The sequence below is a fragment of the Mixophyes fleayi genome, chromosome 6, assembly GCF_038048845.1.
Source record: "Mixophyes fleayi isolate aMixFle1 chromosome 6, aMixFle1.hap1, whole genome shotgun sequence".
NCBI classification, from domain to species: Eukaryota; Metazoa; Chordata; class Amphibia; order Anura; family Limnodynastidae; genus Mixophyes; species Mixophyes fleayi.
In genome coordinates this window covers 221,242,908-221,387,086 of record NC_134407.1, presented here as the reverse complement: position 1 = coordinate 221,387,086, position 144,179 = coordinate 221,242,908, and the positions used below count along the sequence as shown (strand labels likewise).

Below are 144,179 nucleotides of genomic sequence, written 5' to 3'. Positions count from 1 at the left end.
GTATTCTGTGTATCTTATTTTCAAGCAGTGACAGGGGAAAGTCTGCGGTGTCTCAGAACTAGTGATAAGACCAACTGACTTGATTTATATGTTGTCCCTGATATCTTACAGGGTGCGGGACACTTGTAAATGCAGCTAAGTCCCCTTTACATGGAGCATTGCGGAGATTCAGCTGTATGTTAAATCAACAATGAGGTTTGGCTGAATGTCATTCAATTCTCATGAGTTACTGAATTAGGATCTATGAGTGCGTCATTGCTGGGTTAATTGCTGTACTTAATAGATTTATTGCAGATTCATATTAGTCTATGTTTAAATAATTTTATCACATTCCTTTGTTGCATAAAATTTGACAGCTCAGCTGGTCTGCAATGCAGCTGTCAGGTACGCTGGTCACAAATCTGCAGGGTCTCTAGTAAAATAGTAAGACACAGCTGCTTTAAATCATATGACAGGGAAAAATTTATTTACTTTTGTTTGAAGTAAGGAGATCACTGTTATATCTTTCTTATTATCTCTAAAATTCCTATATATCACACCAGGGTTTACCTCAGAGTAGGCACTGGTGATTCAGTCTGTAATTCAGTTATACCTGGGATCATGCTGCACATATGTACTGGGAGATTGGGTAATGTACCCCACTTGTTAAGCAAATGTAAATCTAGCTCAAAGCTGTTAAAATGTAGGATATACCGTGTAGAGTGAGAATACAGTGTTTGATTACAAAGACCTGTTTCCTGTTGTGTAGATAGTTGTCAGCTCCAATCTGACTAACTAGTGTCAATATTCAAGTTTTTGCAATTACTGTGTTCTGGCTGGCAACACACCTCAGCTCTCTGTAGCAGTCTGACTCTCATCAGCAACAATGGCCTCACTTTTACACAGAACAGTATCCAGAACATGTGTCTTCTCATAATGTTTTTTTAGCACTCACCCACTCTGAGGCTCCTCCTCTCAACAGTCTCTGTCTCAAAAACCCTTGAACTTTCCAGCAGCCTCACAGCCTGGGTTTTCATTGGGTCCTAGAGTCTCTCCTGCATGATTCTATGACACCGTATTGTTACACAGGATCCAAGTGCCCCGCAGTTTTTGGGTGTCACATGATTATGAACTAAAAACCATCCCCTTAATTTAGAAAGTTGAAGATTGCCAGTCAAGAATGTATTATCATTTGATGCTGTACTCCAGCATAATTATCATGCCGTTTACATGCAGGTAGAGGGTCTCATAGATGTAGTTTATTTAACTACTGACATCATTCATTGATAAAGTGTTCCGTGATGGAACCAACATAACTGTCAGAGCAGATAAAACACACATAGATATGAAAAACACATCATACAAGTAACTATTTTTATTTATACAGACACATTATATGTAATGCTTAATAAGGTTCATAATCAAGGCTAATGCAGATGTTCTACAGCTATAAAAAAATAATATAGAGTGGTTCTGACGTTATATTGACAAATATAGCCTCCCCCGCTGCTGACGGGGAACTAGGCTGATGGGTGTTCTAACCCTTCCCAGCAACTCTCCTCACCCCAGGCCGTGGCTTCGGCCTCACTCTCCGGCCTCCCCCTCCGCCCTGACCTGGGCCAACTTCCCGGCTGTCCACCTGACTCCCCGGAGACCTCTTACTACCTGCCCACTCAGTGGTGCTCTTACCTGATGCCGGTCCGTCTGCCACGCTGCCTTCTGGCTCTCCTGCTGCCGACTCCCGCTGCCCTTCTGACTCCATCTCCGCTGGACGCCTGCAGTCTTGACCACGTGGCCGCTTCCTGCCTCCACGACACTGTCCGTCCTATGCTGCTGCTCCTTCATCGGCTGCCTCCGGTCCTGGTCCTTCGGCTGTCTCCGGTCCCGGTCCTCCGGCTGTCTCCGGTCCTGTGGCCCTCTCTTCTACTCTCCTCCGGGACGACACTGCTGCTTTCTCCGGTCCTTATGATCTTCTCCTGGGTCGCCGCATGTTCTGGGTCTCCAGTCCTGCTGCTCCCACTGATGTTCCAATGCTGTCTCATCTGGCCCTCCTGATCGCTGGTCCTCCTGAACTCTGGGCTCTCCTGGTCCTTCATCACCTGGTCTCCTGCTCTCTGTGACTCTGGGTCTCCTGCTCTCTGTGACTCCCCGGACCTCTCATCCAGCCTGAACTCGGTTTCCCTTAGATCACTGTCTCTCCAGCTACTACCTGTGACCCGTGATCTGCCTGGACTTGCTCGTTCCCTGCGATCTCCTTCCTCATCGCCTGGTACCTGCTCTCTTTAGTCTTCCATTCTCCGGTTACATTGTATTTTTCATTCTATTTCTCATTGCATTTTTCATCTCATTTACAGTGTATTGCTCTTTTCATTGTACCTTCTTTCTCAATTCTACTTTACCATTTGGTCACCTTTACCTTCTCTTATTTAGTTCATTTTATTGTATTTTATTCACTGCATTTTATTTTTATTCCAATGTTATTTTATGCTTACTGTACTCCATTTTGACACTACCTTTCCATTCCACTCTGGTCTTTAGCCCTCTACAGTCCTTCTCCATTTTTTGTCCATCCCTACCTCGCCCTACTTTGTTCGCCTTCCATTCTGCCATTGTCTTCCATTCTGCCATTGTCTTCCATTTTGCCATTGTCTCTCATATCGCTATTGTCTCCTTGGTAGTATTCTTACCTGTTATTCTCTATCTCATTTATCTCACTGTTCTATTACTCCTTGCCTTCCCTGCCCAATTTTCTGTTTGTCCTCCTAGCCCTCCTTGCCTTATCTTTGGCTCCATCTTTCTAGGCCTCTTTACCTTCCTCATTCCCCCTTGCTCTTGGTCTCCCTTCCTCCTCTTTCCACCCTCTTTTCTGCCCTTCTCCATTCCATCACCCCCCCTCTCTCTCCCTACTATGCCTCCCAGCTCTCGGTCCATACCCATACTCTCCCCCCGCCCTACCTCCCCTGCCCCTCCCCGCCCTCGGCCCATCTTGCTAACCTTATCCCCATCTCTCCCCTCTCCTCTCCCCCTTTCTCTTGTGCCCTCTGGAATGCTAGATCAGTCCGCAACAAGCTGACTGCTATCCACAACCTCTTTTTATCCACCTCCCTTAACCTTCTCGCCCTTACTGAAACCTGGCTCACTGACTCTGACACCGCCTCCCCCGCTGCCCTCTCCTATGGTGGCCTCTCCTTCACCCACTCCGCCAGACCTGGTGCCCGCCCAGGTGAGGGAGTGGGCCTCCTATCCTTTTCGTGTCATTCCCCCTGAACCCTACCTCTCCTTCTCCTCCTTTGAAGCACACTCCATCCGCCTCTTCTTCCCCATCAATCTCCGTGTTACTGTCGTCTACCGCCCCCCTGGCCCCACCTCCCTCTTCCTTGATAACTTTGCTGCTTGGCTTCCTTCCCACCTCTCCTCCGACCTCCCCTCCATCATCCTCGATGACTTTAACTTTCCCCTGGACAATCCCTCTGACACTGCTTCCTGCAAACTGCTCACCCTTTCTTCCTCCCTTGGTCTTACCCAATGGACCTCCTCCTCTACCCACTGCCTTGGCCACTCCCTTGATCTTGTCTTCTCCTACCTATGTAATCTCTCTGACTTCTCCATCTCTCCCTTTCCTCTATCCGATTACCATCTCCTCTCCTCGTCTCCTGCTCCCCTCCCCCTGCCCAAACCTACTCTATCATACGCAACATCGACGCCCTTGACCCGGCCACTCTGTCCTCTCTTGATACTCTCCTTTCTCCCCTTTCCTCCCTGTCCTGCCCCAACCAGGCGGTCTCCCTCTACAATCTCACCCTCACCTCTGCTCTGGATGCGGTTGCCCCTGCACACTCCGTCCACCCTCGCTGCTCCAAACCCCAACCCTGGCACACCAAACTTACCCGCCTCCTGCAAAAATGCTCCCGTACCGCTGAACGCCACTGGAGAAAATCCCGCTCCCTGGCTGACTTCCTCCACTTCAAATTCATCCTCTCATCCTACAGCTCTGCCATCTCACTCGCTAACAATCTTTCTTTAAATCCCTCCTCTCTTCCCAATCCTCTAACCCCCGCCACCTCTTCGCCACTCTCCTGGCCCCACCCGCTCCTCCCTGACTGCCTCTGACTTCGCCTCCTTTTTCTCTAAAATCGAGTCCATCCGACTTGAAATCTCCTCCTCCACCCCCCCACTCTTCCGTCCTCCCCCCCTAGCCACCTTCCCCTCCTTCCCCCCTACCATGGGTGAGGAAGTCCACTCTCTCATTTCATCCTCGCCCCCTCTACCTGTCCCCTGGATCCCATCCCCTCCCACCTTCTTCGCTCCCTTTCCCCCACTACCTGCTCCCACCTCGCTCACCTCTTTAATCTCTCCCTCCTCCGGCATCTTCCCCTCCTCCTTCAAACATGCTCTCGTTTCCATTTTCAAGAAACCTAATCTTGACCCCCCCCTCTTCCTCTATCGGCCCATATCTCTTCTCCCCTTTGCCTCCAAAATTCTTGAGAGGCTCGTCTGTAGCCGTCTCTCCTACCTTTCTGAAAACTCCCTCATCGATCCTCTCCAGTCTGGTTTCCGCCCCCTCCACTCCACTGAAACTGCCCTGGCTAAAGTCACCAATGATCTCCTCTCGGCTAAAGCCAGGGGCCACTTCTCCCTTCTCATCCTCCTTGATCTCTCTGCAGCCTTCGACACTGTCGACCACCCCCTCCTCCTCCACACCCTTCAGTCCTTTGGCCTCTCCGGCCCAGTCCTGTCCTGGTTCACCTCTTACCTTGCTGACCGTTCCTTCTCCGTCACCACCTCTGGGTCTCTCTCCCCCCCGTCCACCCTTCCAGTTGGGGTCCCTCAGGGCTCTGTTTTTGGACCCTTACTCTTCTCTCTATACACCTCTTCCCTGGGTGAACTCATTAGCTCCTACAGCCTCAAATATCATATCTACGCTGACGACACTCAACTTTACCTCTCCTCTCCCGATCTCTCTCCTTCCCTCCTCTCTAGGGTGTCCGCCTGCCTCTCTGCCATCTACTCCTGGATGTCCTCTCGTTTCCTCAAACTTAACCTCGCCAAAACTGAACTTATAGTCTTTCCTCCCCCTCGCACCTTGCCCCCCTCTGACCTCTCTATCACCGTCGACAACACCTCTATCTCCCGTCCCCCAACTTCGCTGACTCGGGGTCATCCTCGACTCCTCTCTCTCCTTTGGCCCCACATTCTCTCTCTTGCTAAATCCTGCCGATTCCAGCTGCATAACATCGCTCGCATCCGGCCCTTCCTCTCCCAAGATGCCACCAAATGTCTTATTCACTCTCTGATCATCTCCCGCTTGGACTACTGCAACCTCCTCCTTACTGGCCTCCCCCACTCTCACCTCGCTCCCCTTCGATCTGTACTTAACGCAGCCGCTAGGCTCATCTTCCTTTCTCGCCGCTCCTCTTCTGTCTCCCCCCTCTACCAATCCCTTCACTGGCTCCCCTTTCCCTTCAGAATCCTGTTCAAACTCCTCACTCTTACATACAAGGCCCTCGCCAACTCCACAGCACCCTACATCTCCTCCCAACTCATGCTCCATCCCGCCCTCTCCGATCGGCCAATGACCGTCGCCTCTCTTCCCCCCTGATCACCTCCTCCCACACGCGTATCCAAGATTTCGCCAGCGCTGCCCCCTCCACTGGAACAAGCTCCCTCCCTCCATCAGAACTTCCCCTAATCTGTCCAGTTTCAAACGGCTGTCCAGTTTCAAACGGGCTTTAAAAACCCACCTTTTTCTTAAAGCTTTCCAGTCTCCCACTTTACTTCTTACCTTTTCTTCGGACTCTTCCCCTTCCCTTATCCTCCTTCTCTCCCCCGTGTCTCTGTCAGTCTACCCCACCCCTTAGATTGTACGCTCCTTTGAGCAGGGTCTTCACTCCTCCTGTCTCCACCACTTTTAACTCTGCTCACCAGCTACCTAGCCTTCCTCCTTGAGGACCCCCTTCCCCCGTCCCCTCTCGCTCCCTCCTCTTCTCCCTGGGGGTCTCCCTCTTTTCCGTGCCCTCCTTCCTAGGTGCCGCTGTTGGCGGACCTACCCCTTTCCCCTCCCCCACCTCTCTAGCTGTGCCATGAATGAGCTCACTGAGTTACTGTGATTATTGTTTACTTTTCTGTGCTGTCTCACCTCGTATTGTAATTTTGTTTGTCCCTGTAAGGCGCTACGGACACCTAGTGGCGCCCTATAAATAAAAATTAATAATAATAATAAAATAACTGAGTTCAGGAGGAAAGTTCTGCCATGTTGTCAGAATGAGGGCCCAAATAAAAATTTAATTGTTAAATATGAATGCGATTTCCCCTCATTGTTTAAAGACATTTGGTTAGTCAGCCCAGGGGGGAGGTAATTAGGTTAAGCTTTGATCTTCTATCAGGAAACTCGCTTAACATATACAGATCACAGCCATGTGTACCCTCTGATCATTCATCACCTTTCCTACTTACGAGTAGATTAATTAAGGCATTGTAAAAACAAATTAGCCCACTAGGTGTAAATTGAACCTTTTAGGAGAACGCAAAAGATAAAGGCTTCCTATGTATGAAGTAAATATTAACTTCAAAAAACATGCCTTCATATATCATATTTTGGGGAATCAGTGTGCCACTCTGTACTTAGGGGTAAAAAACGCACAATAGGTTGTGAAGTATAGATACCAACTGCAGAGGAAAACCACAGTTGTCACATATCTTTCAAAATTATATTTGATGTTGTTGCAATTCCATCATATTTCATATGTAAGTGTGTGGGAGGTTATGACTGATTTATTTATGGGGGATTTATATCTCTGGTATATGTCCAAGAAAAGTTATGGAAGGTCAAAACTTTTCGCCGATTTTTGGGCAAACTACAATTGACACCCAGTGGACATTTCCATCCCCACATTAGCATATACACTGCCCCTCTGAATGCCCTCCTAGTGATACCCGCTTAAATACCCTGTATGAGAGGGCAGATAGTCAGCTCTTGGGACTCAATCTAATTGAAGGATTGTCCATTTGATTCTTCTGTGTCCCAGGCATACAGTTTATGATACATAAGTTTTATTCTGTCATTTCATCCCATTTGTTTCTACAACTGCTTTGCAGTTATTGTTGTATGTCATTATATCTTCTCTTTTTATTATATCTATATGCCCTGTACCTTTCTATATTAAAACTAAAATTTAATAAGTTTTGTCCTTGATAATCTAACAAACCTATTAGCCTTTTATTAAGAGTATTGCTTATCCACGTTAACCCATTGAATGTGTGAATTGTTAATCCATTTGACCAACAAGCCTAGTGTGTGCCAGTGTGTACATTTTTGTTACAGTTTTGATGTATTAAACCTTTTGCTTACTGGTGTGTGTTTCCTAACCTGTGTGTAACAAGGTATGAAGCTGCAAGTATATTACTCAGGCTAGCCAAACTAAACAATATTCCTCCACAGGAGTCCAGCCAGTGCTGTAACTTCTTAATTAAAGCACATAGAAACCATGTTATATTTGGAAATATTTACATTTGGACCTAAAACATTTATTAAAAGCCACTTGTTTAAGAATAAAGATATGATTTAATAGAAGTAACATAGGACATTAAACTATATGTACCTATTAAGAAAATAATATTTTACTTGTGAGTTTTGACATGTGCTGATAGAGCTCCTTTACGCACAAAACATTTCCCACATTCAGAGCATAAATACGGTTTTTCTCCTGTGTGAATTCTCTGATGTGTTACCAGACCGGACCTTCTACTAAAACATTTCCCACATTCAGGGCAAGAATACGGTTTCTCTCCAGAGTGAACTCTCTGATGTCGAAGAAGATGTGTCTTAGTTTTAAAACATTTCCCACATTCAGGGCAAGAATACGGTTTCTCCCCTGTGTGACATCTCTGATGTCGAATAAGATTTGATTTACCACCAAAACATTTCCCACATTCAGAGCAAGGATATGGTTTCTCTCCTGTATGAGTTCTCCGATGTACAACCAGATAGTACCGAGTAATAAAACATTCACCACATTCAGAGCAACAATACGTTTTTTCTCCTGTGTGAATTCTCTGATGTATAATCAGATCAGGCCTCCTAGTAAAACATTTTTCACATTCAGAGCAAGAATACGGTTTCTCTCCAGAGTGAATTATCTCATGTCGAAGAAGACGTGACTTAATTTTAAAACATTTCCCACAATTGGAGCAAGAATATGGTTTGTCCCCTTTGTGAATTCTTTGTGGTACAAGAAGCTTTCTATTTTTATCAAAACATTTTCTACATTTAGAGCAAATATATGATTTATCTGTTTGACTTCCCTGATGTCTAACAAGATCTGGATTATGAGTAGATTGTGCATGTTCAGTGGGTGTATAAATATTAGTGTCTGTGAGATTTCCATGTTCACTTGAGCCGGATTCCTCCTTAATATGAGTACATGTATATTGTGTATGATCTGTGGGTGTATAAATGTCAGTGACTGTGAGGTTTCCTCCTTCACATGAGACTGATTCCTCCTTAATATCAGTAGATGTATATTGTGTATGATCTGTGGGTGTATAAATGTCACTGTCTGTGAGGTTTCCTCCATCACATGAGACTGATTCCTCCTTAATATGGGTAGATGAACATTCAGCTGCAGTATCGTTAGGTAGATCTGTTAGAAAAAAATTAAGGTAAGATATGGAAGTATCATTTTGCCCTCAAAGTGTATTGTCATTCACAATGTCCATATTTCTATGTTATATGTATACATATATAAGACAGCGCTTTATCATAACTTTTGAAAGGTTTATAATGTCAGGGAGGCACAAATTAAATATTAAAAAGAATAGCTCTGAATTGTCTTAGTTTTATCATAGTCACGGGTTTCCATATTGGAAGGATTTATTGTGAGCTAAACTTAATGTGGGCCAGTAAAGAAGTAGTTAAACTAATTTGAATAACCTTTTCCCTCAGCCAGGTGCTCTAGCCTGTACCTGTACCTGTGTCCTGCCTGTTGTACGGAAAGGTTACCAACACCTACGGGAGATAACTGTCTACAGCAGGCCTGTCCAACCTGCGGCCCTCCAGATGTTGTGGAACTACAAGTCCCAGCATGCCCTTCCAGCTATCAGCATGTTGTCTACTGGCAAAGCATGCTGGGGGCTTGTAGTTTCACAACATCTGGAGGGCAGCAGGTTGGACAGGCCTGGTCTACAGGATCTCATGAGACAAGCTTGTTAACAGGTCTGTGCTAACTCAATTCCCAAATTTCCCTTTTGCCTCAATTTATATAACTCTATTAATCATATCCATGGGATAGTTGTAGTTGAAGGTATTAGTGTAGTATAATGAGAGTTAGAGTTAGTTCGTTAGACTCTGCACCACCGGCCGGCCAGCGCTGATCTAGAGTAAGGCAAGTAGTCCATATTTATTTCCTATATTCTGCATGTTACACAAGTGTTACAGGCAGATCCTCGTCATGCCGCTGTGCATTTAGATTTCTCTCGATATAATAACATTGAGCGGAAGGCTTCCGCAAAAGTAGGGTGGATGTGTGTGCAAGCGCTGCAAGATGAGACAGAGCGTAGAGAAAGGGTAGAAAAAGAACTTTCACAAGTCACAGAGCAGCTAATTCTCCTTCGTATTTGTTTAAGAGACTTAGAGAAGCATAAGGATGAGGATCAGTTTTCTTCCATGTAATAAATGCTGTGAAAAGAAAATAGCAGAGGCGACGCCACCTAAAAGTGCGAGATGGTGATCGTGTAAGGGTGAGGAGTTTGATACAGACTGAGCAATAGACTTCCAGTCCCCAGTTCCAGACAGTGAATCTGATGAGAAGATTGAAACTTAAGTTGGGGGAGAATTATGTCCCATTATCACTACCAGACAGGAGAGAGGTGACACAAAGAACTGGTACAGATGCTGCTAGTGTGTCAGATACAGATCACAATTACTCACAGACAGGGATCAGGGCACAGCAGGGATTGGTGGAAGAAACATGTAGTTATTCTGCTGGAGGCTCAGTGAGATTGGGGTTAAATATAAACAACATCATAATGAGGGATTGCTGACATGGGTACTGAGACTGTGGGATTTAGGTGCAGATGGTGTAACACAAGGAGAGACTATCAGTTTGGGAGCAGTGTGTAATGATCCCAGGGTCAGATTACAAATTAAAAGGGAAAGGTTCACAAATTGTAATTTAACATTGTTGCATGTCATTCGAGATTTTATAGCACAAATATATGACACCTACAGAAGTGGTTGATATGAGTGCATGGGATGAGTTGGGACAAGGAATACAGAGATAATGTGAGCTGGGATGTATGAATGGAATTACTCGAAATCCATTACCAGAGCAGGGTGTGTATTCTGTGCAAACTGAATGGGATGGTCCTGATATAGCTTTATTTACTTCAGTAATGTGTAATAAGCTTTTAACCACTGCTCCTCCCCAACTGAAAGCTGCTCTTATCACTTTGCTGAGTACAATGCCCACTGATAGTCCTGTGTTTCATGCTGCATCACTGATGAGTCAGTTAGGAGAGTTAGAGAAATCTAATAAAAAACAGCAGCATATTGTAGAGAAAAAAGATTCTCAGAATACAGAGAGTCAGTTTTCAAACAGATTTAAAGTGACACGTGGACAAATGTTTTTGGACTTGCTAAATGCTGGAGTTCCTAAGAGAGAGATAGATGGAATTGCTACCACTGAGCTGTTCAAGAGATGGAAGGGACTGAGAGATAAGGGGAAGTTGACAGGGGGGTATCCAAGAAGGTGGCGACTAGTGATGTAGAAGATTACTCCCCTGTAATACCCTCAGCCCCACCTCAATTATCTAAACCTGGCCCTTACACTGCTGTCAGTAGGGAGGTGCAAGGTTTAGCAAAGACATATGATACTGGGAGGGGGCGGGAAGATCCCAGTCCATATTGACAGCATGGCGGATCCTAGCAGCAGCTACTGACATTCAATATTTGTTTAATGAAGCCATAGGATCGTCGCCCCTGTGTGTCAGTGGCAATTTATGGGCACCAGCTTTAGGTAAGCACTTAAATTAGAGGTGGTTTGTTTTTCATGCATTCACTTTAATTGGCTGTTAGAAATACCCTGTCCTTTTAGTACTTTTGTAGAGTAAAGAAAAGAGCTTTTGAAAGAAAACAAGGAGAACAAAGCACAAATCAGGAGTGGCCGGGGCGCTTAGATTGCAGAGAGAGACACTTTATACAGTTGTTGAAAAGCATTGCAGCGAGGCATAGAACTCTTTGAACACCATTGTTTTTCAGCAAAGTCAATGGCAGCAGCGGTGGCTAGGAGACCATTGGGCAGCAGACACTTAGTCAAATATATAGTCTACCCAATTCTCCATTGAAGAGTCCCTGCTTTTCTGGGACAACTGCTTGTCACAGGATAGAAGGTCAAATTACCTCTACTCTTCATCGTCTTTCATCACAGAGTGAGAAGCTATAGGCCAGGAAGACAATACACCAGGCAGAATATTTCTGATAAACCCAAACAGTCTTCTCGGGCATTTAGACTTAATTAAGGGAGAACAAATCAGAGGACTCCACAATGACTATTGCCAGGATCAGTCCCCACTGACACCTGTAGGGTGCACAATATGCAGAAATATTTAAGAAATGAATACAAGATAGCGTTTAATCAGCATCCAAGGAGTGGACATCTTTGTACAATCCAGGACTCAGTCAACCCTAACAGAGTGTTAGGAACCCCTCCAGCCGGCACAACACAACCCGGAGTCTACTCTGCCAATCAGGTGTTCACTGGAGTCCCTGATGGTGGGGACAGACTGGGCTGCAGACTGACAGAGGGTCGTGAAGTGTGTACCGGCTGGGGAGAACCCAGGCAAGCAGAGTGAGGTCCACGCAGAGGTCAAGGGCCGGCAGCAGGTTGCAATTCCAGTTAACAAGCCGGGGTCAAGGGTCTCAGGCAAACAGAAGAAACGGTAAACAGGCAAAAGGTCAGGGTCACAGGATACACAAGCAAAGTCCAAATCCAAGCCAAGGGTCATACACGAGAGATCAGCAGAATTTCAATACACAGGAGCAGGAACAAGCAGGTCAGCAGACTGGGAGACAGAGGCTATAACCGGCAATGAGGTAGCAGACCTCATTGCCTTAAATAGCAAGCACAGCCAATCAGAGCCTGGCTCTGATAGTACCCAGCCCCCTGTACCTAAATTCATTAGCCCGCAGGCTAGTAACATTGATGAGCGCATGCGCCCGGCTTCTCATTGCCGGGACGCAGCGCTGAAGCGTCCAACCGTTGCCCCGGCAATGGCCGGGTCATGGGCGGAAGTGATGTCCCGGTCGCCATAGCGACGGCCAGGACGCAGGTAAGAGAGTCGCGGCGGCTGGGCACCGCCGTGGCTCGTAACTCAGAGTTGGAAACCTTACATATCAGTCTGAAAACCTTAAGAAAGGCTCATGCAATTTATCTTCGTCCTGCAGGTCAAGACGGCACAGGCTTTATTAGGAAATCATCCTCTTGCACTGTTCTGGATTTAAAGGCACTTTCGATAATAGTCTGTGAATTCTATCCTCCCCGCCATCAGTGAAGGGGTATTCTCACATCTATAGATCATGAGGATTTATATTTTTGTTATCCCTGTTGCAGTTCATCACATGAGATTTCTCAGGTTCTGGGTCATAGGTCAGCACTGTCAGTTCACCTGCCGGCCCTCCGGCTGGTGACATCCACAAGAACTTTTACCAAGGTGGCAGAACTAAGAAGGTGAGGGGTCATGATGTAGTCCTATTTATGCAAAGCGCTTCTCGTAGAGAGTTCGGGCACAATGTCAACTGCAGTACACTCAATCGATAGCCTTTCTACAAGACCGTGAACAGGACAAAATGTCATCTTATCCCATCACAACAATCAATAAAAGTTTCTGGGGGTCCAGATAAACACCATACAGAACACAATAACTCTGTCAGTGTAAAGCTGCATCAAAATCCAGTCCCTGGCACATCAGCTACAGATTTATCACCAAAAATCGATAAGGAAGGGACTTTGATTGTTGTGAATGTTTTCCTCCACCATAGGAATGATCAGCGGGGCAAAGTGACACATGCAGAGCCTACACATGGAACTTCTCACCCAGTGGGATCACAACCAGATTATTCGGAATCATGCCGTCACAACCACCAGGACGTCTCTCAGCTGAGGGTAAAGCTCAAAATTGAAGACAAGAGGAATGTAACTTTTAGAGCCAGAGTGGATAATACCCAAAGCAGAATCCAGTGTCAGAGGCTGGGCAGCCCACCTTCGTGAACAGATAGCACAAGGGGAATTGTCACAAAGGAGTAAAAACTTCATATAAATGTCTAAGAAATGAAAGCAATGTGGAAGGCAGTTCCGCACTTTCACCTTCAAATAAAACCACCTGGGTTATGTCTTCAATCCATAATCACTTATTACCCGCATTCTAAAAAGGATCAGAAAAGAGAAGGCAGAAGTGACAGCAATCCTTCTGTTTGGGCGACACCATCTATGGTTTCCTATAGCCCAGGAGAAGGTCCAGGAGCAACCATGGCCCCTTCCTCTTTGCCCTACACCAAGGACCAATTCTTTATCCAAATCCAGAGCGGTTATCTTTAGTGGCATGAAGATTGAGCTAGAACTACTCAGGCATAAGGAAATCTCACAGCAAATGATCAACACACTTTTACAAGCAAGAAAAAAAAGAACTTTTCAAAAATCTATTACACAATTTGGAGGAAAAGTATCACATTGTGTGACCAAGTTCAACGCAACTACAGCAACTATTCCGCAGATCCGTGACCTACTTCAGAATGGATTCAGTAAAGGTCTGTCCTTATCTACACTAAAGGTACAAGTATTCACACTTCTCTAAAGATGGATGGATGATACCCTTTTTGTTGGACTCTATCCATCTGCTCCTCTGACCTCTTTTCTTTTTATCAAGTGTTTCCTACTGCCTAAAATCTCTACACAGATGTTCTTAAACTACTTAAAGCTTGAGCTCAATTTGGGATATGTCATCATCTGCCCTCCCACCAGTGTCACTATCCGCCATTGAATCTTTTTTGCCGTTGACAACAACAAGCTCTACTCAGTCTCTCTTGCCGCCGTCTTTTATGCAACTCGACCCCACCCTTGACTTCATTACAAACATCCAGTCCCTTGAATTGTAATGTCGCCTCCTCCATCAAAACATTGCCAGAATATGCCCTTTTCTCTCATTATCTCCGGCAACCTCCTTCCTATCTGGCCTTCCCCTCATCCATCTATCCCTACTCCAATCCTTCCTAGATGCTGATCTTCCTCTCTCATCACTCCACATGCCCTGCAATACTCTGCAAATTCCTACACACTGGTTCCCCATGTCCTCCAGAATGCAATCAAAGATACTTACCCTTACCTTCAAAGATCTCACCAACATCTCCCCTTCATACTCTTACCTCCTCATGAGGCACTCTCCCCCACAACCTTTTAGATCTACCACTGATCTGCACCTCGCTTCCTCTTTGATAACCACCATGCCTGCCTCCAAGACTTCTCCAGGAATCCTCCCCACTTATGGAACTACCTACCTCACCTGACCAAACTCTCCTTAAACCATCAATCACTCGCAAACCCACCTCCTCACTATAGCCTGTCTCAACCCCACCAGATATTATACTCCTTGCAGACTACCAGCTACCACCCAGTCCTGTCCCTTAAGATCCTCTTGTCTTAGCATTACCTTTTCTCTCTATATTGTAAGCTCTAACGAGCTGCCCTTCTACCCTCTATCTTATGTCTGCACATTCTCCATCAACATAATTTCTTCTGTGTCTATGTACGATTTACTTTTATATGGTTTGTTATATTGACTTCCTGGCACTGCAGAGTTTTGTTGCGTCTTACACATTAATGATGATGATACTGTACACACGTGTTCAATGCATCTACTATACAAAAACACAACCATGCTTAAACCTATTCTTACCCAGTGATGTGAGGGGCCGGCGATTCTCCGTCATCACGTCCTTGCACAGATCCTTGTGTGTTTCTAAATCCTCCCACTCCTGCATGAATGGAGAAATAGATAGTGACATCCTCACACACACAATGGCACAGTCATCATCCAGTCATACACCCTGTTGTCCCATTCCCAGCAGTCACCTCTCCAGTCAGCAGCTGAATGATCTTGTTGGTGAGTTCCAGGATCTTCTGATCATTGTCTCTCTTATGTATCAGTGACTGAGGTGGAGGCACCGTGATGGGGCTCTGGGTCCTGCTCCATCCCATTGACAAACTGGAACATATGTCAGGGGTCATGAGCTCACCAGATGACTTCTTCACTACTGTGTAATCCTGTATTTTGAGAGAGACATTAATAAATATGACAATACACATTCCCAGAATCTCCTCTCCAGTCTTTTCTGTCTTAAGAGATAAGAATGATAATACTCTGATGTTCCTAGAATCCTTCAACTCTCCAATCAGCTTCCTATTTTGTTAATAAGGTTAAGAGTGACGTCACTATGACATTCCCAGAATCCCTCACCTCTCCAGTCAGCAGGTAGATGATTTCCACAGTGAAATTTAATATTCTCTCAGTCACATGACTCCTGTTCTTGTCCAATCTCAGATGATCCATTGAGGAGTCTTAGATCGGCTTCTTGCCTATTTCACCTCAGTCAACCTGGAATTAGGGAAAAACTGAAAAGAATTGTAAAACCTAACAACAGGGAAGAGGATATTTATAGAATTTATAGATTATGTCAATTTAAAAACTAATAAGAAATAGGAGTCATAACTCTAAAATTAAAAAGCGCTCTACTGAAGAAATAGTAGATTATAGAGCTGTTGTGGAAGGTGTGGTCTGTGTTAGTTGCAAATCCTGCTCGTCTCCTGAACAGAGTGGGGAAGCATTTGTGGTATCATCTAGTGTTAGTTGACTCCCTCCAGGCAAATCAGAGAGATTAAAATTGAAATCTCCTTTTGTAGAGGAAATGCAAAGAGTATCGGAGAGTCTCTAAAACCAGGGGAGGGAAGTCTTAACTCCAACTCCTGGCCCATCATACAGCAGTACCAGTGCCGGACGTGAGGTAATCCTGGGCTACTCCAACAATGGGCCCATCGGAGAGTGGCACCAGGACCAGACATGAGGTAATCCAGGTAACACAAACAACTGGCCCATCATGGAGATAATCAGGAAAACCAACTGTGCAGAAACAATCTGAGTTGAGTTGTGGGGTCATCTCTCGGGGAGGGAAAACGCTGGTAGGTTATCCCAAAGGAACTTTTTATAGCCCAAATGGGACATGAAAATAACTATTCTGTATTCAGTAGAGAGGACCTTTAGCATGTAACTTTAATTCCTCCTCATGGTGTCCACCATTGCTCCTTAATATCAAGCTCCTCACATATAAAGACCAATATACTATCAGACATACTAAGAAATTCTTTTCTGCCTCTTCCTTCTTCTTATATGTTGACTAAAAAGGTTCAGAAACACACAAGTATTCTTCAGCAAACCACCAACTCAAGGATATCACTCACAAGTACTCTATATACCCTGTACTTAAAAATAGCATTTACGTTTGATGGCAAAACCCCCCAATTCCAGGCTGTTCACTTGTAAAAAGAAATCTCAGCTGACATCTCATAAAGCTATCTCAGTTTTCATATGGTTATATATGTGTTATCAGCTTTCCTGGTCAGTGTCCTCTACTGATGGACATAACTTATGTCTACACATGGTACATTCTAGAGATGACCACTGTTTGTCTATATTCAATTCCCAGGCTTATATTAGATCTGCAGAGAGTTTGGTCACCTGGTTTTCTTATATTTCCTTTCACACATTGTTCCTAGTGCATGATGGGATTGGAGGTCAGGAAATTAAAGGTTCCAGTTTTTATTGTATTAATACATTCAAGCCACGATTTAAGCCCCAACTCCGTCACTTTGCACTACATGTTAATGTGCCTCAAGGACTAAGTGAAGAGACCCTCAGTGTTCGACATATTCGGTCAAAAGTACCAGAAAAGACCTCCGATACACCTCATTAATAAATGATTAATTGATATGGGATGGCATTACATGTTGCCTCAATCATAGTGGTTGGATCTGCCCATTTTCTTCATTAACATACTATTAATCTGCTGTAGGACAATATTTCAGGTGATTTTAGTGGTGTGGCTAGGAGTCAGTCTGACAACCCAATTACTGTACATTGTGCTCATCGTGAGCACTAGGTACAGCTCAGTGGAGAAGTGAACGCTCCCATATTGATCGCAGGAAATCCTGTGACATTGAAGGAATGACATCATAAGAGATTTCTATGTGTAAGGAAGGTCATGGAGCTGCAAGGAAGATCTATCTCAGATATCCCCAGCACTGACAGGTACAGTGTAACCTGCATCCAACAGTGGCTGCATAACATCTGCTTTTAGAACCAGGCTACACTGATTTTTCCAATGTTAATGAGAGGGGAGACCAAAAACAGCTCCATTGGCCCCCTCTCATCAAATGGCGCTGGGTCAGATATTATACACAGGCCCTGATGCTGATGTCTGAAAACCGGTGTCATGGCACTGGGTCAGATAATATAAAAAGACCCTGACTCCACTGTCTGGGATCCTGGTGTTCTGGCATTGGGTCAGAGAATATATTTGGTGCTGGGGCAGGTATTATACACAGGACCTGGTGCTGGGGCAGGTATTATACACAGGACCTGGTGCTGGGGCAGGTATTACACACAGGACCTGGTGCTGGGGCAGGTATTACACACAGGACCTGGTGCTGGGGCAGGTATTACACACAGGACCTGCTGCTGGGTCAGGTATTACACACAGGACCTGCTGCTGGGTCAGGTATTACACACAGGACCTGCTGCTGGGTCAGGTATTACACACAGGAGCTGCTGCTGGGTCAGGTATTACACACAGGACCTGCTGCTGGGTCAGGTATTACACACAGGACCTGCTGCTGGGTCAGGTATTACACACAGGACCTGGTGCTGGGTCAGGTATTACACACAGGACCTGGTGCTGGGTCAGGTATTACACACAGGACCTGGTGCTGGGTCAGGTATTACACACAGGACCTGCTGCTGGGTCAGGTATTACACACAGGACCTGGCGCTGGATCAGGTATTACACACAGGACTTGATGCTGGGTCAGGTATTATACACAGGACCTGGTGCTGGGTCAGGTATTACACACAGGACCTGATGCTGGGTCAGGTATTACACACAGGACCTGGTGCTGGGTCAGGTATTATACACAGGACCTAGTGCTGGGTCAGGTATTATACACAGGACCTGGTGCTGGGTCAGGTATTATACACAGGACCTGGTGCTGGGTCAGGTATTACACACAGGACCTGGTGCTGGGTCAGGTATTATACACAGGACCTGGTGCTGGGTCAGGTATTACACACAGGACCTGGCGCTGGATCAGGTATTACACACAGGACTTGATGCTGGGTCAGGTATTACACACAGGACCTGGTGCTGGGTCAGGTATTATACACTGAGCACCAGATTACAGCCAGTAATAGGGAATAACCGCCCACCCCCCTATATATTACAGACAAAGTCACATGACAGCCTGCAGCCACGTCTATGAATATTTATTACAATTAATATTCATGAGCCCAACTCACCTGCAGCACTTTCTCCCTCTCACTCACACACAGACAGGAAGTCACTAGCTGCCATCTATCACTTCCGGGGTCACCTGTACACGGCTTCCTGGTTGTACGTTACAACGGATTGGCCGACAGAGTATTACATGTTACTTCCGGGCTCTGCGGCCCACCAGTACTTCCGGGTTCTGCGTTCCACCAATACTTCCGGGCTCTGCGTTCCACCAGTACTTCCGGGTTCTGTGGTCCATAGTAATTTGTTGGGTTGCCTCCATGCAGTTTCCATTCCATGGTCCACACAGTATCCTTTATACTATCCACAGATATTCCTCCATCACTAAGATATCCACAGACTGTAATTCCCCCTATACTATCTACAGACATTACTGCATCTATAGCCTATACTATTTACAAATATTACTCCATATATAGCCTATACTACTTACATATATTACTCCATATATAGCCTATACTATTTACATATATTACTCCATATATAGCCTATACTACTTACATATATTACTCCATATATAGCCTATACTATTTACATATATTACTCCATATATAGCCTATACTATTTACATATATTACTCCATACATAGCCTATACTACTTACATATATTACTCCATATATAGCCTATACTATTTACATATATTACTCCATATATAGCCTATACTATTTACATATATTACTCCATACATAGCCTATACTATTGTTAAATATGATTTTTTGTTAAGGCCTCATAAGGCCTTTGTTCAGCCATTTTATTGTAACTTGTATAGAAATATTATTTGCTAGAAGAGATTATTCATTTTTCTGTTAACTTGCAGTTTTGCAATATGTGAGCCTATGGCCTTGAAGTTGAACTAATAGGGAACACCTGAAGAATGTAACCAGTTATGAAAACAATAATGAGCTTCATATCCAGCTGGTAGTATGGGAGCTGTATCCATGGTGTTACACATAGCATATCTCCAACTCCCCTTGAGATAAGAAATAATAGGCTCATCTGTCCTTAGAAGGGGGAGAAAAGTAAACACCTCAAGAATACGTGAGAAAGTTAATCAGTAGCGCTTCTCATAAACTAGTGGTATAAACTATTGTATGCATATGACGTAGGATTCATTTATTCAGTAGCCTATAAAAACCTGTATCTTTGTATCAATAAACTAGAGAATATTCCTTGTATACAGAACTTGGTCTGTGTCAATTCTCTCCAGCTGATTGAAGCGCTTCCAGATATACTTGACACCACAGGCAGACTTGGGTCAGAATTTTAGATCTAACAACTTGGAGGTCGCCACAGAGATTCGCTGTCCAGCAGGCTACAAGACAGACAACGGAGGTTTCCCAGCACATTGAACCCCAACATCCGCGGTCAGTAGATTTCTACTCGTTGGTCTTCCTAGTCTGGGTCACCTCATGTCTGTCTGAGGCACCTGACACGCGAATTTGTGAGTCTCAAGTATCATCTGATTAATATAATACAGTATTAACCCAATTTGTTTACTGTAATTGTATTGTTGATTAGATTTTTGAAAGATGATTGAATTTTGAGTGCATGTGTTTGTACCTATGTATGATGTATAAAGCATAAAAGTCACATAAGACATTGATCAAAGAAGCATGTAATGGAATAGAGGGATTTAGAGAGTTATTGTTTTGAACATTGAGTGAACATTTTAGACACCATCCCCAGAGGTATATCAAAGAAGGGAGATTCTGTAATCTGCCCAAATTGTGTAAGAGAGATTTCCAAAAGACCTTCGTCCCAGATACTGTCAAAGAAGCTATTTAGCACGGACATCCAGTACAAGGAGTCCACAGAACGGGACGTCCAGTGCAAGGACAACCCACAGAAACTAGATAAGAGTCCCGATTTGGACTCAACAGAATACTGTCAATACGAGTAATATAGATAGTAAACAAATGACAGCAGCTCCCTCATAGATATGATGCACAAAGACTTAAGGAAATGGGGGAGTAGAAGGTCTGCAGGGAATTTGACAAGAAAGCGGGGATAGCCAAAGATATGTGTGGATGGAGAAACAAAGGTGTTGCAAGTGGTAATGTGACAAGAACAAAGGGGTATTGAGATCAAACCCCAAGAGATTGTTTGAGGTGGCACAGGAAAGTTAAGAGATCTGAAAAGTCGAAATATATGTGGATATGCTAAATGCATCGGAAGCTGAATAATGAATCAAGTAGGTTGTATATTATAAATGTATGTTTGATCCTGTGCAGCTGAATAAGTGAAATGTGCCCCTCCCTTATTCTGTGTAAATGATTTCAGTGTGTTGAGATAAGAAGCACACTGTTTTTTGTTTTTTGACAATGTATGTAAAATTGAAAAAATGTGTCCGGAGTGCTGATTGATGATAACATGTTGAAGCTAACTTGTATTTAGTGTAATGCTGGGACTTGTAGTTCCACAGCAGTAGGCTGGAAGATGTCAGTTAAGTTTTCTTTCTCTGTATGTGAGTTTTGTCTCCGTCTTACTGCGTGTGAGAGAGATCCGTGATAATTCACATTGTTTGTTCTCTGTCTTAGTGCTCTATAAGGGAGATGTTTGATTTACTTTAAATCACAATGTTTGTCTGTCTTGTCCGTTTTTTACAAGAGACATGTTTCAAGGTTGAAAAAGTTGTACATTCATTGCTTAATGATAAGCTTTTAAAAAGATACAAAAGAAGTTTTAAAATGTTTGGTCCGATTGCACGGACAAGATTGTAAATAATGTACATTATCACTATAAGTACTAGTGTCAGAACAAAGCTGGCTGGGATCCAACAAGCCGTTTCTGTATTTGAACAAAATAATTTTGTTTCTGAAGTTCAGAAATATAGCTTTCTCTTTAATGAAGTTGAGAATTGTGGGAGTGAGCTTACATGCTGTTTTTATCTGTGTTAAAATGGCGCTGATGAATGTTCTCAGAAATCAGGAGGGTTTGTTATGCCTTTAAAGAAATGTTACGAGATAAAATGTCGTCTGTGAGCGAGACTTAAGTGAATATATTTTTACTTTGAACACGAAAATCACAGAATCTAGAAATATGTGTGAATATTTGGTCACGGGAGAGAGATTTTGTTGAGAAAATGTTGAATGATTTACAGACACAATGTATTGTGTCTAACGAGAGTACTCTGATTTATGAGACAGTGCTGCTTTTAAAATGGTTGAATACTTGGAACCAAGATTCCAGATTGAATGTTTCTAAACCCGGAAATTTAATTAGTGTCATTTAAAAGGGCTGTACTAAGAGATGATAAGAAAGGAGTGGCTTTGAACACTCGCCCAGGTCTCGTCACTTTGACATTCTCTATTTGTGAAATTAGGAACTGCCCCTTTGAGGAAATCAAGGCATGGAACGCATAGCGTCACAGTTAAGCTTTTAGCAGCTGTTCACTGGTTACCTGATAACAGTATACACGCATGTTACAGTTACAGTAATTCCTAGTAAATAAATGTTAATCTCTATGCAAAAGTTTTTTTTATTCACAGGTCTCCAGCTGCAAAGACCCATTAGGCAATCCAGATTGCATTGATTTAACTTCCAATGCACCATCTTTGCACCACAACAAACATAAGTATAAACTAATGAAGGATTTAAATAACGTAAACTCTTCAGAGTAATGATTACCTTGTTTTGGAAAGAGATATTAGAGTTTATGTGCTATTCGCATAGCAAATGCATGAACTAGGTGGTTTTTCTGTATGTGCAGAAAGCAAAAGGTTTTTATTTGTATCCTCATTACAGTTTTGAGTAAATCAGTGTTTGTAAAGACATTTACTGCCCTTATTTACTGTGCTATAATTGTCATATACTGTAAATAATTCTTTTTATTGTGGGTATGGTAATGCATTGATGGGAATTCTATATTTTTACAGAAATGAAAAAGATTTAAGACTTTAAGAGCAATTGTATGTGCTCCTGCATTAGCACTTCTGGATCATAGCAAGCCATTTATACTCTCCTCTGAGCAGAACCAAATGTTTAACCAATTTTAAGCTGAAATAACTTCAGCGCCAGCACTGGCTTTGCCAGATTATGACAAGCCTTTCACATTATTTTGTTATGAAGTCAGTGCACATGTACAAGGAGTACTGACACAAATACATGGTCGCAAGCTAAGGTCACTTGCATACTACTCTGCTTTAGTGCTTGAAAAGAGTATAGATATTGTGCTAGGACACCCAGTTACCTTAACGGTATCGTACGTTGTGACAGAAACCAAGCACAAGCAAAACATTTGTTACCGGCCAGATTTACTAAGTATGAAGATATACAGCACAAAGGACATTCCCTCCTATTGTGAAATGAGTGACATATAACACTTGCCGAGCGCACTGTGTATTTTCTTCCTCCCTTTCCCTTTTTATTAGAAGACAAAAAAAAAAAAAAAGGAAGCACAAAAGGCCCCAGAGCCTCTCATGTTCACAGATATATGTTAAGACCTTCAGACAAGGGGAATCTGAGTAAACTGTATTTTAAGTTTTTTAAAGGTCCAAGGGAGACCAGAGAGGGGAGTTCATTGATATTAGCAGGAGGAATATAGATTGCACGTTATTTTCCTTTGCTGTGCGCTGTAGATGTGTACTAGACTAGAAAGGAAAGCCAAGTTTGGAAGAACCAGACTCAGGCCCATAGTAATGTATAGATCATTATACATAATTAGAAAATTCTAATATGAAAGTTTAACCCAACCAAATAAAGAAAAGAGCAACCCATGACTACAGGGGTTTACACCCAATGCAGGAATGTGTTTGTGAGTATTGTGGCCCAACACATTATTATATACACTAATAGAACTGATGATGTGGCTTATTAACAGGTTATTTAAGCTAAGTGTTTCTCTTCCAGAAGAATTAAAGTTACCACATCTGTCTTAACCGTTGTACTGTACACTCCATCTAATGAGTGTAAACTTTGTGGAACTCAGAAACCAAGAACCTTTTCCTTGGATTCCACATGCTCTTTACTGAAGCCTATCCTAATGAAGTAGCACTGCTTACTCCCAGTAACGTTACACTTAAACAGTGCACAATGTTGAATCCTGCTGCCTTATTGCAGCAAGTTTCAAAAGATGGGAGAAGTACCTGTATATATTGGGGTTACCCTAGGGATTTGGGGGAATTCCATTCCAGCTTGAACAGAAAGAAAGGAAAAAAAAAATGCAAACAAAATTTTTCTGAACATGATTGCATAGAACTAATGAAACAAGAATCTCTGGTTTTATCTCACATTAAAGATAAACCATTACCAGATGCAGACATCACTCTTTTTGTAGATGGTTCACACTATCACATAGATCCTGTCCCGTATACAGGGTGTGCTGTAACCACACACACAGAAATAGTGATTCAACAGACTCTACCGAGTCACATGTCAGCACAAGAAGCTGAACTAAAGGCCCTGACACTTGCATGCATATATGCAAAAGGACAAAGAGTAAATATTTACACTGATTCAAGTTATGCATTTGTAATTGCGCATGATTATGGCCCTGTATGGAAAAGTAGGGACCTTATGGGTTCAGCAAGCAAACCAGTCAATATGATGAACATACCAGGGCATTGTTCACTGCATTCCAGCTGTCCTCCAAACAGTGATGAAGGTGAAGACACACACAGAGATACTACCCCCGAAGCTAAGTGAAATAGACCAGGCCGCACGAGAAGCCGCCATAGCCCCAGTACCCCAAGGGGAGTCTATTTACATGGTGACCCCCTGACCCCTGTTTGACCAGAGCACACTCCAACTTATGGAAAGACAAGCAACAGAAAATAAGAAAAAGACTTGGGCAATACATGGAGCACTAGAAGTGCAAGGAGTGGTGTAAAGGTCAGCGTTTGTGTCTGCCAAAAGTAGTTTATCCCATTATGGCCAATATAGCACACGAGAAAGTGCATCTGGGAAAAGATGCTATGGTCGTACTCACTAGCAGCTTATGGATAGTACCAGAGTTCGCCCAAGCAGCACAGTCATTAGTGGCAGAATGCCTAGTCTGTGCACAAAGTAACCCGAGTAAGTCTGTCCTATGGAAAAGCACACCCCAGACATAATATCCCTATAAGAGGATACAGATAGACTTTATAACTTCCCAAATGCTCGGGCTTTGAGAATGTGCTTGTCTGTGTCAACTTCTTTAGTCACTGGCTGGAGACATGGCTGTATAGAAAAGCAAATGCTAAAGCATTAGCCAAGAAAATTGCGAATGAGGTAATCTGATGATATGGTGTACCAGAGGTCATTGTAAGTGACAGAGGGATACACTTTACGGGGCAAGGATTCCAGAAACTATCACACCCCCTACAGATCCCAAAGTTCAGGATGTATGGAGCGCCTTAATGGTACACTGAAATTGAAAATGCAGAAAATAATGGCTGAAACAGGTCTGCCATGGATCTCATGTTTACCTGCACTCAGTAAAAAAATACTGCTAGGAAAGACACAGGTTTAACACCATATGAGATATTGTTTGGCACAGCAAACCGAACAGGCTGTTATTTTCCATAGCAACTACACCATGTATATAGTGATTTGTTGAATTATGTTGCCTTATTATAGAAACAACTAACTGAAATACATGGTCAAATATTCTCCTCCATTGCAAACCCTAATTTTGATACAGGTACCCATAAACTGCACCCTGGGGGGCTGGGTGGTCGTGAGAAAGCACATCAGGAGAAGTCTTGAACCCAGATACAAGGGTCCTTATCAAGTCCTGTTGACGACTCCCATGGCAGTGAAAGTACAGGAAAAAGACACCTGGATTCACGCATAACACTGCAAAGTCTTCAAATCAGGGGAGTCTTGTTCTGATAAATAGAAATGACTGTCTCATTGTATTGATATGTCTTGCCAGAATAATTGTGACTGAAGTAGGGATTAAGGCCTCCCTAACCCAGTATGAAACAGACAGTTAAGTGACATATTGCCTATGCCACTGTGAGAAACATATGGGAAGGAGTGCTCAACAATTTGCACTCATAGTAGAGTAAACTCTGAAAATGTCTTTGTGCAGATGCATAACCTCATTGGTAAAGTTGTCAGTAATGATTCATGTTGGATATTGGAAATATTGGCATTAGTAGCAAATGGTTTTGCAATCCTGTTGATCGTATAGGTGATAATGAAACTAAATATATGGCTGATTAAGAAGTTACTGACACTTGATTGTTGTCTCTCCAAAAAGGGAACCACTGAAAATCCCGAACCTCTGATGATCACAGAAATTACTTCTGAAACCTGACCAGACTATGAGTGTCATGAATTATTTGGACTAGCAAAGCCAAAGAACTGCAGAGTTTGCAACAAGAAACTACTAAAGATTGAACAAAGGACATGCAAGGCCTGCAGAACTACTATAGACTCATTAACTACCTACTAAGAAACCATCTTTTAAGAAACCATCTTCTAAGAAACCATCTTTTCTAGACATGGACATTTGCCAAAATGCATCTCCTCATAAATCAAGTTAGGACAGGGAGGATCACAGGCTTATTAGTGGGGGATGAGTTGACAGATTCCTAAGGGGACCAACTCTATGCATGTGGCCTCCTACATGTGTATAAGTACCTGCTTATTAAGAATGTGGTTCTATAGATAGGATTAGGTAGGTAGGAGGAGAAAGGGTCGAAAATTGAATAAAAGATGGGAAATGTTAAATATGATTTTTTGTTAAGGCCTCATAAGGCCTTTGTTCAGCCATTTTATTGTAACTTGTATAGAAATATTATTTGCTAGAAGAGATTATTCATTTTTCTGTTAACTTGCAGTTTTGCAATATGTGAGCCTATGGCCTTGAAGTTGAACTAATAGGGAACACCTGAAGAATGTAACCAGTTATGAAAACAATAATGAGCTTCATATCCAGCTGGTAGTATGGGAGCTGTATCCATGGTGTTACACATAGCATATCTCCAACTCCCCTTGAGATAAGAAATAATAGGCTCATCTGTCCTTAGAAGGGGGAGAAAAGTAAACACCTCAAGAATACGTGAGAAAGTTAATCAGTAGCGCTTCTCATAAACTAGTGGTATAAACTATTGTATGCATATGACGTAGGATTCATTTATTCAGTAGCCTATAAAAACCTGTATCTTTGTATCAATAAACTAGAGAATATTCCTTGTATACAGAACTTGGTCTGTGTCAATTCTCTCCAGCTGATTGAAGCGCTTCCAGATATACTTGACACCACAGGCAGACTTGGGTCAGAATTTTAGATCTAACACTATCAAGGCACCCCTCCAAAATAATTACTGAGCAGTCCTGTTTTAGAAGTAGTTGGGTCAAAAAAATGTAATAAGTATTTAGGTCAGGACAGAAATACTTATTTAGTTGTATGCAAAAATGTCCCCTCTACATCCAGACACACTGCCCCCTCTGCATCCAGTCACTCTGCCCCCTCTCACGCTGCCCCCTCTGACGCTACCCCCTCTGCCATCTCTCACGCTGTCCCCTCTCACTGCCCTCTGTCAAGCTGTCCCCCTTCTCTGCCCTCTGTCACACTGCCCCCTCTGCATCGTCACTCTGCCCCCTCTCATGCTGCCCCCTCTGCCATCTCTCACGCTGTCCCCTCTCACTGCCTCTGTCACGCTGTCCCCCTCCTCTGTCACGATGTCCCCCTCCTCTGCCCTCTGTCACACTGCCCCCTCTGCATTCAGTCACTCTGCCCCCTCTGCCACCAGGCACACTGCGCCCATCTGCAGCCCTCTGTCACACTGCCCCCTCTGCATTCAGTCACTCTGCCCCCTCTGCCACCAGGCACACTGCGCCCCTCTGCAGCCCTCTGTCACGCTGGCCCCCTCTGCAGCCTTCTGTCACGCTGCCCCCCTCTGCAGCCCTCTGTCACGCTGCCCCCCTCTGCTGCCCTCTGTCACACTGCCCGCTGTCCCCTTCTGCTGCCCAGTGTCCCCCTCTGCTTCCCGGCTGTCCTCTTCTGCTTCCCCGCTGTCCTCCTCTGCTGCCCTATGTCCTCCTCTGCTGCCCTCTGTCCTCCTCTGCTGCCCTCTGTCCTCCTCTGCATCCCACTGTCCTCCTCTGCTGCTCTCTGTCCTCCTCTGCTGCCCTCTGTCCTCCTCTGCTTCCCTATGTCCTCCTCTGCTGCCCTCTTTCCTCCTCTGCTGCCCTCTGTTCTCCTCTGCTGCTCTCTGTCCTCCTCTGCTGCCCTATGTCCTCCTCTGCTGCCCTCTGTCATCCTCTGCTGCCCTATGTCCTCCTCTGCTGCTGTCTGTCCTCCTCTGCTGCCCTCTGTCCTCCTCTGCTGTCCTCTGTCCTCCTCTGCTGCCCTATGTCCTCCTCTGCTGCCCTCTGTCCTCCTCTGCTGCCCTCTGTCCTCCTCTGCTGCCCTCTGTCCTCCTCTGCTCCTCTCTGTCCTCCTCTGCTGCCCTCTGTCCTCCTCTGCTGCCCTCTGTCCTCCTCTGCTGCCCTCTGTCCTCCTCTGCTTCCCTATGTCCTCCTCTGCTGCCCTCTGTCCTCCTCTGCTGCCCTCTGTCCTCCTCTGCTGCCCTCTGTCCTCCTCTGCTTCCCTATGTCCTCCTCTGCTGCCCTCTGTCCTCCTCTGCTGCCCTCTGTTCTCCTTTGCTGCTCTCTGTCCTCCTCTGCTGCCCTATGTCCTCCTCTGCTGCCCTCTGTCATCCTCTGCTGCCCTATGTCCTCCTCTGCTGCTGTCTGTCCTCCTCTGCTGCCCTATGTCCTCCTCTGCTGCCCTCTGGGAACCGCCGGCCTATACTATTTACATATATTACTCCATATATAGCCTATACTATCCACAGATATTCCTCCATCACTAAGCTATCCACAGATTGTAATTCCCCCTATACAATCTACAGACATTACTCCCCCCTATAGTATCTACAGCCAATGCTCCATCTGTAAACCACCTACAATCTTAGTGCCCCTACACCACAGACATTGCTTCATCATTAGCCTTATACTATCTACAGACAGTGCTCCCCTTATACCATCTACAGACAGTGTTCCCCCTATACTATCTGCAGACAGTGCTCCCCTTATACTATCTACAGACAGTGCTCCCCCTATACCATCTACAGACAGTGTTCCCCCTATACTATCTACAGACAGTGCTACCCTTATACCATCTACAGACAGTGTTCCCCCTATACTATCTACAGACAGTGCTCCCCTTATACCATCTACAGACAGTGCTCCCCCTATACTATCTGCAGACTGTGCTTCTGCAGACTGTGCTCCCCTTATACTATCTGCAAACTGTGCTTCTGCAGACTGTGCTCCCCTTATACTATCTGCAGACAGTGCTCCCCTTGTTATCTACAGACAGTGCTCCCCATATACTATCTACAGACAGTGCTCCCCTTGTTATCTACAGACACTGCTCCCCTTATACTATCTACAGACAGTGCTCCCCCTATACTATCTACAGACAGTGCTCCCCATATACTATCTACAGACAGTACTCCCCCTATACTATCTACAGACAGTGCTCCCCTTATACTATCTACAGACAGTACTCCCCCTATACTATCTACAGACAGTGCTCCCCTTATACTATCTACAGACAGTGCTCCCCCTATACTATCTACAGACAGTGCTCCCCATATACTATCTACAGACAGTGCTCCCCTTATACTATCTACAGACAGTGCTCCCCCTATACTATCTACAGACAGTGCTCCCCATATACTATCTACAGACAGTACTCCCCCTATACTATCTACAGACAGTGCTCCCCTTATACTATCTACAGACAGTGCTCCCCCTATACTATCTACAGACAGTACTCACCCTATACTATCTACAGACAGTGCTTCCCATATTTTATCTACAGACAGTGCTCCCCCCTATACTATCTACAGACAGTACTCCCCTTATACTATCTACAGACAGTACTCACCCTATACTATCTACAGACAGTGCTCCCCCTATACTATCTACAGACAGTGCTCCCCATATACTATCTACAGACAGTGCTCCCCATATACTATCTACAAACAGTGCTCCCCTTATACTATCTACAGACATTACTCCCCCCTATAGTATCTACAGCCAATGTTTCATCTGTAAACCACCTACAATCTTACTGGCCCTACACTACAGACATTGCTTCATCATTGGCCTTATACTATCCACAGACAGTGCTCCCCCTATACTATCTACAGACATTACTTCATCAATAATCTATCTACAGACATTACTCCATTACAAACCTAACTAAGCTATCTACAGACAGTACTCCATCTATAGCCTATACTATTTACAGACATTACTCCATTGCTAAGTTATCTACAGACAGTGCTCCCCCTATACTATCTACAGACAGTGCTCCCCTTATAGTATCTACAGACAGTGCTCCCCCTATACTATCTACATACAGTACTCGCCCTATACTATCTACAGACAGTGCTTCCCGTATACTATCTACAGACAGTGCTCCCCATATACTATCTACAGACAGTGCTCCCCTTAAACTATCTACAGACAGTGCTCCTCTTATACTATCTACAGACAGTGCTCCCCCTATACTATCTACAGACAGTGCTCCCCATATACTATCTACAGACAGTGCTCCCCTTATACTATCTACAGACAGTGCTCCCCCTATACTATCTACAGACAGTGCTCCCCATATACTATCTACAAACAGTGCTCCCCTTATACTATCTACAGACATTACTCCCCCCTATAATATCTACAGCCAATGTTTCATCTGTAAACCACCTACAATCTTACTGGCCCTACACTACAGACATTGCTTCATCATTGGCCTTATACAATCCACAGACAGTGCTCCCCCTATACTATCTACAGACAGTACTCCCCCTATACTATCTACAGACATTACTTCATCAATAATCTATCTACAGACATTACTCCATTACAAACCTAACTAAGCTATCTACAGACAGTACTCCATCTATAGCCTATACTATTTACAGACATTACTCCATTGCTAAGTTATCTACAGACAGTGCTCCCTCTATACTATCTACAGACAGTGCTCCCCTTATAGTATCTACAGACAGTGCTCCCCCTATACTATCTACATGCAGTACTCGCCCTATAATATCTACAGACAGTGCTCCCCGTATAATATCTACAGACAGTACTCATCATCACCATTTATTTATATAGCGCCACTTATTCTTCAGCGCTGTATAGAGAACTCAATCACATCAGTCCCTGCCCCATTGGGGCTTATACACTAAATTCCCTAACATACACACAGACAGACAGAAAGAGAGAGAGACTGGGGTCAATTTGATAGCAGCCGATTAACCTACTAGTATGTTTTTGGAGTGTGGGAAGAAACCGGAGCACCCGGAGGAAACCCACGCAAACACGGGGAGAACATACAAACTCCACACAGATAAGGCCATGGCGGGGAATTGATCTCATGACCCCAGTGATGTGAGGCAGAAGTGCTAACCATTTAGCCACCATGCTGCCCCAGACAGTGTTCTCCCTATACTCTCCACAGACATAACTCCATTACTGAGTTATCTATTGGCAGTACTCACCCTATACTTTCTAGAGACATTACTGAGTTGAAAATGTAAGAAAAAGAAACAGGAGAGGCACTCCAGTCCCTAAAAAAATTATTAAATGTTTAAAACTTTGTTTTATTGGAAACTTAATTAAAATTGATTACATTTCAGACACACAGGTGAAATATTGGTTAAAAATAATGTATGTGCCAATGATAAAGGAACCCTTCAGTGGCGTGGCAGCTAATATTAGAGCAGGACCCTTTATGGATAATTTCCATATGTTGTAGTCACCCACTGCGTGTTTTAATTCAGTACTCACAGTATTCCAACAATTAGTTCATCGGCACTGGGTGTCCTTATAATCATTTAGAGCACTGGAACCCTCATTTGCTCATCAGGAGTATACAAACAATGTCCAAGGTTGGGCAATTCTATTAGCGCTGCGACCCGGCAAGCTGTTACCCGGGCGCATGCGCAATTTTGTTATTTAGCACTGTGTTCCATTATCTGTTTATGGAGCTTGCTCCTTATTGGCCACTATCAATATCTAAGGCAGGGAGGGCTTAGCCTCCCTGCCGGTTATAGCGTTCAGTTTCCTGGTTGCTGACCTGCTGTGTTCTGTGTTCCTGTACTCCTGGATAGAGCTTACTGTGTATGGTCGTGTATGGCGTGTTTATTGGATTGTGATTCTCTGCTATTGACCCTGACTTCTGCCTGTGACACAGATATCCTGACTTTCTGCCGGACCTGACCCTTTGCCTGGACCTCACTTCGTTGTCTGCTTGTGCCTTTTCGCCTCGGCCTGTCCCTGACTCCGTTTATCTCCTGCTGCCATTCCCTTGCGACACTATGGTTTCAATCACAAGCTTGTACTATGCAGAGCATAAGACCTGGGGGCATCTGAGTACCTGTGAGCATATCAAGCTCTACGGGAAAAGGCGGCTATTATAAGACCTGGAAGAACTCACATCCATGGATGAAACCGGAACGAATCCATCTCCAGCTCAGATGCTGGCTGGCCAGATTCAAACCTTATGCCAAATGGTCCAAAGTCTGTTGCACCGTTTATCTGTGCAAGAGGAAGCCGCCAGAACCTCACAGGTCACTCCAGCACCTATTGTGGAGCCCAAGTTGAATTTATCGGACCGATTTTCTGGGGATAGAAGCTTGTTCCGTAACTTTAACTTTATTTTTGTCTACAGCCTCGCTGCACGGGCTCTGAGCAGCAGAGAGTGGGTATAGTAATATCGCTCCTTCAGGGTGACCCTGAGTCCTGGGCTTTCAGCTTACCTTCTTACAGTCCCTCATTAAGATCAGTGGATTCATTCTTCAATGCCTTAGGTCTCCTGTATGATGACCCATATCGGGTAGCTTCTGCCGATTCTCACTTTAGATTATTAAAGCAAGGCCAACTATCCGCTGAAGAGTACTCTGCTGAATTCCGGTGGTGGTCCACTGACAGCGAATGGAACGATCCAGGATTAAGCAATGAGTTCCGTTTAGGGTTGTCAGAACAAATTAAGGACTACTTGGTTCAATATCCTTCACCTACCTCTCTTACTTATGCAACTTGCTATAAAGATCGATAGACTCTTCAAAGAAAGAAGAGCTGAGAAAGAAGCACCTACTTCAAGTACATTCCTCTCTGTGTCTCCTCTGTCGAAGTCAGATAATTGGATATAGTCATTTCAATTAATATCTAACAACTTGATTGTCTTTGTCTGAAATTATGCATATAGCACTCTACGGCGTGGAGGAGCGTAATCAACCGCAACACGTGGCAATCACTTTTACACGGACACATACATTTGTAAAAAGTTCATATTATAAGTAGTTGCAACACATAGATATTTGTGTATAAATGTAACGGAGTTTATGGTTGATATTATAAGGTTATATACATGTTAGTGAAATCTATTTTTCAGGTCACAGGAAACATATCATGTCTGGTATCATTCTAATCCCCAATTTATACGCAGACGTCCGGTTCGATCGCCAAACAGAACTCACATTGCGTATGGTAGCTATAGATTGTATGGAATAAACATTTAGAATGATATTGTCTGTGTAATGTAAATAGACTAGTTTAAACTGGATTCTTGGCGGGAAAATTGGAATGCATCTCCAGGAGAGCTGACCCCCACCCTTGGATATTTTCATTTGAACTGGCCAATGACCTGCATTACACTGGACCCTCCTGAAGCCTGGACCTATGAAAGCAAGCCACATCATCTGTATTGTTTCACTGTATTCACTGACTGTATATAAGCAGGAGCTCTGGACCCAGTAGTTATATCTACTTGACCACAGCCTTCAGACCTGAATGACTGCACACTGGATCCAGAGCGCCTGAGATAAGTAACGGTTGTACTTATTTTATTCTCAATTGTTACTCTGCTACTTTTGACTAATAGTTCAAATTGTGCTGTGGAACCACATCACTCGAAGTGGACAATTGTTATTGGATAGCAACTAGACGCTCATAACAATTTGGGGGCTCGCGGCGGAGGTTAAGCTACCGGACGATACGCAAGGACTACGGATTTCAGTTCCTCAACAAAGGGTGGAGACGCGTCATATACGGGTAAGAACGTAATGTGTTCAAAACCTGTTGTTCATTCTGTGTTGTGAAACCGAATGTCCGTTTTTGCATATATCTAAGGAGCGCTAACTTGAATCTAGGGACAAGAAAGTAAACTGTTTCTTTTTATTGTCGTTTTGCGTTTTAAATGTATTGCATTGCATAGCGTATGTGTACTTCCTGCATTGCGTATGTGTACTTCCGGTGTTGTTGCCACGTGTTTAAACAGTCATTTTGATAGTCTGTAATACATGTATATCTTAATCACTTGTTAAAGCCTCTGAAAAGATATTACTATTGTTTGGGAAATTGAAAACTAAGGTCTATGTGTTTGTGAATTCTATGAATTTGAAGTGAAAGTTGATTTACTGTTGAAATAGACAGGGATATCGGTTGCTGCCTGACGAGGCAGGCTGGACGGCCGAGGATAGGTATACACGGCAGGTATACTGGCAGCAAAGGCTCTGTTTGAAAAGAGAACAGTTAAAGAAGCCTTTGAGGTGCACTCCCCAATAGTAATCGCAAAGTTTAGCGATAGCTAGTATCTCTAAGCGGTGCGATCGGACCGCATGATTGATTGTGCAACCGTGATTGTGAATTGGGTAGAGTTGAGGGAGAAATTGCATTGGCAAGGTTGAGTAACCCCCAGTGCTACCAGTGTTAATATGCTCAGCAGATTTGTTTTCACTGTTTTCTTAAGCTTCGGCCTTCTTCTCGCTGATTTCTACCATCCCTTTCACTATCTGTCCCAGAAATAATCTAATTTGCTTTACCCTGTCAGCTGTGTTTGTATATATTTTTGTATCATGTTGTGTCTTGGTTCTCTGTTTTCTGTATATGTAATGTACGGCGCTGCGGACCCTTTGTGGCGCCTTATAAGTCAAAGATAATAATAATAAAATAATAATATTGAACCCCCCACAAAGGTTAATGTTACACTTTGCCGTTATAGAACAAAGTCCATCTCAGGTAAAGGAAATGTTACTGCAAATACCGGGTTCCCTATGGACCAAAGATGGACAGGACACTGGATTGATGGCAAATTTAGCTCCTGTGATGGTAAATCTAAAAAGTGGTAGGATAGCTCCAAAAATCCCACAGTATCCATTGAAACTGGAGGTGGAATTAGGGGTGTATCCTGTTATTGAGAGGCTGTTGTTAAAGGGATCTTAATTTGTGCATCCAGCACAGCCAATAGTCCCATTTTCCCTGTGAAGAAGAGTGGGGGGAGGGACTATAGATTAGTCCAGGACCTAAGGGGAATTAATAAAGTTGTTGAGAGACAATTCCCGGTAGTACCCAATCCAGCCATTATTCTCATGCAGATTCCACCGTCTGCTAGTAATTTTACTGTCATCGACCTCTGTTCTGCCTTTTTCTCAGTCCCTCTTCACCCTGACTGACAATACCTTTTTACATTTTCCGATAGGGGGGTGCAATATACATGGACCAGACTTTCCCAGGGGTTCATTGACAGCCCTAGTATTTTCTCCCAAGCCTTACATGACTGTTTACAATCCTTCCAACCAAGCAATGGGTCGGTTATGATTCAATATGTGGACGATTTGCTGTTGTGCTCTGATTCGTTTATGTCATGTTTACATGATACTAAATTGTTGTTGCTTCATCTCTCGCAAACAGGGCACGAGGTTGCAAAGGACAAGTTACAGCCATGTCAGACTAAGGTTAAATACTTGAGACACTGTCTCACCCAGGGGCTAAGATACTTGACAACAGACAGAATTGAGGCAATACAACACATGACTCTGCCGCAGAGCCAGAAGCAAATCCGTACCTTCTTGGGGATGTGTGGATACTGTAGATCCTGGATCCCGTTTTTTTCTATTCTGGCGTTATCATTACAGGAGTTAGTCTCTTCCTCAAAACCTGAACGTGTCGTACACAGAGAGGAGTCAGAGCAAGCATTCTTTAATCTTAAAGATAGTCTGACTAGAGCCCCTGCACTGCGAATACCTGATTATGAAAAGCCCTTTGAGTTATACTGTACGGAAGCTGATGATTGTGCAGCAGGTGTCCTCACTCAGAAACATGGTGACGCTAGCAGACCGGTAGCATACTACAGTGCACAATTGGACACTGTGGAAAGATCACTCCCAACATGTCTAAGAAGTGTAGCAGCAACTGCTCTTCTGGTGAGTAAGAGCGAGGACGTAGTATTAGGACATCATTCAACTATCTATACACCCCATGCTGTATCAGCTCTGTTAAATTCAGCCCAAACCAGACATGTTTCTTCAGCTAGATTCACAAAGTGGGAACTAGCCCTGATGGCACCCTCAAACATCACCATCAAACGATGTAGCACCTTAAATCCAGCTACATACCTTCCGTATGTGTCTCTAGAGACACAAAGGGTGGGAGGTGAGGAGACCCTGGTTGATGATGAGTTAGGCAAGAATACTGATACGCATGATTGTATGGAATATCTGAATATCTGTATGGCCTTTAGTGCAAGGCCCGACATACATGACACCACCTTAGAAAATGTAGATTTTACGTTTTACACGGACGGGAGTTGTTGTAGACAGACTGAGACGGGAGAACTATGCACTGGTTACGCTGTTGTAGATGCTGAACCCCTTGGCCCACCTCACTCGGCCCAAGTGGCCAAACTAGTATCAATAAGGAGAGCGTGTGAGTTGGCAGAGGGTAAGTCAGTTAATATATATACTGACTCTAGGTACGCCTTCGGGTAGTACACGATTTAGGGGCCCTTTGGCATCTTAGAAACTTTATGACAGCAGCAGGCACACCGGTAGCACACTCACGACACATAAAAGGACTCTTGACAGCAATACAGTTACCCAAGACATTAGCCTTCATAAATTGTAAAGCTCACACATCCGAAGAAGACCAGGTGTCATTGGGCAATAACAGGGTGGACGAAGCTGGTAAATGGGCAGCAGGGCAACCTGTAACTGTATCGACAGAGACAATAATGGTTTTTCAGACATGAGACACTCAGAAATTGATTGAAATGCAAGATTTGTGTTCCCTACAGGAAAGGGCGGTCTGGAAGGCGAAGGGATGTGGTCAAGAGTCCTCGGGACTCTGGAGAGATGGACAAGGAAGGCCGTGCCTCCCAGAGCATATTACCCAGGCCTGGCTGAGGCAGCACACAGTCTGACTCATCTGGGTAAGGAAGGTATGTGCAAACTGTTAGGAACCCCTCTAGCCGGTACAGCACAACCCGGAGTCTGCTCTGCCAGTCAGGTATTCACTGGAGCCCCTAGTGGTGGGGACAGACTTGGCCGCAGACTAGCAGAGGGTCGTGAAGTGCGTACCGACTAGGGAGAACCCAGGAAAGCGGAGTGAAGTCCAAGCAAAGGTCGAGGGCCGGCAGCAGACAGGGAATCCAATACACAAGCCGAGGTCAAGGGTCACGAGCAAACAGGAAGGTCGGTAAACACGCAAGAGATCGGGGTCACAAGAAACACAGACAGGGTCCAAATCCAGGCAAGGGGTCATATACGGGCAATCCAACACAATATCCAAAGGACAGGAGCAAGAAGCAGAGCAGGTCAGGTCAGAGCAGAGCAGAGCAGGTAACAGAAGCTATAACCGGCAGTAAGGCTGCAGACCTCACTGCCTAAAATACTAGTGCCCACCAATCAGAGCCTAGCTCTGAATCACTCACAGCCGCCTGCCTAATTAATTTGTAACAGCACATAAATTAGCCCACAGGCTAGTACAAGGCTTACCCAATCAAGCCAGAGGTTCCACCCCGCTGCGCGTGCGCGCCCGGCCTCCTCCGCTGCCGGGACGCAGCACAGGACAAGAAGCTTCCAGGGCAACGGTCGGCCAGGATCCGGAAGTGACGTCCCGGTCGTCAAGGTGACGGCCGAGACACCAGAAGGCACAGTAAGCGAGCCGCGGCAGCTGTAAGTACCGCCGCGGATCGTGACACAAACTAGTGAGAGCATACTGGTGTGCACCTGGCTTTTCCTCTCAGGTTTTTAAGAAGACAATGTCCTGTCTTATTTGTTTGAGGAAAAATGTCGGGAAGACAATACCAACTGAGCCATCCCATATCCCTCCTACAGACGGACCTTTTCAGGTAATACAAATTGACTATATCCAATTACCACCTTGCAGGAATTTCAAATATGTGTACTGATGTGTTTTCCAGTTGGGTAGAGGCATATCCAGCAGCCACTAATAGTGCTGTGTTCACTGCAAAGAAAATTGTTCAGGAATTTGTGTGTAGGTACGGTATCCATAGAATCATAGAAAGTGATAGGGGTACCCACTTTACTGGTGATATCTTCCAGGACATGTGTAACCTTATGGGCATCAGTAGCAGATTTCATACTCCTTACCGACCACAAGCCAGTGGTAAGGTGGAAAGGGTAAACAGTACCATAAAGAAAAAGCTGAGTAAGATAATGGCTGAAACTAGGTTGGCGTGGCCAGAAGCTTTGCCACTAGTCCTCCATAGCATCAGAACCACTCCCAGACCTCTTAATCTGTCCCCCTTTGACAGACAACCTCATTTGATCATAAGTCCACAGGACAATTTGAAATGCAATAATGAAGTGACTGTGGAATATCTCATAAAAATGAGCAGACAGCTAAAACAACAACAACAAACTGAAAATGCTGTCACCTGGTATGGCAGAAACGAACTGTCACAATGTTGAACCTGGGGAATATGTTATGATCCGCAATTTCTTACGCTCAGGTTGTTTAACAGACCGTTGGGAAGGCCCATAGCAAGTGTTGATGACCAGTACCACATCTCTGAAGGTTGCAGAAAGAGACACTTGGGTCTGAGAAATGTGATTTTGCTAAGCTGACGCCATCTTGTTGCCTTATAGCCATTTTGTTCTCTTATAGCTTAAAGACAGATTAGATACAACTAGTTTGTAGGAGTTATTCATTGTTTGCAAGAGACTGTGCTCATGACCTTGAATATGGCAGCACAGGAGATAAAACAACTCCCCCCTGGGGAGTATTCCTGTGTGAGAATGTAGCAAAATCTGTGTAAAGTGAGCACGAGTGGTTAAAACCTTTTGGGGAGTAGTTTTCTGTAATACATGATTTTTGCTATATAGATATGGACTTGTAACTAATAAAGCAGAGCTAATTGTACATGCAAACCATACAGTGTATTTAATTCTCTCCAGCTGATGAGCTCATAACTGATAAACTGACACTTACAGGTGAACAATCTGATTTAGATTCGACAGCATTGGAGGTTCCACCGAGACTGCTGACCTGAGCCAAGGACAGAAAAAAAACTGGAGGTCGCCCTGGACACAGGACTCTGACTATAACCTGGGTGAGTAGAGTTTTCTACTCGTCAGGCTCCTCTGTTTAGAGATTATTCATGTCCGTCTAAGGTATCAGGCACGCAGATCTGTAAGTCTCAGATTTATACAGTAATTACTAACTCAATTTGTTTACTGTAATTGTATTGGTAATTAGATTTCTGAAAGATGAGTGAATTTTGAGTGCATGTGTGATACACGAACACCATCCCCAGAACTTTGTCAAGAAGTTTAGAAAGAGTTTTCAGACCTTCATCCCAGATACTATCAGAAAGGCTATTCTGCATGGGCATCCAGTGTAAGGAGTCCAAAAGGGGCATCCAGTGCACAGAGCCCACAGAACCGGACATCCAGTGTAAGGAGTCCAAAAGGGGCATCCAGTGTATGGAGCCCACAGAACCGGACATCCAGTATGAGGAGTCCAAAAGGGACATCAAGTTTACGGAGCCCAAAGAACCGGACAGTCACTGTTAGAAGTCCACAGAACGGGACGTCCATTAATAGGACAACCAACAGAAACTAGATCAGAGTCTCTATTGGGACTTAACAGAATCATTTCAATATGGTGAATATAGACAGTAAGCAGATAAATGACAGCAACCCCCCCCATAGAAATGATGCGCAGATTTCTAGGATATGGGGGAGTAGAAGGTCTGCAAGTAATGTGTCAAGAAAGCGGAGATAGCCAAAGAAGGAATTGTTATGTGTGGATGGAGAAATGAGGGTGTTGCAAGCGGTAATGTGACAAGAAAAACAGAGTATTGAGACCAAACCCGAAGAGATTGTTTGAGGTGGCAAAGAAAAGTTAAGAGATCTGGAAAGTCGCAATATATGTGGATAGGCTAAATGTATCACAAGCTAAGTGATATAATGACTAAAATAATGAATCAAGTAGGTTGTGTACTAAAAATGTATGTTTGATGCTGCACAGCTGAAAGAGTGAAATGTGCCCCTTCCTTATTCTGTGTAAAAGATTTCAGTGTGTTGAGATAAGGACTCTGTATTTTGTTATCTGGCAATGTATGTGTCACTCACCGGACTGTGAGTGCTTCTTCCCATACATTTAGGAACCGTGGCCGTCCTCCATCCTGAGGGTCTGCGCATGCGCAGCCCTTTCAAACCCTTCAGTACCTGTCCCTTTAACTTAATTGGCAGATCAGGCAACACTCCCTATATTAAGCACCTGTGGTCAATACCACGTTGCCTGATCTTGGAGTCTCATTCCCCATGAGCCTCTGAAGGTGTTCCTGTGTTTCCTCGTGTATTCAGCGCTGCTGATTCCTGTGGTTTCCAAACCACTTCTACTCCTGTGGTTTCCAGACCACTTCTACTCCTGTGGTTTCCTAACCACTTCAACCCTCCTGTGTATCATCGTGACTGTTAGCTGATTCCTATCCGCTGCCTCCGTGCACTACAGTCTTCAAGCCACTTCAACTCTGCTATGTATCATCGTGACTGTTAGCTGATTCCTATCCGCTGCCTCCGTGCACTACAGTCTTCAATCTACTTCAACTCGCCTGTGTTTCATCGTGACTGTTTGGCTGATTCCTATCCGCTGCCTCCGTGCGCTTCAGTCTTCAGCTCATCTCATCTCTCCCGTGTTTCCTCGAGACTGCTACAACTGATTCCTATCCGCAGACCGCTGACTCTCATCACCTCCTCGTTTATGTTGGACATTCCTCCTCACTATAGCAGTGGTACAACTTTCTACCGCAGACCACTGACTACCCTCACGTGTCCTTTGTCCATACAGTTCCTCGTGTATTTCTACATCCATATTACCAGTGCTGCTAGTCATAGACTTTCCTGAGCATCTCCATCATCTGCTATTTCCTGTTCCGTGATCACCCTGCTACCAGAGTACCATATTACCATCTATACTGCTCTGGTAAGCCTATCACCTGGTGATCCCTGGGTAAAGACTCCTAGTGCCCGTGACAGTAAGATCAGGCCATGACAGACCCAGATACGGAACCTACAGCCAAAGAGATGCTGCAGCATCTGGTTACCCGTGTGGAGCAACAGGATGCTCGCCAACAGCTGTTACTTCAATGCTACCAGTCGTTAGCCTCCCAAGGACCATCTGGACAGTCTGTTACAGCTAATGTTGAAGCTCCTGTGCTTTCCTCCGTTTCCCCAGTGCCATCCCAGGTGTCTACAGCTCCCACGCTTCACCTGCCTACTCCGTCCAAGTACGATGGAGACCCCAAAACTTGTAGGGGTTTTCTCAACCAATGCTCAGTTCATTTTGAGCTCCAACCCCAAAATTTTTCTACCCACCGTTCCAGAGTGGCCTATCTTATCTCATTGTTTTCTGGACAAGCTCTGGCTTGGGCCTCCCCTCTGTGGGAAAGGAACGATCCTGTATTACAAGATAGTGCCAAATTCATTTCTATGTTCCGAAGTGTGTTCGATGAACCAGGTCGTGTGACCTCCGCTGCTTCCAGCTTACAGTAGGCCAGTACGTCATTCAATTTAGGATCTAAGCCTCTGAACTTCAGTGGAACACTGAAGCATTAATTGCCGCCTTCTGGCAGGGGCTCTCCGATAAAATTAAAGATGCACTGACTACCCAAGAGCTTCCTTCGTCACTAGAAGATTTGATCTCTCTTTGCCATCGTGTAGACATGAGGTTTCGTGAAAGAGAATCTGAGAAAACAACTCCAGTTAAAGCACCTCTTCGCTCAACCCCTCAGTTTCGTCCAGCTTCACCTTCCGTGATTCCCATGGAGATAGGACGTTCCAAATTATCTTTAGAAGAGAGGAAACGAAGAGTAAAGAATAGACTTTGTATCTATTGTGCTGATTCCACACATATGCTCAGTTCTTGCCCTAAGAAATCGGGAAATGCCAGGCCCATAACTAGTTCTGGAGAGGTGAAGTTAGGGTCCCTGGAGTCCTCTCCATCTTCTATGAAATTAAAAGTTTGCGCTTTTGATGTTACGATTTCCTTTGCTACCAAATCCTTTGAGTCACAGGCATTGATTGATTCTGGAGCAGCAGGAAATTTCATTTCTAAATCCCTAGTGAATCAATGGTCCCTACCAGTGATTACTTTGAAAACACCGATTACTGTGACTGCTATAGATGGATCACGTCTCATCAATGGTCTCATCACCCAGAGTACGTCTCCAGTAACACTTCAGATTGGTGTGCTACACCATGAAGAAATTTCGTTTTTAATTCTTCCAGTTACGACAAGTCCGATTGTCTTAGGCCTTCCATGGCTTCAATGTCACTCTCCCCAGATTGACTGGCGCACTCCTCAAGTTACGTCTTGGGGAGCTGAATGTCATCATCGTTGTCTTTCTCAAGTCATTCCTCTTAAAGTACAGCAATCTTCCATCTCATCTTCCTCACCGGGACTCCCTCCTCAGTATGCTTCATTTGCCGATGTTTTTGATAAAGCTCAGTCTGAACGTCTTCCTCCTCATCGTTCTTGGGATTGTCCGATCGATCTTCTACCTGGCAAGACTCCTCCCAGGGGTCGGGTCTATCCACTTTCGTTACCTGAAACTCAAGCCACATCTGAGTACATCCAGGAGAATCTCCAGCGAGGGTTTATTCGACTTTCCACCTCTCCTGCTGGAGCCGGGTTCTTCTTCGTAAAAAAGAAGGATGGATCACTACGCCCCTGCATAGATTTTCGTGGACTCAACGCCATTACTATTAAGAATCGGTATCCCATTCCGTTGATCACTGAGTTATTTGATCGCATCAAGGGAGCTCGGATCTTTACCAAGTTGGATCTTCGTGGTGCCTATAATTTAATTAGAATCCGTCCCGGTGACGAATGGAAGACAGCGTTCAACACCAGAGATGGGCATTATGAATATCTAGTAATGCCTTTCGGGTTGTGCAATGCCCCCGCTGTTTTCCAAGGCTTCGTTAATGAGATCTTTCGGGACTTATTATATGTATGTGTCGTTGTCTACCTGGACGACATATTGATCTTTTCACAGGACCTGCCTTCTCATCACCAACATGTGGCAGAGGTCCTCTCCAGACTCCGGAAAAATTCATTATTCTGCAAACTAGAAAAATGTTCATTCGAGTTGCCCCAGATTCCATTCTTGGGGTATATTGTTTCCGGAGTTGGCCTGAAGATGGATCCAGACAAGGTGAATGCTGTATTACATTGGCCCCAGCCAACTACTCTTCGTGCTATCCAGCGTTTTTTAGGTTTCGCCAATTACTATAGACGCTTCATTCAAGACTTCTCGTCCATTGCATCTCCTATTGTGGCCCTGACTCGTAAAGGGGCTAATACTAAGCAATGGTCATCCGAGGCTCTCCAAGCCTTTCAAATTCTTAAAGAGTCCTTCTCCTCTGCTCCCATTCTTCGACAGCCTGATGTGACACTTCCCTTCTTCCTAGAAGTTGATGCCTCTAATGTGGGCTTAGGAGACATTCTCTCCCAACGCTCGGAGCAACAAAAATTCCATCCTTGTGCCTTTTACTCTCGGGGTCTCCTGCCTGCAGAGAAAAATTATACGATCGGGGACAAGGAGTTGCTGGCTATCAAAGTTGCATTAGAGGAGTGGAGATACTTATTGGAAGGAGCTCGTCATCCGGTGACGATTTTCACGGATCATAAGAACCTGTCATATCTACAGTCTGCTCAATGCTTGAATCCTCGTCAAGCAAGATGGTCTCTTTTCTTTTCCCGTTTCGAATTAATTATAACCTTCAAACCAGCTGCCAAGAACAAGAAAGCTGACGCTCTATCTCGAGCTTTTGTGACGTCCTCTGACGTTGAAGAGTTTTCCAACCATTCTATACTAGACCCCAAATGTATCTCGCTGGCTGCTTCTTCCACCAAAATGCTACCATTTGGGAAGACCCTCGTGCCTCCTACTCTGAGAAGGAAAATCCTTTCGTGGTTCCATTCTTCTCGTTTTTCTGGACACGCCGGTGAACGCAAGACATTTGAGATTCTCTCTCGAAGTTACTGGTGGCCCTCGATGAGGAGAGACGTCAAAGAGTTTATTGCTTCCTGTGAGTTGTGTTCTCAGTTTAAATCTTCCCGCAGAACTCCAGCAGGGTTGCTGCAATTACTACCCATTCAGTCCAAGCCCTGGACCCATATTAGTATGGACTTTGTTACTGATCTGCCACCTAGTAAAAATTATAATACTATTTGGGTAGTGGTAGACAGATTTTCGAAGATGGCTCATTTTGTCCCTTTGTCTGGTTTGCCTTCCTCGTCTACTCTGGCTGAACATTTCGTTAAAGAAATCTTTCGTATCCATGGATGTCCGTCTGAGATTGTGTCAGATAGAGGAGTACAATTCGTTTCCAGATTCTGGCGGGCCCTTTGTAAAACCTTGGGCATACGATTAGCACTCTCATCTTCTTACCATCCGCAATCAAACGGACAAACTGAACGGGTCAATCAAGATCTCGAGACCTTTATAAGGATGTTCTCATCAGCCAATCAAGACAACTGGGTAGAATTGCTTCCTTGGGCTGAATTCGCCCATAACAACATGTACCATGAGTCATCATCCAAAACTCCATTCTTTGTGGTTTACGGTCACCATCCGTCTTTTCCGGAATTTCCTGCCCTCCCTCCCACCCAAGTTCCTGCTGTAGAGACTGTTTGTCAGACCTTCAAAAATATCTGGTCTCAGGTCAAAACCTGTTTAAAGAAGACATCTACCAAATATAAGTCTTTCGCAGATAAGAAGAGGCGGGCTATTCCACCACTAAAAATTGGAGATCGTGTCTGGTTATCTACCAAAAATATTCGTTTGAAGGTCCCATCTATGAAATTCGCTCCTCGTTTTATTGGTCCATATAGGATCATTCAAGTAATAAATCCAGTTTGTGTTAAACTTCTACTTCCTAAGAATCTTCGTATTTCCAATGCCTTCCATGTGTCCTTGCTCAAACCTCTCATCATCAACCGTTTCTCGACTCCTCCTTCAGCACCTCAGCCAGTTCAAGTTCATCAGGAGGAAGATTTCGAGATTACTCAGGTATTGGACGCAAAAATTTCGCGAGGAGTTCTCCGTTTCCTCGTTCATTGGAAGGGCTTTGGTCCTGAGGAGCGTTCATGGATCAAAGCTGAAGATCTCAACGCCCCAGCTCTTCTTAAGAAGTTTTATTCTCAAAATCCGGACAAGCCCGGTTCCAGGCGTTCTGTGCCCACCTTTAAAAGGGGGGGTACTGTCACTCACCGGACTGTGAGTGCTTCTTCCCGTACATTTAGGAACCGTGGCCGTCCTCCATCCTGAGGGTCTGCGCATGCGCAGCCCTTTCAAACCCTTCAGTACCTGTCCCTTTAACTTAATTGGCAGATCAGGCAACACTCCCTATATTAAGCACCTGTGGTCAATACCACGTTGCCTGATCTTGGAGTCTCATTCCCCATGAGCCTCTGAAGGTGTTCCTGTGTTTCCTCGTGTATTCAGCGCTGCTGATTCCTGTGGTTTCCAAACCACTTCTACTCCTGTGGTTTCCAGACCACTTCTACTCCTGTGGTTTCCTAACCACTTCAACCCTCCTGTGTATCATCGTGACTGTTAGCTGATTCCTATCCGCTGCCTCCGTGCACTACAGTCTTCAAGCCACTTCAACTCTGCTATGTATCATCGTGACTGTTAGCTGATTCCTATCCGCTGCCTCCGTGCACTACAGTCTTCAATCTACTTCAACTCACCTGTGTGCCATCATGACTGTTAGCTGATTCCTATCCGCTGCCTCCGTGCACTACAGTCTTCAATCTACTTCAACTCGCCTGTGTTTCATCGTGACTGTTTGGCTGATTCCTATCCGCTGCCTCCGTGCGCTTCAGTCTTCAGCTCATCTCATCTCTCCCGTGTTTCCTCGAGACTGCTACAACTGATTCCTATCCGCAGACTCTCATCACCTCCTCGTTTCTGTTGGACATTCCTCCTCACTAAAGCAGTGGTACAACTTGCTACCGCAGACCACTGACTACCCTCACGTGTCCTTTGTCCATACAGTTCCTCGTGTATTTCTACATCCATATTACCAGTGCTGCTAGTCATAGACTTTCCTGAGCATCTCCATCATCTGCTATTTCCTGTTCCGTGATCACCCTGCTACCAGAGTACCATATTACCATCTATACTGCTCTGGTAAGCCTATCACCTGGTGATCCCTGGGTAAAGACTCCTAGTGCCCGTGACAGTATGTAACATTGATAAAAAGTTTCTTCACGTATGCTTCAGTATTTCAAGAGTAAAAAAATATGTCCAGAGTGCTGAGCATATTGAAGCTGAATTGTATTTAATTTAATGCTGGGACTTGTAGTTCCACAGCAGTAGGCTGGAAGATAACAGTTAATTTTTTTTCTCTGTATGTGAGTTTTATCTCCGTCTTACTGTGTGTGAGGGAGATCCGTGTTTGTCTTGACCGTTTTACAAGAGACATGTTTCAAAGTTGAAAAAGTTGTACATTTGTAAATGTAATGCCTGCATTGCTTAATTGTAAGCTTTTTGAAGAGATGCAAAAGAAGTTTTAAAATCTTTGGTCCGTCACTGCACGATTCAGTGGACAAACAAGACTGTAAATAATGTAGATAGTGTCAGAAGAACACAGTGACTTTCAGCTGGCTGTTTCTGTATTTGTACAAAATAATTTTGTTTCTGAAGTTGAGAAAAATAGCTTTCTCTTTAATGAAGTTGAGAATTGTGGGAGTGAGCTTTTACATGCAGATATTACAAGCAGTTTTAATCTGTGTTAAAATGGCGCTGATGAATGTTCTCAGAAATCAGGAGGGTTTGTTATGCCCATGAAGAAATGGCTGAAAGAAAATGCTGTCTGTAAATGAATATATTTGTACTTTCAACATGGAAATCACAGAATCTGGAAATATGTGTGAATATTTGGTGACTGGAGATTTTGTTGAGAAAATGTTGAGTGATTTACAGACACAATGTGAGGTGTCTAACGAGAGTACTCTGATTTATGAGAGAAGCAGTGTTGCTTTCAAATGGCTGAAAGCCTGGAACCAAGATTACATATTGAATGTTTGTAAACCCGGAAAACATATTAGTGTCATTCAAAGGGGCTGTACTAGGTGATGATGAGAAAGGAGTGGCTTTGAACGCCCAGGTCTCGTCACTTTGACATACCCTGTTTGTGAGATTAGGGACTGCCCCTTTGAGGAAATCATATTTTCATGGCATGGAACGCACAGCGTAACAGTTAAGCTTTTAGCAGCTGTTCAGTGCACAAAAATGTTTACTGGTTACTTGATAACGGTGTACTGATACTGACAAGCATGATAGTTACTGTAATTCCTAGTGAATTAATCTCTATGCAAAAGTTTTTTTCTTCACAGAAGGTCTCCAACTACAAAGACCCTTTAGGCAATCCAGATTGCATTGATCCAACTTCCAATGAATATAAGTTTGCAATATGTTTTGGTCTACAGCCACAACAAACATAAGTATAAACTAATGAAGGCTTTAAATAACGTAGACTCTGCTGAGTAATGACTAATGTGCTTTTAAAGAGAAAAGGAGAAATGGACTAACATAGTTGAATATGAAATAGTGTTTGGGTTTGTTTTAACCAAATTTTATATCAGATGGTTTGAAACAAAGTAATGCAATGTAATTTCAAATTATGGTAGATAACAAAAGGTTTTTATTTTTTATCCTCATAATAGTTTTGAGTCAATCAGTGTTGTAAAGACATTCACTGCCCTTATTCACTGTGCTATAATCATCATATACTGTAAATACCTCTTTGTATCATGGGTATGGTAATGCATTGATGGGAATTCAATGTTTGTACATAAATGAAAAAAGCCTTAAGACTTTAAGAGCTATTATCTGTGCGCCTGCAATAGCACTTCTGGATGATAGCAAGTCATTTATACTCTCCTCTGAGCAGAGTCAAATGTTTAACCAATTTTAAGCTGAAGTAACTTCAGCGCCAGCATTGACTTTGCCAGATTATGACAAGCCTTTCACATTATTTTGTTATGAAGTCAGTGCACACACACAAGGAGTACTGACACAGATACATGGTCGCAGGCTAAGGTCACTTGCATACTACTCAGCACAATTAGACCCAGTCATACGAGCAATGACTGCAGTGGCCATAGTGTTTGGAAAAAGTACAGATATTGTGCTAGGGCACCCAATAACCCCAATGGTGCCACATGCAGTAACAGAAATTTTAAATCAAGCACAAACAAAAAACCTCTCAGCAGCCAGACTTACCAAATATGAAGTAGCACGCTAACTCCCTGTAACGTTACAATTGAGCGGTGCACAATGTTGAATCCTGCTGCCTTATTGCAGCAAGTTTCAAAAGATGGGAGAAGTACCTGTATATATCAGGGTTCCCCTAGGGATTTGGGGGAATCCCATCCCAGCTTGAACAGGAAGAAAAAATGCAAACACAACATTTTTCTGAATATGATTGTTTAGAACTAATTATTATTATTATTATCATTTATTTGTTAGGCGCCACAAGGTATCCGCAGCGCCGCACACAGTACTAACAGTAGACTATACAGGGTGAAACCATACAGAACAATGAACAAAAAATACCAATACTTCAGAAACTCCGGCCAGTCATATGCAGTAAAGACGGAGCGGAAGAACAGGTATGGAGACACGAGGGGAGGGTGCCCTGCTCATACGAGCTTACATCCTAATGAGACAAGGATCTTTGGTTTTATCTGACATTAAAGATACACCGCTACCAAATGCAGACATCTTACGCTACCACATAGATGGTGTTTCTTATACAGGTGTGCTGTAACCTCACACACAGAAATAGTGATTCAACTGACTCTACCGAGTCACGTCAGCACAAGAAGCTGAAGCGAAGGCCCTGACACTTGCATGCATATATGCAAAAGGACAAAGAGTAAACATTTACATTGATTCAAGTTATGCCTTTGGAATTGCGCATGATTATGGTCCTATATAAAAAAGTAGGGACTTATGGGTTTAGCAAGCAAACCAGTCGACATGCTGAACATGCCAGGGCACTATTCACTGAATTCCAGCTGCCCTCCAAACTAATTGAAGGTGAAGACACACACAGAGACACTACCCCCGAAGCTAAGGGAAATAGACTGGTAGACCAGGCCGCATGAGAAGCCGCCATAGCCCCAGTACCCCAAGGGGAGTCTATTTACATGGTGACCCCTGACCCCAAGTTTGACCATACCACACTCCAAATTATGCAGAAACAAGCAACAGAGAATGAGAAAAAGACTTGGGCAAGACATGGAGCACTAGAAGTGCAAAGAGAGTGGTGTAAAGGTCAGCGTTTGTGTCTGCCAAAAGCACTTTATTCCATTATGGCCAATATAGCACACGGGAAAGTGCATCTGGGGGAAGATGCTATGGTTGCATTCACTAATAGGTTATGGATAGCACCAGGGTTCGCCAAGCAGCACAGGCGTTAGTGGCAGGATGCCTAATCTGTGCACAGTATAATCCGGGAAGGTCTGTCCCATGGAAAAGCACACCCCAGACACAGTATCCCTATAAGAGGATACAGATAGACTTTATACAACTTCCCAAATGCTCGGGCTTTGAGAATGTGCTCGCCTGTGTCGACTTCTTTAGTCACTGGCTGGAGACATGGCTGTATAAGAAAGCAAATGCTAAAGCAGTAGCCAAGAAAATTACGAGTGAGGTAATCTGCTGATATTGGGTACCAGAGGTCATTGTAAGTGACAGAGGGATACACTTTACAGGGCAAGGATTCCAGGTACTGTTAAAAGACATGGGAATCATATCTGCCCTTCACACTCCCTACAGACCCCAAAAGTTCGGGATGTGTGGAGCGCCTTAATGGTACTCTGAAATTGAAAATAAAGAAAATAATGGCTGAAACAGGACTGCCATGGATCTCATGTTTACCTATGGCCCTGCACTCAATAAGAAACACTGCTAGGAAAGACACAGGTTTAGCACCAAATTAGATACTGTTTGGCACGGCACACAGAACAGGTTATTTTCCAAATAAAAATGTGGGAGTCACATATAGAAACCGTTGTAATTCCTACACCGTTCACCTGATTTGGATGTAAATACCCTCAAATTAAAGCTGAAAGTCTGCAGTAAAGCACATCTTGTTAGTTTCATTTCAAATCCATTGTGGTGGTGTATAGAACCCAAAATATGAGAATTGTGTCAATGTCCCAATATTTATGGAGTTGACTGTATCAATAGTTTATTCCATATTCAATCACTGTGTCTCACTATAGCATCTACGAGACTACATTATCTGATATAATGTGTAGGTATGTGATCCTCAATCCTCTAATGTTATCAGTACTAGTAAGTATACCAGATTAAATGAAATACAGCTGATGTTCTAATAGTTTTCCTGTTATGTGTGATAAATATAATGGTGCTGCTATATAGATTATTAGTAGTCACTATGTGGTGTATATGGTCTTATGCACGGAGGCTCAGTGGTTAGCACTTCAGCCTCACAGCACTGAGGTCATGAGTTTGATTCCCAACCATGGCCTTATCAGTGTGGAGTTTGTATGTTCTCCCTGTGTTTGCGTGGGATTCCTCCGGGTGCTCCAGTTTCTTCCCACAGTCCAAAAACATACTGGTAGGTTAACTGGCTGCTAATAAATTGCCCTTAGTCTCTCTCGGTGTGTGTGTACGTTAGGGGATTTAGATTGTAAGCTCCAATGGGGCAGGGACTGATGTGAATGAGTTCTCTCTACAGCGCTGCAGAATTAGTGGCGCTATATAAATAAATAGATGCTGATGATTTATTAATACTTCTCATATCCGTTAACATGTGTGATCAGATTTATTGATGATATTCATATCGTACCACAGCTGTCAGATTTGTAGCGTCTAGAATTGCATAACATAACATAGCTACATTGTATCCATTAATAGGAAAACATGAATTTACATTAGTTACTATGAAGGAGACAGTGTAACCACTGTTCTGTCTCCTATTATCATTCAGTTGTATATCTATTAAGCAGCGAGTATTCTGTGTATCTTATTTTCAAGCAGTGACAGGGGAAAGTCTGTGGTGTCTCAGAACTAGTGATAAGACCAGCTGCCTTGATTTATATGTTGTCCCTGATATCCTAGAGGGTGTCGGGACACTTGTAAATGCAGCTAAGTCCCCTTTACATGGAGCATTGCTAGGATTCAGCTGTATGTTAAATCAACAATGAGGTTTGGCTGAATGTCAGTCAATTCTCATGAGTTACTGAATTAGGATCTATGAGTGCGTCATTGCAGATTCACATTAGTCTACATTTGAATAATTTTATCACATTCCATTGTTGCATAAACTTCGGCAAATCAGCTGGTCTGCAATGCAGCTGTCAGGTACGCTGGTCACAAATCTGCAGGGTCTCTAGTAAAATAGTAAGACACAGCTGCTTTAAATCATATGACAGGGAAAAATGAATTTACTTTTGTTTGAAGGAGATTGTAATCCCTTTTATATCTTTCTTATTATCTCTTAAATCCATATATATCACACCAGGGTTTACTTCAGAGTAGGCACTGGTGATTCAGTCTATAATTCAGTTATAATTGGGATCATGCTGCACATATATATTGGGAGATGAGTGAGAATACAGTCTGTTTGATTACACAGACCTGTTTCCTGTTGTGTAGATAGTTGTCAGCTCTAATCTGACTAACTAGTGTCAATATTCAAGTTTTTGCAATTACTGTGTTCTAGCTGGCAACACACCTCAGCTCTCTGTAGCAGTCTGACTCTCATCAGCAACAATGGCCTGACTTTTACGCACAACATCCAGAAAAACATGTCTCTTCTCATGTTTCTTTAGCACTCACCCACTCTCTGAGGCTCCTCCTCTCAACAGTCTCTGCCTCAAAAACACTGGAACTTTCCAGCAGCCTCACATCCTAAATTTTCCCTGGGTCCTAGAGTCTCTCCTGCATGACTATATGACACTATACTTTTCCACAGGATCCTAGTGCCCCGCAGTTTCTGGGTGTTACATGATTATGAACTAAACACCATCCCCTTCATTTAGAAAGTTGAAGATTGCCAGTCAAGAATGTGATATCATTTGATGCTGTACTCCAGCATAATTATGATGTTGGAGCCGAAAAATTTAGATTTCCCAACATTACATGCAGGTGGAGGGACTCTTCTATATGTAGTTTATTTAATGATTAATGATTGGTCAACCTGAATGACAAACGACGACGTTCCTGACATCAGTCATTATTAAAGTGTTCCGTGATGGAACTAACATAACTGTCAGAGCAGATAGAACACACATAGATATGAAAAACACATCATACAAGTAACTATTTTTATTTATACAGACACATTATATGTAATGCTTAATAAGGTTCATAATCAAGGCTAATGCAGATATTCTACAGCTATAAAAAAATAATATAAAGTGGTGCTGACGTTATATTGACAAATAACTGAGTTCAGGAGGAAAGTTCTGCCAAGCTGCATGGGACATTTTTATTGAATCAGCTATATTTAAAGGATAATTCCATGTTGTCAGAGTGAGGGCCCAAATAAAATATTAAATTGTTAAATATGAATGTGATTTCCCCCCATTGTTTAAAGACATTTGGTTTGTCAGCCCAGGGGGAAGGTAATTAGGTTAAGCTTTGATCTTCTATCAGGAAACTCACTTAACATATACAGATCACAGCCATGTGTACCCTCTGATCATTCATCACCTTTCCTACTTAGAGTAGATTAATTAAGGCATTGTAAAAACAAATTAGCCCACGAGGTGTAAATTAGTGAACCTTTTAGGAGAACGCAAAAGATAAAGGCTTCCTATGTATGAAGTAAATATTAACTTCAAAGAACATGCCTTCATATATCATATTTTGGGAAATCAGTGTGCCACTCTGTAGTTAGGGGTAAAAAACGCACAATAGGTTGTTAAGTATAGATACCAACTGCAGAGAAAAACCACAGTTGTCACATATCTTTCAAAATTATATTTGATGTTGTTGCAATTCCATCATATTTCATATGTAAGTGTGTGGGAGGTTATGACTGATTTATTTATGGGGGAGTTATATCTCTGGTATATGTCCAAGAAAAGTTATGGAAAGTCAAAACTTTTTGTCAATTTTTGGACAAACTACAGTTAACAGCCAGGGGACATTTCCACCCCCACATTAGCATATACACTGCCCCTCTGAATGCCCTCCTAGTGATACCCGCTTAAATACCCTGTGTGAGAGGGCAGATTGTCAGCTCTTGGGACTCAATCTAATTGAAGGACTGTCCATTTCATTCTTATTTGTCCCAGGCATACAGTTTATGATACATAAGTTTTATTCTCTGTCATATCATCCCATTTGTTTCTATAACTGCTTTGCAGTCATTGTTGTGTCATTATATGTTCTCTTTTTATTATATCTAAATGCCCTGTACCTTTGTATATTAAAACTAAAATTTAATAAGTTTTGTCCTTGATAGTCTAACAAACCTATTAGCCTTTTATGAAGAGTATTGCTTCACCATGTTAACCCATTGAAAGTGTGAATTGTTAATCCATTTGACTAACAAGCCTACTGTGTGCCAATATGTACACTTTTGTAACAGAGTTTTGATGTATTAATCCTTTTGATTACTGGTGTGTGCGTTCCTAACCTGTGTGTAACAAGGTATGAAGCAGCAAGTCTATTACTCAGGCTAGCCAAACTAAATAATATTACTCCACAAGAGTCCAGCCAGTGCTGTAACTTCTTAACTAAAGCACATAGAAACCATGTTGTATTTGGAAATATGTACATTTGGACCTAATTCATTTATTAGAAGCCACTTGATTGAGAATAAAGATATGATTTAACAGAAGTAACATAGGATGTTATACTATATGTACCTATTAAGAAAATACAATTTTACATGTGAGTTTTGACATGTGCTGATAGAGCTCCTTTACGCACAAAACATTCCCCACATTCAGAGCATAAATACGGTTTTTCTCCTGTGTGAAGTCTCTGATGTATTACCAGATCGGACCTTCTACTAAAACATTTTACACATTCAGAGCAAGAATACGGTTTCACTCCAGAGTGAAGTTTCTGATGTCGAAGAAGATGTGTCTTAGTTTTAAAACACTTCCCACAATCGGAGCAAGAATACGGTTTGTCCCCTGTGTGAAATCTCTGATGTCGAAGAAGATGTGAATTAGTTTTAAAACATTTCCCACAATCGGAGCATGAATACGGTTTCTCTCCTGCATGAATTTTCTGATGTCGAACAAGATCTAATTTAACGCCAAAACATTTCCCACATTCAGAGCAAGAATATGGTTTCTCTCCTGTGTGAGTTTTCTGATGCATAACCAGATAGTACCGATTAATAAAACATTCTCCACATTCAGAGCATAAATAGGTTTTTTCTCCTGTGTGAATTCTCTGATGTATAACCAGATCGGACCTCCTACTAAAACATTTTTCACATTCAGAGCAAGAATACGGTTTCTCTCCAGAGTGAATTCTCTCATGTCGAAGAAGATGTGACTTAGTTTTAAAACATTTCCCACAATCGGAGCAAGAATATGGTTTGTCCCCTGTGTGAATTCTTTGTGGTACAACAAGCTTTCCATTATTATCAAAACATTTTCTACATTCAGAGCAAATATATGATTTATCTTCTGTTTGACTTCCCTGATGTCTAACAAGATCTGGGTTATTATGAGTAGATTGTGCATGTTCAGTGGGTGTATAAATATCAGTGTCTGTGAGATTTCCATGTTCACTTGAGTCCGATTCCGCCTTAATAAGAATAGCAGTATATTGTGTATGATCTGTGGGTGTATAAATGTCAGTGTCTGTGAGGTTTCCTTGTTCACTTGACCCTGATTCCTCCTTAATAATAATAGTAGTATATTGTGTATGATCTGTGGGTTTATAAATGTCAGTGTCTGTGAGGTTTCCCCCATCACATGAGACTGATTCCTCCTTAATATGAGTAGATGTATATTGTGTATGATCTGTGGGTGTATAAATGTCAGTGACTGTGAGGTTTCCTCCATCACATGATACTGATTCCCCCTTAATATCAGTAGATGTATATTGTGTATGATCTGTGGGTGTATAAATGTCAGTGTCTGTGAGGTTTCCTCCATCACATGAGACTGATTCCTCCTTAATATGAGTAGATGAACATTCAGCTGCAGTATCGTTAGGTAGACCTGTTAGAAAAAAATTAAGGTAAGATATTGAAGAATCACTTTGCCCTCAAAGTGTATTGTCATTCACAATGTCAATATTTTTATGTTATACGTATACATATATAAGACAGCGCTTTTGAAAGGTTTATATCCTCAGGGAGGCACAAATAAAATATTAAAAAGAATAGCTCTGAATTGTCTTAGTTTTCTCATAGTCATGGGTTACCATATTGGAAGGATTTATTGTGAGCTAAACTTAATGTGGGCCAGTAAAGAAGTAGTTAATCTAATTTGAATAACCTCTTCCCTCGGCCAGGTGCTCTAGCCTGTACCTGTGTCCTGCCTGTTGTACGGAAAGGTTACTAACACCTACAGGAGATGACTGTCTACAGGATCTCATGAGACAATCTTCTTAACAAGTCTGTGCTAACTCAAATCCCAAATTTCCCTTTTGCCTCAATTTATATAACTCTATTAATCATATCCATGGGATAGTTGTAGTTGAAGGTATTAGGTTAGTACAAAAGGGAAAGTCAGTTTCCTCTCAGTGACATCACAGAAGGGGAAGAGTGTGGACTTAATAAGCCTCTGAATGTCACAGCAAATAGTCATTTTCTTGGGATTCCATTGAATTGAAGGACTTGTCCATCTCCTTCTGCCTTGTCCCAGGCATACAAATTATACTGCATAACTGTTTTATTTCTGTACTGTTGTCCCTTTATTTTGCAACTATATTGCACTTACATTTTCTTTATATCCAATGTCCTCTACCTTTTTATATTAAGTCTATAATTTAATAGCTTTTGCCCTTGATACTGAATACATAAAACTTTTTATGAAATGAAAAACTGCTTGTCCATGTTAACCCTGTGAATGCTGGTGTATGAAGTGTTAACCCTTTTGTCTAACAAGGTGTGATGTAAAGGGTTAACAGGATTGTGTGTGTGTCTTATGCAAGCCCCCTCCGGTCTTTAAAGATAACATTCACACAATGATCCCTGTTAGTACAAGGACATTTCTATATGTCCAGGACTGGTTTTATCTAGTCTCTGGGGGAGAAGGGGATGGATTCAGAAGTTTAATAGGCAGCTGATAGCCACATAGTGGGAGCTTCAATTGGAACATCGTCTGGAAAGATGTGTCCAACAAACTATCCTGAGTGCTATGAAAGCAACGGGGCTCCTCAGATCAAGACATTATTCAGCAGTCAAATTGAATTCCACAGCTAAGTATCTTTTGCTTTCAAATGTGTCTTTTATATTAAACATTTGTATTATCCATTTTTACAACTGTTGCCTGTCAATCATTGTAATGTCACACCAGAACATAAGAGTTAATGTCCATCCTGTGACATTTGGTACCAGAATTGGGATGTGGCATTGCAATTAATGACAGATAAAATTCTTACTATTGAAACTGTGTTTAATATACTGCTTAGCATTTGTGCTGTGTTAGGGGTGGTTTATTTTGTATAAACTGCGTAAAGGTATTCAGGTGGGAGTTCAGAGCACAATGTCAACTGCTGGACACTCAAGTGATAGCCTTTCTGCAAGAACGTGAACAGGACAAAAGGTCATCTTATCCATCACAACGAATAAAAGTTTCTGGGGGTCCAGATAAACACCATACAGAACACAATAACTCTGTCAATGGAAAGCTGCATCAAAATCCAGTCTCTGGCATATCAGCAACAGAATGTTTTCCTCCACCATAGGGATAATCAGCGGGGCAAAGTGACACATGCAGAGCCTCCACATGGAACTTCTCACCCAGTGGGATCACAAGCAGATCTCTCTGAATCATGCCGTCACAACCACCTGGATGTCTCTCAGCTGAGGGTAAAGCCCAAAATTAAAGACAAGAGGAATGTCACTTTTAGAGCTGGAGTGCATAATATCCAAAGCAGACTCCAGTGTCACAGGCTGGGCAGCCCACCGTCGGGAACAGATAGCACAAGGGGAAAAAAATTCATATGTCTTAGAAATGAAAGCAGTGTGGAAGGCAGTTCCGCACTTTCACCTTCAAATAAGCCCACCTGGGTTATGTCTTCAATCTATTTCCACTTATTACCTGCATTCTAAAAAGGAACAGAAAAGAGAAGGCAGAAGTGACAGCAATCCTTCTGTTTGGGCCACAGCATCTGTGGTTTCCTATAGCCCGGGAGAAGCTCCGGGAGCAACCATGACCTCTGCCTCTTTGGCCTATACCAAGGATCAATTCTTTATCCAAATCCTGAGCGATTATCTATAGTGGCATGAAGATTGAGCGAGAATTACTCAGGCATAAGGGAATCTCACAGCAAGTGATCCACACACTTTCACAAGCAGGAAAAAAAAAGGAACTTTTCAAAAATCTATTACACAGCTTGGAGGAAATGTATCACATTGTGTGACTCTAAGTTCAATGCAACTACAGCAACTATTCCACAGATCCGTGACCTACTTCAGGATGGATTCAGTAAAGGTCTGTCCTATTCTCACTTCTCCAAAGATGGATGGATGATACCCTGTTTGTTGGACTTTATCCATAAGTAAAAGGGTTTCTCACTCATTCCCTTTCAATGGTACAATTTTACTTTATCCTCTTTGTCTTAATGATGGCTTTGATTGCAATGTGTTTTGTATAGGTTTTATGTGTACTGTTGTGTAAACCTTGTGGATTACGGTGAAGCTGACCCATGTCATTTGCCTTAATTGAGACACCAGTGATTTCCATATTTATATACCCTGGAATGGGAATGGAATATTGAATGTTCCACGAGTGGCCTGAGAAACATGAAATACGTAGCAGGGGAACCTCAAGGGTCAATACATACTTTATTATTGTTGTGTTGCTGTAAGTGCATCTTTTATCTTGCTATTAAACATTTTGACTACACTTGATGTATACGAGTTTGTTATTCTCAATGCTCTGCCTGCATATAAATATAAACCTATAAGCGAAGTAAAAACTATAACTCTTTACTCATTATGTCTCTGTGTGATGATATTTCATGGTTGTACAGCTGAAGTTAAACTGAACTTTCATTTGTAACAGGGTTCTCCTCACAGCGGAGTCTAAGTTCTGCTCTGGTGATGATGTGTGCAATATACATAAACTGGACACTGACTACACGTGCTATTGCCCTCTTTACTATACTTTTATTACCTTTATTCTTGGTGCTCTTTGTGACATCATGTACAAATATTATCCCTCCTTCACACCCCCTCTCCCTGGCAATCCTGTGTAGCAATATAACTATTTACACTGTCCCTGTCTGATACTGCCTGATTCTTCTCTCACTATCCAAACCCTCTACTTTCTTCACTCTAATACCACACATCTTTCTATGTCACAACCCCTCCATGCATACATTATCCCAGAATCCTCAGACACCACCCCCCACCCCTCCAACATCTCAACTCAACCCACTTCTTCACTGTTTACTCACATTACAACCCTTCTGATCCATTTGTGCCTTCAAAATTCTCTACTCCCTCCATCCTTCTCTCTCTCCAGTCTATACAAGCTGGAACACCCCCCTCACAGCCACATATCACCTTCCCTGGTCCTCTTCCTCAACCACCTCCTATCCTCCTCCTGTCTGCTGGCAACATCTCCTCCAACCCTGAGCCCCACATCCACTGTTCACCAGTGCTCCTCTTATCACACCACGTAGATCCAACCCTTCCAACCTCATTCACATCTCTCCACTTCCCTCTCTCCTCGTTTCCTGCCCACTCAGAAACGCTAATTAATTCAGCCTCCCTGGCATGAGTGAAACTTGGCTCTCCACCTCCGACACTGCTTCTCCTGCAGCTTTTTTCTCTGGAGGTCTCCATCTTACCCACACTCCTCAATCCGATGGCCTCCGAGATGGTACAGAAAGCTACTTACTCTCCCTTGCTGCAATTTTATAGTCATTCCCCTGGAACTCTCCCTCATCTTTGGTTCATACCATCCGTCTCTTCTCTGATACACATTTATGTCAGTCATCTATCAACCCCCTGGGCCCAGTCTCTCAATTTCTTGTCAACTGTGCAGCCTGGCTCTTCCGATGGACAGACACACTCACCTTCGTTTTTGAAGATGTCACCATCCCCATTGACAACCCTACCAACACTGCCGCCTCTAAACTCCTCTTGCTTACTTCATCATTTGGTCTCTCCTAGTGGACAACATTTCTCATCTATTGCAATGAATGCTTATGGCCCTGTTCTTGGCACTCTGCTTTTCTCTCTTGACGTCTCTACACTAAGTGAACTTATACACTCCTCTACCACCTCTATGCAAACAACACTCAAATCTACCTCTGCTCCTCTGACCTCTTTTCTTTTTATCACGTGTGTCCTACAGCCTGTCTAAAATCTCTACACAGATGTTCTTAAACTATTTAAAGCTTGACATATCCCAAACTGAGCTCATCATCTGCCCTCCCACCAGTGTCATTATCCTCCTTCTAATCTTCCTTGCCGTTGACAACAACAAGCTCTCCTCAGTCTCTCTTGCCGCCGACTTTTATGTAACTCGACCCCACCCTTAACTTCACTACAAACATCCAGTCCCTTGAATGGTAATGTCTCCAGAATATGCATTTCTCTCTCTACCCGAACCTTCATTCATTCTCTCGTTATCTCCAGCAACCTTCTCCTATCTGGCCTTCCCCTCGTCAATCTATCATTGCTCCAATCCGTCTTAGATGCTGATCTTCCTCTCTCATCATTCCACATGCACTGCACTACTCTACTAATCCCTACACTGGCTCCCCATGTCCTCCCGAATGCAATCAAAGCTACTTACTGTTACCTTCAAAGATTTCACCAACATCTCCCCTTCATACATCTGTGACCACGTCATGAAGTACTCTCCCCCACAACTTCTTAGATCTACCGCTAATCTGCACCTTACTTCCTCTTTAAAAACCACCTCTCACTCCTGCCTACAAGACTTCTTCAATAACCCTTCCCCCTTATGGAACTACCTACCGCACCTGACCAGACTGTCCTTAAACCATCAATCACTCTCAAACCCACCTCCTCACTACAGCCTGCCCCAACCCCACCAGATACTACTCTCTCTGCGCACTACCAGCTACCATACAGTCCTGTCCCTCTAGATCCTAATGTCTTAGCATTACCTGTTCACTATATATTGTAATCTCTAACGCGCTACCCTCTATCTTATGTCTGCACATTCTCTATCAACATAATTAGTTCTGTTTCTATGTATGATTTATTTTTATATGGTTTGTTATATTGACCTCCTGGCACTGCAGAGTTTTGTGGCGTCTTACACATTAATGATGATGATACTGTACACACGTGTTCAATGCATCTACTATACAAAAACACAACCATGCTTCAATCTATTCTTACCCAGTGATGTGAGGGGCCGGCGATTCTCCATCATCACGTCCTTGCACGGACCCTTGTGTCCTTCTAAATACTCCCACTCCTGCATGAATGGAGAAATAGATAGTGACATCCTCACACACACAATGACACAGTCATCATCCAGTCATAGACCCTGTTGTCCCATTCCCTGCAGTCACCTCTCCAGTCAGCAGCTGAATGATCTTGTTGGTGAGTTCCAGGATCTTCTGATCATTGTCTCTCTTATGTATCAGTGACTGAGGTGGAGGCACCGTGATGGGGCTCTGGGTCCTGCTCCATCCCATTGACAAACTGGAACATATGCCAGGGGTCACATGCTCACCAGATGACTTCTTCACTACTGTGTAATCCTGTATTTTGAGAGAGACAATAATAAATATGACAATCTCCTCTACAGTCTTTTCTGTCTTATTAAGAGAGATAAGAATGATAATACTGTGATGTTCCTAGAATCCTTCAACTCTCCAATCAGCTTCCTGTTTTGTTAATAAGGTTAAGAGTGACGTCACTGTGACATTCCCAAAATCCCTCACCTCTCCAGTCAGCAGGTAGATAATTTCCACGGTGAAATTTAATATTTTTTCAGTCACATGACTCCTGTTCTTGTCCAATCTCAGATGATCCATTGAGGAATCTTAGATCGGCTTCTTGCCTTTTTCACCTCGGTCAACCTGGAAATAGGAAGAACAGAAAAGAATTGTAAAACCTAACAACAGGGAAGAGGATATTCCATATAGAATTTATAGATTATGTCAATGTAAAAACTAATAAGAAATAGGAGTCATAACTCAAGTTAAAAAGCGCTCTAATGAAGCAACAGTAGATTACAGAACTGTTGTGGAAGGTGTGGTCTGTGTTAGTTGCAAATCCTGCTCGTCTCCAGAACAGAGTGGGGAAGCATTTCTGGTATCATATAGTGTTAGTTGACTCCCTCCAGCCAAATCTGTGAGATTAAAATTGAAATCTCCTTTATTAGATGAAATGCAGAGAGTATCAGGGAGTCACTAAAGTAAAAACCGGAGAAAGGAAGTCTCAACTCCAACTCCTGGCCCATCATACAGCAGTGCCAGTGCCGGACGTGAGGTAATTCTGGGCTATTCCAACAACGGACCCACTGGACAGTGGCGCCAGGACCGGACATGAGGTAATCCAGGTAACACAAACAACTGGCGCATCATGGAGATAATCAGGAAATCCAACTGTGCAGGAACAATCAGAGTTGAATTCTGGGGTCATCTCTCGGGGAGGGAAAACACTGGTAGGTTATCCCAAACGAACTTGTTATAGTCCAAATGGGACATGAAAATAACTGTATTCAGTAGAGAGGACCTTTTATATGCAACTTTAAATCCTCCTCATGGCGAACACGATTGCTCCTTAATATCAAGCTCCTCACATATAAAGACCGTGATACTATATGACATACTAACATTTAATTTGCTTATATGCTGACTAAAGAGGTTCAGAAACACACAAGTATTCTTCAGTAAACCACCAACTCAAGGATATCACTCACAAGTACTCTATATACCCTGTACTTAAAAATTGTGTTTACGTTTGATGGCAAAACCCCTCAATTCCAGGCTGTTCACTTGTAAAAAGAATACTGGGGAGCTCTAGGAAATCTCAGCTGATATCTTATAAAGCTATCTCAGTTTGCATATGGTTATATATGTGTTATCTGCTTTCCTGGTCAATGTCCTCAACTTATGTCTACACATGGTACATGTTTTCTATATGCACTCCCCAGGCTTATATTAGATTTGCAGAGGGTCCACTGTTTTCCTGTTATTTCCTTTCCCAGATTGTTCCTAGTGCATGATGGGATGTGTTCAACATATTCGGTCAAAAGTACCGAAAAAGACCTCCGATCCACCTCATTCATAACTTAATGATTACTTGACGTGGGGATGATACACAATCCCGGCATTCACATGTTGCCTCAATCATAGTGGTTGGATCTACCTGTTTTCTTCATTAACCTACTATTAATCTGCTGTAGGACAATATTTCGGGTGATTTTAGTGGCATAGCGACAACCCAATTACTGTACATAGTGCTCATCGTGAGCGCTAGGTACAGCTCAGTGGAGAAGTGGACGTTCCCATATTGATCGCAGGAAATCCTGTGACATAGAAGGGTTGATGTCATCAAGAATTTTCTATGTGTAGGAAAGGTCAGGAACCTGCAAGGAAGATCTATCTCAGATATCCGCTGCCTGCCAGCACTGACAGGTACAGTGTAACCTGCATCCAACAGTGGCTGCATAACATCTGCTTTTAGATCCAGGCTACACTGATTTCTCCAATGTTGATAAGAGGGGAGACCAGAGACAGTTTCCATGGCCCCCTCTCATCAACTGGTGCTGGGTCAGGTATTATACACAGGTCCTGCTACCACTGTCTGGGATCCTGGTGCTGGGTGAGGTGTCATCCTTCCACTAGTGTCCATGATCCTGGTGTCCTGACACTGGAACAGGTATTATACACAAGCCCTGACACTGCTGTCTTGGTGCTGGAACAAGTATTATATTATAGCCAGGCCCTGGCGCTCTGTGTGGCCCTGGTGCAGGGCCAAGTATACACAATACCAGACACAAGTCTACAGTATCCTGGTGTCCTGACACTGGAACAGGTATTATGCATGTGGTGCTGTATGAGTTATTATATTTAGAACCTGGTGCTGGGTCTGGTATTATACAGAATAGCAGCTTGGAGCCAGTAATGGGGGAGGAATAACCCTCCACCCCCCCTATATATTATAGACAAAGTCACATGACAGCCTGCAGCCACCTCTTTGAATATTTATTACAACTCATTAATATTCATGAGCCCAACTCACCTGCAGCACTTTCTCCCTCTCACTCACACACAGACAGGAAGTCACTAGCTGCCATCTATCACTTCCGGGGTCACCTGTACACGGCTTCCTGGTTGTAAGCTACAACTGATTACCCGACAGAGTATTACATGTCACGTCCGGGTTTTGCGTTCCACCAGTACTTCCGGGGTATGCGGTCCACCTGAACTTCCGGGTTCTGCGTTCCACCAGTACTTCTGGGGTCTGCGGTCCACCTGAACTTCCGGGTTCTGCGTTCCACCAGTACTTCTGGGGTCTGCGTTCCACCTGTACTTCCGTGTTCTGCGTTCCACCAATACTTCTGGGTTCTGTGGTCTATAATGATTTGTTGGGTTGCCTCCATGCAGTTTCCATTCCATGGTCCACACAGTATCCTTTATACTATCCACAGATATTCCTCCATCACTAAGATATCCACAGACTGTAATTCCCCCTATACTATCTACAGACATTACTGCATCAATAATAATCTATACAGACATTACTGCATCAATAATAATCTATCTACAGATATTACTGCATCAATAATAATCTATCTACAGATATTACTCCATTACTGAGTTATCTACAGACATCACACCCTCTATACTATCTACAGACAGTGCTCCCCTATACTATCTACAGACAGTGCTCTGCCCTATACTACATACAGACATCACTCCCCCTATATTATCTACATAAATTATTGCATCACCAAGCTATCTGTATATGGTGTGTCCCCCCCTCCCCCCCATACTATCTACAGCCAATGTTCCATCTGTAAACCACCTACAACCAACAACCTACACTATAGACATTGCTCCATCATTAGGCTGCCTACAGCAATACTCCCAAGAACAGGAGTGTTATTGTTACTATGCTCTCTTAGAGGGCAGACTGTGCTGCATTACACCAGGCACATGAATACAAGCACTCAGTGCTCACCTGGACATAACAGACCAATAGAAAAGATGAGGTCAGCAAGAAGAATAAGCACAAACTCTACTGTATGAACCGTCTCCACTTTACGTTGTACATCTTGGTATAGGTACTCCCGATTCTTGGAGTACACATTGGAAGTGAGAAAGTTTAGACTCCGCATTGTGATTATTTTAGAGTTACAGACATGAATTAGGGACGTGGCTTAGTCAAAAAATCTGAGGTCTGTGAAAGACACAGTTAAAAAGAGCCTGAAAGGTTATGTATAGAGTTACAGTTTGATGTTTATTATTGACTGTGTTATAGTGTTTTAATGACTGTGTTGTATACAGCCCTATCGAATTTGCAGGAATGCTGTTATCGCTCCTCAATCACTCCGGTTGTTGTGGAAATGTGTGTCTGAATGGCAAAAGGTCTCGTAATTTCCAGCTTGCAAGTGAGCCTGGGAACACAAAGCTATTTCCCTGCTCGTTCCACCTCCTGTCTTCCTCCTTCTACCCACTCTCCATCCCAAAATTTGCCCTGTACACTCTTTCCTCCAGCTCGGGCCAGCCAGGCTCTTTGGAGCAGTTAAATAGTCGCATTTTGAACCTGCATGAATGTAATTCAAAGAAATTAAAAGGATTCACTGTAAGGTTCCCGGAAAAAAACAATTGGGAATTTCTTGGAACATCTGATGGAGGAAGCATGACCATTTATCAGTGTCCATACATAACATTAAAAATAATGCAAATACAAATAGATAAATAAAGACAATATAATATTGTAGAACATATAATAAATAACAACACAATTATACATATTAGAAATATAAAGCATACTAGTAAAAATGAAAAAAACCAAAACATAAAAATGAAAAAAATAGAAATAAAAATAACATGGATAGGAAAGGCTTCTTAGACAGAAAAAAAAATCTAATTTTCAGGTAAGTAGAAGCTGCCTGCGAAGGAATAAAAAGTAAATGGAACTACAGCGGGAAGGCAATTTGAACAAACTCAATACTCTATTTTCTTCTACAGCTCTGACCGCTGTCGGCTGCGTCAGATCACAAAGTGACAGCCTATCCATCTATGTGACATGGTCCTGACGTCTCCATTTCTCATGCTCTCAGGCCACGACCTGAAGCAACTTAAGACTCTTCTCCTTAGTTTTGCAAGTGTACATCCTCTACTTATTCTGGTCTTCTGTACCCCCCTTCACTTCAACTGCTTTACCATACTGATATTTTGGTGCACACTCCCACGATAGGCCTCAGGGATTGTAATAAGTATTGTCAGAAACACCTTGACAAATTGTTTTCACAAGCAACAAGTTGCCACCTTAGTCCCCCCTCCACTCCATTTACTAACTGATGACTGGGACATTATGATGTATTCTGCCCTTTGTATCAGTGGACTTGTCAATATCTTTGTCAGTCCTTGTCCCGCTCTTCCTTGTCACATAGAGATTGACCCTTTTCTCAGTTAATTTTTGGCCCGCAAGCCACCACACTTATTTATACATATCTATTTCCTCCCAAATTATTTTAGCAGTGAGTAAAGCTTATAATTTGGTACAACTTAATCTCAGTCACCCGTTTGGCAGTTTTGGAAGCCTATGCTAGGGGCCTGAGCTCCAGGGACATCAATCTGATTGAAAGTGTGGCAAGGTCTATGATACAAAAATTTAGGAAACTTACTTGTCATTACATCCATTAACTGTGGTGTTTCAATATAAACAGTAAAAAATGTTGAAGCAGCTAATAAAGAGATGTATTTGAAGTCTGACAAATGGCAATAAAAAGTAAAAATAACGTATAAATAAATGACAATTGTAGAACAAAAAAGCTGGGAAAGAGAAAATATCTAATAAGAAACAAAACCTCACTACAAGTTACAAGCGGGGAACAAGTACACATTTATTAATAAGCGTGTATTAATTTTGCAGGTTACATTTCACAAGATACAATAAACTGTAGATAAGAAACAATTAAGAAAACAGCCCTGATACTCCTCAAACCTACAGTCATGGTCAAGTTGCTGCTTCAGTGTTTTTAGACCTTTTTGTCAGATGTTGCTGTGTTATACTGAAGTAAAATTACAAGCATTTCATAAGTGTCAAAGGCTTTTATTGACAATTACATTAAGTTTATGCAAAGAGTCAATATTTGCAGTGTTGACCCTTCTTTTTGAAGACCTCTGCAGTTCACCCTGGCGTGCTGTCAATCAACTTCTGGGCCACAAACTGACTGATGGGCGCCTATTCTTGCCTAATCAATGCTTGGAGTGTGCGATTTTGTTTGACCACCCACCTCTTGAGGATTGACCACAAGTTCTCAATGGGATTAAGGTCTGGGGATTTTCCTGGCCATGGACCCAAACTTTCATTGTTTTGATCCCCTAGCCACTTAGTTATCATTTATGTCTTATGGTAAGGTGCTCCATCATGCTGGAAAAGGCATTGTTCTTCACAAAACTGTTCTTGGATGGTTGGAAGAAGTTGGTCTTGGAGGATGTATCGGTACCATTCTTAATTCATGGCTGTGTTCTTAGGCAAAAGAGGAGGCGACGCTATGAATGAACTCCACATTGTGAACATCAATAAAGAAACTCCATCATTTTGGATTGTATAACGTTATATTATCTGATAATATCTGCCGTTCTACACTAAACTATAGGGAGAGGGGCTGCCTATGCTAAACTATAGGGAGGGAGGCTGCACAGAGAACACTATAGGGAGGGGGTGATGGGACCTTTAATTTAATGCTGAGGTGTTTTGGGTCTATAATTAAATGTTAGGCTGAGTGTGGGGAGGAGGGCTATCTATTAAATGTGAATATTATTTAATGCTGGGAATGGTTGTGGGAAATGGATGTATTAAATGTAAATGCTATTAATGTATTGCTGGGGCTGTTTGGAGGGAGGGTATCAGGTTTATTTATTAAATGGAAATACTATTAATTTAATGTTGGATCTGGAGGAAGGCCTAAGTATTAATTGTGGGTCCTATTTATTTAATGCCGAGGTTGGAATTTTCTAAATGTACCTATTATTTTTTCCAGAGAGGGCCCTCAACATTCCAGGATCCAGACAAGCCGCAACTAAAGAAACCAGCAGCCACAGATGGTAAAAGTGACAAGAACAGGTAGGACAATCTGTCAAATGTTCTGAGTCTAGTGCAGGCTTGGCTAACCTGTGGCACTCCAGGTGTTGTGAAACTACATGTCCCAGCATACCCTTCCAACAATAAGCAGCTATATATTGGCAAAGCATGCTGGGGCTTGTACTTTCACAACACCTGGAGTGCCACAGGTTAGCCAAGTCTGGTCTAGTGGGACAATCCCGATTTTTGGTGACTGTTCTGCCCAATCTAAGGGGCAGGTCAACACTGTGTACTCTTTATATACACACTACATTATTTATATACTACACTACACTATGGTGCTAGCTGTCCTTTGTGGGCTGACCACTCCCCCACTAGTGTCTGGTCACGCCTCTATGATGACTGGCCACACCCCCTCTGGTGGGCCCCTAGCATTGCAGTCCCCCGGTGGGCCCTTCATGCCCCAGTCCGACACTGAGTAGAAGTAATACATCGCACCGTAATTTGGAAACATCAGAAGTAGATTCCTCAGACAGTGATTCTAATAGTTTGAGATATGATAGTTCCACCAGAACACAGAAGAGTTGAGATTTTTTAGAGGATGCCCTGTTCAGCATAAGGGACAAAACAGATATAAAAGAAAGATCCACAGGGGTCGAAAGAAATCGAGATCAAAGGAACAGAAGAGACCATCAGAGATATCAGAAGAGATATCACAGATGTTAACTGATAACGAATCATCCCTGCGAATTATCAATCTATCTAATAAAATCCTTACATCTACACAAATGGATGTCTTAAGCAAAGGTTTATCATTTTCACTATCAAAGAATTTTGATCGGTTTTTATAGTAGAAAGATATGAATTTATTTGTAAGAAAATTAGCATTAGCAAAATACCATGCTCATAGAAATATATCAGATTCTACTTCAAGGAAGAATAGTATGGAAGTGTCACGGTTACAAACAGGAGTACAGCTAGGAGTCACGAATATGGTGAAAACACTCTGTTTATTTGCAGAAAAGTATAAATAGCAGGTAATCGATAGCAGTAGTAAATACCAGGTGCAAGCTGATGCAGGAAATGATACCAATGTTCAGAAACCAGCAGGTAAGCAGCTAATGCAGGAAGTATGAACAGGTTCCAAGCAGGCATGAACCAGAGGAGCAAGGCAGGAGGAAGAATCCACAGGTTGCAACAAGGATATGACATCACAGGATGGGACAACAATAACCAGCCATGTGTGCTGGGAGAGACAGGTATATAAAGGGAAAAAGAGACCACACCCAGGTGCATGCAATAATTGGAGAACAGAGAGTTTAACCATTAAATCACAAGAAATGCACAATAGCAGCACCTCTGGACATCAGAGGTACTGCTGCAAACACATAAAAAGAACAAATACAAATAATAAAGTCCAAAAGGTAGGAGCTGCCAGGCGGATCATGACAGTACCCCCTCCCTTAAGGGCGGATTCCAGGCGTCCAAATTACCACCAATGTCTGAATTCATCAGAATCATAGTCCAGAATTGGGGGCCCGGCAGAAAAGTCCTCGTCCATGGGTGGAGAGGCAAAGGAGACCATGCCAGATGGAAGTTGAAGCACCGTAGAACGTCCTTTCTTTTTACGTCCTCCTCTCTTACGGGCCTTCCTTGGAGTTGGGATCTGCGCCAACTGGGAGGAGCACAAAGGTATCACTTGGCCAGGTGAGATGGGTGGTACTGCTGATAATGTAGAGGCCCCGCAAGATGGCACTGCAGGGGTTGGAGAAAACTTTTCGATTACTGCCTCAACAAACAGTTGTAAGTCCCATAGTATGGAATGATCCGTTTCAATAAATGGATTTGCCCATTCCAAAGCTTCTCCTTTAAAATATGAAATAAGGAACAGCACCCGTCCCTTAGGGTTGTTAACAAGCTCTGGTATGGAGGGCATATAAGAGGCAGCAAATTTCAGAAGGGCACAAAGTTGGGAAATGTGCCCCTCAAAGAAAGGCAACGGCTCAGAGTTAGCACCCTCAGCAACAGATGGCTGGGACTTGGCAGACGACTTGGCGGCAGGCCCGGACTGGGCGGCAGACTTGGGGGCAGGCCCGGACTGGGCGGCAGACTTGGGGGCAGGCCCGGACTGGGTGGCAGACTTGGGGGCAGGCCCGGACTGGGCGGCAGACTTGGGGGCAGGCCCGTACTGGGCGGCAGACTTGGGGGCAGGCCCGTACTGGGCGGCAGACTTGGGGGCAGGCCCGGACTGGGCGGCAGACTTGGGGGCAGGCCCGGACTGGGCGGCAGAGTTGGCGGGCAGGCCCGTACTGGGCGGCAGACTTGGGGGCAGGCCCGAACTGGGCGGCAGACTTGGGGGCAGGCCCGGACTGGACGGCAGACTTGGGGGCAGGCCCGGACTGGACGGCAGACTTGGGGGCAGGCCCGGACTGGGCGGCAGACTTGGGGGCAGGCCCGGACTGGGCGGCAGACTTGGGGGCAGGCCCGGACTGGGCGGCAGACTTGGGGGCAGGCCCGGACTGGGCGGCAGACTTGGGGGCAGGCCCGGACTGGGCGGCTGACTTGAGAGCAGGCCCGGACTGGGCGGCAGATTTGGGAGCAGGCCCGGACTGGGCAGAAGGCTTGCCAGCAGGGCTGGACTGGGCGGCAGGCCTGGCAGGGACAGCACTTTGAGAAGCCTGAGGGCAGACAGCACTTTGAAAAGCCTGAGGGCAGACAGCACTTTGAGAAGCCTGAGGGCAGACAGCACTTTGAGAAGCCTGAGGGCAGACAGCACTTTGAGAAGCCTGAGGGCAGACAGCACTTTGAGAAGCCTAAGGGCAGACAGCACTTTGAGAAGCCTGAGGGCAGACAGCACTTTGAGAAGCCTGAGGGCAGACAGCACTTTGAGAAGCCTGAGGGCAGACCGCACTTTGAGAAGCCTGAGGGCAGACAGCACCAAGTGGTAACTCGGGCTGAACCGCATGGACTGGCAACTCGGGCTGGACTGCATGGACTGGCAACTCGGGCTGGACCGCATGGACTGGCAACTCGGGCTGGACCGCATGGACTGGCAACTCGGGCTGGACCGCATGGACTGGCAACTCGGGCTGGACCGCATGGACTGGCAACTCGGGCTGGACCGCATGGACTGGCAACTCGGGCTGGACCGCATGGACTGGCAACTCGGGCTGGACCACATGGACTGGCAACTCTGGAGTGGCCTGGAGGGACAGGACCCCCTCTGGAGCGGACTGTAAGGGCAGCGCCCCCTCTGGAGCGGACTGTAAGGGCAGCGCCCCCTCTGGAGAAGTCTTTAAGGGCAGCGCCCCCTCTGGAGAAGTTTTTAAGGGCAGCGCCCCCTCTGGAAGAGTCTTTAAGGGCAGCGCCCCCTCTGGAGCAGGCTGAAGCTCAGGAACAGAGACAGCGGCTGAAGACTCGGAACTGGAGACAGCGGCTGAAGACCCGGAACTGGAGACAGCGGCTGAAGACCCGGAACTGGAGACAGCGGCTGAAGACTCGGAACTGGAGACAGCGGCTGAAGACTCGGAACTGGAGACAGCGGCTGAAGACTCGGAACTGGAGACAGCGGCTGAAGACTCGGAACTGGAGACAGCGGCTGAAGACTCGGAACTGGAGACAGCGGCTGAAGACTCAGGACCGGACACAGTGACAGGAGACTCAGGACCGGACACAGTGGCAGGAGACTCAGGACGGGACACAGTGACAGGAGACAGAGGCTGGCACCTCGGCACAGGAGACAGAGGCTGGGACCTCGGCACAGGCGGCTGGTGCTGGCGCCTCAGGACAGGCAGCTGGAGCTGGCGCCTCAGGACAGGCGGCTGGAGCTGGCAGATTGGGTCTCTTCCCAGAGAACAGAAATGGTGGAGCATAAACAATTTTGGAATGCGGAGAGGAAATAACAGGAGATGGTTCAGTAAGCTGACGTGGTCTACGGACAGGACAGTCCTGCAAGAAATGTGCATTGCTGGCACAGTAGAGACACAACTTGTATGTTATCCTACGCCGCCGTTCCTCTTCGGTCAGATGGGGGCGTGGACCACCTGTGTATGGGAATTTGTTACCCCATAGTTCATAGAAAACAGCAAATTTGTAGAAGTACCTTTAAGAGGTGCTGTTTGCACAGGTTCATCAGCAGAGAAGGTGGATTGAGGCAGCTCAGCAGCTTCTGAATTAAGAAAGGCAGAATCTGACAGTCTCCTGAGTGGGTCCACAAGTAAAGAGGAAAATCTAGCAAGCTAAGAACGTAGCAATATAATGTCCATCTGTAAAGTTTGTAGCACTGGCAATTCCATGATTGATGAAACAGACATATTGCAAAAAACAAATGAAAACTTGATTGCAGAAAAAAGGTCCCAGAATAAAACAAAACATTCACCTGACTCCAAAGCTGTTTTGTAGGCTGGTTATACTGTCACGGTTACAAACAGGAGTACAGCTAGGAGTCACGAATATGGTGAAAACACTCTGTTTATTTGCAGAAAAGTATAAATAGCAGGTAATCGAGAGCAGTAGTAAATACCAGGTGCAAGCTGATGCAGGAAATGATACCAATGTTCAGAAACCAGCAGGTAAGCAGCTAATGCAGGGAAGCAGGAAGTATGAACAGGTTCCAAGCAGGCATGAACCAGAGGAGCAAGGCAGGAGGAAGAATCCTCAGGTTGCAACAAGGATATGACATCACAGGATGGGACAACAATAACCAGCCATGTGTGCTGGGAGAGACAGGTATATAAAGGGAAAAAGACCACACCCAGGTGCATGGAATAATTGGAGAACAGAGTTTAACCCTTAAAGCACAAGAAATGCACAATAGCAGCACCTCTGGACATCAGAGGTACTGCTGCAAACACATAAAAAGAACAAATACAAATAATAAAGTCCAAAAGGTAGGAGCTGCCAGGCGGATCGTGACAGGAAGTGAATACTGATATTTATCCAGATACTGATATGGATCTACCGTATGTCAACATTTTTCACAAGAAGATCTGAATGCATTTAAGTTACTGGAAGAATTATCAGCAGAAGGATCTTTGGATGAAACAGTTGTGAATCCAATGACTACCATATGGACGATATCCAAGAAAAAAATATTATTTTTTTTCAGAAAGAAATCTATTGTCCACAAATTAAAACTTCAAAGAATTTGGATAAATTACATCTGAGAACTGAGAATATGAAATTTATTAAAAATGTTACTCAAAGAAAGTCAAAGCAATTAAAGAAATTCAAGAAAGGACTGATGTCCAAATAAAGCCACCAAAGGAGGTAATGTGGTTATTTGGCCAGAAGAACAATACAAGAAGGAAGCTTATAAACAACTGAGAGATGATAGATGCTATAAACGCCTACTTTCAAATCCTACAAATGACTTAAAAGAATTGTATAAGATAATCGATAAAGCCTTTAAAGAAGGGGTAATTTTGCAATCTGAAAACAATGTTTATTTTGGACTTGAGAGACAGCCATTTTAGGATTAAAAGCTGCTGACGACAGAAGAAAACAGTGGTGAGTATAGGGAATTTATTTATTTTTTTTATTTTTTTTAAGTACGCTTTATTAATAGTAACATCGTATCTTTAACATAATTACAAAATTCTCAAAAGGTACATTAACAAGTACTTGTACATATATAGATAGACACAATGTACAGTTTTTTCTCACCATGCTTTTACAGTGTAAATTTGACTGCGTGTTGATCTTGTACCGTGAAGATGTTATTTATTTTTTTTATTTTTTTTTAAAGCAAAACAGAAAGAAAAAAATAATAAAAAGAAGAGAAGGGGGGTGAGTAAGAATGATGGGCAGGAAAGGGGGGGGGAGAATTAGAGGGGTTAGGGGTAAGGAATTCACGCCTTTAACAAGAAGAAGTCAAATCCATTAATTTCAATAAGGGATTGGTCTTACTAGAATTGAAGCAGGGGTTGATTATGGTGTGAGGCCCATGGAGACCAGACTTTATGGAAAGACACGGAGGAGCCCTCAGCACACTAGTGATGTGCTCCATTTGGTAAATATGCCAAACCCGACCACAGACCATTTGGAGAGTAGGGGGTGTGGGACTTCTCCAAGAAGCAGCTATCTGGCAAGTAGCCGCGCTGATTATGTGCCGGAGGAGCTTATGTGCATGTGTAGGGATGTCCGGGAGAGGCAAGGGTAATAGTACATGCTTAGGGTCGGAGGCTATGGGAGTGTCGAGGACCGCTGTAGCTAGTGTAAGAACCGCTGTCCAGTACGAGCGTATTCTGGGACAGTCCCACCAAATATGCATAAAGGTGCCAACATGGCCACAATTTCTCCAACATGTGGGGTTCGTTTGTGGATATATAACATGGAGCCTAGCAGGTACATAGTACCATCTATGGAGCAGTTTATGGGCATTTTCTTTGATACGGACATTTATGGAACAAGGCGCTGTCCATTCATAAATGTCCGACCACTCTTCTGGATCTAGGGACGTTCCCAGGTCCGCTTCCCACTGTGCTTGGAATCGGTCCTTGATCTCTGTGGAGGTGGGGAGTAATGCATTGTATAGCGTTGAAATGAGACCTTTTGAGGATGCTCCAGAGAGGCACAGATTCTCAAATGTCGTGGGAGGCCTAGAAGATAAATGAGCCTCTACCTTTTGGTGAAAGTGTCTAATCTGTAAGTATTGGTGGAACTGTCCCATCACAAGCCCGCACCGGCTCGCTAAGTCTGAGAACTGAGGGAATGTTTGTGTCCTAGTGATATGATTTAGTAGCAATATTCCACCTTCCCCTGCCCATTTTGTGTGCATAGGGCGTGCGAGACCAGGTGTAAAGGCTGGGTTTGTCCAGAGGGGTTTCATTATCGATGGTGTTGGAGACAGATTCGCCATTCTATTACACCGGGTCCAGATTGAGAGGGAGAGGGCTATTACTGGGTGAGTTCGGGTGGGGGCTGGGCGCTGAGCGGTTGGTAGCCAAAGTGCAGAGCAAATCGGTGAGCCTCCCAGAAGGTCCGATTCTATATCAACCCAGACCCTAGTTCCGGGCGGAGAGTGCCATTGTACACATTGAGCTAATCTAGCCGCGTAATAATAATTCCGAAAGTTAGGGATGCCGAGGCCACCTGCCATGGGAGGGCGCTGCAGAATACGAGCAGAGATCCTGGGTCTTCTATTTGACCAGATGAATCGCCTTACAGAGGCTTGCAGCAGTTTTAGGACAGAGGGGGGAACTCTAATAGGGAGGGTGTGAAAGAGGTAAAGCAGTCTGGGGAGCAAGTTCATTTTTCACTGATGTGATCCACCCCACCCAAGATATCATGAGATTGTCCCAGGAGACCATATCTTTTTTGAGAGAAGCTATAAGTTGGGGATAGTTTGCCCGGTAGAGATTTTCTACCTTTCTGGTAAGTCTAATACCCAGGTATTTAATACATTCGGAACTCCAGTGAAAGGGGAAGTTTAGCTCCAGGAGCTGCTTTAGCTTAGGGGGGATATTGAGATCCAGGATATCTGTCTTAGTTGTATTGATCTTAAAATTCGATACTATGGAAAAATTGTCAAGTTCTTGGAATAAGTTGGGTAACGATGTTAGGGGATTGGTGATGGTAAGGAGGATATCATCCGCATAAAGTGCAATCTTATAAGTGCTAGATGATAGCTGTATGCCGGAGATGTTGGGGTTCTGACGTATTTTCACGGCTAGAGGTTCTATAATTAATGCAAATAAGAGGGGGGAGAGGGGGCATCCCTGTCGGGTCCCATTGCGAATCTGAAAGGCCGATGAGGAACACCCGTTCACCTGGACAGAGGCACTCGGATTGGCATATAAGGCAGAGACTCCCTCGAGAAAACGATCTTCGAAACCATAAGCAGCGAGGGCTTTCATCATAAAGGGCCAGCCAATGCGGTCAAATGCCTTTTCGGCATCTAGGGACATGAGGAGGGAGGGCAACTTACATTCGTTAATATGTTGAATGAGGTCTATTGTCCGCCTGGTGTTGTCTGCTGCCTGCCGGCTTGGGACAAATCCTACCTGATCGGGGTGTACTAATTTCGGGAGCACAGCATTCATCCTATTCACAAGGACTTTGGCATATATTTTTAGGTCCACATTAAGTAATGAGATGGGGCGGAAGCTACTACAGAGGGAAGGATCTTTGCCCTCTTTCGGAATAACAGTAATCCGGGCTCGGGTCGTAGCTATATCAAAGGGGGTCCCATCAAGGATGGCATTAAACCATGTGGTCAACTTTGGACTGAGAATTCCTGCAAATTTTTTGTAGTAACTGGCAGGGAGTCCATCCGGACCCGGGGCAGAGGCTATCTTCATGCTACGTAGGGCTGAAGTAGTCTCTTCAACTGTTATGTCAGAACTGAGAAACTGGATCTCTGCGTTTGATAGTCGTGGGAGGTGGCAGGATTGCAGATACGCATTTATTTTGTCGTCTAAGTCAGGGGGTGGCGGGTCTGATTCATTCAAATTATATAGTGATGAATAGTATGTCTGGAATTCCTCTAATATAGAGTTTGGATTGTATGTCAATTGCCCTTGGGAATTTTTAATAGAGGAAATCGCATTGCGTGTACGCCTTTGGCGGAGTTTCCGGGCTAGTAGGGAATCCGCCTTGTCGCCTTTTTCGTAAAAAAGTTGCTGGGTCCATTTGAGAGTACGAGCTGTTTTCTTGGATAAGATCGCATTGAGCTGGCCCCTGACTATCGTTAGTTCTCTCAGATGCGACTGATCTAATGATCCCTGATGCTGAGTGAGCAGAGAGAGAAGTCGGGCTTCCAGTGCAGATATCTGCTCCCGTTCCTCTTTACGTCGGGAGGCTGCGATACTAATAAGACGTCCACGTATTGTGGCCTTGTGTGCTTCCCAAATCGTGGACAGGGATATATCAGGGGTTTCATTTAAAGCAAAGAATTCATTAAGCGCCTCTGCTATCTCCAGACATGCCGCGGTGTTAAGTAAGAGAGTATCATCCAACCGCCACATTGAGCTTCGCTTAGGAAGATTTGCAACGTCTAATTGAAGAGATACTCCCATGTGGTCTGTCCAGACAAACTGGTGAACCTCAGCCCTGCGAATCTTAGTGGCCAGACGAGTGTCAATCAGGAAATAATCTATTCGGGTGTATACGTTATGGGGGTGAGAATAAAAAGTATATCCCCTGTCTGTGCCATTAATCACCCGCCACCCATCCAGGAGGGAATGCTCTTTAAGTAATGCAGCAAATTGGTTGGCCTGCCGAACGGAATGCGCTTGGAGCGGAGATGAGGGTGCGGTCATCGGTGTCCTATCAAGAGAGGGGTCCAGAATCATATTAAAGTCGCCCCCCATAAGCAAGTGGCCTTCGGCATGTTTGTGTATACGGCTGAATAGCTTCTGAAGGAAAGGAATTTGGGCACTATTGGGAGCATAGCAACAGATTATTGTGACCGGTAGCTGACCTAGTGTGACTACTAATATGAGAAAGCGGCCATCCGGGTCCGCAATCGAGCGGCACACCACCAACGGAACAGATGGTCTTACCAGAATAGCCACTCCTCTGTGTTTAGAGGTGGCTGAGGCGAAGTATGTCTGTGAGAAGAGTTTTCCTTGGAATGTTACATGTGGTTCAGTTAAGTGGGTCTCTTGAAGAAAGACTATGTCTGCCCGAGACTTTTTAAGAGCAGTCTGGAATTTATTATTTTTAATAAAAATATATGGTGTAAATGAGGGTGTTTACTGTCTTTATTGTGGGTTTATTTGTATTAAATGTTAGTTGTTTTAATGAGGGTGTTGTGGTTTTGTAAACATTTTGCTTTGTGGAACTACAGGTCGCAGCCAGCCGTGGGTGTCAGGGCATGTTGGCACTTGTGGTTCTCCAAGTGCCAACATGCCCTGGCTGCCATGGGTATGCTGGTGCTTGCAGTTATACAAGTAGCAGCATGCCCACACTATTTATGGCACCCTGACTGGCTGGGACTTGTAGTTCCACAAAACAAAATTACTGTGAGCTTGGGAATCTAGTTTATTGCTTATCAGAGTCGATGCAAGTTTTTATTCCAGAACCGCATGTCTTGCCTCTTAGTCCATAATAGGGCAGCACAGTGGCTTAGTGGCTAGCACTTCTGCCTCACAGCACTGAGGTCATGAGTTCATTCCCGACCATGGCCTTATCAGTGTGGAGTTTGTATGTTCTCCCCGTGTTTGCGTGGGTTTCCTCCGGGTGCTCCGGTTTCCTCCCACATTCCAAAATAAAAAAACATACTGGTAGGTTAATTGGCTGCTATCAAATTGACCCGAGTCTCTGTGTGTGTGTGTATGTTAGGGAATTTAGACAGTAAGCTCCAATGGGGCAGGGACTGATGTGAGTGAGTTCTCTGTACAGCGCTGCGGAATTAGTAGCGCTATATAAATAGCTGATGATAATAGGGCCAACTGAACCTAAATGCGTCTCCCTGACAAATCTCAGGTTATTAGCGGCAACTAGTTCTGGTATATTCCACTCTTCTGAATATCATGACAAGAGATTAAAAGGAATTACTCTCAAAGCATTTATTGATTTTCATAATTTCAATATGGGAACAACAGGTAACAAAGTTAAGGGACTGGATTCTTAAAGTTAATGAAGCCATGTTCAATCAAGAGTAAGCTTTAATAGCACAGGTCAGATAGCCAGTACACATGACAATATGGAATGCCTGGATGGAATTCAAGTGAACACCACAATATAGAAACATGTTAGCGGACTTCTTTTGTAAAATAGCAATATTTTGCCAACTGACCCCCACACAAACTCACTCTCCCTCCATACTTTATACAGGATATCCCTGATTTTTCCTGATTTTATTTTTCCTTGTTTCAATAATCTTAAAATAAACAATAAGTCAACTTGATTGCTATTTATAGATGTTATTACTGTACAGTACTGTGTATATATACAACATTGCATGTGCCATGTACATATAGTATTTGCACTGTACTGTTATTTCAATTAGGTTAAGCTCAGACTTTCTTTCAGGAAACTCACTTAACATATGCAGATCACAGCCTTGAATTCCCTCTGATCATTAATTTCCTACTTAGAGTAGACTGTCTAATTATGACATTGTAAAAACAAATTAGCCCACTTGGTGTAAATTAGAGAACGTTTTTGGCGAATGGAAAAGATAAAGGCTACCTATATATATATATATATATATATATATATATATATATATATATATATATATATATATATATAGGAAGTATTTACTTCAAAGAACATGCCTTCATATTTTGGGGCAAAGACCGCACAAGGGTTGTGAAGTATAGATACCAACTGCAGAGGAAACCCACAGTTGTCACATATCTTTCAAAATTATATTTGATGTTGTTGCAATTTCATCATAATTGATATGTAAATTTGCGGGAGGTTATGGCTGGTTTATTGATTGGGGAGTTATGTCACTGGTATATGTCCAAGAAAAGTTATGGAAGGTCAAAACTTTTCAACTATCTTTGGACAAACTATAATTGACACCCAGGGGATACTTCCTTCCCCACATTAGCATATACACTGCCCCTCTGAATGCCCTCCCAGTGAAACCTGCTTAAATACCTTATGTGAGAGTGGGCAGATTGTCAGCTCTTGGGACACAATCTAATTGGAGGACTGTCAATTTGATTCTGCTTTGTCCCAGGCATACAGATTATGATACATACATTTTATTCTCTGTAATGTCATCCCATTTGTTTTTATAACTGCATTGCATTTATTGATGTATGTCAATATATGTTATTTGTATTATATATAAATGCCCTGTACCTTTGTATATTAAATCTAACATTTAATAAGTTTTGTCCTTGACACTCTAACGAATCTAGCCTTTTATGAAGAGTATTGCTTTACCATGTTAACCCATTGAATGTGTGAATTGTTAATCCATTTGACTAATAAGCCTAGTGTGTGCTAGTGTGTAACACAGGTTTGATGTATTAACTCTTTTATTGCTGGTGTGTGCATTGCTAACTTGTATGTAACAAGGTGTGCAGCTACGAGTCCATTACCCAGGACAGCCAAACTAAACAATATTACTCCACAGAATGAGCCAGTGCTGTAATTTCTTAACTAAAGCCAATAGGAACCATGTTGTATTTACAAATATGAACATTTGGACCTAATACATTTATTAGAAGCCACTTGTTTGAGAATAAAGATATGATTTAACAGACGTAACATAGGACGTTATACTATATGTAGCTATTAAGAAAAAAATATTTTACCTGTGAGTTTTGACATGTGCTAATAAAACTTTTTTTCTCCCAACACATTTTCCTCATTGAGAGCAAGAATATGGTTTACCTCCTGTGTGAATTCTCTGATGTAGAACGAGAACTAAATAACTGACAAAACATTTCCCACATTCAGAGCAAGAATATGGTTTCTCTATGGTTTCTCTCCTGTGTGAATTCTCTGATGAACAACCAGATTGGACTTTCTGATAAAACATTTTCCACATTCAGAGCAAGAAAACGGTTTCTCTCCAGTGTGAGATCTCTGATGTCGAACAAGATGTGTATTACTATTAAAACATTTCCCACATTCAGAGCAAGAATATGGTTTTTCTCCTGTGTGAATTCTCTGATGTATAACCAGCTCAGTCTTACTGATAAAACATTTTCCACATTCAGAGCAGGAATGCGGTTTTTCTCCTGTGTGAATTCTCTGATGCATAACCAGATATGACCTTCTGATAAAACATTTTCCACATTCAGAGCAAGAAAACGGTTTCTCTCCAGTGTGACTTCTCTGATGTCGAACAAGAAGTGAACTACGATTAAAACATTGCCCACAGTCAGAGCAAGAATATGGTTTGTCACCTGTGTGAATTCTCCGATGTATAACCATATTGGACCTAAAGATAAAACATTTTCCACATTCAGAGCAAGAATACGGTTTCTCTCCTGTGTGAGATCTTTCATGTTTACTGAGATTTGAGCTGCTGATGAAGCATTTTCCACATTCAGAGCAACAATACGGTTTTTCTCCTGTGTGAATTCTCTGATGTATAATCAGATCAGACCTCCTGCTAAAACATTTTTCACATTCAGAGCAAGAATACTGTTTCTTTCCTGTTTGACTGCCTTGATGTCCAACAAGATCTGGGTTATTATGAGTAGATTGTGTATGTTCAGTGGGTGTATAAATGTCGGTGTCTGTAAGATTTCCATCTTCACATAAGACTGATTCCTCCTTAATATCAGTAGGTGTATATTGTGTATGATATGTGGGTGTATAAATGTCACTGTCTGTGAGGTTTCCTCCATCACATGAGACTGATTCCTTCTTAATATGAGTAGATGTATATTGTGTATGATCTGTGGGTGTATAAATTTCAGTGTCTGTGAGGTTTCCTCCTTCACATGAGACTGATTCCTCCTTAATATGAGTAGATGTATATTGTGTATGATCTGTGGGTGTATAAATGTCACTGTCTGTGAGGTTTCCTCCATCACATGAGACTGATTCCTCCTTAATATGGGTAGATGTATATTGTGTATGATCTGTGGGTGTATAAATATCAGTGTCTGCGAGGTTTCCTGCTTCACACGAGACTGATTCCTCCATAATATGGGTAGATGAACATTCAGCTGCAGTATCGTTAGGAAGACCTGTTGGAAAAAACTGAGGTCAGATATTGAAATATCACTATATACCCTCAAAGTGTATTGTCATTCACAATGTCCAAATTTCTTTTGTTATAAGCATACATATATAAGGCAGCGCTTTATCATTTTATATCATCAGGGAGGCCCAAATAAAATATTAAAACCAATAGCTCTGAATTGTCTTAGTTTTATCATAGTTCTGGGGTTACCAAATTGGAAGTATTGAATGTGAGCTAAACTTACTGTGGGTCAGTAAAGCAGTAGTTAATCTAATTTGAGTAACGTCTTCCCTTGGCCAGGTGCTCTAGCAGCCACCAATACACATGTCCTGCCTGTTGTATGGAAAGGTTTTTAACATCTAAGTGAGATAACTGTCTACAGGATCTCATGAGACAAGCTGGTCACCAAGTCTGTGCTAACTCAAACCCCAAATTCCCTTCTTGCCTCAAGTTAGACAACATCACAGTAGGGGATGAGTGTGGACTTAAAAAGCCTCTGAATGTCACAGCAAATTGTCATTTTCCTTGGATTCAATATATATATATATATATATATATATATATATATATATATATCCTCTTCAATCTTCCATGGCAGCCATTACAAAGGGATAGGTTCCTTTTCCAGTTTAGGTAGAGACAGGTTACGTAACAAAACCCACAGACCATATAGAAGGCAGCTCCAAGATGGAGGACCAGGCTAAAGAAGGACTCAAAACCATTCTGAAATGATCCCTGTTCATGAGGAACAGGATCACCCCATTCATTGTTGGTGCAGCAGTCAAGGAATGGAGCCTGAGTGCAACCCCAAACCACCGAAGGGAACCTGCTTTAGGTAAGCACTTAGATTAGAGGTGGTTTGTTTTTCATACATTCACTTTAGTTAGCTGTTCATAATACCCTGTTCTTTCTTTAACTCTTGTAGAGTAGTCTGTGGAAGGAAAAAAGGTGAGCGAAGCACAAATCAGGACTGACCTTGGCCTCAGTGGCCAGGGCACTTAGATTGCGGGGAGAGACACTTTATACAGTTGTTGAAAAGCATTGAAATTATGCAGCGAGGCACATCAAAGAAGTGAGAAGTTATAGGCCAGGAAGACAATACACCAGGCAGAATATTTCTGATAAACCCAAACAGTCTTCTCAGGCATTTAGACTTAGATAAGGGAGGACAAATCAGAGGACTCCACAATGACTATTGCCAGGATCAGTCACCGTTGACATCTATAGTGTGCACAATATGGAGAAATATTTAAGAAATGAATACAATGTTGAATTTCATCTCGCATATAAGGGGGGTGGGACTGATTTGTACAATCCAGGACTACGTCAACCATAATAGAGTTGGAAAATTTACAAATCAGTTTGTAAACTTTAAGAAAGGCTCATGCAATTCCTCTTATTACTGCAGGTCAAGACGGCACAGGTTTTCATTCCAGACTCTTCCTCGTCAGGAAATCATCAAGATCCTCTTGCACTGTTCTGGCTTTAAAGAGGCTCAAAAAGTGGAAAGGTTTATCCACATACAGTCCCTGGCACATCAGGTATAACTTATCACCAAATATTGGTAAGAAAGGGACTTCGATTGTTGGGAATATTTTCCTCCATCATAGAGATGATCACCAGGGCAAGCTGGCACATGCATAGTCTCCACATGGATCTTCTAGCCCAATGGGATCAAAAGCAGATCTCTCTGAATCATGCTATCACAATCACCAGGCTTTTTCTAAACTGGCGGTGAAGCCAAATATTAAATATAAGAAGAATGTCACTTTTAGAGCCGGAGTGGATAATACTCAAAACAGACTCCAGTGTCAAAGGCTGGGCAGCCCACCTTCAGGAACAGATAGCACAAGGGGAATTGTCACAAAGGAGAAAAAACTTCATGTTAATGTCTTAGAAATGAAAGCAGGGGGCGTGGCTTGGAAGCCGAGCGAGACGGCCGCATCTACACGGAGCTCCGCACAGAAAGAGTGGAAAACTCACTTTAGTGGCGGATTGAGTGAACCCCAATCACACAGGTAAGCCCCAAATCCTGTGTGGGGAAAAGCGCTCACCTGACAAGCGCTTCAGCGGCTGAGGCGGGACAGCGGAGATTGCCCTGGAGAGCTGAGAGGAGACGCGGCTGAGAGGGACTGACGGCTGAGGGGAGATCTCAGAGGAGAAAGCCTGGTCCCCCATATGAGGTGCACAGACGCCGGGATTTCTGCCTGGGAGCCATTCATGTGATCTGGGAGCTGCGTGGTGTCGGTGGAGTAGAACCGGAAGTGGCAGAACGCCATTACTGTCTTCTCTTCCGGTGAATCAGACCTCGTGGTGCCTGCTGGGAGCCATCCTGGGACGTTGTGGAGAATAAAGAGGTATGCAGTGGGGGTGGAGGGGAACCTGCCTTTTCCTCTATACCTGAAAAGCCCCAATACATTATCTACACTGCATTAACACCAAACCTGGCTACATGACAGGCGGAGAGAGTGAACATCAATACTGCTAAGTGGCTTGTGAGGATACCACCCTTAGCTGGGATGGAAGTTACCCTCTGTGGGATTCAACTCACTCGGGTAGACCAGGATATATCCAAAATAAGACTTTATTACGACAGCACAACACCACAAGACGTTCACAAGTTACAGGGTAAATGGTAGCACGTATCCTCCAGCAGCCTCCTGCAGTCAGCACTCCAAAGTCATAATCTCTGTCCCTTTCAGGGTCTTATCCTCCCGCAATATTACCACTACCGTTTAGCAAAACAGTTATGGTGTCTCCTAGCCTGGGTTACTAGCTCACACCAACCCTGTCCTGGTAGGGTTCCCTCCAGCGGCACCACAGTGCCTGGCCCAGAGTCCTTTTCACTGATGTCTTCTCCACCAGGATCCTCCAAACTAGCATCCCTCCCCTGGCATTCTCCTCCCCTATATTATTTTCTCTGTACCCAGGAAGTAGGGTCCAATGTCTCAAACCTCCCCTTTACAGAAGGGGCCTCCCAGTCAACAATTTAGCTGCTAGACATACTGTCCCTGTTACCTTGATTAGACAATAGAATGGCTTGACTCAATTAGCTGTTTTGGCTGTATACAATACACATGGGGTTACAATAGTACATCAAGGAATGACACTGCACGCTTACATGGAACAATAAGACTTTTGACACATTATATCAGCAGGGTTACACAATATAAGTCTGTGATACCTTTTGATACAATTACATTTATATTGACACATATTGATACATTTCCCCATGCTATTTCAACCAATATATTACTGTGGAGGCACATTGCATATGAGTAGAAGTTCTAACCTCATTACCTCTCAGGTTATCTGTTGACCTAGCTAATTAACATGGGCTGCCAGCTAGTTAACTCAGACATTGTTCTGATTACAAACCTCATCTCAGCTGCACCCCATACAATACACATTTGAGACAAATGGTAATTACATTAGCTAGCACAAGCAAAATGACTGCTGTTGTTCTGATATTTTCACACAGTATGGCAATATTGTTTCTATTTATACTACATACAATATCACAAGTAATAGTATGGGCAAAATGTATCCAATAACATGAAATAATAATACACATAATACACCAATGCTCTGGTGTATATACTTAGACTGGGCCAAGGATTAAAAAGTACAATAAACCGTGAGAAACGGGTGATGATTACATAGTTCTCAGTCCAGTAGCACCCCGTTTCCTCACATGGCTTATCCAGCAATTCTGGGGAGGATGCACCAACACTGATTCAGCACAGATGATTCACATTGTGGATACTGATAATTCCCATGCGTTTAGCTGCATTGTAACGAAGATTCTATCTTACAGCAGTGCAGAATAGCTGTGGAAATACTAACCAATAACCTGCTGGTGATAATAGCATTGCAGTTCCAATCATTTACCAAAGGGGCCACATGATACATGACAACACCTCAGTCCTAATAATTACAGCAGATTTGTCATATCTCTCTGCACGAAAGCTCTATAAAGCAGTTACCTCCTGTAGCAGTCTACAATCAACGAACTCTGCCACCTAGTGGTCATTTATTGTACTGCTTCAAGGATCATCCTTTATTCCATAACAAATCTGTCTCAGTACAAGCTACATCACTACCACTGAAAAGAGTATATACAACAGAGCGGTTCGTTGTGCTTCATCATCTTTCCATGGCTGATGACTACTAAAAGCCTCGAAACTCACCCTGCTTAAATGACTGACTAAATATCTAATAACAGGAACTTCCGGTGGGCGGTACACCTAGCTGACCGCGTTTTAACAAGTCTCTTCATTCTCTCCCTGGAGTTCGGCCACACAAGCGGGCCTGTAGAACACAGATAATCATTGCAGCATTCCTGAAGTTAGATACGTATAATTATATGTGTTTGGTTGCTTAATACTAAATATTGCTTATTAGATCTGAAATACTGAAATAAGTGTCAAAATCGATAATTCATACAAATATCCTTACGCGATGGTATAGTCTTGACACTACAGAGAAAAAAAAAAAAAAAAAGTAATTTGAATACTTTTGTTTTTTAACACTTCTTATATTTTTTATTTTTTCCACTAATATGTGATTAGTTTAAAAATAAGAAGAGAGAGTTTACAATATAACCTTAGTCACGTGTTATTGAATTTCTGATATAATAATCTCTGACAGACTCTTAGATTAGTGCCTTATAATTGTACTTGGTTTGCTTAGAAATGGAAAAATATTGTAGCAAAAATTCATCCAAGCGTGCAAACAGCAAGCTGGATCAGAGTAAGACGGGAGGAAACAAATCTGGAGCGAGCAAAGATGCTTCTTCTCCTTCCTCGCCCCTCTCAATGGGGGACGTGGAGGAGGGGAATCAAACTCCTCTTACTCAATGCACAAATACTGCAAGTACAGATACGGCTCAAACTATTCTAAATATCCTCCTTCCTATCATAGACAAAAAATTCGGAGCTATTCAAGATACCTTCGATGCGGCTATTGCCAAAATAACAGAAAACACGGCTAGAATTAACACGCTGGAACAACGTACCAGCGATGTGGAGGATAATGTTCTAGCCTTGCAAAACGGATCTGAACAAGATTCGCGCAGATGGTCACAAATGCAAGAAAAAATTGATGATCTGGAAAACCGTAGTCGAAGAAATAACCTTAGGTTTATTTGTATTCCAGAATCGGTGAAAGGGCCTGACTTATCCTCTTACCTTAGTCAAGACCTAATAGTTGCTCTCAATTTACATGACGAAATAGACAACTTACAAATAGAACGAGCCCACCGTCTGGGTTCAATTAGGGAGGGTAATTCAGCTAGATCTCGACCTGTTTTGGTTAGATTTTTAGACTTCAAAGATAAGGAGAAAATATTGTTAGCATTTAGGAGAAAGAAACAATTGGAGATCGAGGGTCACAGAATACTAATATTCCAGGATTATTCAGCTAAGTTGTCACAGAAGAGAAAAGAGTTTGCACCAATTTGCAAATTCTTGGCTGGTAATAATAAAAGTTTTGCTCTTATGTACCCAGCTAAGCTCAGAGTGGTGGAGAATGGCCGTACATTACTTTTTGAAACTCCGGAGATGGCAAAGAGTCATTTTCAAGTGCCTACTCCGCATTCAAGGTCACAGCTGGAAATCGCTCACCTTCTAATGCACCGACTTGAATGGTATAGCAGTCTAGATTTAGATAACAAGATGTTAAAAGGCTGATAAATCACATAGTGACTGTGATTCTTGCTTATGTTGTTAATGTAAACTCTCTCTATATGTACACACATGTATATGCGTATATATTTAGTTATGTTACAAATGTTTATTGTTGAATATTCTGTGATCTCTGGTAACACTCCCAGGGATCACACGCAAAATTTGGTTAGGAAAATGTTAAGAAAAAGTTTGAGGTATAGAAAATATAATGCATTATATGTTTTGTTCTCATATTTCACAAAATGGTTAAATATCCAATGTCTCAGTTTACAAATGTGGGGTGGTGAATCCCATGGTCTCGGTCAAGTTTACTTATTGATGGTTTTGGGGGGGTTGGTCTGCAATCTCACCCTGCACACCTTTGGTTTGACTAATTGCCCCACCGTGGGTATTGGTTAGGAATGCAGCCTACACAGCTGGATTCCCATGGGCCTAATACTCAGCAGACCCTCAATTTATCATCTTGGAATGTGGGTGGGCTTAATTCTCCTATTAAGCGTAAAAAAGTCCTTACCTTAAAAGAGCTCATATCGATATAGCGTTTCTTCAAGAAACACACTGGAGAAAGGATGATGGTTATATCCTGCGGGGAAGCTGGATTGGAGATTGCATTTCGGCCTCATATAAAACAAAAACCAGAGGCGTGGCTATAATAATAGCTAGACACCTCCAATACACAGTTCTAGATACAGTCATAGACCCTGAGGGTCGGTATCTACTACTTTCTCTACAAATCAATGATGAAAAATATACCTTCTTGAATATTTATGCCCCCAATGGATCACAACGTGATTTCTACCAGTCTCTAATTCAATTAGTCCTACAACGCGACACCCCTAACCTTGTGATAGCAGGCGACTTTAACTCCGTTATTGATCCAAAGTACGATAGGTCAAATGCATCTTCTACAACTAGTCCAAGGGACCCTGAGTGTTTTTTTGGCCTGATGTCCAGGTGTGGCATGGTTGATCCGTGGCGCCTCCTAAATCCAACAGATAGATCCTATTCCTTCTACTCTAGTGTACATAGATCTTTTTCAAGAATAGACTACTTGTTAGTCACGGACACCCTAATGCCGTGGGTTCGTAGGGCAGACATTGCTGACATAATTATTTCGGACCATGCAATGATCTCTCTTGCGATCCAGAATCCGAGCTTGAGACAGAGACCTAGACATTGGAGATTTCCTACTTACCTATACAATTCAGACCACTTTCAACAATTTCTAAGACACAGATGGGCTGAATACCTAGATGATAACATTGACCAATGGGATGACAAAATTCTTTTCTGGGACGCTTCAAAGGCAGTTATGAGGGGACACATAATTGCGTATGTGTCTAGACATCGTAAGAAGGCTAGGGAAATTTATGATAATTTGAGCAAATTATCGGCTGAGGCATATGCTAAATTTGCTTCTGATCAGTCGGATATGTCATGGTCTACTTATCGTGAGGCGAGACAACTCTTGGAGAGTTTTTTGACTTCCCAAGCAAAACAACAAATTGATTTTTCAAAAAATAAATTCTTTAGATGGGGAAATAAAGCTGGCAAATTACTTGCAAACATAACCAAACCTCAGAAACGTAAAAGTCATATAGTTGCCCTTAAAGCCCATAATTCTTCTAAGATTCTTACCAAGTCGGAAGAGATATTAGAAACCTTCCAAACTTATTACTCAACCTTATATAAGGGCTCTACACCAAATCCCCAACTAATGTCCAAACTTTTGACTGAGGCCAAATTGCCTTCACTAACGCCAGAACAGAGTGAAGCTATGGCAAAAGATATTACTTCCCGAGATGTAGAGATTGTAATCAAACATTTGAAACTTAATAAAACACCAGGCCCAGATGGCTTTACAGCAGAGTATTATAAGGTCCTTGAAGGAGATCTGGCTCATATTTTAGCAGATTTGTTTTCAAAAATACATAGGGAACGTCCTGTATACCCATCGTTCAATGTGGCCCATACAGTCCTTATCCCTAAACCAGGTAAGGATCCTATGATGGAGGGGTCTTATCGCCCTATCACTCTTTTAAACACAGATTACAAACTTTTAGCAAAAATCATGGCAGACCGCTTACAAGGTATCCTTCCTGGGTTGTTAACATCTCATCAGTTGGGATTTGTAGCAGGACGCCACTCGGTCAAAGGTATTAGGACAGCCATTTCAGCGATTGTGGCCTCAGATGTGGCATCCACCTCAAACATGATCCTTAGTCTAGATGCCCAAAAGGCCTTTGATTCTGTTGCATGGCCTTTTTTGAAGGAAATTCTTTCATGCAGGCGTTTTGACACTGATTTTAGAGCACTTGTAGCCTTTCTTTACACCTCTCCTAAAACATCTCTATTGGTCAATGGTATCACAGGTTCCCCACTGGAAATGTATAGAGGCACTCGCCAGGGGTGTCCACTTTCTCCATTACTCTTTAATTTGGTATTGGACCCTATGCTCAGAGTCTTGCAAAATTGGACGCAGTTGGAGGGAATAAGGATTGGAGATCAGGAAATCAAAATTACAGCTTTTGCTGATGATGTAATGATCTACATATCTAATCCGGAAGTCTCTCTTAGATCTCTAATGGACCGAATAGTGGAGTTTGGTTCTGTCTCGGGGTTCTCTGTCAATTTTGAAAAATCTACTGCTATGTATCTGGGAAAGGGTGTCATAGTCCCAACATGGGCAAGGGATATTCCCATTACATGGGCAAGGTCGGCCATGCCATACCTGGGCATCCAACTACCAAGAGATATTCACTCTCTATATAACCTTAATATCTCTAGGGTGATAAATGTAGTGGAACATGAGATGAAAGGTTGGAAACATCTCTGCCTCTCTTATGGAGGTAGAATAAACATAATTAAAATGATCATATTTCCTAAACTATTGTATCCATTACAAGTTTTACCCTTATTATTGACTAGATCAGATGCAATGAAATTGGATACAGAATTTAGACGTTTTATCTGGAATTCCAAAAAACCGCGTATTGGGTTGATCAAATTACAACAGTCAAAAATTAGAGGAGGGCTGAATTTACCAAATGCTACCAAATATAACCAAGCGGCCCAATTGCGACACCTTAAAGACTGGTTGCATAACACGGATACTTATACTAATACTACATTAGATCAGAATTTCATTCCTAACCTTAGCTTATTAGCCTTTATTCATCTACATGAAAAAGATCTTCCAATTCAAACTATAAATAATCCAATCTTGTATACTGTGCGTAAACTTTGGCATAGGCTTTGCCACATATACCATTTAAGCCCTTATATTTCAATGAACCTCCCATTATTAAACAACCCTAACTTTCAGGACGGATCAGCTTCCTTTCCATTTACTAACTGGGCGAAATTAGGAATTACTAAGATAAGATCATTAATTGATGCAAATACGCGAAAACCTATGACCTATACTCAAATAAGCTCTACTTATCCACAACTAGCCCCTTATCATCTAGCAATATTTCAATGCCAACATTACATTAATACAGTACTGAGTAAAATCTCTCCGGAGGATTGGGATAATCCCTTGGAGGCTATGCTTTCGAGACCTCCCCTGACCCGTCAAGCCATCTCACAGCATTATTCCCTATTACGTACCCAATTTGACTATAACCATTCTAAAACTGGCCTTTCATTGTGGGAGGAACAATTTCCTCACCTGACACCAGAGGTTCTTTTAAAGGCACTGACCAATTCCATTAAAATATTACCGGCCATGACCTACACAGAAATGTTCCTAAATATCTATCATAGGGCATATCTGTCTCCATCTCGTCGATTTCAGATAGGTCTATCAGAATCACACTGTTGTCCGAAATGTGGGTCTCCAAGAGCGGATTTGACACACTGTTTTTGGGAGTGTCCCCCAATTAAACGATTCTGGACCCAGATTTGGAGATTCTCTAACACACACCTGGTAAATTATGCACCTCTGTCTCCGGAATGGGCGATATTCGGAATACTTCCAAGTACTTGTAAAGTTAGTAAAGGATGCAAAAAACTACTATTAGCAGTTTCTGCTGCGGCCAGGAAGAGCATACTCCAGGTCTGGGCCCAGGATTCGCCTCCCATGTTTTCCCTTTATAAAGAAAAGCTCTATCACATATTCCGAATGGACTGGATAAAAACGTCTTTGCAGAAAGAGGTTAGAGTAAAGCAGATCTTTGGCACATGGGAGAGCTTTATAACTCTCTTACCTCATACTATACGAACACAACTTTGGAATAGTTTCCACAATACTGAGTGGTACGGGTTAAGAATGGTTTCAGCAGACCCTCCGATTATTTTATCTCCACGTTCTAATAGTTAGGTCCTGGATAGGATGGGTTATTGGGGAAGAGGAAACAAGGGATGTTGGTGACTTATTTAATTGTATGAGAATTGTGAAAATATGTATTTATTCATAATGCATTCAATTGTATATGTGATATTTTATACCTCAATAAAAAATTGAACAAAAAAAAAAAAAAAGAAATGAAAGCAGTTCCGCACTTTCACCTTCAAATAAAACCACCTGGGTTATGTCTTCAATTAATTTTCACTTATTACCTGCATTCTAAAAAAGACCAGAAAAGAGAAGGCAGAAGTGACAGCAATACATCTGTTTGGGCCACAGCATCTGTGGTTTTACTAGAGCCCGGGAGGTGCTCCAAGAGCAACCATGGCCCCTGCCCCTTTGGCCTACACCAAGGACCAATTCTTTATCCAAATCCAGAGTGGTTATCTTTAGAGGCATGAAAATCGAGTGAGAGCTACTCAGGCATAAGGGAACCTCAGAGCAAGTGATCAACACACTTTTACAAGCAGGAAAAAAAGAACTTTTCAATAATTCATTACAAAATTTGAGGGAAATATATCACATTGTGTGACTAAGTTCTATTCCACAGATCCGTGACCTACTTCAGGATGGTTTCAGCAAAGGTCTTACCTTATCTACACTCAAGGTAAAAGTATTCGCACGTCTCCAAAGACGGATGGATGATATCCTTTTTGTTGAAATCTATCCATAAGTAAAAGGGCTTCTCACTCATATTCACTCTCAATGGTACAATTTTTGTTGATCCTCATGGTCTTAGCTTTACTTGCAATGTGTTTTGTATATGTTTTTATGTATACTCGTTTGTAAATGGCTTTAAATCTTGTGGATTACGGTGACGTTGACCTATGTCATTTACCTTGATTGGGACACCTGTGATTTCCCTATTTATATACCCTGGAATGGGAATCGTGTCAAGAATCGGTGGTCTTAGCCCTATTTACGCCACTCGGCGGTATCATATCAACATGCACCACCCTCCAGGCAGGATGCAGAATTCCAAATCCTGGGACTAAGCGTGACTTCTGTCTGCTGCACTGGAGGCTGCCATTTTGGGTGAGACATTTTTCTATATCCTGCCTATTCTGAGCACCTGACTTTGTCCACCAATTAGCTCCCTCTGCTTCATTGTGCCTGCTGCTGTACAGACTTCAGCCATTAACCCTTTGGGTTGATCCAGCTGTCTTCAGCCTATTCTTCTGACTCACCTACTGGCTATTTGGAGTAATAGGTTCCTGCTATGAGTATTCCAACTTCTGGAACCATCTCTGTGTCTCTGGGTACGGGCTTCCAGTTCCAGGCTCAACGCAGGTTCTGAGTTCTGAATTGCCCGGGGCCAGTTACTGGCTTATCCAATCCAGGAGGTATTGACCCCTAAATATCCGCTGCCTCAGTTCTGAGCCTTCCCAGTCCCGGGTTTGGTATGATACTCTTCAATTTTCTGAGTTTCTGGACCCTTGGGGGTACGGAGTTTCTGGTTGTGGGTTCAGTCTCGCTGTTCCTACATCCAGGTTCCAGTCCATCAGTTCCAGATTCCAGTCGCTTATTCCAGTGTGCCGTCCAGTCCCGCATTCCTCCTCCTGATCTGATAAACACAAATAGAGCAGTTCCTCCTTCTATGAGCAAGACCTTCATTCGACCTCCTAGTTTCCACTTCACCCCTGCCACAGCTAGTTCCAAGGGTCCCGAGATGGATCACAGAAACCCAATTGCAGTGACAGGTGGAATATTGAATGTTCACTGAATGGCCTGAGACACACGAAATCCAAAACAAGTAGCAGGGGAACGTCAAGGGTTAACCTGATACATGCTCTATTTGTCTTGTGATACTGTAAGTGCATCTTTTAGCTATATACATAAACATGACAGTTACTGTTATTGTACCATCTTTACAATACACCTATTATACCACCTCTCTGATATTTATTATTTGTTACCCCCTCCTATTCCCCTACCCCTCTTTCTCGCCCTACCCATCCACTGCACCGGAAAACCCCTCAATCTAGAACCATAAGGGGTTTGGGACCATTCCCCTTCACATTTTCCCTTGGCTGCATACAGATTTACATTGGGAAGCACAGATCTCCCATTTTCTCAGAAACCTGACAGTGACTACAGGTGCTATCGCCTCTGTTTACTATACCTTTACTTCGCCTCTGTTTACTATACCTTTACTTTTGGTGCTCTTTGTGACATCATGTTCAAATATTATCCCTCCTGCACACCCCCTCTCCTAGGTGTACATGTTCTGTAATTCATCTTAATATACTAATAAGCTTTACACTTTCCCTTGATTATGTATAGTTGCTCCTGTCAATCTTGTGTAGAAATTTACCTTTCTAGACTGCCCTGGACTGCCGGATTCATCTATCGCTATCCAATCCCTCTATTTTGTTCCCTATTTTCTTCTCTCTAATACCACATAACTTCCTTCTATGTCACAACCCCTCTATGCACACATTACCCCACAACCCCAGTAGTACTTCCCCACCTTCCCCCTCTCCAACATCTCAGCTCAACCCATTTCTTCATTAATTACCCACATTACATCCCTTCTGGTCTGTCTGTACCTTCAAAATGCTCTGTTCCCTCCATCCTTCTCTCTCTACAGTCTACACATTCTGGAACATCCCTCACAGCCACATATCACCTTCCCTGGTCCTCTTCCTCACCCACCTCCTATCCTCCGCCTGTCTGCTGGCAACATCTTCTCCAACCCAGCAATCCCTTGCTGCAATTTTATAGTCATTCCCCTGGAACTCTCCCACCCCTTCTTTGGTTCATACCATCCATCTCTTCTCTGAAACACGTTTATGTCACAGTCAAATTTCGGCTCCCCACACCCAGTCTTTCAATTTCTTGACAACTTTGTAGCCTGGCTCTTCCGATGTAGACACACCCACTCTCATTTTTGGAGATGTCAACATCCCCATTGACAACACTACCAACACTGCCTGCCGCCTCTAAACTCCTCTCGCTTACTTCATCATTTGGTCTTTCCGAGTGAACAACACTTCTCATCTATTGCAATGGATGCTTAGGGCCCTGTTCTTGGCACTCTGCTTTTCTCTCTTGATGCCTCTTTACTCTGTGAACTAATATACTCCTTTGGACACCACTACCACCTCTATGCAAACAACACTGAAATCCACCTCTGCTCCTCTGATCTCTCTTCTTTTTTTATCTTTGTGTGTCCTGCTTGCTATCTCTACATAGATGTTCTAAAACTACTTAATACTCAATATATCCAAAACTGAGCTTATCATCTGCACTTCCCCAGTGTCATTAACCACCCTCTAATCACCTTCTAACCTTACTTGCCATTGACAACATGCTCTCCTCAGTCTCTCATGCCCGCCGCCTTTAATGTAACTCGACCCCACCCTTAACTTCACTACAAACATCCAGTCCCTTGCATTGTAATGTCGTCTCCTCCTTCAAAACATTGCCAGAATATGCTCTTTTCTCTCTACCAAAACCTTCATCCATTCTCTCATTATCTCTCGCAACCTCCTCCTATCTGTCCTTTTCCTCATCCATCTATCCCTGCACCAATCCGTCCTAGATGCTGATCCTCCTCTCTCGTCATTCCGCTGCAAATCCATACACTGGCTCCCCATGTCATCCAGAATGCAATTAATGCTACTTACCCTTACCTTCAAAGCTCTTACCAACATCTCCCCTTCATACATCTGTGATCTCATCATGAGGCACTCTCCCCAAGACCTTTTAGATCTACCATTGATCTGCACCTTGCTTCCTCTTTGATAACCACCATGCCTGCCTCCAAGACTTCTCCAGGAATCCTACCAACTTATGGAACTACCTACCTCACCTGACCAGACTCTCCTCAAAACATCAATCACTCTCAAAACCCACCTCCTTACTACAGCCTGTCCCAACCCCACCAGATACTACTCTCTCTACGCACTACCAGCTACCATACAGTCCAGTCCCTCTAGATCCTATTGTCTTAGCATTACCTTTTCTCTCTATAATGTAGGCTCTAATGAGCTACCCTCTATCTTATGTCTGCACACTCTCCATTGACATAATTTGTTCTGTGTCTATGTATGATTTGTTTTTATATGGTTTGTTTTACCGACTTTCTGGCACTGCAGAATGTTGTGGTGCCGTATAAATAAATGCATTTACTATACAACAACACAACCATGCTTAAATCTATGCTTACCCAGTGATGGGAGGGGCCGGCGATTCTCCATCATCACGTCCTTGCACTGACCCTTGTGTCCTTTTAAATACTCCCACTCCTGCATTAATGGAGAAATAGACAGTGACATCCTCACACACGCAATGACTCAGTCATCATCCAACAATACACTCTGTTGTCCCATTCCCAGCACTCACCTCCCCAGTCACCAGCTGAATGATCTTGTTGGTGAGTTCCAGGATCTTCTGGTCATTGTCTCTCTCATGTATCACTGAGTGAGGTGGAGGCACCGTGATGGGGTCCTGGGTTCTGCTCCATCCCCCTGGCAAACTGGGAAATATGCCAGGGGTCATGACCTCACCAGATGACTTGTTCACTACTGTGTAATCCTGTATTTTGAGAGAGACATTAATAAATTTCACAATACACATTCCCAGACACCCCTCTCCTGTCTGGTTTATTAAGAGAGATAAGAGTGATGTCACTGTAACATCCCCAGAATCCCTCACCTCTCCAGTCACGTCCCTGTTTTATTACTAGAGATAAAAGTAATGTCACTGTGAGAGCCCCAGAATCCTCACCTCTCCAGTCAGCAGGTAAATGATTTCCAGAGTGAGATTTAATATTCTCTCAGTCACATGACTGTTCTTGTCCAACCTCAGATGATCCATTAAGGACTTTTAGATCAGCTTCTCCTTGCCTTTTTCAGCTCAATCAACTTGGAAATAAGGGGGAATTGAAAAAAGAATTGTAACACCTAACAACAGGGAATCGGAAATACACTTATTCCATATAGACTTTGCAGAGTTATGTCAATTTAAAAACGAATTAGAAATAGGAGCCATAACTCTGAAGTTAAAAAGCGCTCTACTGAAGCAATGGTAGATTATAGAGCTGTTGTGGAAGGTGTGGTCTGTGTTAGCTGCAAATCCTGTTCATCTCCTGAGCAGAGTGGGGAAGCATTTGTGGTATCATCTAGTGTTAGTTGACTCCCTCCAGCCAAATCAGTGAGATTAAAATTGAAATCTCCTTTCGTAGATGAAATGTAAAGAGTATCGGAGAGTCACTAAAGTAAAAACCGGAGGAAGGAAGTCTCAACTACAACTCCTGGCCCATCATACAGCAGTGCTAGTGCTGGACGTGAGGTAATCCCAGGCTACTCCAACAATGGGCCTATCGGAGAGTGGCACCAGGACCAGACATGAGGTAATCCAGGTAACACAAACAACTGGCCTATAATGGAGATGACCAGGAAATCCAACTGTGCAGAAACAATCAGAGTTGAGTTGTGAGGTCATCTCTCGTGGAGGGAAAACACTGGTAGGTTATCCCAAAGGAACTTTTTATAGCCCAATTGGGACATGAAAATAACTATTCTGTATTCAGTAGAGAGGACCTTTAGTATGCAACTTTAATTCCTCCTCATGGTTTCCATCATTGCTCTTTAATATCAAGCTCTTCACATATAAAGACTGTGATACTATCAGACATAAAAACATTTAATTTGGTGCCATCACCGTAGATGCTGACTAACGAGGTTCAGAAATACACAAATATTCTTCAGCAAACCACCGACTCAAGGATATCACTCACAAGAACTCAATATACCCAGTACTTAAAAATAGCGTTTACGTTTGATGGCAAAACCCCCCAATTCCAGGCTGTTCACTTGTAAAAAAAAACAAAACTCAGCTGATATCTCATAAAGCTATCATATGGTTATACATGTGTTATCTGCTTCCTGTTCAATGTCCTCTATTGATGGACATAACTTATGTCTACACATGGTACATTCTAGGGATGACCACTGTTTGTCTATATTCACTCCTCAGACTCATATTAGATCTGAAAAGAGATTGTTTTCCTCTGTTATTTCCTGTCACACATTGCTCCTTGTGCATGATGGGTCTGGGGTTCAGGAAACTTTAGATTATAGTTTGTTTTATTGTATTATTACATTCAAGCCACAATTTAAGCCCCAGCGCCATCACTTTGTACTATATGTTAATGCTTCAGGGACTAAGTGAAGAGACCCTCAGTGTTCGATATATTCAGTGAAAAGTACCGGAAAAGACCTCTGATCCACCTCATTCGTAACTTAATGGTTAACTGATATGGGATGATACACAATCCTGGCATTCACATGTTGCCTCAGTCATAGTGGTTGGATCTACCCGTTTTCTTCATTAACCTACTATTAATCTGCTGTAAGATAATATTTCGGGTGCTTTTAGTGGCATAGCGACAACCCAATTACTGTACATAGTGCTCATCGTGAGCGCTAGGTACAGCTCAGTGGAGAAGTGGACGCTCCCATATTGATCGCAGGAAATCCTGTGACATTGAAGGAATGACATCATAAAATAATTCTATGTGTACAGGTCAGGGAGCTGCAAGGAAGATCTATCTCAGATATCAGCTGCCTGCCAGCACTGACAGGTACAGTTTAACCTGCATCCAACAATGACTGCATAACATCTGCTTTTAGATCCAGGCTACACTGATTTCTCCAATGTTGATGAGAGGGGAGATCAAATACAGTTCCATTGGCCCCCTCTCATCAACTGGCGTTGGGTCAGGTATTACACACAGGACCTGGTGCTGGGTCAGGTATTACACACAGGACCTGGTGCTGGGTCAGGTATTATACACAGGACCTGGTGCTGGGTCAGGTATTACACACAGGACCTGGTGCTGGGTCAGGTATTACACACAGGACCTGGTGCTGGGTCAGGTATTACACACAGGACCTGGTGCTGGGTCAGGTATTACACACAGGACCTGGTCCTGGGTCAGGTATTACACACAGGACCTGGTGCTGGGTCAGGTATTACACACAGGACCTGGTGCTGGGTCAGGTATTATACACAGGACCTGGTGCTGGGTCAGGAATTATACACAGGACCTGGTGCTGGGTCAGGTATTATACACAGGACCTGATGCTGGGTCAGGTATTATACACAGGACCTGGTGCTGGGTCAGGTATTACACACAGGACCTGGTGCTGGGTCAGGTATTATACACAGGACCTGGTGCTGGGTCAGGTATTATACACAGGACCTGGTGCTGGGTCAGGTATTATACACAAGACCTGGTGCTGGGTCAGGTATTATACACAGGACCTGGTGCTGGGTCAGGTATTATACACAGGACCTGGTGCTGGATCAGATATTATACACAGGACCTGGTGCTGGGTCAGGTATTACACACAGGACCTGGCGCTGGGTCAGGTATTACACACAGGACATGGCGCTGGGTCAGGTATTATACACAGGACCTGGTGCTGGAACAGGTATTACACACAGGACCTGGTGCTGGGTCAGGTATTACACACAGGACCTGGTGCTGGGTCAGGTATTACACACAGCACCTGGTGCTGGGTCAGGTATTATACACAGGACCTGGTGATGGGTCAGGTATTATACACAAGACCTGGTGCTGGGTCAGGTATTATACACAGGACCTGGTGCTGGGTCAGGTATTATACACAGGACCTGGTGCTGGGTCAGGTATTACACACAGGACCTGGTGCTGGGTCAGGTATTATACACAGGACCTGGTGCTGGGTCAGGTATTATACACAGGACATGGTGCTGGGTCAGGTATTATACACAGGACCTGGTGCTGGGTCAGGTATTACACACAGGACCTGGCGCTGGGTCAGGTATTACACACAGGACATGGCGCTGGGTCAGGTATTATACACAGGACCTGGTGCTGGAACAGGTATTACACACAGGACCTGGTGCTGGGTCAGGTATTACACACAGCACCTGGTGCTGGGTCAGGTATTATACATAGTACCAGATTACAGCCAGTAATAGGGAATAACCCCCCACCCCCCCTATATATTATAGACAAAGTCACATGACAGCCTGCAGCCACCTCTATGAATATTTATTACAATTAATATTCATGAGCCCAACTCACCTGCAGCACTTTCTCGCTCTCACTCACACACAGACAGGAAGTCACTAGCTGCCATCTATCACTTCCGGGGTCACCTGTACACGGCTTCCTGGTTGTACGTTACAACTGATTACCCGACAGAGTATTATATGTCACTTCCGGGCTCTGCGTTCCACCAGTACTTCCGGGGTCTGCGGTCCACCTGTACTTCCGGGTTCTGTGGTCCATAATGATTTGTTGGGTTGCCTCCATACAGTTTCCATTCCATGGTCCACACAGTATCCTTTATACTATCCACAGATATTCCTCCATCACTAAGATATCCACAGACTGTAATTCCCCCTATACTATCTACAGACATTACTGCATCAATAATAATCTATCTACAGATATTACTCCATTACTGAGTTATCTACAGACAGTGCTCCCCCTATACTATCTACAGACAGTGCTCCCCCTATACTATCTACAGACAGTGCTCCCCATATACTATCTACAGACAGTGCTCCCCATATACTATCTACAGACATTACTGCATCAATAATAATCTATACAGACAATACTGCATCAATAACCTATCACTAAGCTGTCTACAGACAGTACTCCATCTATAACCTATACCATCTACATAAATTACTCCATCACTAACCTATCACTAAATTATCTACAGACGGTACTTCCCCCTATACTACTTATATATATTGCTCCATCAGCATACTGCATACAGACATTACTCCCTCAGTAAACTACCTACAATCTTACTGCCCCCCTGTAGATGGTGCCCCCCCCCCATACTATCTACAGCCAATGTTCCATCTGTAAAACCACCTACAACCTACACTATAGACATTGCTCCATCATTAGGCTGCCTACAGCAATACTCCCAAGAACAGGAGTGTTATTGTTACTATGCTCTCTTAGAGGACAGACTGTGCTGCATTACACCAGGCACATGAATACAAGCACTCAGTGCTCACCTGGACATAACAGACCAATAGAAAAGATGAGGTCAGCAAGAAGAATAAGCACAAGCTCTACTGTATGAACCGTCTCCACTTTACGTTGTACATCTAGGTATAGGTATTCCTGATTGTAGGAGTACACATTGGAAGTGAGAAAGTTTAGACTCCGCATTGTGACATTTTAGAGAGTTACAGACATCAATCGGGGACGTAGTTTAGCCAAAAAATGTGACGTATGTGAAAGACACAAAGAGCCTGAAAAGTTATGACTGATGTATGCGGAAAGACAAAATATAGTTACAGTTTGATGTTTATTATTGACCGTGTTATAGTGTTTTAATGTTTGTGTTGTATACAGCCCTATAGAATTTGCAGGAATGCTGTAATTGCTCCTCAATTTTCCCGGTTGTTGTGGAAATGTGTGTCTGAATGGGAAAAGGTCTCGTAATTTCCAGTTTGCAAGAGATTCTGGGAACACAAAGCTATTTCCCTGCCCGTTCCACCTCATGTCTTCCTCCTTCTGCCCACTCTCCACCCTCATCCGCCCAAAACTTGCCCTGTGCGCTGTCTTTCCTCCAGCTCGGGCCAGCCAGGCTCTTTGGAGCAGTTAAATAGGCGCATTTTGAACCTGTGTGAATGTAATTCAAAGAAATTAAAAGGATTCACTGTAAGGTTCCCGAATTTGGAATTTCTTGGAACATCTGATGGAGGAAACATGACCATTTGTCCGTGCCCAAACATAACATTAAAAAAAAATGCAAATACAAATAGATAAATAAAGACAATCTAATATTGTAGAACATATAATAAATAACAACACAATAATACATATTACAAATATAAATCATAATAGCAAAAATGGAAAAACAAAACATTAAAATAAAATCAATTTGGAAAATAGAAATAAAATAACATGGAAAGGAAAGGCTCCGTAGACAGAAAAAAAAGGTAAGTAGAAGCAGCCTGCAAAGGAATAAAAAGTAAATGGAACTACAGCGGGAAGGACATTTGAACAAACTCAATACTTTATTTTCTTTAACAGCTTTGACCGCTGTCGGCTGCGTCAGATCACAAAGTGACAGCCTATCCATCTATGTGACATGGTCCTGACCGTCTCCATTTCTCATGCTCTCAGGCGACGACCTGAAGCAACTTAAGACTCTTCTCCTTAGTTTTGCAAGTGTACATCCTCTACTTATTCTGGTCTTCTGTACCCCCCTTCACTTCAACTTTTTTACCATACTGATATTCTGGTGCACACTCACTCGATAGGCCTCAGGGATTGTAAAAAGTATTGTCAGAAACACATCGACAAATTGTTTTCACAAGCAACGAGTTGCCACCTTAGTCCCCCCTCCACTCCATTTCCTAACTGATGACTGGGACATTATGATGTATTGTGTCCTTTGTATCAGTGGACTTGTCAATATCTTGTCAATATCTTTGTCATTCCTCATCCCGATCTTCCTTGTCACATAGAGATTGCCCCTTTCCCCAGTTGTGTCTGCAGAACATCTCCCGTAATCTGTCTCAGACACTCCGATTTTGCTGATTTTTTTACCCACAAGCCACCAGAGTTATTTAGAAAATTCTACCCCATGTGACATACCCTATTTGCTCCCCAAATTATTTTAACAGTGAGTAGAGCTTATATTTTGGTACACCTTAATCTCAGTCACCCCTTTGGTAGTCTTGGAATCCTATGCTAGGGGCCTAAGCTCCAGAGACATCAATATGATTGAACGAGTGGCGAGGTCTAGGATACAAAAATGCACTTAAGGAAACTTACTTATCATTAAGTCCATTAACTGTGGTTTCTCAATATAAACAGGATAAAAAATGTTCAAGAATCTAATAAAGAGATGTATTTGAAGTCTGACAAATGGTAATAAAAATAAATAAAATAAATAACAATTGTATAAAAAAACAACTAGGAATGAAATAATAACAAATAAGAAACTAAACCACACTCCAAGTTACAAGCGGGGAACAAGTACACATTTAGTAATGAGGGTGCATTCATTATGCAGGTTACACTTCACAAGATACAATAAACGGTGTATAAAAACAATGTTGTGGACTAATATTTAGATCTATAGAGTCATTTAAACCATCAGGATAGAGTATAAGTGAAAATTAAAACCTCTATAACAAAATCCGGTTCCATCGCTTTCAAGGCAAATTTTTTCCTTGAAACCCGTTGTCGCTTTAAATTTCCCCTGCAAAGTCACCGATATCTGGCAACTTGCAGAAATCGATGCTTAATACATTTCCCCCAAGTGTGTTTTTTTTAGCATATATCACTGTAGCTATTTGTAATATTTTTTATTGGACAAAACAATCTAATTAAAACTGGTTACAATGATATATATGAATGATAGGCAACCTGTGGCTCATTAACTGTTGTGTAACTACAAGTCTAAGCATAGAATGCGTTGTTGTTCTACAGTAGCTCTACTAGGGCAGGGACTGATATAAAATACTAAACAATTGAAGTGTAAAAGGTTTTCTATCTTGATAAAGGAGGATAATCATCGCACAGGTTGCCTGGGGTGTATCTTGTAGCTTCTTGGTTTTAAGCAGGCTTTTTACTTTCAAAGACAAAGAACATCTTAACATTTACTTTAAATGTAATATATGTTATTATTAGAGACTTCACTCAATATATATTGCCTTTTAAATGTTCGTTCAAACATACGAACATACGTTACTTTGCCAAAGAAATGTGCATGTCTACATATATCTATTTTATTCCGCGTTTGATGTACAATGCTAATTCCTTATGCTGTAATGGCAAATAATTTATTGACTGTTCCTGGCCATCAGAATGTTGTGATAATAGGCAACTTCGTTGCTTGACTTTACTGCTGCAGGTGAGTTGGGCTCATGAATGACTTTACTTTTTTTCCACATAATTTCAACCAAAACGAAATGTTTACTTTTTAGATGGAGTTACCCCTTAAAATATGTAGTGCTTTCCTTTAAAATTAGACATGATGCTAATTGTGATAATTAATCATTTTTAAAATGCTGATTGTTCTATTGTGTCTATTGTTAAATCAATAAAAAATAGAATGTACAGTCACAGCCTACGCTTTGTAGAGGCAGCCATTTTGGAATAAGCCATTCAGGCTTCTGTCCCTAACGTTCCACTGAAACTGCTCTCACAAAAGTGATTGATAATCTACTTACTTCAAAGTCTAAGGGACATTTCCCCATACTCATACTCATGGACCTGTCTGCTACTTTTGACACTGTTGATCACCCTCTTCTCCTACACACCCTTCACTCCATTGTCCTTCGTGACACAATTCTTTCCTGGTTCACGAAACGCTCCTTTAGTGTTTCTACTTCTGGCACATCCTCCCCTTCACTACCACTAACTTTTAGGGGTATTAAAAGGCTCTGTTTTTGGTCCTTTACTTTTTTCATTATACACCTTTTCTCTTGGGGCACTAATTCACTCATGCGGCCTCCAATACCACCTCTACGCTGATGACACCCAAATCTATATCTCTTCCCCTGACCTCTCCCCTCCTGTACTATCTTGTGTAACCTAACTGTCACGGGCACTAGGAGTCTTTGCCCAGGATATCACCAGATGATGGACTTACCAGAGTAATATAGCTGGTACTATGGTCCTCTGGTAGCAGGGTGACAACGGAACAGGAGAATCAGCAGATGGTGAGAGAATGCTCAAGGAAAGTCTATGACTAGCAGCAACTGGTAGTGACTTAGATGTATGAACACGAGGAACCAGATGGACAAGTAAACGTGAGGAGAGTCAGTGGTCTGCGTACAGCAAGTTGTACCACTGCTATAGTGAGGAGGAATGTCCAGGAGTAGAGAGGAGGTAGTGAGAGTCAGTGGTCTGCATACAGCAAGTTGTACCACTGCTATAATGAGGAGGAATGTCCAGGAGTAGAGAGGAGGTAGTGAGAGTCAGTGGTCTGCGTATAGCAAGTTGTACCGCTGTCTATAGTGAGGAGGAATGTCCAGGAGTAGCGAGGAGGTAGTGAGAGTCAGCGGTCTGCGTATAGCAAGTTGTACCGCTGTCTATAGTGAAGGAATGGGTTCCAGGTGCAAGTAGGTAACGGGGAAGTCAGTGGTCTGCGTACAGCAAGTTGTACCACTGCTTATGTGAGAGGATACTTAAAACTGGTGCCAATGGGAAACAGGAGTCAGTGGACTGCGTTCAGCAAGTTGTACCACTGCTATATATATGTGAGGAGGGGCACGAGGAGATGAATGGAATACAGAGGATACACGGGCGGCACACGGAACTTGATCCCACGATGATAACCACAATACAATAATAACTGACAAGCGCTGCTTGAAGTATGCAAAGTCACTATAGAGATCCAGGTAATAGGAAACAAAGTCAATAGTAACAATAGCTTCAGTAGATGGAAGACTCCGGAGATGAACACAACACAGTCCAGACGGATATGCAACACAATAGCAAAGTCAATGGAAAGTATGCATACCGCGGTTCAGGAGAGCAGGCTGTCAAGGAGAAGTGCAGGGATACCTGAACGGCTGAACGCCGGCAGGAGGAGAGACCACTGGAGGATGGAAGCGGTAATCAGGTTGGTGCAGCGCACGACAGGTAACCGGTAATCAAAGGAGCAATACTCAGGAAGCAGTAGTAAGTAAAACTGGAAACATGATGAACACAGGAGAGTTGAGACGGTCTGGAACCCGGCAGTAGTAACGGAGGCAGCGGAGAGCAGACACGCTGAACACAGGAGAGTAGAGGCGGTCTGGAATCCGGCCGCAGCAGCAGATAGGAATCAGCTGAGTGCAGACACGATGAACACAGGAGAGTTGAAGTGGTCTGGAAACCACAATCGTAGAAGACAGGAATCAGCTGGAGCTGAATACACGATTGAATGCCTGATCATCCAATTAATTAAAAGCAACAGGTACTGAAGGTTTCATAAGGGCTGCACATGCGCAGACCCTCAGGATGGCGGACAGCCACGGTTCCTGAACACAGGAGAAATGGCACTCACAGTCCGGTGAGTGACACCAACTGTATTTCAGCTAGCCTCACATGGATCTCCCAACGTTACCTAAAGCTCAACATATCCAAAACAGAGCTTATTATCTCCCCTCCTGCCAGAGTCAACACCTGCCCTCAAATCTCAATCACTGTCAAAACCACCACAATTTCCTCAGTCTCCTAAACCTGTTGCCTTGGTGTCACACTTGACTCCGCCCCAGGGGTAGGCTGGGCTGTGGGGCAGGGTCTCCCTTGGGCTAGGTCACTAGGCCACCTGCATTTTCTTTCCATTAAAAGTTGAATCTTGCCCCCCGGGCTGAAATTTGCCTGCCGTTCCCTGCTCCACCCTCTGCTTTATTCCTCACATCCAGACTCTCTAAGATCCTGTTTATTCCACCTTAAAAACATTGCCACAATACGCCCTTTACTTACTCAATTTGCTACCAAAACACTTATCCATTCCCTCATCATCTCCCATCTTGACTACTGCAACCTCCTGCTATCTGGCATTCCTGACACCCATATATCCACACTTCAATCCATCCTAAATGCTGCTGCAAGACTGATCTTCCTCCCTCACCGCTCCACATCTGCTGCACCACTTTGCAAATCCCTACACTGTGTTCCCCAGAATCCAATTCAAATTACTCACCCTTACCTACAAAGCCCTCAACACCACTAACCCTTCATACATCTCAAATCTCATATCAAAATACTCTCCCTCCCGCCCTCTTAGATCTACCTCTGACCTGCACCTTCTCTCATCTCTGATAACCACCTCTCACTCCCACCTACAAGACTTCTCCCGTGCTGCTCCTCACTTATGGTATTCCTTACCACGCCCAATCAGGCTTTCCCATCTACAGTCTTCAAATCTCTATAAAACCATCTCTTTTTTAAAGCTTACCTTATCCTGATGATACTATTCACACTAATACACCCTCACAGCTGTCCCAATCTCCACTCTAAACCACACTTGCTCCTCTTCTTTCAGCTGCGCCCTCTTCCACTTAAAATGTAAGCTCTCTATACCCTTTATTTTCATGTCTGCGTTTATTTTGTCTGCCTTGTATGTCCCTGTTTTATGTATGTCCTGTTTTCCCTACTGTATGGCGCTGCGGAGCACTGTGGCGTCTTACAAATCTAGGATAATAATAATAATAATATAATAATAGCTGCTATAAAATATATGTTGGTATTTAACATTTTCCTTTGTTTTTTTCTTTAGACTGATAATGATTTATAATTCCGGACTCCCGTGGCAACCACAGTCACATGGCACATGCTATCATCATCATTTATTTATATAGCGCCACTGATTTCGAAGGGCGCTGTACAGAGAACTCACATCAGTCCCTGCCCCATTGGAGCTTACAGTCTAAATTCCCTAACATACAGAGAGAGAGAGAAAGAGAGAGAGACAGAGAAAGACTAGGGTCAATTTGTTAGCAGTTCAATTCCCGACCATGGCCTTATCTGTGTGGAGTTTGTATGTTCTCCCCGTGTTTGTGTGGGTTTCCTCCGGGTGCTCCGGTTTCCTCCCACACTTCAAAAACATACTGGTAGGTTAATCTGCTGCTAACAAACTGACCCTAGTCTCTGTCTGTCTGTGTGTGTTAGGGAATTTAGCCTCTAAGCCCCAATGGGGCAGGGGCTGATGTGAGTGAGTTCTCTGTACAGCGCTGCGGAACTAGTGGTGCTATATAAATAACTGGTAATAATAATAATAAATTAAACAGCAGTGTATCTGTGTAGTGAACCGTGTCTGGCAACCATTTTTGTTTGCCCGAGATATTTGGAAAAGGAGATGATTTGTAGGATAACGTAAAAGAAGATGCACGCTTAATAGATACTTAACTTGCTATTTGAATAAAAAAAAAATCTTCTATGCGGGATTGCTGATTTAAGTAAACAATCTATCTCTTTAATCATTATAGCTCTGTATCTGGTACCATTCATTCTCTGCTACAGGCTCATTTCTCTGCTTTGATTGGATGTAAATGTCCGGTCCATCAGATTAAACTTGATTATGCACCTTTACCAGGCTGTTTACGTTTTGGTGAAATCTACCTCCTTAATGGGACTGTAACCTCATCTTATTTGCTTAATAAAGCTCATTATAACTATGCTACATTAACTAATACACCAGTTGTTTGAAGCACCAAAAGGATTTTCGTTTAGATGAAATGCTGGATAGTTTTATGTATTTTATATATGTGCAGTCTATGAGGAACATTACCGATATGTAGATGCCTCATTTGTACACTCTCTATTATATTTCTGGATCTTTCGTTTCTTTTCTTTTTTTAGAATGTTTTTATTGAAATTCCAACAATAAGATATTTTGCAGAAGGATTACACTCATAAAGTCGCGGAAAGACAGAGAATACAATTCAATGTGCATTACATTACATTCAAAATTTTAACTTCAATATTAACTGGTTGAAGAGGTCATTATACATTTATGGCAGCATACAAATCTTAGACTAAGAATTAGTTTTCGAGTGGGTATGAGCGATTGGTAAACGAGCAGTGTATTGGGGGGAGGTGGGAAAGGGCTGGATTCAATGAGAGAGATATATGTGTGTGTATATATATATATATACAAGTTAACCCTGGCATGATACTCATGCATTCTAGTCAAATCAAGCTACTTAAGGTGTTAAAAAGGTTCTTGTCATGCATTTGGGCCTAGCCCAGGCCTCCTCAGGGAAAGAGCGTTACTTCCCGACACAAGCGCCCTTTTTTAACGTGGTTTTGTCCACATGTCACCACCTCATCATTTTTCTCCATTACCTCATCCTTCATCTTCATCGCCACATCCTTCATCAAGCTACTTAAGGTGTTAAAAACTCCCCACTGTCACCTCCGGCAACCACCAACCACTCCCAACTGTCACTTCTCCCTCAAGAAATATATAGGTCAGTGTATAACTCTGCCCAGCAGGTGGCGCTGCAGCTTGGTTTTTTTTTTCCCACACACGCCACTAGGCATTTATATAGTAGATATATACATACAGACAGTGGTTGGATATAGAATTAGGAATTTTTTAGTTTCTTGAAAATGTTGATAAAATTATGGCAAATACACTTATTTAATACTTTATATAAACATATTTTTTATTTGTTGACCCATTCTAGGCATTTTTTCCACATTGCTGGTGTCAGCTTTGGTTTGTTGACTGGCCGACAAGCTCTAAGCCCAACCTCTGCAAAGTGTCTCTTGCTTCCTTCCACATCATCATCACACGTTTTCCTGGCAATTTGCGGTTCTCTGTTGCAATTTCTCGAGCAGTCTGTTCTGTCTGGGCGTAGTTTTACGACTGCTTTTGCGTCGGGAAGATGATTTAGCCAGGTTGTGCTGCCACCTGGTGGTACAATATGGCAACAAACTGCGTAAATGAAACTACTATGTTGTAGGTTGACATCATACACTATAAATCAGACTATATTTACTATGTATTCACGATTTTTGAGATAAAAAAATAAAAGTTCCTAATTCATTGTCCAACCACAGTATATATATATATATATATATATATTGTATTATGCAGACAACAATAGGAATTGTAATATCTATCTTAGAAGCCATTAACCCCTTTGTTGCTGAGCACTTTTGAGCTCGTCACATATTTATTTAATGCCCTTTGATCACAAAATGATCAGCAGGCATTAAAGAGGGGCACCGTCATTTGAAAGAGGACATCCAAAACCTTCCCCTATCACTGGCATTTCCCAAAGACTTTAATGGACTGTGCGCATACACGCGCATATTTAATGGAGGAAAGATTCCAGCTACAGAAAACATGCAGATGATGGTGGGAAGCGGTCTGTAGGGTTTCTTAACCCCTTAAATGCAGAGGACGAGTGGGACTTAGCACTTTAGCGAGTAATGTAGATGACGAGTTCCACTTGTCCGCATCACTCCAGGGTTAAAATTTGCAAAATTAAAACATTTTCAGCACTGAAATTAATTAATGGTGCAATTCTAACCTGCTAAAGAAGAGTGATACACTTTATGATTTAAATACTATATACTCCACCCAGTGTGCAGTAGTTTTTCATTTTGTCTACCACTCATAAGGGGTGAGTGTCCAGTTTTTATGTTTATTTTTTTTATCACTTTATGATGAAAACAATAAACATTGTATATATGTTCTACTTCTGATTGGTCCTTCTGCACTGTAATCCCATCCATACCAAGTTTACCATAGACGCAAGTTTGGAGCTTCAATTTTTTCTGGCTGTTACATATGGGACTCAATAACACAGTTTAGGTCTTAGGCCTGGCTCATTGGTAACGGTCATCGTTTGTTTCTAATAAAACAAGGGAAATCATTCTGTATTTACACACTCCGGTGTTTATTACCACCCATAAGGTAATAAATAAAATATGATCTATCGCTCTCAAAATAGTTGATGTCAGTTGTGTTGTTTACGATTGTAAATGTTATCAGAAATAAACAGTTTTACATGTAAACATTTTATTAAACTCTACAATTCCTGACTGAATAAGCTCCTGCCATTAAATTACATGTCTCTATATTTATTTTATTAAAACCGTTTTCAATATAGATTTCTACATGCAAACATTAAGCACATTTTATCAAAAGATTTTCCATACTCAGAGCAAGAATTTAGTTTCTCTCCTGTGCTGATTCCTCTGATGTACAAGAAGATTTCCTTTACTGGTAAAACATTTCTCACAATCTGAGCACACATATGGTTTCTCTCCTGTGTGAATTCTCTGATGTACATCTAGATTCCCTTTACTGGTGAAAGATTTCCCGCATTCAGAACACTGATATGGTTTCTCTCCAGTGTGACTTCTCTGGTGTGTACGAAGACTTGAGCTAGTGGAAAAACATTTCCCACACTCAGAGCACGAGTATGGCTTCTCTCCTGTATGACTTCTCTGATGTACGACAAGCTCGGATTTATAAATAAAACACTTTCCACATTCAACACAAGAATAGGGTCTCTCCCCTGTGTGGATTTTTTGATGTTTAAAAAGCTCTGTGTTACTGCTAAAACACTTCCCACATTCAGCACAAGGATGTGGTTTCTCTCCTGTGTGAACTACTTGATGTCTGACAAGATCTGAGTTAACACTAAAACATTTCCCACATTCAGAGCAAGAGTATGGCTTCACCCCAGTATGCCTTCTCTGATGTAAAAGAAGACGTGATTTATTGCTGAAACATTTCCCACATTCAGTGCATAAAAATGGTTTCTCTCCGGTGTGTATTCTTTGATGGTTAACAAGTTCTGATTTACTGGTGAAACATTTCCCACATTCAGCACAAGAATACGGTTTTTCTCCGGTGTGACTTCTCTGATGTTTAACCAGCTCTGACTTACTGATAAAACATTTTGCACATATAACACAGGAAAATGGTTTCTCACCTGTGTGAATTCTGTGATGTACAACAAGATTTGCGTTACTGATAAAACATTTCCCACATTCTGAACAAGAATGTGGTTTCTCTCCAGTGTGATTTCTCCGATGTTTACCTAAGCATGAGCTACTAGCAAAACCTTTTCCACACACGGAGCAAGAATATGGTTTCTCCCCTTTGTGTCTTCTTTGATGTGTATGAAAACTTGAGTTTGTGGAAAAGCATTTTCCACATTCAGAGCAAGAAAATGGCTTCTCTCCCGTATGACTTCTTTTATGTATAGCAAGATGTGCGTTACTGATAAAACTTTTTTCACATGTAGCACAAAAAAACGGTTTGTCTCCCGTGTGAATCCTTTGATGTTGCACAAGGCCTGAACTACTAACGAAACATTTCCCACAATCAGAGCAAGAATATGGTTTCTCTCCAGTGTGACTTCTCTGGTGTATAACAAGATGTGAGTTAACACTAAAACATTTGTCACATACAGTACAAGAATATGGTTTTTCCCCTGTGTGAACTCTCTGATGTCTAACAAGATGTGAGTTACTGATAAAACATTTCCCACATTCAGAGCAGGAATATGATTTATCTCCAGCGTGACTTCTTTGATGTTCAGCAAGACCGGATTTCCTTAGAATACAAGCATCACACTCAGAACATAAATACTGTTTATGACCTTCATGAGCTTGAACAAGTTCTGTTTTGTCAGGAAACAGTTTCCCACACCTAGAACAAATTCCATAAATGTCACAGTCTGTGAGGTTTTCTCCTTCACAAGAGTCTAATTCTTCTTTAATATGAGTAGATGTATATTGTGTATGATCATTAGGTGTATAAATGTCGGTGTCTGTGAGGTTTCCTCCATCACATGAGACTGATTCCTCCTTAATATGAGTAGATGTATATTGTGTATGATCTGTGGGTGTATAAATGTCAGTGTCTGTGAGGTTTCCTCCTTCACATGAGACCGATTCCTCCTTAATATGAGTAGATATATATTGTGTATGATCTGTGGGTCTATAAATGTCAGTGTCTGTGAGGTTTCCTCCATCACATGAGACTGATTCCTCCTTAATATGAGTAGATATATATTGTGTATGATCTGTGGGTGTATAAATGTCAGTGTCTGTGAGGTTTCCTCCTTCACATGAGACCGATTCCTCCTTAATATGAGTAGATGGATATTGTGTATGATCTGTGGGTGTATAAATGTCAGTGTCTGTGAGGTTTCCTCCATCACATGAGACTGATTCCTCCTTAATATGAGTAGATGGATATTCAGATTCAGTTGCAGAATCATTAGGTAAACCTGTTAGAAAGAAAGATATTAAGATTTTATATATATATATATATATATATATATATATATATATATATATATATATATATATATATACATACATACATTGAATAATAAAATATAGAAAATCACACTAGATCAAATACATTAGGACCCAAAGTAGATTTTTTTGTGTTTTCATACCGAACATATAACTGAGGACAAGTCATACATTTAAAGTCAATAAGTAACCGCTGAATAGCATGAGGTTGGGTAATGCAAAAGTGGGAAAAGAAGAACGAGGGAAGAGGAAAACAGAACAGAAGTAGTCCAGGCCAACTGGGGGAAAGGTCCGCATCCTGAATTGAATTGGCGAGGAGGAAGAAAACAAGCAGCAGAGGGGAGCTCCAAGGAGAACAGATTTGTAACGTAGATTTTAAACTAAATACTTCTATTTGAAGGTTAGTGCATTAAATGAGAAAAAGTGCGATGTTACAAATGTAGTCATTGCAACATATAAAAGTTCTGTAATACAAATCACAAATCCCTTATGAAAAGGAAGAATTTAAGATTAAAAGTCTGGTGAACTGCCAAACCATATTGGTCATATACTACTTGGAATGCGGTTGTGGATTCCAATACTTAAGAGAAAGTAAACTCCAATTACAGATAAGAATTCAAGAACATATAAGATATATTAAAAAATAAAGTCATTCAAACATAAATCAGATCCTTTACACCTGAATTTTAAAGTAACGTCAGCTTGGGAGGAGAGGTGTGGGAACTACAGATTAGCACAGCCATAAATGTTCTGGATTTTCTGAACGAAGACCGTAGCTCCAACAGGTCTTATCGAGGGCTATCGGACAGCTAATTTCCTGTTTTATATTAGCAATTTTTTTATCAATTTTTTTAAAATGTAGTTTTCGTCCCTCATTTTCATTAAATGGTTCCTTGTCTGTTTTTTTTACTTTTTAAGTTTCATAAGATTTTTTATATATAATTTATTGTATATGTATGAACATCGCCCTTTTTGTGTACGGTACATACATAAGTTGGCTCTTGTAAAACTATTGTATGAGATATATGCCTCTAATTTTATACACAGACATTGTTATATGTTTTTAATAGTGTTTTAAAATATTTCTTATGTTTTGCTGTATACAGTATATTGGGTGCGATTTTTTTATAGATGCTATTATTTTTATTATGGAAAATATTGATTTGAACAGAATATAAATTGTATATGCCCTCGTAAACTGGAAGTGGGAGCGCTTGCGTTCTACCTAGTCTCCCGAATTGTACAAGCAGCAAATATATGATGCCTGTGTTCTAACATCCGGGTTAGGTAAATAGACCAGATGCACAGTTTAGGAGGAAGTGAATCCATGACAGCGGCTTCCTGAAAGTAAATATATATATATATATTATATATGTGTGTGTGATACAGGAAAAAAATGAAAAAAGTGCCACTCATAGTTGCAAGTGAAAATATCATGAAGCCAATTGGACTCATACCAAAGAATGAAGCACTGTGGTCATAAGTTCAATTCCCGACCATGGCCTTATCTGTGTGGAGTTTGTATGTTCTCCCCATGTTTGTGTGGGTTTCCTCCGGGTGCTCTGGTTTCCTCCTACACTCCAAGAAACATAATGTTAGGTTAATTGACTGCTATTAATATTGACCCTAGTCTCTCTCTCTCTCTCTGTCTGTGTGTGTGTGTCTGTGTGTGTGTGTTAGGGAATTTAGACTGTAAGCTCCAAGGGGGCAGGGACTGATGTGAGTGAGTTCTCTGTACAGCGCTGCGGAATCGGTGGCGCTATATAAATAAATGGTGGTGACGATGATATATAGGCTTATCTGTAGGATAGTTGCTGTAGATAACGAAATATACTTGAGAAAACTTCCAGATGTATATTCCAAGTGGAACTGCAACTTAGAGACAGAGCCAAAAATAGTGTAATATGCTCCAGATCATTAATCACCAATTAATCAGACTAGTGACTCCAAGGTATATTATTTAATCATAAAAAGTGAATAGAATCAAGCAATTGCCAGTACATTAGAAAACATATAAACAGCTTATCTGAAATCCATATCATCAGGAAAGATCCAAGAATGTCTCGTCCTGTGATAGCACTTCCAAAAGTGCTATCACAGGATGAGACAGTGATTTGTTGGCTCCAGATCTTCTTAGACTATTTAAACGTGTTCGGGATTTATGCTGGCATCACCCTTTGATAAAGTCTGAAGAGACGAAACACAGGCGACGGCTGACTGAAAGTATTCTCCATTCTTGGACCTTTCCTGAAGTCTACAGAAACGCGTTGGTGCATTCTAAGAAAGACTCCTGGTTTCAGATAAACCTGCTTTTTTTGTTTTTGATATATGTTTATTTTTAAAAGCAACGATTAAAGTGTTAAACGATTTTACGCCATTGGTGAACTTCTTGTTTCCTGTTATAAACTGCTGGAGTCTGCTGAAGCTTTTTGGACTATTTGCCAGATACTGATCCCAAAAAGTAAGATAAGATAAGCTTCCTATTCATCCAGTATGCCACAATCTGTTTTGTTATATCATCATCATCAATATTTATTTATATAGCGCCAGCAAATTCCGTAGTGCTTTACAATTGGGAACAAACATTGATAAGACAATACTGGGTAATACATACAGAGAGAGAGGTAAGAGAACCCTGCTCGAAAGCTTACAATCTATAGGACAATGGGAGTTAGAAACACAAGGGCATGTGCTACATCATATTGCACAATGGACCAGCCAGACTGCAAAGGTAAAAGTACTGAGTGGGCTGTATGTGTAGCAATGTTGGTCAGAGGGTTGTTGTCTTGCATTAGCTGTGTAGAGGATGGTAATAGGGTAATCTAGAGAAATTAAGATGATGGTTGAGGAATATCATAACCTTGTCTGAAGAGGTGGGTTTTCAGTGAACGCTTGAAGGTTTCAAGACTAGAGGAAAGTCTTACTGTGCGTGGGAGGGAATTCCACAAAGTGGGTGCATCCCGGAAAAAATCCTGTAACCGAGAATGGGAGGATGTGATGAGAGTGGAGGAGAGACGTAGATCTTGTGCAGAACGGAGGTGTCGAGTAGGGAGATATTTCGAGACAAGTGAGGAAATTTTGTTGATGGCCTTGTATGTTAGTAGAAGAATTTTATATTGGATTTGTTGAAATACAGGCAGCCAATGTAGAGACTGACAGAGTGGCTCAGCAGAGGAATAACGGTTTGGAAGGAAAATCAACCTAGCCGCTGCATGCAAAATAGATTGTAGGGGTTCAAGTCTGACTTTGGGAAGACCAGTAAGGAGGGAATTGCAATAGTCGATGCGGGAGATGATGAGTGCATGAATTAAGGTTTTTGCAGTGTCTTGTGTCAGATATGTGCGTATTCTGGAAATGTTCTTTAGGTGTATATCACATGATTTAGATATAGAGTTGATGTGGGGAATAAACGACAGTTGTGAATCAAGGATTACATCTAGGCAACGAGCTTGCGGGGTGGGATTTATGGTCATGTTATCAACAGAAATAGAAATAGGCAGAAAGCTTCCGTTTTTGGGTGGGAATATTATTAATTCAGTTTTTTAGAGATTGAGTTTGAGTTGGCGAGAAGACATCCAAGATGAAATGGCAGAAGGACAGTCAGTAACGCGAGACAACACAGATGGTGAAAGATCAGGAGAGGATAGATACATTTGTGTATCATCCACATAGAGATGATACTGAAATCCAAAGGAGCTTATTAGTTTTCCAAGAGAAGTGGTGTAGATAGAGAATAGCAGAGGACCTAGGACTGAGCCTTGTGGTACTCCAACTGATAAAGGAAGCGGAGCAGAGGTGGATCCAGAGAAATTAACACTGAAAGAGCGATTAGATAGGTAGGATGAGAACCAGGATAGGACAGTGCCTTCAAGACCTAGGGATTGTAGCGTTTGTATGAGGAGAGAGTGGTCAACAATGTCAAATGCAGCAGAGAGATCCAGGAGAATTAGAAGAGAGTATTGGTTATTATTTTTTGCTGTGATCAAATCATTGACAACTTTGGTCAGCGCAGTCTCTGTGGAGTGTTGAGAGCGAAAGCCTGACTGAAGAGGATCCAATAGGTTGTTTGCTGTAAGAAAGTGTGTGAGGCAAGTGTAGGCAATTCTCTCGAGAAGCTTGGAGGAGCATGGGAGCTGGGAGATGAGGCGGTAATTTACGAGAGAGTTAGGGTCAGAATTCTGTTTTTTTTAAAATGGGAGTAATCACTGCATGCTTGAATAGTGATGGAAAAATACCAGTAGAAAGAGATAGATTACAGCTTTTAGTTAGAGGGGGAATGAGAACAGGAGACAGGGACATACCAATTTGTGAGGGAATGGGATCCAGAGGACAGGAGGTAGAGTAGGAAGATGAGAAGAGAGTAGAAACTTCCTCTTCATTTGTGGGATCAAATGAAGAGAGAGTGTCAGAGGGTGCTAGAAAGGAATTGAGCCGATTGCTTGTCAAGGGAGATGATACCATTTCAAGCCTGATCTTATCAATTTTGTCCTTGAAATAGGAAGCAAGATCCTTTGCTTTGATGTTAGTTGGAGGATTTGGAGCAGGTTCTACACTATTAAGTGTTTATTCTTCTTGTCTATGTTTCTGGAGTTATTTCTCCTTATGAAGAGGGTTGGTGGTGGACCCAAGGAACGCTGAGATAAGCATAAGAATAATAAGTATATTGGTATGCACCTATTAATTGTGCATGATGGTGTTGCCTTTAAAGAAAATACACCATCCGTGACAACACCTGATATTACATGGTAACATGCTCGGGCTACGCTTGGGCACGCATTAGTTCATATATGATTCATACGTAGACAATTACAACGCAAATACATTCCATTTACAGCTGCAATAAAGTCGATACATATGCTATTTAACAGATGGAAATGTAAAGGAATAATAATATGGGCAGTTATTATGTGATGGGGAGAGTGTCCGATCTTATCCTCCGATTGTCCCAGGGCCCTATTTTGTCAAACCTACTCTCATCCTCTCGCCCATGCACGGCATGCTCTCTGCTGACCATGGCTTGGAATGGTGGTTTAGAAGAAGACCTCAATGGACAAAAGGCACCTTACAAGGAACTGGGTATGGAATATAGATTGTGACAGGGACTGATGTGACTCACCTATAAATACCTCACCGCTCAATGCCCAGATAAATGACTTCTGGAATTAGATTTACTAAACTGCAGGTTTGGAAAAGTGGAGATGTTGCCTATAGCAACCAATCAGATTCTAGCTTTCATTTATTTAGTGAATTCTACAAAATGACAGCTAGAATCTGATTGGTTGCTATTGGCAACATCTCCACTTTTTCAAACCCGCAGCTTAGTAAATCTATCCCCTGGAAGCTACTTGGGGCTCATATCGAGCAGAAGGTTTTTGAGCAAAAAGACCACGTCAGTCTCTTACCTCAGTATCGCCCCAGCTGAGGTCACGTCTTGTGCAACCGCCACATCTTGTGACATCAATGCAAGTCTCCTGCTTTGATCTACGCTTCCTTTATATGCATTACCTGTTATAGGATTATACTGTTGACCTGAATGCCATCAAAGGCAGCTCAAGTCCAACCTTTTAAAGCTTTCCCATATGTTACCTTAAGGTGCTTTATATTAATAAGAAACACAGTGCAGAGAGGCAGAGAGTGAGGGAAAGGACCAGAAGTCAGGGGCAAACACAGGATTTGTAGAGGGGGGATTTACACACCACGCCGCCAGTGGGCGTGGCCAGCGTGCATGGGGGCGTGGCTATAATTTTAGACTGTGCTTGGCTACTCTCCAACTCTTCCTATCCCCATAATATACATGGACAATGCTGCGTGCACTACTGTTAGGTACACGAAGCTCTCCCTTTTCAAGCAGAGCCGTGTGAAGCAGGGGCAGGATCCAGCCACCTCAATTATACAGTGCCCCAGGCTTGTAGGGGGGTTTCCAGGCACTAGGAACCCCCCCCCCCCTTCCCCCCTCGGTTTGCCTATTGAAGGGGTTACTGAGGACCACTAAAAGGACGAAAGCTGTGTTGTTGTTTTTTTGCGCATTAATAAACCATCTCCCTCAAATTGTTTATGTTTAAAAAAAAACAGATGGTGCTTCCACATTTACTGCACACACCACATATCAACAATAATAAGGTTCTGGTGTCTTTAATAATGTGATTACTTTGATTTCTGTCTACTGACTGTTACCGAGTTTGACGGATCTCTACCTCACCCACTGCCTGACTCCCGAAGACTCTCTTAGCTACAGGTCTGCTGCCTGGTTTGTGGTCTATATATAAGTTCCTGAATTACTTATTCATGGGACAAAGCAACGTATTGATACCATGTGTCTTACTTGTATATGGCTCTGGAGGAAGGGAACTTGTAGAGACTTGTCAGCGGCACATAGACGTGTAAACGTCTGCTCTTACCCAGTGATGTGAGGGTCCGGTGAGTCTCCATCACCATGTCCTCGTACAGGCTCTCGTGTCCTTGTACACACTCTGAGCACTGCTGGATGAGTCGCTGTGAGTCCGCTCGTGGTTCTCTGCAGCCGGGACGACTCCTGCAGTGATACACAGGGTATTGGGGGCTGAATGAAGTGAGCAGGGCTGTTGGTTCATGGTGCCCAAATCCTCCAAAATACTGACCATACACGAGGATGGAGCTGATCATTAATGTCCCATTACAAGCACTAAAATAATAGCAACTTTTACTAACTAAATAATAATAATAATGGTCATTGTGTAGTTTAGCCCCATACATATTCCACCACCAAGGACACAGAGGGTAATATCAGCGGTCTCCCAGCCGTCTCTGGTACTATAATCATTTATAATGCTAAACTGCATGATTACCTGAATAATAACACTAATAATACAATACTTATAATGACATACTATTATGATAATGATTAAAACGATGTTATTATTATTATTATTATTATTATTATTATTAATAACAATAATAATATATAATAATAAAGATGATATAGCATCAATAATAATATGTAGTAATAATAATAATACTGATATACTGACAAAACATAATAAAGATGATATAACAATAATATATAATATTAATAATAGTAACAATTACAGTAATATTAACAATATATTATTACAATATATCACAATAATATACATATATATTTATTGTTTTAAGAAAAATCAGAAACTAACACTAAGAACACGTGACCAACAGGGCAGTGACGTCACGATCACGTGACCCGTGAGCCCGGATCAAATAATTACCGGGTTATTTATCGTACTTCACGCCCGGCACTCACAGAACAACCGGAACTTACCGGACAACCGGGATCTACACTTCCGGGTCTCACCTGCCAACTCCTCCCGAGTTGTGAGATAATAGCACTTCCGGGGTCTGCGTTCCACGATACTTCCGGGGTCTGCGGTCCACACTACTTCCGGGGTCTGCGGTCCACGCTATTTCCGGGTTCTGCGTTCCACAGCACTGTGCACTGTTTACTGTGGGACAATGGGCTGTACAGTACAGGACAAACCACTGTGACTAGCTGGTGTGATAAAGATGTAATCAGTGCACGTATTGGACGAGTCAAATGGTATTACATCAATTTAATAGCTCACATCAAATCTAGTTACAAAAATCTAAATGGATAAAATACATATTTATCACAAACATACTAAAAACATCACAAATCATGTTCAAATACAAGAATATATAACTATAGCTCTTCACCTAAATCACAACTTGGCTGGCTGTTCATAGATATAATGTACATAAGTATAAGACATCCAAAATAACCAATAGAATTCTCTTCTGGAACCGTAAAAAGTACTTATTTTAGTTACATAATATTCCAAAAATACCAGTTAGTGAAAAAATAAATACCTGCACCATTCACTTTTGAAGTCTCTCCTTTATTGTCTGGCTTTAATTAGGAGCTAGCCTGTAATCCCAAATAAGGTACAAGATGGGTGTTACTTGCAAAGAGGTTGTATGAAGTGAATGTTTTAGTATCATTTAAACTGAGTATCGGCTGTTAAATACTGAATTATAGATAAAATAATATTATAACAGACACTGATATGTAATGAAAGAGAGAAGTTATTTTACTTAACTTCGATTATAGATTATCAAGCAGGTGTAAGCATCTAGAACCAGTGCAGGAAATCCCAGATTATTAACTGTTATTTATAAGGCATTTATAAGATGAAGAAGGCAGCGGTATGATGCAGGGGGTCAGTGTGTTGGAGGGGGACAGTGTGATGCAGAATGAGCCGCTTCCTGCTTCCATGCAGCACGGACGTGCCGTGAGAGCTCTCCACTGGGGTCCAAGTCCTGGGCTCCTAATTCCTGTGGCCCCGGCTATGTTCCCTGAATGCCTTCCTACCTCTACTCACCTCCTGCTGGGAGAATGTAATGAAAGAAAGAAGTTATTTTACTTAACTTCGATTATAGATTATCAAGCAGGTGTAAGCATCTAGAACCAGTGCAGGAAATCCCAGATTATTAACTGTTATTTATAAGGCATTTATAAGATGAAGAAGGCAGCGGTATGATGCAGGAGGTCAGTGTGTTGGAGGGGGACAGTGTGATGCAGAGTGAGCCGCTTCCTGCTTCCATGCAGCACGGACGTGCCGTGAGAGCTCTCCACTGGGGTCCAAGTCCTGGGCTCCTAACTCCTGACGCCCCGGCTATGTTCCCTGAATGCCTTCCTACCTCTACTCACCTCCTGCTGGGCTCCAACACCTGCTTGGCACCGTTCTCCACGTGTCCCTCAGGCGGATTCTTCAAATTGAGCCCCCAGTTCCGCCCTAGCTCCACGTTCCCACCTGTATCCTCTGATCCAGCCTTGGTCTCCAGCCTCGGTCTCCAGCCTCTCCTGGCCCTGCTGTGTCGTCTCCTGAGGTCGTCCATCTGGGTCCCTCCGGTCGGATCTGCCTAATCGAGGCCCTGGCTCCGGCCTAGCTGCACCCTCCGCTCCTACCTGGCTCTCCACTGATCCAGCGTCCGTCTCCTGCCTCTGCTGTGATCTCTCCGGAGGCTTCAATCTGGCTCTCCCGACTCTTCTGCTGCCTGGTCCGGCCAACTTCCGGTCGACTCCCCGGTTTCCAGTGCTGCTCCTCTCCCCATCGCGATCCACTTTCTGCACTCCTTTGCCCCTCACATTCACTCTCTTGCCAAAATCCTGCCGCTTCCAGTTACGCAACATTGCCCGCATTCGGCCCTTCCTCTCCCAGGATGTCACCAAATTTCTCATCAACTCTGATTATCTCCCGCTTGGACTACTGCAACCTTCTCCTTATCGGCCTCCCCCTCTCTAATCTCGCTCCTCTTAGATCTGTACTCAACGTTGCTGCTAGGCTTATCTTCCTCTCTCGTCGTTCCACTTCTGTCTCCCCACACTACCAAGCCCTTCACTGGCTGTCACGGGCACTAGAAGTCTTTACCCAGGGATCACCAGGTGGTAGGCTTACCAGAGCAATGTAGATGGTAATAGGGTACTCTGGTAGCTGGGTGATCACGGAACAGGAAATGGTGGATGATGAGATGCTCAGGAAAGTCTATGACTAGCAGCACTGGTAATATGGAGGTAATAATCTACGAGGAACTGTATGGACAAGGGCACGTGAAGGTAGTCAGTGGTCTGCGATAGCAAGTTGTACCACTGCTATAGTGAGGAGGAATGTCCAACAGAAACAAGGAGGTGATGAGAGTCAGCGGTCTACGGATAGCAAGTTGTACCGCTGTCTGAGTGAAGGAATGGAATCCAAGTGGAGGTATCCGGGTAGTCAGGGGTCTGCGGTAGCAAGTTGTACCACTGCTATGTGAGAGGATACTGGAACAGGTGATACAGGAAACAGGGATCAGTGGTCTGTCATCAGCAAGTTGTACCACTGAATATATATGTGAGGAGGTGCACGGGGAGAGACTGCAACACAGGATATACACAGGCACCTTATACACGATCCACAATAACATGCACAATATATATAAATGACTGAACAGGTCTGCAAATATAGAAAGTCTCTTGAAGTAGTCCAGCACAAGTTAACACAGTCAATGATGGCAATAGACTCAGCGGATAGCAGACTCCAGAGGAGAACCAACACAGTCCAGCAAGATATGCAATACACCAGCACAGTCAATGAGAAGTATGCATACCGTGGTTCAGAAGCAGGCAGTCAGATAGGAGTGCAGCGATACCTGAGCGGCAGGAGGCCGGCTGGATGAGAAGTCCCAGGATAGATGAGGCAGCGGTCTAGTAGGTGCAGCGCACAGGTAAGTAGACCAATAGGGACACGAATCCACAGGAATCAGTAACACGTGGAACTGGACTCATGGAGGACCCAGGAGAATGGAGATGATCCAGCAGAGGAGTAGTTGATGAGATACGAATCCAATGCTGACAGGAGGGTAGAGACCAGCGGGACACGTGAAGGCGTGGAGAGCGGATCAGCAGTAGATGGGTGATAGCGCGGTCAGCAGCAGCAGGACTCTGCGGGTACACGGAGGTAACCAGTAGCAACCAATAGGTGTCAGTAGCGATGGAACACGGGAGAGCAGAGTAGACCAGGAGCTGTTGATCACGGAGAGTAGCGGATGGCAATGAGAGCAGCAGTCTCGAGGAAACACAGGAGAGCTGAGAAGAGACTGCAGTGCACAGGGGCAGCGGATAGGAATCAGCTAACTTGTCACGATGATGAACACAGGCGAGTTGCAAGCTGGAGGCTGTAGTGCACAGAGACAGCGGATAGGAATCAGCTAACAGTCACGATGATGAACACAGGCGAGTTGCAAGCTGGAGGCTGTAGTGCACGGAGGCAGCGGATAGGAATCAGCTAACAGTCACGATGATGAACACAGGCGAGTTGCAGGCTGGAGGCTGTAGTGCACGGAGGCAGCGGATAGGAATCAGCTCACAGACTTGATGAGGAACAGGTGAGTGGATGTGAAGTAAAGGCTGGAGTGCACGGAGGCAGCGGATAGGAACCAGCAAACAGTCACAATGAAATATAATAGCGTGATGTGGTTTAGAGGACTGTAGTGCACGGAGGCAGCGGATAGGAATCAGCAAACAGTCACAATGATATATAATAGCGTTGAAGTGGTTTGGAAGACTGTAGTGCACGGAGGCAGCGGATAGGAATCAGCAAACAGTCACGATGATACAGTTGATGGTAGAAGTGGTATGGGAACCACAGTAGTAGAAGTGGTTTGGAAACCACAGAGGTAGAAGTGGTTTGGAAACCACAGGAATCAGCAGCGCTGAATACACGAGGAATACAGGAACACCTTCAGAGACTCATAGGGAATGAGACTCCAAGATCAGGCAACGTGGTGTTGACCACAGGTGCTTAATATAGGGAGTGTTGCCTGATCTGCCAATTGAGTTAAAGGAACATACACTGAAGTATAGGAAAGGGCTGCGCATGCGCAGACCCTCAGGATGGAGGGCGGCCACGGTTCCTAAATGTCCGGGAAGAGGCACTCACGGTCCGGTGAGTGACAGTACCCCCCCTTTTAAAGGTGGGCACAGAACGCCTGGAACCGGGCTTGTCCGGATTTTTGGAATAAAACTTCTTCAAAAGGGCAGGAGCATTAAGATCTTCAGCTTTGATCCAAGAGCGCTCCTCAGGACCAAAGCCCTTCCAATGAACGAGGAAGTGGAGGACTCCTCGCGAAATTCTTGCGTCTAGTACCTCAGTAATCTCGAAATCCTCCTCCTGATGAACTTGAACTGGCTGCGGAGCTGAGGGAGGAGTTGAGAAACGGTTGATAATAAGAGGTTTGAGCAAAGATACATGAAAGGCATTAGAAATCCGAAGATTCTTAGGAAGAAGAAGTTTCACACATACTGGATTGATTACTTGAATGATCCTATATGGACCAATAAAACGAGGGGCGAATTTCATAGATGGGACCTTCAAACGAATATTTTTGGTGGATAACCAGACACGATCTCCAATTTTTAGTGGTGGAATAGCCCGCCTCTTCTTATCTGCGAAAGATTTATATTTGATAGATGTCTTCTTTAAACAGGTTTTGACCTGAGACCAGATATTTTTAAAGGTCTGACAAACAGTTTCCACCGCAGGAACTTGGGTGGGCGGGAGGGCAGGAAATTCCGGAAAAGACGGATGGTGACCGTAGACCACAAAAAATGGAGTTTTGGATGATGACTCATGGTACATGTTGTTATGGGCGAATTCAGCCCAAGGAAGCAACTCTACCCAGTTGTCTTGATTGGCTGATGAGAACATCCTTATAAAAGTCTCAAGATCTTGATTGACACGTTCAGTTTGTCCGTTAGATTGCGGATGGTAAGAAGATGAGAGTGCTAATCGTATGCCCAAGGTTTTACAAAGGGCTCGCCAGAATCTGGAAATGAATTGTACTCCTCTATCCGACACAATCTCAGACGGGCATCCATGGATACGGAAGATCTCTTTAACGAAATGTTCAGCCAGAGTAGACGAGGAAGGCAAACCAGACAGAGGAATGAAATGAGCCATCTTCGAAAATCTGTCCACCACCACCCAAATAGTGTTATGATTCTTACTAGGTGGTAAGTCAGTAACGAAATCCATACTAATATGGGTCCACGGTTTGGACGGAATGGGTAGTGGTCGCAGCAACCCTGCTGGAGTTCTGCGGGAGGATTTGAACTGGGAACATAGCTCACAGGAAGCAATGAACTCTTTGACGTCTCTCCTCATTGAAGGCCACCAGTAACTTCGAGAGAGAATCTCAAAGGTCTTGTGTTCACCGGCGTGTCCAGAAAAACGAGAGGCATGGAACCACGAAAGGATTTTCCTCCTTAGAGTAGGAGGCACGAGGGTCTTCCCAAATGGTAGCGTTTTGGTGGATGAAGCAGCCAGTGAGATACATTTGGGGTCTAGAATGGTATGGTTGGAAACCTCTTCTATATCAGAGGACGTCACAAAAGCTCTAGATAAAGCGTCAGCTTTTTTGTTCTTGGCAGCTGGTTTGAAGGTTATTATTAATTCAAAACGGGAAAAGAAAAGAGACCATCTTGCTTGACGAGGGTTCAAGCATTGGGCAGACTGGAGATATGACAAGTTCTTATGATCCGTGAAGATCGTCACCGGATGGCGAGCTCCCTCCAATAAGTATCTCCATTCCTCTAATGCAGCTTTGATAGCCAGTAACTCCTTGTCCCCGATAGTATAATTCTTCTCTGCGGGCAGGAGGCCCCGAGAATAGAAGGCACAAGGATGGAATTTTTGCTGTTCCGAGCGTTGAGAGAGAATAGCTCCTAAGCCCACATTAGAGGCATCTACTTCCAGGAAGAAGGGGAGTGTCACATCAGGCTGTCGAAGGATTGGAGCCGAAGAGAAGGACTCTTTTAGTGTTTGAAAGGCTTGAAGAGCCTCAGATGACCATTGCTTAGGATTAGCCCCCTTCCTAGTCAGGGCCACAATAGGAGATGCAATGGAAGAAAAGTCTTGAATGAAGCGTCTATAGTAATTGGCAAAACCTAAAAAACGCTGGATAGCACGAAGAGTAGTTGGCTGGGGCCAATGTAGTACAGCATTCACCTTGTCTGGGTCCATCTTCAGGCCAACTCCGGAAACTATATACCCCAAGAATGGAATCTGGGGTAATTCGAATGAACATTTTTCTAATTTACAGAACAATGAATTTTTCCGTAGCCTGGAGAGGACTTCTGCCACATGTTGGTGGTGAGAAGGCAGGTCCTGTGAAAAGATCAATATGTCGTCCAGGTAGACGACGACACATACATATAATAAGTCCCGGAAGATCTCATTGATGAAACCTTGAAAAACAGCGGGGGCATTACACAGCCCGAAAGGCATTACCAGATATTCGTAATGCCCGTCTCTGGTGTTAAACGCTGTCTTCCATTCGTCACCGGAACGGATTCTGATTAAATTGTAGGCACCACGAAGATCCAACTTAGTAAAGATACGGGCTCCCTTGATGCGATCGAATAGCTCAGTGATCAGCGGAATGGGATACCGATTCTTGATAGTAATGGCATTGAGTCCACGAAAATCTATGCAAGGGCGTAAAGATCCATCCTTCTTTTTAACGAAGAAGAACCCAGCTCCAGCGGGAGAGGTGGAAGGTCGAATAAACCCACGCTGGAGGTTCTCCTGTATATACTCAGATGTAGCTTGAGTTTCAGGTAACGAGAGTGGATAGACCCGGCCCCTGGGGGGAGTCTTGCCAGGTAGAAGGTCGATCGGACAATCCCAAGAACGATGAGGAGGAAGTCCCGGTGAGGTAGATGAGATGGAAGATTGCTGTACTTTGAGAGGAATGACTTGGGAAAGGCAACGATGGTGACATTCAGACCCCCAAGACGTGACTTGAGGGGTGCGCCAGTCAATCTGGGGAGAGTGACACTGAAGCCATGGAAGGCCTAAGACAATTGGACTTGTCGTAACAGGAAGGATTAAAAACGATATTTCTTCATGATGCAGGGCACCAATCAGAAGGGTTACTGGAGACGTACTTTGGGTGATGAGACCGTTGATGAGACGTGATCCATCTATAGCCGTCACAGTAATGGGTGTTTTTAAGGTAATCACTGGTAGGGACCATTGATTTACTAATGATTTGGAAATAAAATTTCCTGCTGCTCCGGAATCAATCAATGCCTGTGACTCAAAGGTTTTGGTAGCACAGGAAATCGTAACATCAAAGGCGCAGACTTTAGATTTCATGGAAGATGGAGAGGACTCCAGGGACCCTAACTTCACCTCTCCAGAACTAGTTAGGGCCTGGCATTTCCCGATCTCTTAGGGCAAGAGCTGAGAATATGAGTGGAATCAGCACAATAGATACAGAGTCTATTCTTTACTCTTCGTTTCCTCTCCTCTGAAGATAATTTGGAACGTCCTATCTCCATGGGAATCACAGAGGGTGAAACTGGACGAAATTGAGGGTTAGAACGAGGAGGTGCTTTAGCAGAAGTTGTTTTCTCAGCCTCTCTTTCACGAAATCTCATATCAACACGATGGCATAGAGAGATAAAATCTTCAAGTGACGAAGGAAGCTCTTGAGTAGTCAGTGCATCTTTAATTTTATCGGAAAGCCCCTGCCAGAAGGCGGCAACTAGGGCTTCAGTGTTCCACTGAAGTTCAGAGGCTAAGATCCTAAATTGAATGACGTACTGGCCTACTGTATGAGATCCTTGTCGTAGACGGAGGATGCTGGAAGCAGCGGAGGTCACACGACCTGGTTCATCGAACACACTTCGGAATGTAGAAATGAATTTGGCACTATCTTGTAATATTGGATCGTTTCTTTCCCACAGAGGGGAGGCCCAAGCCAGGGCTTGTCCTGAAAACAAAGAGATAAGATAGGCCACTCTGGAACGATGGGTAGAAAAATTTTGAGGTTGGAGCTCAAAATGGACTGAGCATTGGTTAAGGAAACCCCTACAAGTTTTGGGGTCTCCATCGTATTTTGACGGAGTAGGCAGGTGAAGCGTAGAAGCTGTAGACACCTGGGATGGCACTGGGGAAACGGAGGAAAGCACAGGGGCCTCAGTAGTAGCTGTCACAGTCTGTCCAGATGTTCCTTGGGAGGTTAATGACTGATAACACTGAAGTAACAGCTGTTGGTGGGCATCCTGTTGCTCCACACGGCTGACCAGATGCTGCAGCATCTCCTTGGCGGTAGGTTCCGTATCTGGGTCTGTCATGGCCTGATCTTACTGTCACGGGCACTAGGAGTCTTTACCCAGGGATCACCAGGTGGTAGGCTTACCAGAGCAATGTAGATGGTAATAGGGTACTCTGGTAGCTGGGTTATCACGGAACAGGAAATGGTGGATGATGAGATGCTCAGGAAAGTCTATGACTAGCAGCACTGGTAATATGGAGGTAATAATCTACGAGGAACTGTATGGACAAGGGCACGTGAAGGTAGTCAGTGGTCTGCGATAGCAAGTTGTACCACTGCTATAGTGAGTGTCACTCACCGGACCGTGAGTGCCTCTTCCCGGACATTTAGGAACCGTGGCCGTCCACCATCCTGAGGGTCTGCGCATGCGCAGCCCTTTTCTATACTTCAGTGTATACCCCTTTAACTTAATTGGCAGATCAGGCAACCTCCCTATATTAAGCACCTGTGGTCACCACCACATTGCCTGATCTTGGAGTCTCATTCCTCATGAGTCTCTGAAGGTGTTCCTGTATTACTTGTGTATTCAGTGCTGCTGATTCCTGTGGTTTCCAAACCACTTCTACTACTGTGGTTCCATACCACTTCTACCATCAACTGTGTCATCATGACTGTTTGCTGATTCCTATCCGCTGCCTCCGTGCACTACAGTCTTCTACACCACTTCAACGTTATTTTATATCAATATGACTGTTTGCTCATTGCTATCCGCTGCCTCCGTGCACTCCAGCTTTTACCTCACTCACCTGCTTCTCATCAAGTCTGTTTGCTGATTTCTATCCGCTGCCTCTGTGCACTACAGTCTCCTGCTTGCAACTCGCCTGTGTTCAACATCGTGACTGCCAGCTGACTACTATCCGCTGCCTCTGTGCACTACAGTCTCCTGCTTGCAACTCGCCTGTGTTTAACATCGTGACTGCCAGCTGACTACTATCCGCTGCCTCTGTGCACTACAGTCTCCTGCTTGCAACTCGCCTGTGTTCAACATCGTGACTGCCAGCTGATTACTATCCGCTGCCTCCGTGCACTACACTCTCATCTCATCTTTGCTGTGACTTCCTCGAGACTGCCGCTTTTCATTACCATCTGCTACACTTCGTGATCTACAGCTCCGGCCCTGCGCTGCACTCCTGTTTCCCATCGCTGTTGGTTCCTGTGGTTGCTACTGGTTACCTCCGTGTGCCGCTGAGTCCTGCCGCTGTGGTCAGCGCTATCGTCCATCTCCTGCTGATCCACTCTCCACGCCTTCACGTGTTCCACTGGCCTCTACCCTCCTGTCAGCATTGGATTTGTATCTCTTCTACTACCCTCTGCTGGATCATCTCCATTCTCCTGGGTTTCCTATGAGTCCAGTTCCACGTGTTGCTGACTCCTGTGGATTCGTGTCCCTGTCGGTCTACTCACCTGTGCGCTGCACCTGCTAGACCGCTGCTTCTCCTATCCAGGGACTTCCTATCCAGTCGGTCTCCAGCCGCTCAGGTACCGCTGCAATCCCATCTGACTGCTACTGCTGAACCACGGTATGCATACTTCTCATTGACTGTGCTGTGTATTGCATATCTTGCTGGACTGTGTTTGGTTCTCTCTGGAGTCTGCTATCCGCTGAGTCTATTGCCATCATTGACTGTGTTATCATTGTGCTGGACTACTTCAAGAGACTTTCTAGATTGCAGACCTGATCAGTCATTTACATATATATATACCTATATTGTGCATATTCCTGTGGATCGTGTATAAGGTGCCTGTGTATATCCTGTGTTGCAGTCTTCCCCCGTGCACCTCCTCACATATATATGCAGTGGTACAACTTGCTGATGTCAGACCACTGATCCCTGTTTCCGGTATCACCTGTTCCATTATCCTCTCACATAGCAGTGGTACAACTTGCTACCGCAGACCACTGACTACCTGGATACCTCCACTTGGATTCCATTCCTTCACTCAGACAGCGGTACAACTTGCTACCCGCAGACCGCTGACTCTCCTCACCTCCTTGTCTCTGTTGGACATTCCTCCTCACTATAGCAGTGGTACAACTTGCTATCGCAGACCACTGACTACCTTCACGTGTCCTTGTCCATACAGTTCCTTGTGTATCATTACCTCATTATTACCAGTGTTGCTAGTCATAGACTTTCCTGAGCATCTCATCGGTCATCATTTCATGTTCCGTGATCACCCAGCTACCAGAGTACCCTATTACCATCTACATTGCTCTGGTAAGCCTACCATCTGGTGATCCCTGGGTAAAGACTCCTAGTGCCCGTGACAGTAAGATCAGGCCATGACAGACCCAGATGTGGAACCTACCGCCAAAGAGATGCTGCAACATCTGGTTAGCCGTGTGGAGCAACAGGATGCCCGCCAACAGCTGTTACTTCAGTGTTATCAGTCATTAACCTCCCAAGGTACATCTGGACAGACTGTGACAGCTACTACTGAAGCTCCTGTGCTTTCCTCCGTTTCCCCATTGCCATCCCAGGTGTCTATAGCTTCCACGCTTCACCTGCCTACTCCGTCAAAGTACGATGGAGACCCCAAAACTTGTAGGGGTTTCCTTAACCAATGTTCAGTCCATTTTGAGCTCCAACCTCAAAATTTTTCTACCCATCGTTCCAGAGTGGCCTATCTTATCTCTTTGTTTTCAGGACAAGCCCTGGCTTGGGCCTCCCCTCTGTGGGAGAGGAACGATCCCATATTACAAGATAGTGCCAAATTCATTTCTACATTCCGAAGTGTGTTCGATGAACCAGGTCGTGTGACCTCCGCTGCTTCCAGCATCCTCCGTCTGCGACAAGGATCTCATACTGTAGGCCAGTACGTCATTCAATTTAGGATCTTAGCCTCTGAACTTCAGTGGAACACTGAAGCCCTAGTTGCCGCCTTCTGGCAGGGGCTTTCCGATAAAATTAAAGATGCACTGACTACCCAAGAGCTTCCTTCGTCACTTGAAGATTTGATCTCTCTATGCCATCGTGTTGATATGAGATTTCGTGAAAGAGAGGCTGAGAAAACGACTTCTGCTAAAGCACCTTTTCGCTCTAACCCTCAATTTCGTCCAGTGTCACCCGCTGTGATTCCCATGGAGATTGGACGTTCCAAGTTATCTTCTGAGGAGAGGAAACGAAGAGTCAAGAATAGACTCTGTATCTATTGTGCTGATTCCACTCATGTCCTCAGCTCCTGCCCTAAGAGATCGGGAAATGCCAGGCCCTAACTAGTTCTGGAGAGGTGAAGTTAGGGTCCCTGGAGTCCTCTCCATCGTCTATGAAATCTAAAGTCTGCGCTTTTGATGTGACTATTTCCTTTGCTACCAAGACCTTTGAGTCACAGGCATTGATTGATTCCGGAGCAGCAGGAAATTTTATTTCCAAATCGTTAGTTAATCAATGGTCTCTACCAATGATTACCTTAAAAACTCCCATTACTGTGACGGCTATCGATGGATCACGTCTCATCAACGGTCTCATCACCCAGAGTACGTCTCCAGTAACCCTTCAGATTGGTGCTCTGCATCATGAAGAGATATCGTTTTTAATTCTTCCTGTTACGACAAGTCCGATTGTCCTAGGCCTTCCATGGCTTCAGTGTCACTCTCCCCAGATTGACTGGCGCACCCCTCAAGTCACGTCTTGGGGGCCTGAATGTCACCATCATTGCCTTTCCCAAGTCATTCCTCTCAAGGTACAGCAAGCTTCCATTTCAGCTATTTCACCGGGACTCCCTCCTCAATATGCTTCATTTACCGATGTTTTTGATAAAGCTCAGTCTGAACGTCTTCCTCCTCATCGTTCTTGGGATTGTCCGATTGATCTTCTTCCTGGCAAGACTCCTCCCAGAGGCCGGGTCTATCCACTCTCGTTACCTGAAACTCAAGCTACATCTGAATATATACGGGAGAACCTCCAGCGTGGGTTCATTCGACCTTCCACCTCGCCCGCTGGAGCTGGGTTCTTCTTTGTCAAAAAGAAGGATGGATCATTACGCCCTTGTATAGATTTTCGTGGACTCAATGCCATTACTATCAAGAACCGGTATCCCATTCCGTTGATCACTGAGCTATTTGACCGCATCAAGGGAGCCCGTATTTTTACTAAGTTGGATCTTCGTGGTGCTTACAATTTAATCAGAATTCGTTCCGGTGACGAATGGAAGACGGCGTTTAACACCAGAGACGGGCATTACGAATATCTGGTAATGCCTTTCGGGCTATGTAATGCCCCCGCTGTTTTTCAGGGCTTCATTAATGAGATTTTTCGGGACTTATTATATGTATGTGTCGTCGTCTACCTGGACGACATATTGATTTTTTCACAGGACCTGCCTTCTCACCACCAACATGTGGCAGAAGTCCTCTCCAGGCTACGGAAAAATTCATTGTTCTGTAAATTAGAAAAATGTTCATTCGAATTACCCCAGATTCCATTCTTGGGGTATATTGTTTCCGGAGTTGGTCTGAAGATGGATCCTGACAAAGTAAATGCTGTACTACATTGGCCCCAGCCAACTACTCTTCGTGCCATCCAGCGTTTTTTAGGTTTTGCCAATTACTATAGACGCTTCATTCAAGATTTTTCTTCCATTGCATCTCCTATTGTGGCCCTGACTCGTAAAGGGGCTAATCCTAAGCAATGGTCTACTGAGGCTATTCAAGCCTTTCAAACATTAAAAGAGTCCTTCTCTTCGGCTCCAATCCTTCGTCAGCCTGATGTGACACTCCCTTTTTTCCTAGAAGTAGATGCCTCTAATGTGGGCTTAGGAGCTATTCTCTCCCAACGCTCGGAACAGCAAAAATTCCACCCTTGTGCCTTCTATTCTCGGGGTCTCCTACCCGCAGAGAAGAATTATACCATCGGAGACAAGGAATTACTGGCTATCAAAGCCGCATTAGAGGAATGGAGATACTTGTTGGAGGGAGCTCGCCATCCGGTGACGATCTTCACGGATCATAAGAACTTGTCATATCTCCAGTCTGCCCAATGCTTGAACCCTCGTCAAGCAAGATGGTCTCTTTTCTTTTCCCGTTTTGAATTAATAATTACCTTCAAACCAGCTGCCAAGAACAAAAAAGCTGATGCCTTATCTAGAGCCTTTGCTACGTCCTCTGATATAGAAGAGGTTTCCAACCATACCATTCTAGACCCCAAATGTATCTCACTGGCTGCTTCATCCACCAAAACGCTACCATTTGGGAAGACCCTCGTGCCTTCTACTCTAAGGAGGAAAATCCTTTCGTGGTTCCATGCCTCTCGTTTTTCTGGACACGCCGGTGAACACAAGACTTTTGAGATCCTCTCTCGAAGTTACTGGTGGCCTTCAATGAGGAGAGACGTCAAAGAGTTCATTGCTTCCTGTGAATTATGTTCGCAATTCAAATCCTCCCGCAGAACCCCAGCAGGGTTGCTGCGACCACTACCCATTCCGTCCAAACCATGGACCCATATTAGTATGGATTTCGTTACTGACTTACCACCTAGTAAGAACCATAACACTATTTGGGTGGTAGTGGACAGATTTTCGAAGATGGCTCATTTCATCCCTCTGTCTGGTTTGCCTTCCTCGTCTATCCTGGCTGAACATTTCATTAAAGAGATCTTCCGTATCCATGGATGTCCATCTGAGATTGTGTCTGATAGAGGAGTACAATTCGTGTCCAGATTCTGGCGAGCCCTTTGTAAAACCTTGGGCATACGATTAGCACTCTCATCTTCTTACCATCCACAATCCAATGGACAAACCGAACGTGTCAATCAAGATCTTGAGACTTTTATAAGGATATTTTCATCAGCCAATCAAGACAACTGGGTAGAGTTACTCCCTTGGGCTGAGTTCGCCCATAACAACATGTACCATGAGTCATCATCCAAAACTCCATTCTTTGTGGTCTACGGTCACCATCCGTCTTTTCCGGAATTTCCTGCCCTCCCGCCCACCCAAGTTCCTGCGGTGGAGACTGTTTGTCAGACCTTTAAAAATATCTGGTCTCAGGTTAGAACCTGTTTAAAGAAGACATCTGTCAAATATAAATCTTTCGCTGATAAGAAGAGGCGGGCTATTCCACCACTAAAAATTGGAGATCGTGTCTGGTTATCCACAAAAAATATTCGTTTGAAGGTTCCATCCATGAAATTCGCCCCTCGTTTTATTGGTCCATATAGGATCATTCAAGTTATCAATCCAGTATGTGTGAAACTCCTTCTTCCTAAGAGTCTTCGGATTTCTAATGCCTTCCATGTATCTTTGCTCAAACCTCTTATTATCAACCGTTTTTCAACTCCTCCCTCAGCTCCGCAGCCAGTTCAAGTCCATCAGGAGGAGGATTTTGAGATTACCGAGGTACTAGATGCAAAAATTTCGCGAGGAGTCCTCCATTTCCTCGTTCATTGGAAGGGCTTTGGTCCTGAGGAGCGCTCTTGGATCAAAGCTGAAGATCTTAATGCTCCTGCCCTTTTGAAGAAGTTTTACTCCAAAAATCCGGACAAGCCCGGTTCCAGGCGTTCTGTGCCCACCTTTAAAAGGGGGGGTACTGTCACTCACCGGACCGTGAGTGCCTCTTCCCGGACATTTAGGAACCGTGGCCGTCCACCATCCTGAGGGTCTGCGCATGCGCAGCCCTTTTCTATACTTCAGTGTATACCCCTTTAACTTAATTGGCAGATCAGGCAACCTCCCTATATTAAGCACCTGTGGTCACCACCACATTGCCTGATCTTGGAGTCTCATTCCTCATGAGTCTCTGAAGGTGTTCCTGTATTACTTGTGTATTCAGTGCTGCTGATTCCTGTGGTTTCCAAACCACTTCTACTACTGTGGTTCCATACCACTTCTACCATCAACTGTGTCATCATGACTGTTTGCTGATTCCTATCCGCTGCCTCCGTGCACTACAGTCTTCTACACCACTTCAACGTTATTTTATATCAATATGACTGTTTGCTCATTGCTATCCGCTGCCTCCGTGCACTCCAGCTTTTACCTCACTCACCTGCTTCTCATCAAGTCTGTTTGCTGATTTCTATCCGCTGCCTCTGTGCACTACAGTCTCCTGCTTGCAACTCGCCTGTGTTCAACATCGTGACTGCCAGCTGACTACTATCCGCTGCCTCTGTGCACTACAGTCTCCTGCTTGCAACTCGCCTGTGTTTAACATCGTGACTGCCAGCTGACTACTATCCGCTGCCTCTGTGCACTACAGTCTCCTGCTTGCAACTCGCCTGTGTTCAACATCGTGACTGCCAGCTGATTACTATCCGCTGCCTCCGTGCACTACACTCTCATCTCATCTTTGCTGTGACTTCCTCGAGACTGCCGCTTTTCATTACCATCTGCTACACTTCGTGATCTACAGCTCCGGCCCTGCGCTGCACTCCTGTTTCCCATCGCTGTTGGTTCCTGTGGTTGCTACTGGTTACCTCCGTGTGCCGCTGAGTCCTGCCGCTGTGGTCAGCGCTATCGTCCATCTCCTGCTGATCCACTCTCCACGCCTTCACGTGTTCCACTGGCCTCTACCCTCCTGTCAGCATTGGATTTGTATCTCTTCTACTACCCTCTGCTGGATCATCTCCATTCTCCTGGGTTTCCTATGAGTCCAGTTCCACGTGTTGCTGACTCCTGTGGATTCGTGTCCCTGTCGGTCTACTCACCTGTGCGCTGCACCTGCTAGACCGCTGCTTCTCCTATCCAGGGACTTCCTATCCAGTCGGTCTCCAGCCGCTCAGGTACCGCTGCAATCCCATCTGACTGCTACTGCTGAACCACGGTATGCATACTTCTCATTGACTGTGCTGTGTATTGCATATCTAGGTCTGCAAATATAGAAAGTCTCTTGAAGTAGTCCAGCACAAGTTAACACAGTCAATGATGGCAATAGACTCAGCGGATAGCAGACTCCAGAGGAGAACCAACACAGTCCAGCAAGATATGCAATACACCAGCACAGTCAATGAGAAGTATGCATACCGTGGTTCAGAAGCAGGCAGTCAGATAGGAGTGCAGCGATACCTGAGCGGCAGGAGGCCGGCTGGATGAGAAGTCCCAGGATAAATGAGGCAGCGGTCTAGTAGGTGCAGCGCACAGGTAAGTAGACCAATAGGGACACGAATCCACAGGAATCAGTAACACGTGGAACTGGACTCATGGAGGACCCAGGAGAATGGAGATGATCCAGCAGAGGAGTAGTTGATGAGATACGAATCCAATGCTGACAGGAGGGTAGAGACCAGCGGGACACGTGAAGGCGTGGAGAGCGGATCAGCAGTAGATGGGTGATAGCGCGGTCAGCAGCAGCAGGACTCTGCGGGTACACGGAGGTAACCAGTAGCAACCAATAGGTGTCAGTAGCGATGGAACACGGGAGAGCAGAGTAGACCAGGAGCTGTTGATCACGGAGAGTAGCGGATGGCAATGAGAGCAGCAGTCTCGAGGAAACACAGGAGAGCTGAGAAGAGACTGCAGTGCACAGGGGCAGCGGATAGGAATCAGCTAACTTGTCACGATGATGAACACCGGCGAGTTGCAAGCTGGAGGCTGTAGTGCACAGAGACAGCGGATAGGAATCAGCTAACAGTCACGATGATGAACACAGGCGAGTTGCAAGCTGGAGGCTGTAGTGCACGGAGGCAGCGGATAGGAATCAGCTAACAGTCACGATGATGAACACAGGCGAGTTGCAGGCTGGAGGCTGTAGTGCACGGAGGCAGCGGATAGGAATCAGCTCACAGACTTGATGAGGAACAGGTGAGTGGATGTGAAGTAAAGGCTGGAGTGCACGGAGGCAGCGGATAGGAACCAGCAAACAGTCACAATGAAATATAATAGCGTGATGTGGTTTAGAGGACTGTAGTGCACGGAGGCAGCGGATAGGAATCAGCAAACAGTCACAATGATATATAATAGCGTTGAAGTGGTTTGGAAGACTGTAGTGCACGGAGGCAGCGGATAGGAATCAGCAAACAGTCACGATGATACAGTTGATGGTAGAAGTGGTATGGGAACCACAGTAGTAGAAGTGGTTTGGAAACCACAGAGGTAGAAGTGGTTTGGAAACCACAGGAATCAGCAGCGCTGAATACACGAGGAATACAGGAACACCTTCAGAGACTCATAGGGAATGAGACTCCAAGATCAGGCAACGTGGTGTTGACCACAGGTGCTTAATATAGGGAGTGTTGCCTGATCTGCCAATTGAGTTAAAGGAACATACACTGAAGTATAGGAAAGGGCTGCGCATGCGCAGACCCTCAGGATGGAGGGCGGCCACGGTTCCTAAATGTCCGGGAAGAGGCACTCACGGTCCGGTGAGTGACACTGGCTCTCCTTCCCCTACAGAATCCTTTTCAAGCTCCTCACTCTGACTTACAAGGCCCTCACCAACTCCACTGCTCCCTACATCTCCAACCTTATCTCTATTATCTCTATTCTCACTCCCTCCCGCCCACTGCGATCGTCCAATGATTAAGTGACTTTAATATATTGTGAAAAAAAATTGTGATGCCTTATCCTTGTATGTGAAACGAGAGAGAGAGAGAGAGAGAGAGAGAGATCCTCCAACCGTTTATCTAAAACCTCTGCTCCACAAAAGGAAATCTTCTTCTGCAAAACTAGATTTACCCTTGGCAAAGCATGTCCTGACTCCACCCAACTTCTCCCCTGAGCCTGTGTCGCTTTCTGATCCTCCGCAAAAGCCACCATTTGCAGTGCAAATTTAGGCACTTTCGCAAATCAAGGCACCCGATAGAACCAAAGCTGGTTCTGCAGGGGTCATTGGGTGTTTTGTGTTTCTCAGATGTCCTCCAGAGTGTATTTACCATTCGCAGTGATACAGTTCTTCTATATTGCTAATTTATTTGAAGTGAATATTTCCAGGAATACATTTTCAGTATATTCCAGGCCAGACTCCTCATCACTCTGCTTGGACTATGTTCCTTATTTACATCGATTTTACTCTGAACACCAAATTTTAGCATACTTTTAATTCTGTGAGTAGACACTTTTGTTTGATCAGACCAACATTTACATACCCTCTTCCATAGCTTTATTGAACCAATGCAAAGCTGCTATGTGCAGTATCTGACTCAGAACATCCTTTACATTGCACGCTGTGCTATTAGATTACGAACACAGCAGCATTCGAGGTGCTAAGATTGAATTCTAGCGACACCCATATCTCAGCACATTGTATATCATTTCCTGAGACAGAGAGAATGAAAATGAGATTATTTACCCTACAAATGAGGACCTGCATAGACGGGAGGGGACAAACAGCAGACTTGGAGGAGAGCGCAGACACGAAGCAGCGGTGCATCACTCAAGATGTGCCTATGACTTCCGCAGTGGAACGCATGTGCGTTCCACAGACAGGAAGTTTGGTATTTGGAACGCAAATTCCGAACTTTCTGTCTGTGGAACGCACATGCGTTCCACTGCGGAAGTCAAAGGCTTTTTTTTATCACTGCCAACAGAGCTAGGTAGCGGGCGGCTGCTGCGCCCTCTTTGGGCTTGCGCTCGGGGCGATGGCACCGCCCGCACCACCCTAGTTACGGCTCTGGGCATGGCAACCTCCTGGTTCTCGCCCTTGCAATAGATAAGTGGTGGGGCTTAATGCTGCAATTATCGTGCCATCTTAGCCCCGACCCCGCTCTAATTGGCCAAAATTGTGACCATCGTTTAGGGGCAGGGCCAAAATGATACAATTAGTCAAGCCCCGCCCCCACACACCCACCTCCCCCGGGATCTCTCTGAAGCCAACAAGGAAAAGTTGGCAAGTATGAGATAAAATACACAGTGTTCCTTCCCTTGGATGTGCTGGGATCCCCGAAGCCTTTAACAATCCCGTCTTGATTTGCTGCTGCTCATCTTATTCAAACAGGCAGTGATGTTGTCAACGCCCCTCCCTGTGTCCTTTTCATTCACAACGCATCAATAACACCGCTGTGTGTTGGAGTACGGCATGAAAAGCCGTGGACCATTGAAGACCTTGGGGACCTAACCAGGTCAAACATGAAATAAAGCATTGCACTAACCAAAAGTGTCCTTATGGACGGTGGAGGACTATGAAGATAAGCCAGTCCCTCGTAAGATGAAGCAGTAGGAGGAAGATGAATCAGTAGGAGGAAGATGAAGCAGTAGGAGGAAGATGAAGCAGTAGGAGGAAGATGAAGCAATAGGAGGAAGATGAAGCAGTAGGAGGAAGATGAAGCAGTAGGAGCAAACTCTACACTCATGGACCTATCGTACCATGAAGTAAATACAGATGCATCCGCTGTTGTTAGAAAATCATCGTAGAGCGAGCAATCGGATAAACTGACGCCTTTTATTTGTCATGTGAATGAAAATTGACCGTATGGCAGGATGAGTGCTAGAAAGATACAAACTGTGTACAAATCTGTACACATAGAGCTTCATACAACAACATAACAACATTTTCTCCTGTTTCTCACATATCAAAATATTGTGGCAACCTTAACCATAGAAAAGGGCACGCATGGAAAGAAAATAATTATTAATAGGATTCTAGAACATATAGAAATTGCTGGAAAACTATCATGTAAAGATCCTACAAAGGGTACTGTGATGCGAACACGTTTTGCATCCACTGTGCTTTCCTGTTTTAAATCATCTATAGTTTTCCATCTTGATACTACGAAATGCCAATCATGTATCATACAGGGCATTTTCTCTGATTGATGGCCCTTAGAAGAGTTTCTCTATATGTCCAAGAATTGTGAATCAGGTGAACGGTCCATTACAGGTCCCTAGAGAGGATCAAAAAGTTGCAGGGCATAGACCAACTTAATGCAGCAGAGCTATAGGTTTTTTTGCACAATATGTATGTCTCTATCTCTGTACACAGGAGTACACAGCAGAGAAGAAGACATCTGGTGATAGTGAGACACCCAGCAGCCGTCCCCGTGTGTCAGGAGGATTGAGCAGGACCCAGAGCCCCATCACGGTGCCTCCACCTCACTCACTGATACATGACAGAGACAATGACCTGAGGATTCTAGAACTCACCAACAAGATCATTCAGCTGCTGACTGGAGAGGTGACTGCTGGGAATGGGGCATTATACAGTAACACCAGGTGATGTTTCTGGATGATGACTGTATCATTGTGTGTGTCAGGTTCCTATAAGGTGTGAGGATGTCACTGTCTATGTCTCCATGGAGGAGTGGAGGTATTTAGAAGGACACAGGGGTGTGTACAAGGACGCGATGATGGAGAATCACCAGAGTCTCACATTGGGTAAGACATGGTTTTAATATTGCCATACATGCCAATCTGTGAAGATCGAATAACATTTTAGATATCTATCCACAATACTTTTTTTCCAACAGATTTTCCACTTGATTCTGCAACTGAACATCCAGCTATTTATAGGAAGATGGATTCCGTCTCATGTGCAGGAGGAACCTTCACAGGTACTGACACCACAGGTTATATACAGCATACATCTAGTCATTTTAAGAAGGACGCAGTCTCATGCGAAGACAGACATCAGACATTAGACGCAGCAGAAAAACTACCTTCTACCTCTGAGTATGAGAAATGTTTTACCGATACCTCAGTTCTGGTTGCACAGCAAAGGATTCATACAGGGAAGAAATCACAGTTTTGCTCTGTATGTGGTAAATATTTTAATCGTTACTCAGATCTTGTTAGACATCATAGAATCCACACAGGGGAGAAACCATATTCTTGCTCAGATTGTGGGAAACATTTTACCTTTAGCTCGGGTCTTGCTACTCATCAGAGAAGACACAAAAAAGACAAACCCTATTCATGTGCTGAGTGTGGGATACGTTTTTTCAGTAACTCACAATTTGTAGTGCATCAGAGAAGTCACACAGGTGAGAAACCATATTCTTGCTCTGAATGTGGGAAATGTTTTAGCAGTAACACAGGTCTAGTCTGTCATCAGAGAATTAACTTAGGAGCTAAACCATATTCTTGCTCTCAATGTGGAAAATGTTTTGCCAGTAACAATGGTTGTATCTACCATCAGAGAAGTCATAGAGGAGAGAAACCATATTCTTGTGCTGAATGTGGAAAATCATTTACCAGTAGCTCTTATCTTATTATACATAAGAGAATTCACACTGGTGAGAAACCATATTCTTGCACTGTATGTGGGAAGGGATTTTACTCTAACCAGTCACTTGATAGACACTACAGATTTCACACAGGACATAAACCATATTCCTGCCTTGAGTGTGGGAAATATTTTGCTAGTAACTCAGAACTTGTTATACATCAGAGAAATCATACAGAAGAGAAATTGCATGTGGGCACTGAGTATGGAAAATGTTTTGTAACAAAGTCACTTCTTGTTGTACATCTGAGAAGTCACTCTGGAGTAAAACCATATTCTTGCTCTGAATGTAGGAGATGTTTTACCAGTAAATCAGAACTGGTTGTACATCAGAAAAGTCACACAGGAGAGAGACCCTTTTCTTGCTCGGAGTGTGGAAAATGTTTTGTTAGTAAGACAAGTCTTGCCAAACATCATGTAAGCCACACAGAAGAGAAACCATTTACTTGCTCTGGATGTGGGAAATCTTTTACGACTAATGGAAATCTTGTTATACATCAGATAAGTCACACAGGAGATAAACCCTTTTCTTGCCACGAGTGTGTAAAATGTTTTGCTAGGAAATCAGAACTTACTATACATAAGAGAATTCACACAGGGGAGAAAATGAATGTATGCACTGAATGTGGAAAATCTTGTATCACGAAGGCACACCTTGTTGTACATCAGAGGATTCACTCTGGAGAGAAACCATATTCTTGTTCTGAATGTGGGAAATGTTTTATCAGTAGCTCAGACCTTATTGTACATCAGAGAACTCACACAGGAGAGAAACCATTTTCTTGCGCCAAGTGTTCAAAATGCTTTGTTAGTAACAAAAATCTTGCCAAACATCAGATAGTCCACACAGGAGAAAGACCATTTCCTTGCTCTGAATGTGGGAAATGTTTTACTACTAAAGGAAATCTTGGTATACATCAGAGAAGTCACACAGGAGATAAACCATATTCTTGCCCTCAGTGTGGAAAATGTTTTGTTAAGAACTCAGACCTTGTTGTACATCATAGAAGTCATACAGGAGAGAAACCATATTCTTGCTCTGAATGTGGGAAATCTTTTACTACTAAAGGAAACCTTGTCTTACATCAAAGAAGGCACACAAGATAGAAGTCATAATGTTGCCTTCAAGAAAATGGTTTGTGAGCAAATGTCCTCTGTGCATACCCACATTCACAGGTTCGAAACTGATACTTATTGAGTTGACATTTAATTCATGCACATATGATCTCCCGCATTGACTATTGCAATTCCCATCTTACTTGTTTACCCTAACTAGATTTGCACCAGTACAATCTATTTTTAATGAAGTGATTAGATTAATTATCCTCACCGGGCGTTCTACTACAGCTTCACTGTCAGTCCCTACATTTGGTTTCCTGTTGCCCAAGTTCTGCTCCCCTCATCTATACTCATTACCTCCTTCCAATCCTGTTACAGGAATTTTCTCAGTGTGCATCCAATCTGAAATTCCCTCCCTCATACTACAAGATTTTCCCTTCATCTACAAACCTTCAAGCATTCCCTGAAAACTCTTCATGCATCTTATAAAATTCTCAAACCACCCTCTTAACTCCCTTAGCCTATTCTATCTAGTGAACACTTTCTATACTCAGACTACCCAATGACCCACAAACGAACATTGGTGTGACTGGATCAGCAACACTGAGGGGTGAATGTATCAAGCTGAGAGTTTTTATGGCGGGTTTAAAAGTGGAGATGTTGCCTATAGCAACCAATCAGATTCTAGCTATCATTTTGTAGAATGTACTAAATAAATGATAGCTAGAATCTGATTGGTTTTTCGAACCCGCCTGAAAACTCTCAGCTTGATACATTTACCCCTGAGTATTTTTTTCCCATTTTAATCTGGCTGGGGCGTGATGATAAGTGAGGCAACAGCTGGCCGTGGTTCTGGTTCTGGCTGTTAAGGATAATTCCACATTTTTTTATGTTTCTATAAAATCATCTTTTCCTTCATTAGTTGCCATTTGGAGGGGGAGTCTTCCTTTCTGCCCCCCCCCCCCTGGTGAAATAATATCTACATAAGTGAACTGCCCAACACATGTGACACAGGCACATTTGCTAATAGTGATGGGATATTCATGTTGTGTCGATGTCTGGATGTGGCGCTAATAACACAGGGGGTATGATTTGGGCAGGCTGCAGCCTCCTAAGATGACTAAGCCTCCGTTGTGGAGACATTATTTCATTATGTGTCCCACAGCACAGAGGAAGGGGCCACGGTAGTGAACCCACCCAAAAGGCTACTAAAGTAGTGTACATTTGCGTTATGAAAATGTTTTATTTTAACTTAGCTCTCCTTTAATTGAGTGTGGGGATGTGTCGTACTATTGCTTTCTGTGCCATGACATATATTGTGGGCAAAAATTTTGGCACCCTTGCTCTTATTTCAAATAACACACAATTTACTCTAAGATGAAACTAACAACAGTAGTGGGCAGCACAATGGCCTAGTGGTTAGCACTTCTGCCTCACAGCACTAAGGTCATGAGTTCAATTCCCAATCATGGCCTTATCTGTGTGGAGTTTGTATGTTCTTCCTGTGTTGACGTGGGTTTCCTCCGGGTGCTCCGGTTTCCCCCCACACTCCAAAAAACATACTGGTAGGTTAATTGACTGCTATCAAAATTGACCCTAGTCTCTCTCAAAATGTGTATGTGTGTGTATGTCAGGGGATTTAGACTGTAAGCTCCAATAGGGCAGGGACTGATGTGAAGGAGTTCTCTGTACAGCGCTGCGGAATCAGTGGTGATATATAAATAAAGAGATGCTGATGATGAGTATTTGGTCTTAATTCTTTCTCTGTTAATATATAGAACCATTGTTGTTCATTCTGAATGTAATACTGTATATCGTTTTAAATCAGAAAATAAAAAGAAATGGTATTGACAAAATTGTTGACTTAATATTTGACAGTACAGACTATTGTCAAAATATCTGCAATCTACAGCTTCCTACAGCCATGGATGAGCTTCCTTCACCTCTGTTTTGGCAGTTAGGTACTCTTGTGCAAACAACTACTCACTGTTGTTTATTATTATTATTATAGCATTCCCGCAGCGCCTTATAGTAGGGAAAAGAGGACATACATAAATCAGGGACATACAAGGTAGACGTGAAAACAAAGGGTACAGAGGACCCTGCTCATGAAGCTTACAGTCTAAGTGGAAGAGGGCACAGCTGAAGAAAAGAGGAGCGAGTGTGGCTCAGAGTGGAGATTGGGACAGTTGTGAGAGTGCAACTGCTGTTTTCAGATCTCTCCACACTAGTATAGTCTAAAGCAGTGTTGGCTAACCTGTGACACTCCAGGTGTTGTGAAACTACAAGTCCCAGCATACCCTTCCAGCAATAAGCTGCTATATATTGGCAAAGCATGCTGGGACTTGTAGTTTCACAACACCTGGAGTGTCACAGGTTAGCCAACACTGGACTAAAGCCAGATCCTGTCTTCTGAATGGACAAGATCGTGAAGGGGACATTAAGGGGTCTAAACCTGAATGGAATTAAAAAGTCAGAAAAAGCCCTAATGAACTCTCCGGTCTGTGAGGCACAATCAATGTATTCAGGTATATAAATTATAGTCTCTTGGTCACCAAATTAATTAAACTATTTAATATCAAATTTAAAACTGTAACATAGAATCAGTTAAAATACAAGAACTCTATCCTGTTATGCTAACATACATAACGAAATCATTACAAGTATTGTAAACAAATGTTTTTAGCAGCTATATACTCAGCAATATTAT

At 43.3% G+C, this 144,179-nt stretch overlaps 3 protein-coding genes and 1 long non-coding RNA gene across 7 annotated transcripts in view; 2 read left to right on the top strand and 2 right to left on the bottom strand.

Moving 5' to 3' along the window:
• The window catches only part of LOC142159871 (uncharacterized), a 100,577-nt gene extending 81,907 nt beyond the window's left edge, over window positions 1–18,670 (bottom strand). For 2 of the 4 annotated variants that reach the window (XM_075214710.1, XM_075214713.1), the window contains exons 1-2: window positions 18,592–18,670; window positions 15,484–15,638 (exon numbers count right to left, since the gene is read on the bottom strand). In XM_075214710.1, coding sequence (XP_075070811.1) covers window positions 15,484–15,576 — 93 coding nt within the window. In that variant the 5' untranslated portion in view covers window positions 15,577–15,638; window positions 18,592–18,670. Of the gene's footprint in view, window positions 1–7,574; window positions 8,619–14,922; window positions 15,002–15,098; window positions 15,291–15,483; window positions 15,639–18,591 lie in introns of those variants that run through there. The other 2 variants (XM_075214714.1, XM_075214711.1) reach the window with 2 other exon arrangements.
• Window positions 18,671–19,288: 618 nt separating this feature from the next.
• LOC142160063 (uncharacterized) lies at window positions 19,289–26,718 on the top strand. The gene is made up of 2 exons (XR_012693045.1): window positions 19,289–22,707; window positions 23,422–26,718. It is a non-coding gene; the product is annotated as an uncharacterized LOC142160063 (long non-coding RNA).
• A 25,470-nt stretch (window positions 26,719–52,188) lies between these two features.
• Window positions 52,189–118,955, bottom strand: LOC142095500 (uncharacterized). Its single transcript, XM_075178445.1, is given in 12 exon segments — window positions 52,189–55,070; window positions 60,404–60,482; window positions 60,580–60,771; window positions 60,955–61,055; window positions 74,667–76,373; window positions 79,556–79,673; window positions 79,676–80,889; window positions 95,095–95,173; window positions 95,271–95,462; window positions 109,576–111,659; window positions 118,089–118,222; window positions 118,911–118,955. Coding segments are annotated over 11 exon segments (7,101 nt in total). The 5' UTR covers window positions 118,126–118,222; window positions 118,911–118,955; the 3' UTR covers window positions 52,189–53,772.
• Window positions 118,956–139,702: 20,747 nt separating this feature from the next.
• On the top strand, window positions 139,703–141,517 carry LOC142160645 (uncharacterized). The gene has a single exon (XM_075215507.1). The coding sequence runs from the start codon at window positions 139,703–139,705 to the stop codon at window positions 141,515–141,517; it is 1,815 nt and encodes a 604-aa protein (XP_075071608.1).
• The last annotated feature ends 2,662 nt before the right edge of the window (window positions 141,518–144,179 follow it).

Bases quoted from the DNA above. Each gene is read 5' to 3' on its own strand.
- LOC142160645 (XM_075215507.1), top strand. From the start codon at position 139,703: ATGGATTCCGTCTCATGTGCAGGAGGAACCTTCACAGGTACTGACACC.